The following is a 144,179-nucleotide window of genomic DNA, read 5'->3' as shown; positions in this document are numbered from 1 at the left end:
ACGAGACGGACAGCAATGGAACTAAGGACTCTAGAGATGGGAAACAGACCAATGAAACAGGGGACAGTTTGCGGGACTCTACCCGAAGGGGCAGGTCCCGTGTGGACAGCCATACCCYMTGCCCAATGCGGTAGCGGGGAGCTGGAGTCTGGCGGTGGTCCGCTTGTTGACGATACCTGGAGTTGGCCTTGAGAAGTGCTACCCGAGCTCTTCTCCAGGTACGTCGACAGCGGCGGACGAACATCTGGGCCGAGGGTACGTTGACTTCCGGTTCTTGTCCTGGGAAGAGCGGAGGTTGATACCCCATGGAGCACTCAAAAGGGGAGAGTCCCGTTGCTGAACAGGGAAGGGTGTTACGGGCATACTCCATCCAGACCAGTTGTCGGCTCCAGGTAGTGGGGTTGGTTGAGACCAGGCATCTTAAGGTGGTCTTCAGGTCCTGGTTAGCTCGCTCCGACTGGCCGTTCGACTGGGGGTGGAATCCGGAGGATAGGCTGGCCGACGCCCCAATTAGGGTGCAGAACGCCTTCCAAAACTGAGATGAGAATTGAGGACCCCGGTCGGAAACCATATCCACCGGGAGTCCATGGATCTGGAAGACGTGCTGCACCATGAGCTGGGCTGTTTCCTTGGCAGAGGGAAGTTTGGGGAGAGGGATGATATGAGCGGCCTTAGAGAACCGATCCACCACTGTCAGAATGACGGTGTTGCCATCAGACGGGGGAAGCCCAGAGAGATATGGGACCAGGGACGTTGAGGAACCGGTAGTGGCTGAAGAAGGCCAGAAGGAGCTTGCCGTGGGGTCTTGTTCTGGGCGCACACCGTGCATGCGGCGACGAAGGCAGAGACGTCAGGAACCAGAAACGTTGTCGGAGGAATGCTAGGGTACGGCGGGATCTGGATGACAGGTTAGCCTGGAGGAATGAGCCCATTCCAGGACCCGGGACCAGACTGAGTTAGGGGCAAACAGCCGGTTAGCCGAGGCCACCTTCAGGTCCAGGCTGGGAGTGTTGTGCCTTGCGAACCAGGGTCTCAATAGCCCAAACCACTGTGGCTGCAAGGCATGAGGTAGGGAGAATGGTTTCGGAGACCGAGGGTGTGGCAGAGGAACTGTATAGGCGTGAGAGAGCGTCAGGCGTAACATTTTTTGACCCTGGGCGGTAGGAAATGGTGAAGTTGAATCTAGTAAGCAAGAGAGCCCACCGAGCCTGCCTGGAGTTAAGGTGCTTGGCTGTACGGAGATATTCCACATTTTTATGGTCGGTCCAGACCAAGAATGGCTGTTCTGCTCCTTCCAGCCAGTGCCTCCACTCTTCCAACGCTATCTTGAGCGCCAGGAGTTCTCGGATGCCTACGTCGTAGTTCCTCTCTGCAGGATTGAGACGATGGGACAGGAAGGCACAAGGATGAAGCTTTTAGTCCTGGGCTGATCTCTGGGACAGGATGGCCCCACTCCAACGTCAGAAGCCTCAACCTCTACCACAAATTGACAAGACGGGTCCGGATGGATGAGGATGGGTGCTATTGTGAACTGATGCTTCAGGTCCAGAAAGGTTTTGTCGACAGCTGGAGACCATGTGAACGGTACTTTGGGGGAGGTGAGTGCCGAGAGGGGGGCTGCCAGGGTGCTGTAACCTGAATGAAACGGAGGTAGAAGTTAGCAAAGCCTAGGAATCATTGCAACTACACCCTGGACGTAGGTTGAGGCCAATCCACCACTGCTTTCACCTTTCCAGGATCCATCTGGACATTACCCTAAGCCATGAAAATCCCAAGGCAACTGGAACATGGGGATATACAATGAGGAGGAACTGTATGGTCTCACTGTGGTTACCTGAAACCTGTATATGAACGGGCACAGTACTATGGATGACTCTACCTATTGAGCGGCCATCCAGTGCCCTAGCATCCATGGGAACCGAGAGAGGTTGAGTGGGAATACCAAGCTCAGAAACAATAGTGGCATCTATAAAACTTCCATCAGCCACAGAGTCAATGAGCACTCGGAGAGACTTAGATTGGTCTCCCCACAGCAAAAGCACAAACAAATGTGTGCAGGTGATGGGAATTAGGGAATTCCCAGTCTGGCTCACCAGAGTACTTGTACCCACCAGAGACATGGGGTTTCCTAACAGGGCAGGTAGCTATATAATGTCCTGCCCCTCCACAGTACAGACAACAGTTTGAACTCAGCCTACGTGAGCGTTCCCCAACCGATTACCTAGCTCTTCCCAATTGCATAGGCTCAGGAGTATCCAACTCACCCGTCGTTGATGATTCACGAGGGAGCTCGGGTGGCTTCGGATCCTCTCGGATAAACTGCCTTCAGGAACTTCCGGATTCCTTCGAAGGTGAGCGAGCCATAGCGGATGAACGAGTGTGCCCGAGACCAGACCTCCTCTCACTCCTGCGTTCCCTTAGGCATCCATCAATTCTAATGGTGGGGGCGATGAGGGAGTTGACGTCCACCGGTAATTCCCGAGCAGCCAGCTTATCTTTTACCACCACCTTTTACCACCAAGAAAGGTATTGAAAAGAGACTCTGGATTCCAGGCACTCTCGGGAGCCAACGTGCGAAAATCAACCACGTAGTCTGCCACACTACGGGAGTTTTTTATTTATTTTTTATTTTTTACATTGTTTATTGAATTTTCAACACCAGCATTTACAAAATAATTGCACTTGTAAGTTATTTGGTAGTAATATAAAACAACACATCAAAGACAACAATACAGCTTAACAGAGAGAGAGACAGACAAAAAGTACAAATACAAAAATGTAAAAAATTAAATTAAAGAAAAAATAAGAAAAAATAATATTTATATATATATTTTGATACAACTGTTATAGGTCAACAAGCACAGATAATACAGTCCTTAACATCCGAGATGTCATTTATGCACATACCAGGCCTCTTACATCACCAATATTTAAATATACATCACTCTGGAACTGCAGGGAAATGTAGTCGTTTAACATAAGAAAAGAAGAGAGCCCACATTGCATAGAATTTGTCTACAGACCCATTGAGTGTGTGTTTAATTTTTTCCAGCTTTATGCAATTCATAACGGATTTAATCCAAAGAGCATGAAAAGGGGATACAGAGGATTTCCATCTAAGTAAAATTAATCATCTCGCTAACAAAGTGACAAAGGCAACTACATCCTTATTCATTTTGGTCAATTGTATTGTGGGTAAGGAAACCCCAAATAGTGCAATAAAAGGGTCTGGCTCGATCTGTGTGCCGCTTAATTCTGAGAGTGTGTTAAAGATGTCTTTCCAGAAACCAACAAGAGATGGGCAACACCAAAACATGTGTACATGATTAGCAGGAGACTGATTACATCGTACACAATTAGGGTTCACATCCTTGTAAATTTTGGATAATCTTGCTTTGGTCCAGTGGGCCCTATGAATGAGCTTGCATTGAATGAGACCGTGTCGAGCGCAAATATAGGAGCTATGCACCCTTTTGAGTGCCCCTTCCCATAGTTCATAAGATATTTCCTCACCCAGTTCCTCCTCCCATGAGGATTTAATATTGTTTAATAAGGTGGTTTGTAGTGAGCAAATTTGACTATAGATTATTGACAAGTTGCCTTTCAGAGTAGAAAGTGGGGTAAGAAATGTGTCGAACTGTGTTTCACCAGGAAGGGTGGTGAATCCTGGATCTATGCTGTGGACGTAACTCCGGACTTGTAAGAACCTAAAGAAATTATGTCTGGGGAGACCAAATTTAGCTGATAATTGTTCAAACGTACTAAATGTATTGTTAATATACAGATCTCTGAATCTTTTAATACCGAGACTAGACCATGTTGAGAAAGCACCATCAACCATAGATGGGAGAAAAGCTGGGTTTGAGGCTACCGGAGCCAAAGAAGAGGTTGTCTGAAACCCAAAGTGGCGCCTAAATTGATTCCAGATCTTCAATGTTGTTTTGACACATATATTTTTGGTGAAGGAGGAGTAAGGGCCTGTAACGGAGGAGTGAGCGAGGGAAGAAAATGATGCCGGTATAGATGAGGCGGCCTCCATCTTTAGCCAAATTGGGGGTGGGAATATCTCTCTGCTCTGCAACCAGTACTGAATGATCCTAAGGTTAGCGGCCCAATAATAGAATCTGAAATCCGGTAGAGCTAGACCGCTGTCTGGTTTGGGCCTCTGCAAAAGCTGTTTTCGTATCCTGGGGGGCCTTTTGTCCCATATAAAGGGTAGTATTAGGCCGTAATTTTTTTTGAAAAATGTCTTGGGAAGAAAAATCGGATGGCACCGATAAAGATATAAGAATTTAGGGAGAGTATTCATTTTAATAGAATTAATTTGTGCAACTAAGGAGAGGTGTAGCAAAGACCAGCATTACAAATCGTCCTTAGTACGGGTTAAAAGAGGAGCAAAGTTAGCTTGAAAAAGGTTTTCAAATCTGATTGTGACATGTACCCCGAGGTAAATAAAACTACTGTSAGCAATTTTAAATGGCAAATTATGTAAAGGGGATTTTTTTGCGGCCATATTAAATCGGCATCATTTTGCTTTTCCTGAGATTCAGTTTATACCCTGATAAGTGACCGAAGGATGCAAAAGTGGCAAGGGCAGTAGGAACAGAAACAGAAAGGTTGGATGTGTATAGTAATAAATAATCCGCATATAAAGACAGTTTGTGTCCGTATCTGACTATACCTTTGATGAGGAGGTTGGAGCAAAGTGCTATTGCAAGTGGTTCTATGGCGAGGGCAAACAGTAAKGGACTTAAAGGGCAACCCTGGCGTGTCGATCGTTGCAAAGGGAAGCAATCTGATTGAGTGTTATTAGTCCTGACAGAGGCTTGAGGGCGAGTACAGAAGTCTCATCCAAGTCATGAATTTGGAGCCAAAGCCGAATTTATTTCGAGTGTAAAAACGGTATTTCCATTCCACCCGGTCAAACGCTTTCTCCGCATCCAGGGATATAATAGCTTCAGAGGTATTGGCAACAGAAGGATTATATATAATATTAAATAATCGTAGAAGATTGAAGAATGAGTGTCTATTTTTAATAAATCCTGTTTGATCCGGAGAGATAATTGATGGGAGGACTGTTTCCAGACGCGTTGCCAGAAGGTTGGCTAGAATTTTATAGTCAACATTTAGCAGGCTAATTGGACGGTATGATACATAGTCAAGAGGGTCTTCGTTTTTTTAAAGAATAAGACAAATGGTTGCCTGAGTGAGAGTCTGTGGGAGAGCATCATTTACAAATGCTTCATTGTACATTTCAATTAGAATAGGGGCTATTTTGGAGAAAAACTTTTTATATAATTCTGCCGAGTAGCCGTCAGGCCCTGAGCTTCTCCCGGATTGAAGGGATTTGACAGCAGTAGACAATTCTTCAACAGTGATCGGCTGCTCAAATATTTTTGAACCAAATCCCGGCTGACAGAAGCCACAGCAAGTGAGTGGAAGAAATCATCCAATTCCAATGTATCTGCTTTACTTTCAGAAGTATATAAAGACTGGTAAAATCTCTTGAACTCATCATTGATCCCCCTAGGGTCTCATGATATCCCAGACGATGTACGAATTTTAGGAATCTGAAATGATGATGATAGTTGACGTAACTTGTGAGCTAATAATTGACTGGCTTTATCTCCTTGTTCATAGTAAGTGGTCCTAGACTTGACAAGCAGTTCAGTAACCTGGTGTGTTAATGTGTCAAATTCTGCTTTCAAAGTTAAACGTTCCTTATAAATAGTAAGTGGTCCTAGACTTGACAAGCAGTTCAGTAACCTGGTGTGTTAATAATGTGTCAAATTCTGCTTTCAAAGTTAAACGTTCCGGAGATGGTGAAACCGCATAAATGTCATCTAATTGGGCAATACAGCGTGTTAACATAGATAGCCTATCCCTTTTCAGTTTGTTCTCATGTGTGGTGTTGGAAATAATTTCACCTCTGATATAAGCTTTGAAAGTTTCCCAAAGAGTAGATGCAGAGATGTTTGGGGTTCTATTTGTAATCATGAAAAAGTCAATTTGACTCAAAACAAAATTGATAAAGTGTTCATTACTGAGCAGTTGAGTATTTAGCCGCCAAGGCGGTCGCAGATTGTCAACAGTTTGAAAGACCACTTCTATAGTTACAGGGGCGTGGTCAGATACAACACGTGGATTATATGAACATGAAGATATGGAATGGAGAAGCCTGTCATCTACAAGGAAGTAGTCTATGCGCGTAAAAGTGTAGTGAACCGATGAGAAAAAAAGAGTATGCTTTTCTAGATGGATTAAACATTCTCCAAGGATCTGAGACTGTGAATTCAGACACAAAGGTTCGGACAACTCTAGCTGAGGTTGATAAGGTGGAAGGTTTAGTGGAGGATCGATCCAAACGTGGGTCTAACCAACAGTTAAAGTCACCGCCTAAGATCAACATATGAGACATATCTGGGAGTGTAGAGAAAACAGATTTGAAAAAAATCACCATTGTCCCAATTAGGAGCATAAATATTAACAAGAAGTACATTTGTATTGAGCAGCCTACCACTGACAATTATGTATCTACCATGGGGATCTGTAGTCACATTAGAACATGTAAAAGGTACCGATCTGTGAAGCAAAATAGCCACCCCTCTTGCCTTACTCTGAAATGAGGAATGGAACACCTGACCCACCCATCTGCACCTAAGACTTGAGTGTTGTGATACCTTCAGATGACTTTCTTGGAGAAAGATGATGTGAGCTTTCAATTGATGAAGGTGGTGTAGCACCTTACTACGTTTAACTGGGTTATTGATGCCCCTGCAGTTCTAAGTAAGAAAATTAAAGCCATTCCCTCCAGCAGGATGGGCTACACTAGGCTGAGTCATGTCTTAAGAGAGAGAGGACGTGTAAAGGACAAGGTACAATGTAAACTAAAGATCCTAGTTGAACCTAAAAGCGCAAATTTCAAAAACAAAGACAAGCGACGAAGCACAAAAAACATATCAAAATTATATACAAATAAAGAGGGAAAAACCCCTTCCCTCACACCCTCCCTTGCCGAAGCATCTCCCCAACTGAGATGCAAGCAAAACCTTAAATACAAAAAAAGTTTTGAGCAAAGCATGATAACTCTTACTCTGTGCTACCTGAGATTTGTGACCATTTAACCAAAGTAAGCCAAACATACATAGATCGGTCCCCAGCAGAGTCTATGGAAAACAAACCTTGGTTAAGAGAGGTTTAACAGCAATACAGATGGTAAAACTATGACTGAACAATGAAATGAAAACTATGACTGGAAATGAAAAAAATTAAAAAGAGAGTGACATTCAAATGTCGATGAACCCAGCAAAGTTGGCTTCGCTTGCCAACCAGTCTGCCAGCCGGCCTGCTAACAAGACCAGCTAAACAACCATTTGTTCCACACCATGCGGTACAACAGCCGCTTTCATGTTCTTGTTGGTGAAATCGGCCGCTAAAGCCGGGTCCCCGAATCTGTGTGTGGAGCCGTCCGGTAAAGTCAGTCTCAGAACCGCAGGGTAGATGAGGCTGAACTTCACGCCCGGGCAGGAGCATAGCTCACGCTTCACAGCTCCAATGCTGGCCCGCTTCTTAGCCMCAGCTGTGGTGTAGTCCGCAAATACCCTTATAGAGGAGAAGGGATGCTTCTCCTGATCTCCTCAGTATGTCATTGCGGACGTGAAAGAAATGCACACTGATGACAAATGGTAGCGGGGGTTCTCCATCCCGGGGTTGGCTACGCAGAGTGCGGTGGGCCCGGTCTAGCAGTGACTTCTCCTCCAGACCGAGCAGCTCCTGAAGCAGCTGGGCCATGAACACTGTGTGTCTTGGGCCCTCCACTCCCTCCGGTATTCCCAGTAGACGAATGTTGTTCCTCCGCATTCTACTTTCCATATCTTCGCATCTATTGTCGAGGTATGCCACACTAGTTGTTAATGAGCCAACGTTAGCCTCTAGCTCGCTAATGCGAGTGCTGTGGTCTGTAGCACCTCGCTCCAGCTCCGATAAGGCCACTCCATGTGCGTCGAGCTTTAATCTGTATACTCTCGATAGATTTTTTAAGCTCATCTTTGACCATTGATATCTCTGACCTGAGATTGGTAGAGAGAGAGTCAATTTTGCCGAAAATATTGGTTTTGAGGGTGCCTATCACGGATTGTAGCATCTCCACAGTGTAACGGAATTCCTCCTCCTCTTCATTCGAAGAGGAGGAGTAGTGATTCGACCAAAATGCAGCGTGGTTATGTGACATAATGATTTATTAAACAAGACGAAGACGAAACGAAATACACTTGATAAACTACAAAACAAATAAACGATGTAGACAGACCTGGACACGAACTTACATATAACGTGAAGAACGCATGAAACAGGAACAGACTACATAAACCGAACGAACAAACGAAACAGTCCCGTGTGGTGCAAACAAACACAGACACCGGACACAACCACCCACAACAAACAGTGTGAAAACACCTACCTTAATATGACTCTCAATCAGAGGAAATGATAACCACCTGCCTCTAATTGAGAGCCATATCAGGTCACCCTTTAAACCAACATAGAAACAGAAAACATAGACTGCCCACCCAAACTCACGTCCTGACCAACTAACACATACAAAACTAACAGAAAACAGGTCAGGAACGTGACACACAGTCAGTGTTTCTGGGAGGCCGGCATTAGCAGCATCCAGTGGCGGGGGTGAATCAAGAAAGGGCGCGGGCTTGCTGCGGCCTGCTCTTACAGACCTAGTTTTTGGCCGGGTAGACGACATTACAAACTTACATTTCTCAAACTTGATCTGAATTGTTTAGGGGTCACTTCAGACGCCTGGCCAAACCAAAATATATACAATTTTGTAAGGTTAAATATATAMATTTGGTCACTCGATAGGCAAACGCGTTCTACATCCTTGTCTTCCAACAGCGGCCCCCCACACTACGGGAGGTTTGACGTAATTCAAGAAGTTTACTGGCCGCCTCTCTCCCGGATACCGGAGAATTGAATACCTTCCTCACCTCTACCATGAAATCCTCCAGATGACAACAAATGGCGGATTGTTGCTCCCAAACTGCCATAGCCCAGGAGAGCACCCTTGCTGACATTAGCGTAATAATATACGCCATCTTCGATGGGTCCGAAGGGAACGAAGATGGCTGCAGCTCAAAAATAAGGGAGCATTGAGAAAGAAAACCCCAGCAAGTTCCAGGATCCCCAGAATATCGCTCCGGAGATCTCGGGGAGCCGGGGTATCTCGGGGAGCCGGGGTAGGCAGGTGAAACTGATCAGGGTGTGACAGCCAAGACAGTCGTGAAGAGGGCACAACAAAAAATATTTGTCATGGGTCCTCAGATCCTCAAAAGGTTCTACAGATGCACCATCGAGAGCATTCTGACTGGTTGCATCACTGCCTGGTATGGCAACTGCTTGGCCTCCGACCGCAAGGCACTACAGAGGGTAGTGCGTAGTACGGCCCAGTACATCACTGAGGCCAAGCTTCCAGCCATCCAGGACCTCTATACCCAGTGGTGTCAGTGAAAGGTCCTAAAAATTGTCAAAGAATTCAGCCACCCTAGTCATAGACTGTTCTCTCTGCTACCACACGGCAAGCGGTACCGGAGCGCCAAGTCTCGGTCCAAAAGGCTTCTTAACAGCTTCTACCGCCAAGCCACTCACGTCCGTAGCCATGAAGTGCTTTGAAAGGCTGGTAATGGCACACATCAACACCATTATCCCAGAAACCCTAGACCCACCCCAATTTGCATACCGCCTAAACAGATCCACAGATGATGCAATCTCTATTGCACTCAACACTGCCCTTTCCCACCTGGACAAAAGGAACACCTACGTGAGAATGCTATTCATTGACCACAGCTCAGCGTTCAACACCATAGTACCCTCAAAGCTCATCATTAAGCTAAGGATCCTGGGACTAAACACCTCCCTCTGCAACTGGATCCTGGACTTCCTGACGGGCCGCCCCCCGGTGGTGAGGGTAGATAGCAACACATCTGCCATGCTGATCCTCAACACTGGAGCCCCTCAGGGGTGTGTGCTCAGTCCCCTCCTGTACTCCCTGTTTACCCACGACTGCGTGGCCAGGCACGACTCCAACACCATCATTAAGTTTGGCAGACGACACAACAGTGGTAGGCCTGATCACCGACAACGACGAGACAGTCTATAGAGAGGAGGTCAGAGACCTGGCCGGGTGGTGCCAGAATAACAACCTATCCCTCAACATAACCAAGACTAAGGAGATGATTGTGGACTACAGGAAAAGGAGGACCGAGCACGCCCCCATTCTCATCACGGGGCTGTAGTGGAGCAGGTTGAGAGCTTCAAGTTCCTTGGTGTCCACATCAACAACAAACTAGAATGGTCCAAACACACCAAGACAGTCGTGAAGAGGCACGACCAAGCATATTCCCCCTCAGGAAACTAAAAAGATTTGGCATGGGTCCTCAGATCCTCAAAAGGTTCTACAGCTGCAACATTGAGAGCATCCTGACTGGTTGCATCACTGCCTGGTATGGCAACTGCTCGGATTCCGACCGCAAGGCACTACAGAGGGTAGTGTGTACGGCCCAGTACATCACTAGGGCTAAGCTGCCTGCCATCCAGGACCTCTACACCAGGCGGTGTCAGTGAAAGGTCCTAAAAATTGTCAAAGAATCCAGCCACCCCAGTCATACTGTTCTATCTACTACCGCATGGCAAGCGGTACCAGAGCGCCAAGTCTACGACCAAAAGGCTTCTCAAAAGTTTTTACCCCCAAGCTACAAGACTCCTGAACAGSTAATCAAATGGCTACCCGGACTATTTGCATTGTGTTCCCCCCCAACCCCTCTTTAACACTGCTGCTACTCTCTGTTTACCATATATGCATAGTCACTTTAACTATACATTCATGTACATACTACCTCAATTACCCTGACTAACCGGTGCCCCCGCACATTGGCTACTATCTGCATTGTGTCCCGCCACCCACCAACCCCTCTTTTATGCTACTGCTACTCTCTGGTTATTATCTATGCATAGTCACTTTAACTCTACCTACATGTATATATTACCTCAATTACCTCGACTAACCGGTGCCCCCACACATTGACTCTGTACCGGTACCCCCTGTATATAGCCTTGCTACTGTTATTTTACTGCTGCTCTTTAATCATTTATTTTTATTTCTTACTTATCTATTTTTTACCTAACACTTATTTTTCTTAAAACTGCATTGTTGGTTAAAGGCTTGTAAGTAAGCATTTCACTGAAAGATCATTTCACTGTTGTATTCAGCGCATGTGACAAATACAATTTGATTTTTTCATTCTATCAGAAAGGCAAAATACAGTCACAAATTTGCACACTCTATTTACACAAACCAATCAAACCAGCTCTTGTACCAACCCCACTGTCAGAGAGATGGGTGCACATTTTAATTCTAAAACAACATTCACATCATGGCACTGTGTGTGTTTGTGTGTGTGTGTGTGTGTGTGTGTGTGTGTGTGTGTGTGTGTGTGTGTGTGTGTGTGTGTGTGTGTGTGTGTGTGTTGCACTGAGAATATTTGGATAGAGAAACCACACCAGGTGCTCATTCAGATGCCAGCTGAGGAACTGGAGAGACAACTATCAACCATCTAAAGTGTAAACAGACAGCAGGGAAAGAACACACAACACACAGCACACAGACATAAGCGATGCATGGGCTAGTTCACCAGCAGTCCTATCTCGCAGATGGAAAGAGCTGATGCTGCTCAATTCAACTGTTCATGTGAAATCAACAGACTTTGAGATCAGTAAACAGATGGACACATCTACACGTGACGTTATAATGTACATCATCTCATCTGGAATACGTACACACCACATAGCCGGGCCCTAGTATATCCTGATCCTCCATAGACAGGCTGAAAAAAGTGTATACTGAAAGAAAAGAAAAAAGGGGGGGGGGGGTGAAGGCAGTAGGCCTATTTAGTACAATCTGATAATAACATAACATTGTCAATAAAATAACGTGGTTATTCAATCTGGAATTGAACAATAACATGTATCTACCAGTAGCCTAATAAAAGGTATTGAACAGGCATCGCTATAACGAATCTTAAAATCGGAGATTGACGAGGTTAGAGGCGTGCGTGACGCGTGTAGCTGTGGCAGACACTCGTCGACAGAGAATGGGCGAGAGAGAGCGCGCAGGGGAGGAACTAAAATAAAAAAAGTTAAACTAAAAATGGCTTCCTTGTCTTTGGAGTCTGCAGAACAATCTGAGAATAGCACAGAGAATCCTACCCAAGAGGCCGCTCCGGTGAAAGAGGAGACGGATCCGGATGAAGTTTCGGAACAATTGCTAAAAACTTTTCAGAACTCGGCGCTCAGCTTTTCGACCGATCAAGTAGCATGTCTGTGCGAAGCCCTTCTACAGGCAGGCAATGTGGATCGCCTGTGGAGATTCCTATCAACCATCCCTCCTTCGGCCGAGCTGCTACGTGGCAACGAGACGCTGCTCAAGGCCCAGGCACTGGTCGCTTTCCACCGGGAAGAATTCAAGGAGCTGTACGCAATATTGGAAAGCCACGACTTTCACCCGAGCAACCATGGGTTCCTGCAGGACCTCTACTTGCAGGCGCGCTACAAGGAGGCAGAGAGGTCCCGAGGTCGTAGCCTGGGCGCTGTGGACAAGTATCGGCTTCGGAAGAAGTTTCCCCTGCCGAAAACAATCTGGGATGGAGAGGAAACGGTGTATTGTTTCAAGGAGAAGTCTCGGAATGCACTGAAAGAGTGTTACAAAAGCAACAGGTACCCCACTCCAGACGAGAAGAAAAACTTGGCCAAAGTGACTGGACTCTCCCTCACACAAGTCAGCAATTGGTTCAAGAATCGACGGCAGAGAGACCGAACCCCGTCTGGTACCAACAGCAAAAGGTAGGCTATGCATTCTTTTCTACATTTGTAAACAAATACCCCATTAAAACCTTTCATACACGATTGCATGTCAAACATCTATGTCTATATGGTTCGTCTTATAATGAACACAATTGTTTATGTGCGGAGTTGTATATTTTTAGCAAGGCAGCCAGACTATGGGAGTTCATATAGTCTATACTGCTGCACACGGCACACAAGATATTGATTCATTTGACACAAAAACAATGTTCACCGAAATTCTCCAGATCAGATAGGTAGGAGTGAACGCTAGAAAGTAGCCTAACATTGTAACATATATGAATCTGTCAACTGCAATATTATTTTAGTGCTCCAAACATATTTTATGTAATGCAGACTTTTCTGAACCATGGGCTCGACTGTGTGGTTTATCTCAACTGTATGGTTCATGTTCAACATATTTAAATCAAATCCCTGCAATAACTACATTTCACTTTAAGGTCTACACCTTGTGGTATTCGGCGCACGTGACAAATAATTGATTTGATGTTTATGAATGACAGAATGCATGAATTCTTTGACAGTGATAACGCCACACATGTCTCAGAGAGCACGACTGGGAGCAAGAGCATGTTGCTTTGTTGTGAAATGTGAGATCCGGGCGCCCATTGTGGCTCAAATTTCCCTGAAATCCTGCACCGCAAAGTCTCCCGGCGGACCTCTGCGCGCTCCCGAGGCCCTGCACCGCTGGGAGAGCAGGGGGAACAGAGACCGAAAGAGAGAGGAAATGTAGGTGTTAGGGAACAAAAGGAGAAAATAATATATTTAAAAACTTAAATGTCTTAAGCTCTCCTGGGCCCCGTTTGGAGTGCACATTTAAAAATCCAATATATATATATTTTTTTATATATATATATATTTTTTAATACAGTTGTGTGTGAAAAGACTACATACATTATGCTAGTTTTGGACAGGGAAGTTTGCAGTTTACAAAGCTACACAGGAAATTGGGTTTTTCATGTGTCAGTTGTTGATGTCCTTTATTCCCATGTGTGGGAAATAAAAAGAGACTGCCGATCATCCCCCATGCAGCCCAGTCTTTATCTTATATATAGACGCTGTGGTGGCTGGGGACAGTAAATCAGTTGTCCATTGTTCTCTGTGTTAACCACACTGCTTCAGTGCACTAGGATATTTCAGGACATACACATCACATACGGTGTAAACCATAGGATCAAAGGAGATTGTCACTGACCGTTATTATTGATTTACCATATGTTATGTGTATTGTAACATTCTGATCCCTTTCCCCTCTTTTTTCCGTTCCGTCGGGCAATCCTTGCCCTCTACTCCCCCTTCTTCCATACGCTGTCTCTATTCATTGTCTCACTCCCCCCACGGTTCACTCCCCCTATCTTTCTCCTCTGCTCCTCTCCTGTGTTTTCTCAGTGAGTCCGATGGCAACCACAGCACAGACGATGAGGCTGACGACATCTCAGACAAACCAGAGGACATTGTGGGCTCCACAGCCTCCATCATCTCCCTCTCTGGTACCCCCTGCAGCACTGGAGGCCAGATCTTCCTCAACGGGGCTGGTGGGTTCCTCACCGCCTCCCACCCCTTACTCATCAACGGGGGCTCCCTGATCTCCGGGGCAGGGGGTGGCGTCATCATCAACGGGCTGACCCTGAGCGATGGTCACACGGTTACCCTCAGCCCCATATCGGCTAACTCRCCTCTGCTCTWCAATGGAGCGCAGATCATATCCAARAGCAGTGMGGTTGTGCAGGATATGGGTCTGGAGGGCCAGGAGGTTACAGCCATGGAGGCCCAGCCCAGCTCTGCCATCTCCCTTCCCCTGACCGAGGACCGTAAGACGGACAATGTTAGCTTGATGAACCCCTCGACTATCCCCACCCTGGACTTCATCAATGTCCCAGAGGGGATGGTTCTCAAAGCAGAGGACATCCAGACAGTCTCTCCTTCCCCCTCCTCAACATTCTCCCCCACCCTCCCCTCACTGGTTCTGACTCAAAATGGCCACCTCTCCGACACCCTCCAGGTCTCTAAGTCATCCCCGGGCGTGGTCATCTCCAGCCCTGTAGTGAGCCTCCCCAACCAGCAGGGGGAGTATGTTGTGTTTGCCACAGCTGGTTCTCAGCTCACCCCCTCCAGCTCCATCTGCCAGGTGGTGTCATCCTACAGCTACTCCACCCCACAGGTATTCTCCCTGCCTCAGGTGGTGCCCTCCATCCAGGGTGTCCCCGTATCCCAACTGGTCCAACACAACCCTGGAGGCCAGTGTCCCCAGTTAGTCCCTGTCCCCCCCCTCACCTCCTCCCTCCCCCAGGGCACCCTCTCCCAGTTCCAGGGCCACCAGACTCTGAACATTGCCCAACCCCTCCCCCAGCATCATACTGGTTCGTCTACATTGGGAACGGGATCCACCATCCTCTCCCTGTCCCAGCTCACCAATGGACAGCTCCCCCAAGGACTCACACTCCAGCTGGGTGACCAGACCTCAGCTACAATCCCCAGTCTGACACAGATCCAGTCCCCACTAGGCCATCCCCAGATCATCTCCTCCCCTACCCAAGTGGTTCCCGTCTCCCAGTCGAAAGAGACAACCCCAGCCCAGTTGGTTCCCCTTTCCCTGCCCCAGCTGGTGCCTGTCTCCTCCGCGGGACAACTTTCCTTCCCTCAGGTCGGCCCGGCCACCCATTCCCTATCTGGAGGGGCTTTCCAGATCCTAGCCTCGGCCACTGGAGGTGGGACACCTCAGGGGCCATTTAGGATAAACCAGCTGGGACCCCTCCAGACTGTAGGCCCCCCGACCAGCATGGCTCCTAGTGTCCAGCTCCTCAACTCTGGGGTCATTCAGCTCCCCTCCGCCTCGCCAGGTAACTTAAGACTCGGACACACGGAGAAGACTGCCGATAGGGACTTAGCACCGCTGCCCAGTGTTGGCAGTCAACTTTTTTGTTGTTCACATCATATAGACCAACCGCTGATCAGATCACTGAAACACTCCAAACCACAAGATGGCAGTAGTTTTTTTTTAAAGCTTTGTTTGGCTTTTGCTAACTGGCAAATGGTGATGCTAACTTTTGAGCTAAAATTAGCTAGCAAGGGAACTGGCACTGGCCGTATGGGATAATGGAGAGTGAATGACATTTAATTATTCATCTTGCTAGATGGCTAGCTCAAACTCTAGGCAGCATTCTGCCTTCTCCCTACAGTTTCAGTCATTAGCTTCGCCCACGACTACCTCGTGAACAATGCTGTGTTTTTAACGTTTAGAAACGTCAATACTCATCGCTTGCAATACGGCTTTTCGAAACATATGGCCCTTATCTTTCATCAGCGAGAAAGAATCCTTCAAATAAAAAAATCTACTTATTGTAGCAATTTTGTACAAATCCATACAGCTGTGTGTGCGCCTCCATCCGACGGAACTACATTTCCGCCTCACTTCCCGAGTTACACTTACACACCGGTGTTTGGAGCATGCTAAATGGCTAATTAGCACAGGTGGTCGCCTCTTGTGTTCTGTAAACAAGCGTTGTAACATGGAGATATGGAAACACTAACTTTAACCCTATCCAGTTGTGTATCAAGTTAACCTTTTTTGTTTTTAGACAGTTATTTATCGCCGATATGAAATATAAGGTTCCTTATGCTTCCAAAACCATACCACGAGTGACGAGTGTTAATGTTTATATTGAGCATCTGGGCTCTTTACCAAAGTCCCCTGTACAGTAGACGCCTTCATCCAATGACTCTTATGTGTAATGGAACTGAGAGTCATGATCACGTGATAGCTAGATAGCTAGCTTGGTAAAGCAGCTAATGTGTGCATTGTGCTGCACTTACCACCCCATGGGTTTCACATGAAGTGTTGTGTGACTGCCTGGCTCAGTTGGCAAGCTAACGTGGGGTGGATATCTTGTGCCTTTTTTTTCTTTTCGTTTTTGTTGTCTTCTGTTGACACACTCCTTTTCAGAGAAGCATCCCAATATGGCGTCTGGAGTATGGGTGTGTCGAAAGGAAAGTAGTGGGCGTGTGGAAAGGAGTGGATGTGTGAAGTGCTCTGCCATCGGTTAGGCGGTTTTGATTGAGTGGTGTTTTTGTTGTTGTTGTTGTCCCTCCCGTTTCTTACCACGCAACTACCGTACATTTGAGCTATAATACCGCGAGAGATTCGACTTCTGTTTTGAAGCCAGAGGACGAGTCTGATTTCACTGTTAGTTTTACATAAATAATTGTACATTTTCAGTTATAATTGACGATTTGTTTATTTTTAATTTAAAAGTGATGATGGGTGTACTGTTGCTTCATGTGTTTATATGCGCGTGCTTACTGACTGTCCCCCTGATACTAGGTAGCTTCTTCCCACGCCGTTGCCGGACAGTAGTGCTGGTCAAGCAGGAGCGAAAGGCACTGTGTCCCGGTTGTGTTTCCGTTCATGCCCTCCCCATTGCATAGACTTTATGTTCATGTATCAATATTTCTTGTGTAGGTTGCTATCCTACTTGAAATAAAATCATAGGGGGGGGTGGCCACGTTAGCTACCACTGGTGACACAACCGTGGTATCACGGGCAGGTCGGCAGGCAAGCCCATACAACACTGGTGCCCTGATCGCCTGCTTATTGACTCGTCGTGCAGCCCAATCAGCCACGCAAAATGGTCTTGAGTGGCAACAAATCTGCCCAATTACCTGATTCGCTTTCCATACACCCACTCCTTTCGACGCATCCACTCGCCCATACTCCGGGCGCCATATTGGACTGCAGCTACCCATAGTTGACTTTTCGGATCCCCCACAGGGGGTCCGTGCTCTCTGATTGGCTCAGATTAAAGTTGTGCTGAAACGGCAGGTTCGTCAGTATCAGATCGGTACGCAACGGGTTGTCTTTTGTTCTAGCAAGATAAGGAAAGCCTCATACTGTGCTAAGTACCTATCGGCAGTCAATCTTCTCTGTGTGTCTGACCTATTACTAAGTCATTTGCTTTTTAGGGCAAATTTAGCTATGTTAATGTTGGTGATGAACTGCTAACAAATTATTTTCCCCTACTACTTCTTCTCCACTTCCACCTCTCCTCTGTCCTGTAGGGAATCTCCTCTATGGTGGAAGCCCCATCCTGAGTTACCAAAACGGCAAGCTGATCCTAACTATCCCGGCTGGCATCCAGTTCGGCAGCCTGCCCATGAAACCCGTCCCTGAGGCTTCTACCCACCTCACCAACAGAGTAGGCCCCGGACTCACTCTCAACCCTGTCATCCACCCTACACCTACCCTCATCCCAGTCTCCACCTCTGTCTCAGCCTCCAACACCCTCCAGACGTCCCCCCTCTGCTTCATCAACTCCTCTCCGCTCTACTGCACCCATGAGACGGGTGTCCCCACCAACCAGTCCCTCTCCACCACCTCCCCACACACCCTGGACCTCTCTGCCACCCACACCCCTCCCAATGCCCTCACCCCAGAGAGCATGCTCTCTCTCAGCCCCATGTGCAGCGGAGTGACCCCCACCACTCAGCTCTCCCAGACCACCTGGAGCCCTGTCCCCCTCTCCACCTCTGCCAGCCTGACTATGTTTGACGTCCGTGGGAAGGGGGATCTACCCGAGGACCCAGCTCTGCTGGGCCTACCTGGAGGCGAGGCACTGCTACTGGGGAGCCCCTCTCCAGAACAGGATGTGGACAGGGTGTCGCCATTGGGGGACCCAGAGGAGATGGATGGAGACCCCAAGATCCTCACCCAGCTACAATCAGTCCCTGTGGATGACGAGTTGAGGCTGTAATCCAGTCCCTGCCCCCCCCAACCCACATCAGCAAGACTACATGTTTACGGAACAACCTCAGTGCTCCCTTGGATAGGTTTGCATTGAGCTGTGGACCTGTATGAGAAAGGTGCTTTGACTTCAAAAATCCTAGGCGATGATCCTTTTGGATAAACCGTCACGGGATAGGCTGATTGTATGCAACATGGAATGACCTGGAGGACGGCCTTGCATATAGGCTAGCCTGTTACCTGACTTATGTTACGCAACTGTCCACTGCTTGGTTTCCACAATTTTAGAACTCTTATACTGTTGTCATCTGCCTCCCTCCCAAGTCAAGAGCCCTTCCTGTGTCACAAAATCCAGTCAGAGACAAAATGGAGGAGCTGAGTAAAAGTCCTAACTCTCCAAGCGAGGCACGGTTCCTTTTACTCGGCATCAAGTTAATTTCTAAGGACATTCTGCGGCTTTTATGCACAGGCGTCCCCGTTTCAGCCAACACTATTTCTACTACAAGGGAACGAATGCCTTGGGTTTTAGTTGGCGTTGGGTTGAGCAGTACGCCACGGCCAGGTTGTCTTGTTTTAAGTCTCTAAACTCAGCCAAATTCAGACGCAGCCTAGCGTTAAGTGCTGTTGGACTGGACGGTTCCGAATGGCTGCTCACTTTGGTGCTGCTGAGTATTGCACAGATTAGCCTCAGTGAACGCAAACAGAAAGTGGGCCGACCGTGACACCAGGAACCCCGGGAACACTCCAGCATCGAGATGGACTGTGTACTCCGCTCTGTCAGCAGTGTCACCGCGTCAAGAGCACAGGCTCCTCATTTAACTACAGGTTGGCGTACATGCTAAACTCTGTCACGTCTGTTGGAGGAAAACTGCTTTTTTTTACTCTATGCAATCAATGCATGGTCCTCTGTGAATATGGTCATGTGACATGTATTACATATGTAGGCCAGTCTAATTAGGATAGACCGATCTTTAGTGAAGACAGGTTTCGTACACTGTCTAACGCGTGTACACTACACTCTGCTTGATCACATGGTGCGATATTTGCGCCACAATCGTACACTACAAATGGTCTATGAATGGAAAAATATTGTTTTTTTTATTTTTATATCCTTGTATGGGTTTGAGCTAGACCTAATAAGTGCCTTATTATCTAGTTGGTGGGCCAGTGTGGGTTTTCCTGCCTTTGTATCTTCATGAGTGAAGAATGTGTTCTACTCTTCACAAAATGAAGCACCATTGAGACGAGCAACTTCCCACATTGATGTCGAATAGGAGTTTTGTACTAACCCGTATCCCTCTTGAACTCCAGAGAAACGTAATGTGATGCTCTTGGTTGTACGGCCGTTGCTCTTTCAGCATCACTAACACCTTCCATGACATCATCACCATTGAGAACTCCCTACTCATTGTACGTTTTACCCATTTCGTCCATGTCATGTTTACGCCTTCGGTGATGGCCAGATTCTATTCTGAAAACCTGCTGCCTTTTCTCTGTTCTTGACGAATTGCACTCACTGATCTGAAGCGACGGGATAGGTCGAATTAGCTGGTTAGGTTGAGTTTCAAACAGCCTCTGTCTATCCTGATATCAGCAACAGTGAGTCATGAAGTGCTGAGAGCAGGTGACGGGTCTCCTAGAATGGAATGGTATCCAACGAGACTTGGTGCAGTTCTCTCCATAAACGTACAGTACTCACCATCTCTCCACAAACGTACAGTACTCACCATCTCTCCACAAACGTACAGTACTCACCATCTCCATAACCAAAGCACAGATGGCAGTTAGTTCTCTGGCCAACAGTAAAACAACGCTATTCTTCCGTGTCACTCCCAACTGTGTTTTTATATTGGTGTGTTTTGTTTATTTTCTGTGTGTATTTAAAGCATGTATCAATCATTTTCTAGTAGTAACCTTTGAATACTTCGAATGGAGGGGAAAAAACGAGCAGTCCTTGAGGAACATGGACATAGGAAAAAGCATCAGTGGACCTTCTCAGACGATGGCTGGTTGTACAGTCTCAGAATGTGTAGCTAATGATAATCACCACTTCTCAAATGATATTATACACTTTCACAATCTGAATAGGATGTTAATACCTGTCAAAGGAATGTTACAAGTTTTTTTTAATCGGTGTTTGGAAATGTTTCGTTGGTTCGAGGCATTTTTTTTCCATACGATACAGTGCATGAGTTGGAGGCTAAAGGGAAAGTGTGTTAATGTGTGTTTTTGTTTGTGTATCCATGAGCCCACCCCTTGTCTACATGTAGTGTTTTGTTTATCTTTTAGTGTGTGGTGCTCCAAAGGCTGTTAAAATCAGGGTCAGGAATTTGTGCGCGCACACACACACAACCTCCTGAGTTATCCAAAGATGTATTTAAAAAAATGTACTTTAAGTGAGTAAAGGGATTATTAGATTTTAAAAAACAAAAACATTTGAGGTTGGTTTTGTACTTAAGGTATTTTATTTTTTATATGCAGTTTTGTGATATTCTAATAAACTATATAAAGAATACATTTTTGGTTTTGGGGCGATTTTGTGAATGCTTCTATTTAAATCTCCCACGTGAGATTTATGGGTCATGGGGGAACAAACTATTGAGTGCCTACACTACCAAACCACGTTAGAAGCGCTTTTGCAATTTGGTTAGTAAATTAGATTTAAATACACTTGTTTGCACAACACAATCCTGCTTTCTCTCTGGATGAATGCTTTCTCTGTTGTGTACCCAATCAGGTGTGTCTGTTTTTGTAACCCCCATGCTCTCAGGTTACCTGTGAGTTCAACATTGCCAGGGCGGAGACAGGGTATGAATAAGGAGATATACACATTCATACAGACTTATTCACCCGACAGCAGCTAACGTTCTCTACAGACTCTCAAGCTATCTCTAAAACATTTCCCTTCACAGAGAGTTGTGAAAGGTCACAGAGGTAGGCCAACTAACCTTTGACCTCTCGTCGTGCGTGGGCTCCATCTCCATGGCAATGGTCTTCTCGGCAGAACAAGTGGCGTGTGTGTGCGAGGTCCTTCTGCAGAGCGGACGCATGGAGAGCTTGACTGGCTTCCTCCGCACTCTTCCCCCCCCTTCCTCCTCTTGCCTGGGGGGTCTGGAGAGCGTCCTGAAGGCACGGGCTGCCGTGGCCTTCCATCTGGGGTGCTTCTCAGACCTCTACGCCCTCCTGGAGGGCTTCCCCTTCTCCAATCGCAGCCACCCCCTGCTGCAGCAGCTCTGGCTGAGGGCACACTATCTGGAGGCTGAGTGCCAGAGAGGGCGCCCCCTTGGGGCTGTGGGGAAGTACCGCGTACGCCGTAAGTTTCCCCTGCCAAGAACCATCTGGGATGGAGAGGAGACCAGCTACTGCTTCAAGGTACAGTGAATTAAATGCATAAGGTGTTGCATCTGAGTTTAGAATAGACAAAAAAGATGAGGGGAGGAAGGCCCTTGTGGAGTCAAGATGGGGTATGTCAAGACAAAAGGGACTTTCTACCTGGATATTAATTAAGCCTAAAGTGTCTTACTCAGTCTGCTTCAAATGCACTGAACACCTGTCTTCACAGGACCGGTCAAAGCAATATGATGGATGTAACTTCCCTCATATCAGTGCAGATGAAGGGAAGGAGATGAGGAGCAGAGGCCTCTTACTGCTACTATGAACTTTAAATCATTAACCTACTTGTTTCATAAATCTGAGGTTAATGTTCCTCTTTACAGGAGAAATCCCGGAGTGTGCTGCGGGAGTGGTATTACCATAAACCTTACCCTTCACCACGTGAGAAACGAGCGCTTGCGGCCGCCACCGGTCTCACCGCCACCCAGGTGAGCAACTGGTTCAAGAACAGACGGCAACGGGACCGAGCAACTCACGGTACTACCGGGTGAGTCTTCACTTTCTCTGCTCTCCCTCTAATACGTTTCACGAGAAAATGTTCATCCCTCCTTTAATTTCTAATGTTTGTCTAGCAGTCAATCCTCTTTCGCTTTAAGGACTGTACTACATCTCATGGACTACCACTGCCCTCTTCTGGCACGACCAGAGAACTGACATGTGCTCTCTCTCCTCTCAGGGAACAGGAAGGTTGTGGACCACTTATTGGCTCCAACAGAACCCCAGGAGCAGCATACCCCTCCTCTGACAATGACCTTTCATCTCCAGGCACCCCCAGTCCCCCCTTCTCCTGCCCCCAACCCCCACCTCTGAGCCATATGGGTGGGGGACAACTCTGAATCTCTCCACTACCTGAGCCATCATGTATAGTATGTTCACTTCAGAGGCAATACTATTCAGTTGTCTAGCCAGAAATGTGAGAGAACAATCTTTTTAGTAATTTAGCTCTGTAGTTTCGTGACACCCTGTATCAAAAATTGCTAAGTGTTTAAATCTGAAAAAAATTAAATGCAGTTGAATTGAAAACCGTTGTCACCAGACCTAATCATTGACACAAGCAAATGTAAATAAACAATGTTTAAAAAGCAGCCCTCTGGCAAGATGTGCTGAACGATACCGATGAAAATACAACTCCATAGCTAAAACCAAGACGTGCCGGAAACCTCTTGGGGAGAGGTAATGCATACAGAAGATATCCAGTGATGGTACAACCATTATTAGGTTTCAAGTTTTCGGTCACTTCCATGCCATATGAATAGAACCTTCAATGTCAGCTGTGAGCATGAAATCAAAAGTCTCAAATCTGACATTCACAGAAATCAATTGTTGGCAAAATCACAACTGATGATCATATAGCATAAAAAAGGATTAAGTCTGACTGTCTTCAGGAAAGACAACACTGAGAATAGAGAAAGGAATCTTCCAGTTCTTTTACATGAACGTGTACCATCAAGGGTTTTCTGTGATGCAAGTTGCCAACATCTAGCAATGTAACTTGAAGGTAGTTCTGCTCTCAGATCAATGTGTCTATGAGTCTGTTGGTTTCAGTGGATGGAACATCCATCTGCCCTAGTCTTTTGCAATGTCAGTGCAAAACTGTCCTCAATCCCATCTGCGTATTTCCTACACTGTGGTTAAAAGGTTTCCAGGTAATCTGTTGGTTCTGGTTCACGGGACCAGTCCAAGTGTGGTTAGAAGCCCAGGTACTCAGCCAGAACCTTGGTGAGGTTCTCCACTGTGGGCTGGTGCATGTTCTCCTCCGTGTCATCCAGTGTGTACCAGAACAGGGGGAAGGGGGTGGCAATGACGTGAAGCACATGAACACCTGAGTTGGTGTGAAAGAAAAAAAGAAAGCAGGATTGAAAGTATTTCATAAGACAAAATTCCATCAGCCGAGGCGTGTTGTGTGTGATAGTGTGTCTGTCTATGAGCACACCCTCTCACCTTCATGTAGGAAGGGGATGTAATTGATTGTCACCACAGCCTGCAGCAGGCTGGTGTGTGTGGAGCCTAGTGGGGGGGGGGGGGGCCATGTCCTCTGCCAGGTGCCTTGATCCGTAGAGAGTCCGGCTGTCCACTCCTCTCCGTCAAAAAACACTAGCTGGAGGGTTATAGCAGATGCCTGCAAAGAGAGGGGGAGGTGGTAGTATTTAATAGCAGAAGATAAGAGAGAGTGGTGAGAATGTTCTGCTTTGTGCCAACTGGTAGCCAAGCCAAGGCAACATCATCTCAATTCTCATTTCCCAGCAACAACGTCACTCCTGCAGTTGATTTTCCTTTTTGTGTGAGGCTGCAATGACTTGGCGGTGTGACTACCAAGATCAGTCTCCGGGGGGGACACTGCGGCTAAAAACAGGGCTGCTCTCTGCAAGGCTACAGTCAGCACCTTATACTCTACACTGCAGAGGGAGAGAGGGGATAGAGTAGGGAGAGAAACCCAGCTACTCAGCATCTCTGTTCTTTCCATTGCAGTCTTTATATCTGAGTAAACTGCCTGAATTCAGACACTGATGTAAGGTTATGACCACAATGTTAGGCTCATTGTGTTACTGAATTTTGTTTGCTGCCAACTTGGGATGGGTGTGCTTTGAACACTTGACCGTTTCTCATCAAAATCTCCTATACTGACTAAACTGAAGTCCCTGGAAATAAATTGATGGACAAAACTGGACACGGTACCTGTTGATTGAGAGCTTTGAGCTGGGTGTCCAAAGCAGAAGCCAGCTCTAGGATCATGGCACAGGGCACCGCTGAGCCGCTGGCCCCCAGGAACACCCTCTCTGGGACGCGGGGGGTCCGGGGCAGGACAGCAGCAGCCTGCGAGGGGCCCCGGGGTCAAGGGTCGCGATGATTTTGGAGAAGGTGACCTGACCCCGAGGCGTTGGCGACAGGAAAGAGTCGAGTTCTACTGTCCAGCTTTATTGGAGTTGAACATTTATCGATATCATGACTATCGATGGTTAGCCTACTCTTCCTTAACAAAATATTTTGTATTCAAATATCTTCATACTGATATCAGCTGTTATTTAAATAAATTAATGCAATAACTGCCATGGTTTGTAATTTTTATAGCCTCTCAATCAACTGAAAACTGATAACGCAACACAACTTGCTTTTTTGGCACCATGTTTTCGTTGAGGCAAGGGTTTATTTTAAAGGCGCTGTCCCTGCCTGTCCCATACCCAGAAAAAGCTAATTTCTCTCAAATGTTCAAATTTGTTTATGCCCCTGTTAGTAAGCATTTCTCCTTTGCAAACATAATCCATCAGCCTGACAGGTGTGGCATATCAAGAAGCTGATTAAAACAGCTAGATCAATACACAGGTGCACCTTGTGCTGGGGACAATAAAAAGGCCACTCTAAAATGTGCCGTTGTGTCATACAATACAATGCCACAGATGTTTTGAGGGTCCGTGCAATTGGCATGATGACTGCAGGAATTCCCACCAGAGTGGTTGCCAGATAATTTAATGTTAATGTCTATACCATAAGCCGCCTCTGTCGTTTTAGAGAGTTTGGCAGTCTGTCCAACCGGCCTCACAACYGCAGACCATGAGTATGGCGGCGTGTGGGCAAGCGGTTTGCTGTCAAAGTTGTGAACATAGTGCCTTGCATTGAGGTTATGGTATGGGCAGGCATAAGCTGTGGACAACGAATACAATTGCATTTTATCGATGGCAATTTGAATGCACACAGATACCGTGACGAGATCCCGAGGCCCATTGTCTTGCCATTCATCTCCCGCTATCTCATAATGCACAGCCCCATACTGCAAGGATCTGTAGACAATTCCTGGAAGCTTAAAATGTCCCAGTTCTTCCATGGCCTGCATACTCAGACATGTATCCCATTGAGCATGTTTGGGATGCTCTGGATTGACTTATGACAGCGTGTTACTGTTCCCGGGCCACATCCAGCAACCGAAGAGGAGTGGTACAACATTACACAGGCCACAATCAACAGCCTGATCAACTCTATGCAAAGGAGATGTGAGGCAAATGGTGGTCACACCAGAAATGGACTGGTTTTCTGATCCACGCCCCTACCTTAAGGTATCTGTGACCAACAGATGCATTTGTGTATTCTCAGTCATGTTAAATCCATAGATTAGGGCCTAATGAATTTATTTCAATTGACTGATTTCCTTATATGAACTGTAACTCGGTAAAAATCGTTGAAGTTGTTGCATGTGGCGCTTATTTTTGTTCAGTGTACACGTTATAGCAATCTGTCAGCCGATGACGTAGCACGCAACGTCTGAGCCAGAGGAACGCGACCGTTACATCGTTGCCCCTTCTATCCACATTGTTGCCCCTTCTATCCACATTGTTGCCCCTTCTATCCACATTGTTGCCCCTTCTATCCACTCGCATTCGTGTTTCATTTGAGGATTCAGTCGATACATTGTATGCCCCAGGTCACATGCCAGCAACTCTAGCAGACCCACAACCTGTTTATGTGATCAAATAGTTAAATACCATTGCCAGGAAAGATTTAAAAAATGATTCCATCATTATGAAAGATTTTTTATATATGTTCTTATAAAACATTGAAAACAAATTTACACTTTTAAATGTACAGTCATTGATACAACATCCCCCAGAAAAACAATGTTCAACCGTCAGCTTTGTCGATGCATAAAGCACCCCAGCCTGCCTCATGCAGAACGCACCAACAAAGAAGATCAATTTAAGTCATAAAAACAATACAGCATCATAGAAATCAGCCTTGAACAAAGATTTAAAGTCAAACAGCATACATAGAAATAAGAACACAGTACCCTCTTCATTTCACTATTTTGTCTTTTCAGGTTGCAAAAGTGGCCAAAAATAAATTATACAAATATTAAACATCTAAAAAATAAAAAAAATMATATAATTGATCAATTTACCAAGTTTCGGTATTACCATTTCTGATTTGTGCACGTGCAACATTAACGCACCGAGCAATGTTCAACATGTATAACTGCAGTTTGCTTAAAATCAAATATATCAAAACTAAATCCTTAAAAACACCCGTACCCCTCCACACACACAAATAAACAAAATAAAGATTAAGACATTGAAGATATCAACATCACAGCACATTTGCTGAGCTTCAGTGATAATATGAGTGTGTAGGGTTGTTTCAGTTGCTCAAGATGAGATGATTTAACTGGCTGGAGGAGGATGGGCAGCTTACAGGACACAGGGAGGCAGACTACAACAGCGTCGTTGGATGGGCAGTGATGAGCAAATACCAGAGATGGTGAGATGAAGAGAAATGGAGACAGAGATGTCTGTATATATGTTGCTCTTATCTAAACGGAATGTCTCTCAATAATGTACAGATGTTTTTGAAAGAGTGGGGGGGGGGGGGGGGGCAGTGTTGAGTAGTGTGTTTTGTATGTTTGTGTGCTACATGCGTGTGAATGTCCACTGATCCAACCACAAAAGGGTTTACACCGTTCAGGTACACACACACAAAACAATAAATACATAGTACAGTTCTTAAAGGGGGTGTCTGAAAGGTCCTGAGAGTAGTGTGGGGAAGAAAGGATTCCAGTTGAGGCAGGGCAGAAGGTTCCTGAAAAGGGGGTCCATGATGAAATGGTACTTAACTGTGCTAGGGGCTTACGTTTACTGGAACGAAAATAGTAATATGCTCCTTTATCATTTTTGTGAATGGATGTGGCCCAAACGAGAATTGGAACCCCCACCATTGGTTTTTCCAGCTCCATGATCCCCTCCATTTATCCCACATTCATAACAAACAATGGACACCAAGACACAAATCTATAAGAAAAATACTTTCTGTAAAGAATATAACCAAGCTAGTGAGAATATAGTGTATTTGTGTTGATTTATTTGAGTGTATTCCTGTCAGATGGACATTTTTACAAAATGGCCACAAGTTTCACACAGACCCACCACCCCAAGCTAACCTACTTACGTTTTAAGTCATTTAGCAAGGTCTCACAGTTGTGTATAAATTGTTGAGTTTGATTCTGCAGACACTAGGACTGTCTGTTAGCTAAATGAATGTAAAATACCCCTTCATTCTAGCGCACACACACACACACACACACACACACACACACACACACGCACGGCTACAGTGTTTAAGAGATCATTTCTACGAGTCTTTTCTAAATGCACACAGGTGTGTACTAGCAGTTGGTACCCAAAACAAAAACCACGAAATATGCTAATTCTACAAATTGTAAAACATACTGCTTAAGATATTTGTAAATACCTTTAAAATGGATTGTTAACCAAAAATGGACATTGAGATACTATCATTGAGTTTATGACACTATATTCTGTTTCATAAACTGAACGAGAAGGCTCGTCTCATATCACTGGCGTAACTTGTCATATTACAGCTTGCTCGTAACGGAAATGCCCTGTGTCAGCCCATCACACACTCAACGAAGGGTAAAAAATAACATCGCCAGAGCTCTCTATTTTGTGCGATAATGCATTGTGGGAGTATTTGCTGTACCCTACACACCTTCACGAGTTACACACCCACCTCTTTAAGTCAGTTATATCAGTACAATAGATATGTGTTCAAGCTATATGTTGAATCACACAGGCAAAACTACAGTACCATTTCTTTTATAACACACGTCTCCCAGAGCATTCTGGGAGTTGGAGTCTTTTTTTGTTTTGTTTTTTGGCTGATTCGCTTCAGGAACAGTATTAGGCCTCACCGTGTGATCTTTGTCTTCTACAGTTCAATAAAATCTCTCCTCTTTATTGGCTCTGCTCTGACGCAGGAGTGTGTAAGACCTCAGTTACAAAAAATAAAAACCTACAAGCAGGGACAGAGAGGGATTCACTCTGGGTGCACAGCCTGCGGGAGTCGGCTTGTGCAGTGTTGGAGTTTTAAAAATATAGGCGTGTCTACTTGCAGGCTCTTCTGTCTAGGCAATTCGGTTTCAGATGAGCCAAGGGGGATCCATTGGTTCTCTGTAGCCCCTGTGTCCGTCCAGCCCAGAGCGAGGCAGGGATTCTGGGGTAGGAGGTGCACCACAGAGAGGGTGGCGGGCGTAACGGCAGGTCTCTCTCCCCAAAAGCAGGTCAGAGTGGTGGAGGGGTAGTGCTCCTCTTCTCCCCTACCACCCCACCCCTCTAGGAGAGGCAGGAGGGAGATGGTGTGGTTGGAATGTGACAGAAGCAGCAGGTGAAGGATAGAACGTAAGAATGTAGGGGGGGGGGTCTGGGGGTTCTTTCCCTCTCTTATGCTTAAAAGCTACACATTTTCTTGTACATAATGTTACACCCTAACTCACCCTAACTGCCCATGTATTCCACAGTACCTAACCAGACTCACTAACAAATCTATTCCCCACTCAATCCCAACAGCATGAAACTCGCTGTGGCCGCGTTTCCACTAAATCACGTTAATCCTAACCTCTTTCCCCCCCTCCCTCGTTCTCTGGCTTAGGTCACACGTCCTCTTTGCGAATGCTTGCGCACGCCCTCTCCGAGGTCACTTCCTGTGTCCGGTGTGAGCTCACTTCCTCTGCGGGGTGTCGGTGAAGAGCATGCTGAACTTGCGGAGCTGCTCGCTGGCCGAGTGGCTCTCTTCCTGCAACCGCTGGTTATTCTGCCGCAGGTTAGCCATCTCAGCCAACAGGTGCACTTTGTCCTTCTTCTCCTGAGGGACAGAGAGGGAGGGAAGGTGGGGGAGAGACAGAGGGAGCGAGAGAGAGAGAGAGAAGAGAAAGAGAAAGAGAGAGAAAGAGAAGGAAGGAAGAGTTGATTTATTATCAGTGTCAGGTCTTACCTGCGTCAGCGGTACAGTCATATAAATTAGCATTGAGACTAAATGTCTCTCTGGTGTAAACGGTACCTTCTCCAGGTCAGTGTTGAGTCGCTTCAGCATCACCTCTAGGCTGTACAGCCGTCCCGAGAGGGCGTTGGGTACCTCATCCCTGGAAACACACAGAGACAGTAACTCACACTGTCACCTGAGTTACGTAGCAGGTAGGGCAGACAGGTTTAACAAGGTGTGTTCAACAGAACACAACAGAATTCATCAGGACCGTACGACGCAGTAGGTCAGTTCGGTAAACAAGAGGTCGTTTCAGTGATAGGTTGTGGTTACGCCCTGTGACAGCACAAGCTGACCGGCCGGACTGCTGTAACTCAAACACTCCACTGTTTGTTCACTACAGAAGGTGTTCAGAGATCCTTGGTAACTTGTTTGATCCATGTGTAACTACCACAGCTAACCACGGGATAGTGGTTTCTACATGTGACAGGTGAGGTTGACCTGACCTTGACAAAAGGGAAATCCAAGTGTAGGCAGTGCTTTTATACACTCAAATTTGGGGTTTAGGATTTGGAGTGTCAGTGTCAAACAGACGAAACATTCCTAATCAACTGCCGTGAACTTAACATTGAGCGTCCGTGGCAGTGTCTATGGATCGTGATTGTTTGAGCTTGTGCGTGAATCTTGGGTGTGCGAGTTTGTGTCTTGTGTGTGAATATTTGTGAATTAATGCTTGGTGTGTGTGTGTGTCAGAGACTTACCCGCTGAAGGTGGGGGTAGTGCGTGGAGTCTGAGGTGTTTGGAACTGGATTGGACTGTTGATCGGCCGCATGTCTGAAGGCTCACTGAGCGAGAAGAGCGACACTGCCCTTTGCACTGTAAAACACACACAGAGACACACTGTTACAATGCTGAATTTTCCCATTCACAATCAGCTACCAATCTACAAAATCTGCTCCCCCCCCCCATCTATCTATCTATCTTCACAAGGTCTCCAAGGTCTACATTTCACACAATCAAGCCCAGCCAGGAGCAGCTTAGCTGGGCTAGGGCAGTAATTGAGGCCCAGGATCATGTGTCAATAGGGGCCGGGCCGTATGTGTTTGTGCCTGCTGGAGCTGCTGTGAGAAGCTTTGTGGTGGCAGGAGACCAGAGGGACCCAGGTGTCAGGAACTGAGGTGAGACACTCTCTCTCTCAGCGTGTATGTACACAAACAAAATCTCTCTCGCAAATATCTGAACACACAACAGAATACTCACACTCACCCTCGTAGGCCTTGGCAGCATTGACCAGGCTGGCCCACTCCAGGCCACAGGCAGTGTCAGGCAGGGGCATGAGCCCCGGGTCCAGCCTCCTCAGCGGGGGAACCTTATCCCTCACCTCTGTCAGAGACAGCTCCGACGCAGACAGAGGGACTGGCAAGGAGGTCAAATTAAGTAGTCTTAAGCAGATTAGCATTCATGATGATGTCACATGATAAACGTTGCTTCTTAAACTATAACTGACCCTTGTGCCTACTTGATAAACCATAATTAATGTACGGATACAATGAAGTGAGAAGGTAATGACATCAAGCTGTGGCCCCACTCACCCTTCTTGTTGGGCATGTGGTTGACAGAGTGTGCATGGCGCCGGGTGGGTAGGGTGCAGGTGAACAGCAGGTCGCTGGGAGTGCCCTGGTCAAACAGGGGAGCAGAGTTGGCATAGCTGGCATCCCTGCGCCCGCTGCACAGAGACTCGTCTGAGAACGTGCGCTGAAGAGTGTGTCGAGGAGACTGAAAAGAGAAGGGAGGGAGGTTAGTCGTGGGGTGGTATGTTTGTGTGTGAGCAAGTGGTAAGGTTTGGGGTGTGTATGTGTGAAATAGTATGTTGTGGGTGTATATGTACAGTACCAGTCAAAAGTTTGGACACACCTATTCATTCAAGGGTTTTTCTTTATTTTACTATTTTCTACATTTATTCTACACACTGAAAGACATCAAAACTATGAAATAACACATATGGAATCATGTAGTAACCAAAAAAGTGTTAAACAAATCAAAATATATTTTAGATTTGAGATTCTTCAAAGTAGCCACCCTTTGCCTTGACAGCTTTGCACACTCTTGGCATTCTTTCAACCAGCTTCATGAGGTAGTCACCTGCAATGCATCTCAATTAACAGGTGTGCCTTCTTAAAAGTTAATTTGTGGAATTTCTTTCCTTCTTAATGTGTTTGAGCCAATCAGACAAGGTAGGGGTGGTATACAGAATATAGCCCTATTTGGTAAAATACCAAGTCCATATTATGGCAGTAACAGCTCAAATAAGCAAAGAGAAACGACAGTCCATCATTTCTTTAAGACATGAAGGTCAGTCAATCCGGAATATTTCAAGAACTTCAGAAGTTTTTTCAAGTGCAGTCGCAAACCATCAAGCGCTATGATGAAAGTGGCTCTCATGAGGACCGCCACAGGAATGGAAGACCCAGAGTTACCTCTGCTGCAGAGGATAAGTTCATTAGAGTTACCAGCCTCAGAAATTGCAGTCCAAATAAATGCTTCAGAGTTCAAGTAACAGACACATCTCAACATCAACTGTTCAGAGGAGACTGCGTGAAGTGAATTAGGCCTTCATGGTCAAATTGTTGCAAAGAAACCACTACTAAAGGACACCAACAAGAAGAAGAGACTTGTTTGGGACAAGAGACACGAGCAATGGACATTAGACCGGTGGAAAACCGCCCTTTGGTCTGATAAGTCCAAATTTGAGATTTTTGGTTCCAACAGCCGTGTCTTTGTGAGACGCAAAGTAGGTGGACGGATGATCTCCGCATGTGTGGTTCCCACCGTGAAGCATGGAGGAGGAGGTGTGATGGTGCTTTGCTGGTGACTGTCAGTGGTTTATTTAGAATTCAAGGCACACTTAACCATCATGGCTACCACAGCATTCTGCAGCAATACACCATCCCATCTGGTTTGCGCTTAGTGTGACTATCATTTGTTTTTCAACAGGACAATGACCCAACACACCTCCAGGCTGTGTAAGGGCTATTTGAGCAAGAAGGAGAGAGATAGAGTGCTGCATCAGATGACCTGGCCTCCACAAACACCCGACATCAACCCAATTGAGATGGTTTGGGATGAGTTGGACCGCAGAGTGAAGGAAAAGCAGCCAACAAGTGCTCAGCATACGTGGGAACTCCTTCAAGACTGTTGGAAAAGCATTCCTCATGACGGTGGTTGAGAGAATGCCAAGAGTGTGCAAATCTGTCAACAAGGCAAAGGGTAGCTACTTTGAAGAATCTAAAATATAAAATGTTGGTTACTACATGATTCCATATGTGTTATTTCATAGTTTTGATGTCTTCACTATTATTCAACAATGTAAAAAATAGTAAAAATAAAGAAAAACCCTTGAATAAGTAGGTGTGTCCAAACTTTTGACTGGTTCTGTATGTACTGGGTTTGTGTGTGTACTGTGTGTGTCCCTCACCGTGTCTCTTTGTGGCATCTCTCCAGGGTTGTCCATGATGATGAGTTTCTTCAGGTCGTCCTCGACGGTGCTCTTGTGGGATCTCCGTGGAGACCGCAGGTCCCTTAGCGATGCTCGAAGACGGGGCTGTCCGAACACGTTCTTAGAATTCACTTCCACCTGTCTGAACACACACGCACAGCAGGAATATACTGTAGGTTAAATACAGTAACACAACTTATCCCACTGAGCATGGCTTAACACAGTGGCGTGATGCTTGACTTTTGGGTTGGTAGTGTAGCACACTGGTGCCACGGTAGACCAGTGCATCTCAATGCACGCACGCACACACACACACACACACACACGTTTGGGGTCACTTGGAAATGTCCTTGTTTTTCAAAGAAAAGCACATTTTTTCTCCATTAAAATAACATCAAATTGATCAGTACAGTGTAAACATTGTTAATGTTGTAAATGACTATTGTAGCAGGAAATGGCAGATTTTTTATGGAATATCTACATAGGCTTACAGAGACCCAATATCAGCAACCATCACTCCTTTGTTCCAATGGCACGTTGTGTTAGCTAATCCAAGTTTATAATTTTTGAAGGCTAATTGATCATTATAAAACCCTTCTGCAATTATGTTAGCACAGCTGAAAACTGTTGTTCTGATTAAAGAAGCAATAAAACTGGCCTTCTTTAGACTAGCTGAGTATCTGGAGCATCAGCATTTGTGGGTTCGATTACAAGCTCAAAATGGCCAGAAACAAATAACTTTCTTCTGAAACTCGTCAATCTATTCTTGTTCTGAGAAATGAAGGCTATTCCATGCTCTTGCCTAGAAGGCCAGCATCCCGGAGTCGCCTCTTCACAGTTGACGTTGAGACTGGTGTTTTGCGGGTACTATTTTACGAAGTTGCCAGTTGAGAACTTGTGAGGCGTCTGTTTCTCAAACTAGACACTTTAATGTACTTGTCCTCTTGCTCAGTTGTGCACTGGGGCCTCCCACTCCTCTTTCTATTCTGGTTAGAGCCAGTTTGCGCTGTTCTGTGAAGGGAGTAGTGCACAGAGTTGTATGAGATCTTCAGTTTCTTGGAAATTTATTGCATGGAATAGCCTTCATTTCTCAGAACAAGAATAGACTGATGAATTTCAGAAGAAAGTTATTTGTTTCTGGCCATTTTGAGCCTGTAATCGAACACACAAATGCTGATGCTCCAGATACTCAACTAGCCTAAAGAAGGCCAGTTTTCAGCTGTGCTAACATAATTGCAAAAGGGTTTTCTAATGATCAATTAGCCTTTTAAAATGATAAACTTGGATTAGCTAACACAACGTGCCATTGGAACACAGGAGTGATGGTTGCTGATAATTGGCCTCCGTACGTCTATGTAGATATTCCATAAAAAAATCTGCCGTTTCCAGCTACAATAGTCATTTACAACATTGACAATGTCTACACTGTATTTCTAATCAATTTGATGTTATTTTAATGGACAAAAACGACCCTAAACTTTTGAACGGTAGTGTATACACACACACACACACACTTACTTCTTGCTGCTGTTACTGTCAGAGCTGTAGGTAGTGGGTGTGTTTGAACGGGAGGGGGCGTTGTCGTCTGGTTGCCAGCCGCCCAGTCTGCTCTTGCTGTATAAGGCCTTGGGGGCGGAGCTGGAGAGAGGGGTGGAGCTGATTAGAGCAGAGTTAGGCGTGACTGTGGCGGCTCGGACCGGCCGTGATTTCTCTGCTGCAGGGGTCTTGTAACCCTGGGGTGTATAGCAGGCCCTGTGACGACACACAGACGCACAGCATTAACGTACAGAGAAACACACGCTCAAATCCATCGATCTATCTAGCCGTCTACATGCATAACAAAGTCAATATAAATGATGCACAGGTTTAGAGATGTGCTTGAGTTGATGGATCCATTCAGGGTGAGATACATAACAGACACAACAAACCACACGTCATGGCAGAACAGCTGCTGGTGGAATTCACATCTCAAATCCCCTTTTCCTCCTGACCCATTTCCACCAAAAGCCACTTTAACCAACATGCCAAGCAACCAGCAGCAACATCTGTGAATATTCCCTGACCAGCTATCATGGCTTTCTCTGGACATACATCCAGCAAACCATCCACTCGAGCAACCATTCATCTGCAACATGTCCATCCAACCCACCATCACCTCCACCCATCCATCCATCTTAACACTCGCACGTCTCTATCCCCCATTTCCTAAGCTCCTGTACCACAGTTTAGACTACATACCCGTACGTTATTTGCTGTGTCCCACCGTGTGATGGGTGCCTCTGTGTGTCAGAGTGCCAGTGTGCTGTCCTGTTCCCTTGAAGTGACTGGGTATAAACTGATGGAACTGGGGGTCTAAACCCCCAATCCTTTAATCCCCCTCTAAGAGTATCTGAACTCTAAATATGTTGGCCTATGTGTATGTAGGGCAAGGGTGGTACATCTGGCCCATATTACACACTGATGTGTTTCGGTACGTTCAGTATGAGGGGTGGGATGCCTGTGTGGACAAAACATACAGTTCTTTGTCCTCCCCACTTCCACTCTCTTATCACTACTAAAAGCTAACCTGCATTGGAGTGTATAAGCAGTGTGTCTCTCTTGTACCTGGGTTTAAATGAGTCTGGCTTCTCCACGTTGGATCCAGGAGGAGGGAAGGTACGCGTGCGGTATCCTTTGTTCTGATTGGCAGGTAATACAGGTGACGACTCTAGTCTCCGCTCCTCGACTCCGTCGCCCCTCACCCCAGAGACGTCCTGCAGCCCGCTATTATAGGTCGCTGAACAGTGCAGGGGCTTCTGTGATTGGCTGGACTGGTTTCCGTGGCGACCGCCGGGCTTGGTGTTGTAGAGGGTGGGGGCGTCGATGCCGCTGTCGCTGGATCCGCCCTTACTGAGGGGGTCGGGGTCAGGTTCAGCCAGGTCGCCTAGGCAACCCCCGGACCCCCCCGGGCCTCCTCTCTCCCCCCCGGCCCCGTCGAACCAGCGCTCGTCACTGTGGCTGCTGGACGCGTTACTGGAGAGAGTGTTACTGCTGGAGTGGCTGGAGTACTGGGTCTCACCCTACAGAGAGCGGGATGAGGTGAGAGAGAAAGAGACGGTAGATACACAGAAAAGCAACGGGCAGAAAATGTCTCTAAATTAAAGAGGACAGTTATATCTGACCTTTGAGTGTCTGTTGGGGGAGTCTTTCCCTGGGACGTCCTGTCGGGTGGGTCTCCTCTGCCCCCCTCCTCCTCCTGGCCCCCGAGACGATGATGCTGGGACATGCCATAGGGGCTCTGGGCAGAGAACACACACACACTTACACATTACCCATCACAGGTTTAATGTAGTGACAGGTGTGGTATGTAGGCCAGCGTTATGTTTTACGTGTTCACTGTGTGTGTGTGGTCACTGTATTGGGGTAGTCAGTATTTAAGCCTCTTTTCTGATGCATAACTCAGTTCGATTTAGACCCTCTCCAATGGACTCTCTTTAATCCTGACTCTCTATTTCTGTGTGTGTGTATGCATATGTACAGTTGAAGTCGGAGGTTCACATACACCTTAGCCAAATACATTTAAACTCAGTTTTTCTCAATTCCTGACATTTAATCCAAGTAAAAATTACCTGTCTTAGGTCAGTTAGAATCACCACTTTATTTTAAGAATGTGAAATATCAGAATAATAGTGGAGAGAATTATTTATTTCAGCTTTTATTTCTTTCATCACATTCCCAGTGGGTCAGAAGTTTACATACACTCAATTAGTATTTGGTAGCATTGCCTTGAAATTGTTTAACTTAGGTCAAACGTTTCGGGTAGCCTTCCACAAGCTTCCCACAATAAGTTGGGTGAATTTTGGCCCATTCCTCMTGACAGAGCTGGTGTAACTGAGTCAGGTTTGTAGGACTCATTGCTCGCACACACTTTTTCAGTTTTGCCCACAAATTTTCTATAGGTTTGAGGTCAGGGCTTTGTTATGGCCAGCCATTTTGCCACAACTTTGGAAGTATGCTTGGGGTCATTGTCCATTTGGAAGACCCATTTGCGACCAGGCTTTAACTTCCTGACTGATGTCTTGAGATGTTGCTTCAATATATCCACATAATTTTCCTGCCTCATGATGCCGTCTATTTTGTGAAGTGCACCAGTCCCTCCTGCAGCAAAGCACCCCCACAACATGATGCTGCCACCCCTGTGCTTCGCGGTTGGGATGGTGTTCTTCGGCTTGCAAGCCTCCTTTTTATGCCGGTTTTGGAGCAGTGGCTTCTTCCTTGCTGAGCGGCCTTTCAGGTTATGTCGATATAGGACTCGTTTTGACTGTGGATATAGATACTTTTGTACCCGTTTCCTCCAGCATCTTCACAAGGTCCTTTGCTGTTGTTGTGGGATTGATTTGCACTTTTCGCACCAAAGTACGTTCATCTCTAGGAGACAGAACGCGTTTCCTTCCTGAGCGGTATGAGGGCTGCGTGGTCCCATGGTGTTTATACGTGCGTGCTATTGTTTGTACAGATGAACGTGGTACCTTCAGGTGTTTGGAAATTGCTCCCAAGGATGAACCAGACTTGTGGAGGTCTACAACTGTTTTTCTGAGGTCTTGACTGATTTCTTTTGGTTTTTCCATGATGTCAAGCAAAGAGGCACTGAGTTTGAAGGTAGGCCTTGAAATACATCCACAGGTACACCTCCAATTGACTCAAATGATGTCAGAAGCTTCAAAAGCCATGACATCATTTTCTGGAATTTTCCAAGCTGTTTAAAGGCACAGTTAACTTAGTATATGCAAACTTCTGACCCACTGGAATTATGATACAGTTAAGTGATATAATCTGTAGATAAACAATTGTTGGAGAAATTACTTGTGTCGTCATCCACAAAGCAAGCTAGCCACTTAAAGTAAAAAAAATAATAGATACGTGTGTGTGTGTTCTGTATGTTTGTCTACATATATGTGTTTGTGTACCTGTCTTGCAGCGCTCCATAGTGCTGTCCTGGCTGGTGAAGCCCGAGGAGGACTCTCCACTAGAGGTGATGTCCAGACTGAGATGAGGTTCGTAGGCCAGCAGGGGACGCTGGGCTGAACCGTACCTATACAGATATAAGAGGAACAGGGAGGTTACACACACACACACACACGCAAACACTAGGACTGGGCATAATACCATACTATATAGCAGTTTTGATGCATGGACTGGTTTGGGTTTTTACTTTACCTTCTGCAACGGTATTTCAATGTTTGGTTTGTTAAATGTAAAACGCCAGTTTCTGTTTTTTTAGTTTACTCCGTTTTCTACTTGAGCCTTCTCTCCCTATCCTCCTGCAAATATTTTTACATGCTAACAAAGTACTAGCGAACATAAGCTAAATGCAAGGACAGACAACCCAGGTCATAAAGTTGTAGAACTATCTCAAAAGGCTACTCACACTTGAACCAGAAGGAGATTGATTGTCTGTGCTGCAATCAAGAAGCTTGATATTGCAAGCTAGCCCCTTAACTTTATAGCTAGCAAATCAAATGCATAGCTGGAGCCCTGAACTGGAGAAAATGTATTTGGCACATCTTAAATAGTTCATTTATAGTCATAAGATATTTATAGCTGGCAAACATCAGTAGTGAATTTCAAGTGGAACTTGATCACCACTCTTGTGCTTCTCAACTGTAGATCGACATGTTTTCTACACCGTGCTCTTTGTAAACAAACATACCATGTGACTGGCTCATTATAATTTATTAGAAGAATAAACTGTGGGGGGAGGTATATATGGTATACCACACACAAGCCTGGTTAAAAATATTGGGATATGATATTTTGGCCATACTGCCCAGCCCTAACTCTCACACAGGTTACACAGACTCAGATTTAGGCAGACAAAAAAAAAAAGTACACAAACACACGGGCTAACTCCATTTAGTCGACCGGTCCATTGTTTGGTCGTAAGGATGTTTGTCCATTGAGATTTCTTTAGTCGAGCAATCGCAAATCGCTATATTTTTCCCCCTACGGTGCACAAAACACCGGTCTGATTCGCGCCTGTCTCAGTGGACTAATCCATTGCGGAGGCCATAGAGTGATGGACTGTGCCATCCCTAAGACAGTGGTCACCAACCTTTCCTGAGTCAAGATCACATTCGAAGTAAAAAAGCAAGTCAAAGTCTACCGCTCAGATGAAAAAAAAATGACTTAAATGTAACATTAACCTAATAAAAACAGTTCTGTAGGAATGAGGTTTGGGCAGTAGGCCTAACACATTATTGCAGCATATTGGCTATATGCCTGGCCTGACAATATTGTTATTCTCAGACCATATTATATTTCAAAACTCCAGCTTTGATTAAAAAAAATGTATCCGTTGGTGTAGCACTTGAGAGGCAGTGCGACGCATAAATTGAAATAATAAGCTTTTTTTTTTACTGGACTGATTGTATCTGCATCGGACGGTCATGGTCTTTTCAAGATAACTGGGAACTCTGGGGGGGGGGGGGGGGGGGGGGGGGGGGGGACTAGGTCAAATCATGACATTAGTGATCTTCAGGTCGGAAAGTTGGAGCTCTAGAAAGACGCCAGAGTTTCCGATTTGGAATTGCAAGTTAGATTCTTTCCCCAGAGTTCGCAGTTATTTTCAACGCACTAAAGTCGGAGATTTCTGAGTTCCCAGTTGTTTTTAAACACGGCAGTAGTCTCAGCGCAGGGCGGGAGAGAGCAGCACTGGGTCCGCATCTCATGGTCCCTACTCTCTCCATCCTTTCCTCCGGTGAGACTGATCAGAGAGAGGGGACACAGTCTTCCACCTGATGGCTAAAGTCGAGTCGCACGGCATCATGTTGTTACAAGCATTTCTCTACACTCGCAATAACATCTGCTAAACACGTGTATGTGACAAATAACATTTTATTTTGATTTGATCCACAAATTCATGACCAGAGAAGGTGAAATATTCCCTTATATTAAAAGACACGACGAGCTGCTAATAATAATAATAACGCAGGGCTAACGATACACTTGGATACTCATTCATTCCAGCTGCATCACGAGCGGCTGTACGGAGAAGCACGTTTCATGTTTTAGTGTTGATTAAAAACAGTTGACAGTGCTGAATAAAAACTTTAACATGAACTCACTCTTTAAAAACGGCAGCTCTTTGCTGTATTCTTTGACAGTCTGTGTTCATGGTTTTAATAGTTATAAAATATTACGTAGGCTTGTATCAAAGTATCTGTAGCCAGGGTCGTGGAAGCTCTGTAGGCACGGTAATTTGAGCTATTCGATTGGCCAGCGTAGTAGGCGCACTCGATTTAGCCACAAATCTCCCGGTCCATCGGGTAGGCGGAGTTTGTATTTTCAGAAAAATTAAATGGTTCAAAATGTGAACACCAAGTTTACAGGACTTCTGAATCAAGTGCAACTACCGACAACAGCGCCCCCCTCAATTTTTTAAAATACATTTTAAAAACGAGCGCAAGCCTTTATCTTTGGTGATTGACTAGGAATGCCTTGAAGATCAACCGGTTGGTGACCACTTCTAAGACGTGATACTGAAATCGCATACGGTTATATGTAAAAAAAATAATGGTACTTTTATTTTATAACAAATTAACTTTGACGCATTGGATAGCGGTTGCTGTCTGTGGTTCTGAAACAATCTTCAGTGCACTGTTGAATTGGCGCCTTTCCCTTTGTTGCTATGTGCGTAATACCAAATTTAACCAGCATATTGGTGTTGAGAACAATGTGGCGGAGGCAGCAGCGGATTGAGGAGACGAGAAACAGCCTTTTCCTTAATTGTCTAAGAAAAATTGAGGAGAGAGGAAAGAAACCGCGACTTAATTGAATCTATAAATCAATAGCCTAACTTAAATGTGCCTGGCTTTAATAATCATCCATATAAATCTACAAAAGTAAGACAGTTCCTGTTTCTGTTGCCTGTTTGAGTGTTTGTTAAATAGCCTACTGATACCGTGAGCACCAAGCCTGTTAGAACAGACTTCGGTATTACTTATAATTTATTTTGTTTACTTATTGTTATTACAATGATGATCATAATAATCATTGTAATAACAATAAGTAAACAAAATAAATGATAAGTAATACCGAAGTCTGTTCTAACAGGCTTGGTGCTCACGGTATCAGTAGGCTATTTAACATAATAATATGTAGTGTCATTATCATTCTATGGCTTCTTATAGTAGTAGCTTTGTATAACCACCACTGAGCTGTAGGCCTAAGAGCGCATCCCGTTTAGTCAATACCGTAACTTACTTAGGCCTATATATATATATATATATATATTTCAATATATTTAGTGTGGCTTACACAATACTCACCCAACGCTTGCTTCTATACCCTCCTTTTTATTGATCTCCAGTAGTTTCCACAACTAAGTCAAAAATCTCGCACAGATCTGACTTCCCCTTACCTCCTGAGCAACCAGTAAACATTCATCCGTTTGAGTTTCTTTTTCACGTCCTCCGCATCCATTTTTACTGTCACGTGTTATGGTGTTTGGAGTTTGTTATTACCAATGTGTTGATGTTTTTATGATAGGGCCTGACCTATAGCCTATTGGTCACATGCATGCAATGCTTACATGTTTCAAGTAAAGAGATGGAATATGTTTTCTAAACAAATGAGGGATTTAGGGAACAGAACTTTTCATTCAGAGGAACAAGTAAGAAACTAAATGGCTGAAATGAAGTTGCAGCTTCAGGACGAACAGCGCGATAAACACTTGCTGTGATGTGGTGCCTTTTCATTGCAGCAGGGAGGAGAGACCGACAACGTGCGTCAGTCAGACAGGCCCTCGCTGTAATTTTTTCTAACACAGCGTGGCCATCGAGTCATTTGTGTCTTAATTATTTAATCAAACAGCGCGCTTAAAGCATCAGATACACACTCAGTGCATATAGTTGAAATTATTCAAACACATAGGGTGTGTCTATATATGGATAAAATACACTTTTTAAAGTTTCGACCAATCGAGCAGATGATTCTCGGTCGACCAATATACCCCCCCCCCCCCGGGGACAGCCCTAACACACACAATTAGGTTTAAGAGCATTTCCCAGATTCTGTTTTTGCTATGTTCCCCGGTGGAGCTTATTTCAAACATGTTTCTCTGGTTGGGCAGGATGTAACTAATCACCAAATACACAGGTAAAACTACACAATGGAGTCTTAATCCAAGAGTGTGTTCGTACAGGTCTCACTGACAGAAGATCGACAGTCAAATCAGTCAAAGGTCTGCAGCAAGTTAGCTACCACTCCTAGCAACAACCGCCAAAAGCCTGTCAAGTATCATGCAAAGGAAATGCCAGGGAACAGGAAGGAGTGACATTCTCCTCCAATACAAACAAATGGAGACCTCAATGATACCTCAATGCACACAAAGAGAGACAACCACAGAGCCAGTCAGAGACAACCCCAGAGATACACACACACAAAGACACTAATCCACCCACCACACAAAGGCACTAACACACACACTCTGTTGACTAACCTGTCAGGTGAGGGTTTGTAGCGTATGAAGGTCCCGCCTAGTACGGGGCCGCCCAGGACCACCATGCCCCCCAGGCCAGAGGGGGAGGAGAAGCTGGCTGAGGGGTTCCTGTAGGGCAGCACTCTGTCGCCCCCCGCTGGCGACAGGCAGTAGTGGTTCTCAGGGAAACTCACCGGCCTGCAGAGGGGACAGCGGAGTTTAAAGTCAGTGCCTATATTCATAAAGTGTCGTAGAGTATGAGTGCTGATCTATGATCAGTTTGAACTTTTAGATTATTATTTATATGGTTATATGGATAGAGAAGACCTGATCCTGATCCACCAAAAGTATGTGGACACCTGCTCGTTGAAAATGTCATTCCAAAATCATGGAGTTGGTCCCCCTTTTGCCCCTATAACAGCCTCCACGCTTCTGGGAAGGTTTTCCACTAAATGTTGTAACATTTCTGCAGGGACTTGCTTCCATTCAGCCACGAGCATTAGTGAGGTCAGGCACGGATGCTGGGCGATTAGGCCTGACTCGCAGTCGGTGTTCCAATTCATCCCAAAGGTGTTCGATGGGGTTGAGGTCAGGGCTCTGTGCAGGTCAGTCAAGTTCTTCCACACCAATCTCGTCAAACCATTTCTGTATAGACCTAGCTTTGTGCACGGGGGCATTGTCATGCTGAAACAGGACAGGGCCTTCCCCAAACTTGCCACAAAGTTCGAAGTACAGAATCGTCTCAAATGTCATTGTATGCTGTAGCGTTAAGATTTCCCTTCACTGTAACAAAGAGGCCTAGCCCGAACCATGAAAAACAGCCACAGACCATTATAACTTCTCCACCAAACTTTACAGTTGGCACTATGCATTGGGGCAGGTAGCGTTCTGATGGCATCTGCCAAACCCAGATTTGTCCATCAGACTGCCATATGGTGAAGCGTGATTCATCACTCCAGAGAACGCGTTTCCACTGAGTCCAATGGCGGCGAGCTTTACACCACTCCAGACGATGCTTGGCATTGCGCATGGTGATCTTAGGCTTGTGTGCGGCCGCTCGGCCATGGAAACAGTTATTGTGATGACACTGCTTCTAGAGGAAATTTGGAAGTTTGGAAGTGTTGCAACCGAGGACAGACGATTTTTATGCGCTTCAGCACTCGGCGGTCCTGTTCTGTGAGCTTGTGTGGCCTACCTCTTTTGCGTTGTTGCTCCTAGACGTTTCCACTTCACAATAACAGCACTTAGAGTTGACCGGGTCAGCTCTAGCAGGGCAGACATTTGACGAACTGACTTGTTGGAAAGGTGGCCTCCTATGACGGTGCCACGTTGAAAGTCACTGAGCTCTTCAGTTAGGCCCTTCTACTGCCAATATTTGTCTATGGAGATTATATGGCTGTGTGCCATGTAGCCGAATCCACTAATTTGAAGTGGCGTCCACATACAAATGTCATACACTATATTTACAAAAGTATCTAAAAGTATAATTTAGAAATATTTGATCAAAGCTGGCATATTTATGACATTTTGCCTTACCCAGGCCTCCATAATTACTCCCTAAAGTTTAATCTGTAAGTGCTACAAAGCAAAATTTGGTGTCATACGAAGCTTTACTATGTGCACTGTAAAGAGTACTATATTGATTTCAATAAACACATTTACATTAATGAATGAAAGTAGAAGACATTTTTCAATATACTGTTGAGCATAATATACTCTAAGGCAGGGCTCTAAATTAACAAGATTTTAATTGGTAGCACTGGTGCTCCCAACTTCAAAAAGTTAAGCGCACTAAATGAAATTTAGTAGCACCAGAAAATAAGATTTTTTAAAACTGATTGAGAAACAGCCTATATTGGGCCTATGTTGTGCCCTAGAAACGAATAAGTAACAATGTTGATACGAATACTTGTCATGAAAATTACAAAGTCATTTGTGGAATATTAGGTTTCTATACTGAACAAAAATATAAACACAACATGTAAAGTGTTGGTCCCATGTTTCATGAGCTGAAATAAAAGATCCCAGACATTTTCCATATGGATGAAAAACGTATTTCTCAACCACAAAAAATGGCACACATTTCTTTACATCCCTGTTAGTGAGAATTTCTCCTTTGCCAAGATAATCCATCAGCCTGACAGGTGTGGCATATCAAGAAGCTGATTAAATAGCAAGCTCATTACACAGGTGCACCTTGTGCTGGGGACAAAAAAAAGGCCACTCTAAAATATGTAGCTTTGTCACACAATGCCACAGATTTGTCAAGTTTTGAGACAGCGTGCAATTGGCATGCTGACTGCTGGAATGTCCACCAGAGCTGTTCAGAAAATGGAATGTTAAATTCTCTACCATAAGCTGCCTCTAACGTCATTTTTGAGAATTTGGCAGTACGTCCAACCGACACAATCGCAGATCACTTGTAACCATGCCAGCCCAGGACCTCCACATCTGGCTTCTTCACCTGTGGGATCGTCTGAGACCAGCCACTGAAACTGTGGGTTTGCACAACCGAAGAATTTCTGCACAAACCTGACTGCCGTTCGGCGTCCTAACTGACTTCAGTGGTCAAATGCTCACCTTCGGCATGCTAGAGAAGTGTGCTCTTAATGGCTGAATCTTGGTTTCAATATAACAGGCAGATGGCAGACAGCGTGCATGGAGTCGATTGTAGATATGATTGTGGACTACAGGAAAAATAGGACCGAGCACGCCACCATTGTCATCGACGGGGCTGCAGTGGAGCAGGTTGAGAGCTTCAAGTTCCTTGGTGTCCACATCACCAACAAACTAACACGGTCCAAGCACACCAAGACAGTCGTGAAGAGGGCACGACAAAGCCTATTCCCCCTCAGGATACTGAAAAGATTGGGTCCTCAGATCCTCAAAAGGTTCTACAGCTGCACCAATCGAGAGCATCCTGACTGGTTGCATCACTTCCTGGTATGGCAACTGCTCGGCTTCCGACCGCAAGGCACAACAGAGGGTAGTGCGGACGGCCCAGTACATCACTGGGGCCAAGCTCCGTGCCATCCAGGACCTTGATACCAGGCGGTGTCAGAGGAAGGCCCTAAAAATTGTCAAAGACTCCAGCCACCCTAGTCATAGACTGTTCTCTCTGCTAGCGCACGGCATGCGGTCCAAGAGGTCTAGGTCCAAGAGGCTTCTAAACAGCTTCTACCCCCAAGCCATTAGACTCCGGAACATCTGAACAAATAGCTACCCAGACTATTTGCATCCCCCCCTCTTTTACACCACTGCTACTCTCTGTTGTTTTCATCTATGCATAGTCACTTTAATAACTCTACCTACATGTACATATTACCTCAACTAACCGGTACCCCCGCACATTGACTCTGTACCAGTACCCCCCTGTATATAGTCTCGTTATTGTTATTTTACTGCTGCTCTTTAATTACTTGTTACTTTTATTTCTTATTCGTATATATATATTTTTTTAACTGCATCGTTGGTTAGGGGCTCGTAAAGTAAGCAATTTCACTGTAAGGTCTACCTGTTGTATTCGGTGCATGTGACAAATAAAAATTGATTTGTATGGGCGAACGGTTTGCTGATGTCAACGTTGTGAACAGAGTGCCCCATGGGGGCGGTGGGATCAATTTCAATGCACAGAGATACCCTGACGAGATCCTGAGACCCATTGTCGTGCCATTCATCCGCTGCCATCGCCTTATGTTTCAGCATGATAATGCACGGCCCCATGTCGCAAGGATCTGTACACAATTCCTGAAATTGACATCGATTAAAATGCAGTTGTTTTCATTGTCCGTAGCTTATGCCTGCCCATAACATAATCCACCACAAAGCTGTCATCAAGGCAAAGGGTGGCTACTTGTTTAACATATTTTTGGTTACTACATGATTCCATGTGTGTTATTTCATAGTTTTGATGTCTTCACTATTATTCTACAATGTACAAAATGTACAAAATAAAAACCCTTGAATGAGTAGGTGTGTACAAACTTTTGACTGGTAATGTATATATTGTTGTAAAAAAATATATATCATATTACAGAGCAAGCGGTAAAGCTTCATGAGACACATTTTTGCCTTGTAGCACCTACAGATGAAACATTATGGAGTCTTAAAGGAGGCTTTGGTCAGGTCAAAATATCATAAAAATGACATCTTTGATTAATTATTTCTCAATTGTGCTAAATTATTAGATACAAATGTAAAATGTTTGTAAACTTCCTCCAAAAGAACCATTCTATGGGTTACATTTTGTAAAAATCCCCAAAATCATGGCATTTCTTGTCCTGGTTTTGTGTGAAATCACTCATATGTTCTCCACCTACAGCGACGCTTTACGTTTTTAGAAGGATAACCTCATTGTCGGAGCATTTATGAGAATCACACCAGGCCATAAGCATAGGACAACCCGCTCAAGACACTGAAGCAAACAAGGGCAACTCCACCAGTGCCTAAGCGCAAGGCAAACAAATCACACACACAAACAAACGTCAGTGTCGCACCTCTTGTTGGAGAGGTGCTGGGGCTCCCTGTATGGGACGGGCATGACCATGGCTTTGTGTGAGCGGGRTTGGGGTGGTGGGGGGCCCATAGGGGTCCAACGCTGAGGGGTGGGGGCGCTGTGCAGGCCCGGAGGGCCGGGGGGGCTGTCCCAGCGCAAGACAGGGGTGCGAGGGGAGGGCCGGTACCCTGCTGCCACGGGCTCAGACTCTGGCTTCTGCTCCATTGTCTTCATCTCATACTCCTCTGTRCAGCCCCTACAGACAGAGAGGGGGAATGGAGAGTCAGTGCTATTGCAAGACGACACCGTTCACATAGATTATACACAAACACCAGACAACAACCTAGAAATGTCATAGCTGCATACAAAATTTCAGTGGCTACGCACGCACACGTGCACACACACACACACAGCACTCAGATAAGCGGTCCTCCTTGCTCACAGGAGCTGCGGTCGAACTCAAGCTGAACTTGCAGGTGATAACCCCAGAACTCCTCCACACTCTCCGTCAGCATATTCCCTTTAGCATCCCCCTCCAACAGCACACACACACACAAGCACTAATGAGCTTCTTTTTTTTACCTCAGGATAGAAACGGGGGGTACAGGGACAGATGACTCCATCCTCTACTGTAAGGCCTCGGTCAAGTGTACGTGTTTCTATGAGCATACGTACAGATAGACGCCATGCCCTGACCTTTGTCAGCCAGTTGTCGCTGGACAGAAGCACGATAAGATACGCCTCTAATCTCATAAAGATTCTCTCGGTCAGACTTTTATTTGTGTGTATGTAGCCTAGATGTGTCAACTTGCATTGAGGTTATACACGCAAGGCGTGTGGAAATGGTCGTTTTAGACTAGACCACTCCAGTTAAATACCTTTATTAGTGAGATAACAGGGTTTTCTTCAACTTCCCCTAAACAGTCATGATCTGGACACTATTAGTCACTGCACTACCAATAACACAATGAAGTGTACATGAACATTTTTGGCAGATTCAAAAGGAACATCCTCAGTTACGCAATAATGACCAATATCAGTTTCAGTGGGGTGTTCGTCTCCTTTTTACTCGCGAGAGCGATATAGATCCCTCTTTAACCCGGCACAGCACCACAGGCTTACCCCTCGCAACGTCCTCACTGAAGCACTGAGCAGAAACGGCACATACATCTTTCATCACTAAAGTCGAGTATCGGAGGTTGAAGAGGCACCACGCCGCCACAGACACCAGACAGTGTACATCGCTGCAACAGGGAGGGAGCGGAGAGGTGAGAGGAGGGACAGACTAGTTTAAAGGAAGAGAGGGAAAATATAGATGAGGAGAGGACGGCGGGGGAAGGGAAGAGAGGAGGGGGGGAAAAAAAGAGAGGGCAGGTAAAGAGAAGGGAAGAAAGGGACAGGATACATTAATAAATCAGAGGACAAGGAAAAGGAGGGAAAGGGTTGAGAAGTGGAGAAAGGGAAAGAAAATATGAATATAGCCTAGGTAACGGGCAAGGAGAGGACAAGAGAGGAGTGGAGGAGCAGAGAATGAAAGAAGAGCTGGACAGGGGCAGATTTGTCCTGTGTGTCTCTGTGTGTGATCTGTCCCCTATTATTTGACCTGGATTAAGCTCAATCACACTGGCCTGGCCACACTAAGCCCAAGACTGCGTTAGAAAACAACAAACAAACACACCACACCACTACTACCGCTGCAGGCTAAGGTAAACAGAGCACACACACAGAGGGGACATCGCAACATCACATGCACGGTCTGTATGAAAGATACCAGGAGACACTGTATGGGTAGAATGATGGGCATATGGTGGTCTCTCGATCACTCTCAAACACACACCAGTGAGTGTACTAACCAACCTTGAAAAAAAAAAGAAAACTTGATCCCACACAAATATAACTGCCAATGTCAAGTCACAGAACAACACACACACACACACACACACACACACACACACACACACACACACACACACACACACACACACACACACACACACACACACACACACACACACACACACACACACACACACTCGATAAGAACACGTACGGTGCACACACACCAGAGCACCAACCTTAGAGACAGAAAACACCGGTGCCCACTTCCAGAGACCGCTCCATCGCAATGGCCGGCCTGACAGCTGGAGCTCTCTCTCTCACACACACATTCCGCGAGCGAACACACACTCTCTCTCTCTCGCTACTGCATCTCCTGTCTCTTATACACATCTAGATGTGTATAAGAGCCAGACACACACCACCTCTCTCCCTCCTCCCTCCTTTTCTACCCTTTTCATTCAAACAGAGCATGCCGTTTTAATTAATCGCCCCTATATATTTATTTATTTTCCCTCTTCCTGCAGATTCCAGGCCTTAATCTCATGCAACCTTACACCTGTCTCTTATACACATCTAGATGTGTATAAGAGACAGCCTCTCTCCCTCCTCCCTCCTTTTCTACCCTTTTCATTCAAACAGAGCATGCCGTTTTAATTAATCGCCCCTATATATTTATTTATTTTCCCTCTTCCTGCAGATTCCAGGCCTTAATCTCATGCAATCTGTTTTCCTGGCACACTGTAGAAAACGAGTGTGATAGAGAGAGAGAGGGGGGGGGTGGGTTGGGTGTGAGGTGAAAAAGAGAGAGCGGAACAGAAAGAGTGAAATACAAGACTAATTATGTAGTGTGTGTAGAGGAGTGAGCATGTGTGTGTGCAAGTGTGTGTGTGTGTGTGTGTGTGTGTGTATCAAATGGGTTTAAGTCATGCAATTAAACTGCCTTACACATTAAAGAAGTCCAACCACTCTGCCATCACACAGCCCCGGCAGCACAATTACTGTATTTAGCAACCCCCAACTCAATCAAGAACAGACATCTTGATCCATGTGACCCCGACTACGGAGCAGCACACTCGGGGGGGCCGTGTCCAAAATGGCACCCTATTCCCTATATAGTGCACCACTTTTAACCAGAGCCCTATGGGCCCCATTCAAAAGTCGTGCACTAAATAGGGGAAAGGGTGCCATTCGGGACAYACCCAAGCTGGGCTATATATCGAGTAGAGACTAGTCCCACTGTGTGTAGTCAGTGCGTATGCATCTCAGTAACATTCAACCCCACAGTATTTAATAGAGCCTCATTATCCCACTGTACTCAAGGCCCATACTCAGATGAAAGGTTGAGAGGAACGGAGCCAAAAAAAGAGATGGGGGAAGGGGAGATAACAAGAGAGATACAGAGTGAGAGGCACGTGAAAAACACAGGCAATACGGGCAGACAGCGAGAAGGGGAATAAGAAAGCTGGAAAGGAAATTGTGTATTCATTCCATTGATTGTTACTTCGTTCTATCCGTCTCTTTCTTTCCCTCTCCTCTTTCACCACGTCCAGGAATTCACACATGTTCAGACCATGTGCCTCTCGCCTCTCTTTCACACACTCCCACTCAAAACTCTCCTCAGAACAGAGACGTCTGGCCAGCATATCTCAGCTCTGTTGGTGGTGCTGTGTGTTGTGAATCTTCTCTCTCTGCAACACACCCTTAGAGGCAGGATGATGCTTTGACACAAACACATTCATTTTCACACACAGACACTCAAAACGCACACACACTCAAACACATGGGCACAAACACACCCACCCACCCACACACACACACACTGACCTGCGGGGCCCTCCCTCCTCGTAGGGCGGTATGATCACCACTTTAACGGTGACAGACGTCCTCAGTAGGTCGATCATCTGCTCGTGTGTCAGGGTTACCGCGGCAACCTTGCAGATCTCCACCAACCGGCTGCCCTGCCTCAGCCCTGCCTGCCAGGCGAAGCCGTACTCCTCCACCTAAAGCAGGTTAAAAAAAAAAAAGATGTAAATAATAATTGTAATATAATTTCACGGTAAATTTTTATGGATTTTACATGACTTTACAGATTTTTTGTTGTTGTTGAAGGAATGGAAATGTACCTCAGCCACGGTGCCGTCCAGCCTGACGTGGAACCCTAGCTGTCCCAGGCCGTTCCTCCTCAGAGTCATATCCACCGTCTCACAGCCCACCGTCAGCGCCTGGGGAGAGAGGGAGGGAGGAGAGCCTAGGCGCTTTAAGCAAATAAAAAGGCTTCAAAAGGCTGGTGGTTTTAAATGCATCATTAAATACATAATTACACAAAACAGCCAAACATGGGATTTTTGTTTCAGAATCAGTTTTGAACCTCCCCTTGGCAAGAATCACGGTCACCTTAGCCTGGGTGGCTGTCTGTCTGCTTTAGCAAACTTTTAATTCTCTTCCGCAACAATGTAGGGAAAGGCTATTTCTTCTACAAAAACAAATCCAAAATCCAGTTGAACTCCTCCCTGCCCCTGTGCCTCTTACACCACCATACATGTGGTAAACCTTCCCCAGCTCTATGACCTCTGCCCGCTCACCTTTAACCTCTGCACCACCTCCCTGATGTCCTGAGCAAAGCCCTCGGGCACTCTGACGGCGATGTGGTCTCCTCTCCCGTAGAAGATCTTCAGCACCAACCTCTCCGGCGTCCAGCCGATCACGTCGACGCAGAAGCAGTTGAACACCACTTCCTTGGTGTTGCAGTCTGCCAGGAGGATGTACTCTGCCGACACACCCAGAGCGCAGGAGATCTCCGTCCCGCCGCCACTGAAGTCCTGGGCCAGCACCCTCCACGCCACCGCTCCGGCCGCTCTTAACTCTGCCCCCTCCCTCGCCCGCGCCCGCTCTCTCTTCTTCGACGCCAGCGAGATGAGATTGTTGAGTTTACCCGCGGAGTCGAGCGGMGTACTGCTCACACAGTTCTCGGCTAAGTCTCTGAGGTACTCCTGTCGCGTGCGAGTGGCCATGGTGTGGAACTTCTCAGACTTGTGCGCGGCGCTCTCTGCATTGATCACCTTGGCCAAGAGGAAGTTGCGGAAGGCTTCAGGGTCACGGAACGTCACCCCGCTGGGGATGGGCGGGCCGAAGGGAGGCACGTCCTTCATACGCGTCACAGCCACACTGGGGAGAGAAAAAAACAACCATCAACAAACCGACCAATAACAGCAGCATAATGGATGCCATGGTGAGAGTTGGTGTCCCCCCCTACCTGTAGCAGGTGCCATCGGAGCAGGGGTTGTGCACGCGGACAATGACGAACACGTGCTGGAAGTGGGAGCGGATGTTCTGAGGGGTGAAGGGCAGCGCTCCCGGCTCCTGGAAGATTATTGTGACGATGTCGTTCCCTATGTGCCTCTTCCTCAAGAGCTGAGGGAGAAAAAGCAGAGGGGGAGGGGGGTGTGAGAGAGCAGCAAAAAGGAACGTGTGAAAGAGGGAGACAGAAAGGAGTCCGAGCGAGGGTGGAGGTAAGGACACAGAGTTGGCAGAGGGAGAGACAGACCGAAGCAGAGGGAGGGAGGAGAGTGAGCGGGGGAGACAGAACAAGTACAAATGAACATGAGTAAGCCAGAATTGGCACTATGAGCTCACTTGACTCACTATCGCACCAGTATATTGTTAGGGAAAAGTCMGCGAGAGACAGAGCGAGAGAGATACATATTGGTCCCAGTGTATGCCAATGTAGGTCTGAGATTGGGATGCAGATATAGGCAGTGAGAGAAGTGCTCAGGCAAACAAACAGATCTTCATGTAATGCTACATTTTTCTCCCAATTAGTGTACCCATTGACAATTTGATTGACTATGTGAATCAGTGGAGGCTCTTCAGTGAAATTTCATTATTTTTTTTTACATTAAAGAAAGTTATCCTTTTTAGATATGAATATATTTAACTTCAACAGCACTGTCTGGTGTAGCACCATGGTGTAGCCGGAGGACAGCTAGCTTCCGTCCACCTCTGGCTACACTGACTTCAATACAAAACCTAGGAGGCTCGTAGGCCTCACCCCCTTCCATAGACATACATGGTAATTATGACCACTTCTGGAGGACATTCTCCAACCAGTCAAAGCTTTTGCAGTTGACTGATATGTTGTCCATCCAATCATAACATTAGGTTCATTCTCTGATCCTAATTCTATCTATTGGGATTGTGCCAAAGAGCATTATGGGGGTTCTATGTGTTGAGAAGCTTGGTGACATTGTTGGATAGAGATTAAGAGTTAAAAGTGATACTTGAGCATTTTTGGGATACTACTCAATTCAAATTCGTTGTTTCAAATTACAGGAGATGGAAGAGGTATATTATAAATAGTTTTCTTGGTTTTAGAACTTTATTTGTGTCCAGTTAGTGCAATTTATTTAAAATGTTTGAAAGTTAGCCTTGATAACTTCAGTAGCTAGCTAGCTTCCAGCTAGAGTGCAGTTATCTACACCAGAATGGAAGAATGGCCAATGCTGCCCGAAAACGTTGTGGACTTTTTGTTGAAGAACCCCTTTCATTCTCTGGGGTACACAGAAAAAGTGTGAATTAAATGCGAGGGTGGACCTCTGCCTGAGATCAGTTTCATGAAGAAGGAGACCCAACTGGTATCAAAACTATAGCTGATTAACAGGGAGCCTTTCATCATCAAGCCGCCGGCCTTGCCTGCTTTCTGGCAAGTCTGAGCATTGGGTGAAAGGTGGGTACAGTGACCTGAAGAACATCGATCGTTCAGCTAAACGGCAAAACAAAAGCAGGAAGCATAGAAATGCCCATATCAGATTCAAGCTTCTGGGAAAAAGCTGCATCGATAGAGGACACGACGAGAGGGAAAGTTCCACCAAGGGCAACTTCAAGGAGCCTGCAGGGGTAATTGCACGTTACGACGCTTTACTTGCTGTCTTTTTTCAACTGTCTTTTCTAGGATGTCGAAAAACAATTCCGAATGATATGATAGCTTCCATCGCATCATCCATAAAAATTTAGATTCAAGAGAGCTCAACGAAGCACATTTTTTCACGTGCGCTCAAGTAGGCTTTCCAGTTTCCTCCGGAATTTATTTAGCAAAGATGAAAGCACATAATCACTCCAGACAGACACAAGAAAAAACAAATGACATAAATGTTGCGGCAGCCTAAACTTCACCTAAAATTTTGAAATCTGACACGCTGTATGGGATGAAAACGAGACTATTTTTCAGTCTGATCAACTGTAGTCTGCTAATAAGAGCAGCTGCATACAGCCTACGCGCCCAGTCCATCTGGTCAGGGTAAACTAATTGGATAACGTTATGTATTTATAGTCCATTTGTGTGCCAGAAGAAAATGTGAATGTGATCAAATGTAGTTATTATTCAAAACCGGGCTGGCTAGACTGCCTATACGTTTTTAATCCACAATGAATCAATCAACATAATAGTGATGACAGATGTGAGTAAATGTTTTATAAGGCCTACAGTTACATATAGGCTGCATGACGCAAACATGCATAAAGCAAGCTCAGACCTGTGAGTTCTATTGTCCATCAGTTGTTGTCTCTGTGTCTGTGTAGAGGAAATCCCCCTCTTAATATGGTCTAAATATAATTAATATGAACAAATATAAGGTAGCTGCAGTTTGACATGGTTCACCCCCCCCCCAGGGCCAGGAGGTTTTTTCAGGAGGTTTTTAAAAACTGTGTAACCTGATTAGGAAGAACTGCTCCCATCATAGCCCATATAAAACCATTTTACAATTAATCACTGTCAATGCCTTATAGGGTCCAGAGTTTTCCTGGTTAGGTTAACATAAGGAAAAACTCCAGGCCCCAGAGGGAAAGTTGTCAGTTTTCAGTTGTCAGTTATAGTCAGGTATGTGGATGATCAGGGCTTTAGTCAGGAACGTTTCTTGGGCTACTTTGATGTGTCAAGTGGGCGAGATGCGCAGTCTGTTTGACTTTATGAATCTTGAGATGTCTGAGTTTAAGTTCATAGAGAAACTCGTTGTCCAAACTTACGATGGCGCAGCTGTAATGGGATGTATCTGCTATTTGTATTTACAGCTAAGTCCCTTCCTGTTCCCTGATTAAGAGGGGATGACCACTCCATTACCAGTGTCAACTCTTCTGATGAACTGAAGCCATGTTTCATATGCCCTCATCCACTTGGATGTTTCCTCTCCAAGCACTGAGTAACCCTATCAATTTTCTCTCATTACTGTATGTAGAATCAATCACAAACACAATCACATTATTACACAATGACTTTAGTCTTTGCTTGGAATAACTCATTCTTAGCTCTTTTGTCTAACTGTGTAGTGTGTTGTGTGATTTGTTTTTTTGTCTTCCCAGTCAAATCCTGTCCTGCCCTCAGTGGAGGAGCTGAGCTCTTCTCTAACACCATCCATCCACGATGAGCCTGTCCTGCACTGAAGCCTACAGTATGAACACCTCAACCCCTGTCCTGCACTGGTCAAGCCTCTCTACACCTCAACTCATGCCTCATACCTTCATTCAATCACTGCTGTGATCCCTTTCCAACACTAAGTAGCCCTCCCATTCCCCATAACATTGTACAATAAATGTATTTATTAAATGCTTTAGGTTCAAATAATTAGTCTTTGACGATTTTTGAAAAACACTTTGTCGTCTCCATGCGTTCCGCGCCTATACCGTCTCCCATCCTACTCCATTTTTCAAGTCACCAGCCTCCACTGGTGTGAATGTCAGTCACACAGTGACAGAATCCACCCTGTGTCTATTGCGGTGTAGCAGTGTGAAAGTGTCAATTATATAAGACAGCATAAAGCTCACACACACAAAGGAGCTCTGTATGCCTGAGACACACGTTCTGCCAGGGGCCCCTGGGGTCCAGATGTACTAGAGATCCTCCTCTCCTCTCTAGGTCCTTGCCCTTAGTCACATTCACCTCTTCTCTTGCTCTCTTTTTGACTCTCCTCCTCTCTCTGGCACATAGCATTACTCTATATCGACTACCTGACTTTCTAACAGATCTCGCCCTCTCCTCTCTGAGTGAGGGTTTATCGGTGATCAACACTGACACCTAGAGGTGGCGTGGCGGAAGTTAAAATGTTGCTGCTGTTGCCTTTGCGCCTCTGGATGGAGTCAGTGTGCTGAATATTCATCCATTCTCTGCCATTGTACCATCTACACACCCACACGCCTATAAAAGTAGCGCAGTCAGGCACACGTACACATGTAGCGTAACCACAGAGGTTTCGAACCCAGAGGCGCAACGTCGCGATACTTCTGGGAATGCGTCTGGAAGCCGACTAAACAGACCAGGGTTTGGCAGACAATGGGAGAGGTGAAGAAGTCGTCCTTAGTTGTTCATTTTCTCGAATTCTAAAGGCAAAACCTAGATTTGAGCAAATGTCTTATTAAGTAGCTGAACCTGTCATTATTACAACCTTGTGAAAATGACAGGTATGATTTTTTTTAATATCGAAGGAGTGACTTTCATTTGACAGACTGCACATGCGTAATTTGGCAAGGCATGACCGTTAGACCCGACGGAGGGTTTTTGCACATGAGCTATGCTAGCTAACGTCGCCATGACGTCGCCTTCAAGTGTGATTGGGGATTTCTATTGTAGAAGCAGTTTCTGCTGACTACCGATCTTCATACTGTACAGTCTTTGGCGTACCCTTTCATACATCGTTTATATTTTATTCATCGCACTCATTATTTAATCAACCAGGCGGGTCAACTGAGAACCAATTGTCATTAACAGTGATAGCCGTGGAGTCTGTTGATATAGCTGAAACAGAGTTTTCATAACCTACCAATTCACATACAGTGCATTCCGAAGTATTCAGACCCCTTGACTTACAAAAATGTTGCTGTTAGCAACAGTTAGCATGTATTAGCAACTATTAGCAAGTATCCACTATATATACAAACTAATGTGGACAGCCCTTCAAATTAGTGGATTCGGCCATTTCAGCCACACCCGTTCCTGATAGGTGTATAAAATCGAGCACAGCGTCAGGCAATCTCCAAACATTGGCAGTAGAATGGCCTTACTGAAGTGCTCAGTCACTTTCAACGTGGCACCGTCATAGGATGCCACCTTTCCAACAAGTTAGTTAGTCAAATTTCTGCCCTGCTAGAGCTGCCCCGGTCAACTGTAAGTGCTGTTATTGTGAGGTGGAAACATCTAAGAGGAACAACGGCTCAGCCGCAAAGTGGTAGGCCACACAAGCTCACAGAACTGGACCGCCGAGTGCTGAAGCATGTAAAAATCGCCTGTCCTCGGTTGCAAGACGCAACTTAGAGTTCAAAACTGCCTCTGGAAGCAACGTCAGCACAAGAACTGTTGGTCGGGAGCTTCATGAAATGGTTTTCCATGGCCGAGCAGCCGCACGCAAGACATAGATTATTATGAGCAATGCCAGGCGTCTGCTGGAGTGGTGAAAAGCTCGCCGCCATTGGACATTCTGGAGCAGTGGAAATGCGTTCTCTGGAGTGATGAATCATGCTTCACAATCTGGCAGTCCGACAGACAAATCTGGGTTTGGCAGATGCTATAAAACTACCTGCCCGAATGCATATTGCCAACTGTAAAGTTTGGTGGATGAGGAATAATGGAATGGGGCTGCTTTTCATGGTTCGGGCTAGGCCCCTTAGTTCCAGTGAAGGGAAATCTTAATGCTACAGCATACAATGACATTCTAGACAATTCTGTGCTTCCAACTTTGTGGCAACAGTTTGGGGAAGCCCCTTTCCTGTTTCAGCAATGCCCCAATGCACAAAGCGAGGTCCATACAGAAATGATTTGTCGAGATCGGTGTGGAAGAACTTGACTGGCCTGCACAGAGCCCTGACCTAAACCCCATTGAACACCTTTGGGATGAATTGGAACGCTGACTGCGAGCCAGACCTAATCGCCCAGCATCAGTGCCCAGCATCAGTGCCCAACCTCACTAATGCTCTTGTGGCTGAATGGAAGCTTGTCCCAGCAGCAACGTTCCAACATCTAGTGGAATGCCTTCCCAGAACAGTGGAGGCTGGTATAACAGCAAAGGGGGGACCAACTCCATATTAATGCCCATCCAGGTGTCCACATACTTTTGGTCATGTGGTGTATGTGCTAGCAACAGTTACTGTACAGCTGGCATGTATTCAATGAACATAGATACCGTTAGCAGCACATTACAAATATAAGTACACTCGTGGGGTTTATATGACCTTGTACATTCACCCACATTAAGTTCTCATGCAAACACTTGGGCAAACTATTTAAACATACACGCGCACACAAGAAATGCCTAGCTTAACAACGGACACACAGTTCCCTCGCACACACCGTTAACACAACGCCCTGAGGGATATGTCGGAAGGCAGCTTAATTTAGAGCAGAAAGGGAAACCTAGAGCCTGAGCCCCACCCAGCTTCGATCCAGTTATTATATTATATGAGAGAGAGAGAGAAGAGAGAGAGAGAGAGAGAGAGAGAGAGAGAGAGAGAGAGAGAGAGGAGAGAAAGAGAGGAGAGAGGAAAGAGAGGGAGAGAGCTAGAGAGAGAGGAGACAGAGAGAGAGAGAGAGAGAGAGAGAGAGAGAGAGAGAGAGAGAGAGAGAGAAAGGAGAGAGATAGAGAAAGAGAGGAGAGAGATAGAGAAGACAGAAGGAGAGAGAGAGAGAGGACTGAAAAGACCGTTCAAAGGGAACAAAGACTCCATAAAAATACTACAGACACAGAATTGAAGAGGAACACCACTCTAAAAGAGAGGGAGAGAGAAGTTCTATTTCATGAGCAGCTGCAATTGTCCATGTCCGAGCCAGACAAACTATAGAACAGAGCTGTAACAAAACCGCATACACAAACACAAGAGAGTTAACCCTTCCTGTCTCTGTCCGCCATGTGTCTTCTGAATCTGAGCTATGACACTCAACGGCGACACTCAGACGGACGTCCAAAGGATTAGTGACATCGGCCACGCCACCCTGAGCACCCTTTAGGAATCTGGAAGAGTGCCTGACCTCTGTAACTACACCTGTGGGATTGACCAGACAACAATACTAGATAGAAGGGGAGTTGAAGGTGTTTGGGGTGGGCTGTGGTAGACCATGCTGTGTGTGTGTTGGTCTCACCTGCTGTGGGTTGTTGGGCATGTAGGGCAGCATGGGGGACACGTGGAACATGACCTCATAGCCCTGGTAGGTGGTGTACAGGGAGTGGGTTCCCGTCGAGTCAGCTGGGGGAAACCGAGAGAGGGCAACACACAAACATACGCACAAGCAAACACACGGTCAACGTTCCTGTTATCCTGTCCCAGTTCAGCACCAGGGCATGAACTCAACAAATAAAAGAAACACCACATCAAAAACCAGAGTCCGTCGAGACTCTTTCTGAACGGTTGACTTCATAGGCAGTTACGTAGCAACAGTGTTTTTATATTCATGCACCATTTGACAGGAATCACTCATTTTACTCAGTGTTCACACCTGGGCCTTAAGTCGATCATTATATGACTGCAAAAACGACATTTAACCATTAGGAAGGCATGCAGAAAACTGTGCTGACATTGGGCACGCACATTCGCCTGCACACACACCCTACTACGCACCCCCCTCACACACGAACAAGACACAAACACCGACGAACACATATGCATACACACACCGACACACACACCCTACCGTCCCACACACACAGACACGTACTCTTAGTGTCCAGCTGGGCGGCGTAGTTGGTGAAGCCTCGGAGGCACACCTGCTCCCCTAGCAGGTCCGTGAAGGCGGAGAAGGCGGGCGTGGCCTCTTCGTTGTTATACATCTCCTCTTCGGTGCTCTGCCCTGCCCGACACAGCAGCACTCCCACCTTGTGCTTCTGACTCAGCTACACCGGAGAAGAAACAAATATCAGGCCGCATTCACACGCGGCTGCCGCGCCCCTGGCTCAAACAGAGACACGCCCATCTAGCGTTTATGACTGTAGCTATAGGAGGTGATAGAGGTGATACAAGACACAGAGATCTCATATAACTCGCGCCGGAGACCATGGCCCGCTGACTCACCCCCTGTTCGTCCAGTTTGAGGAGCTGCTCGGTGACCTTGGGCGTGCTGAGAGCCAGGCGCAGGCAGGACACACTGAGCTCTGGGACCACCTGCTCCAGCACCTCCTTCAGGGGGAGACCCCGCACCGTGCCGTGCCTCCCTGTGGAGGCCACCGCATCCTCCAGGATGGACCCCCGCAACGTCACCAGCTACACACACACACACACACACAGAGGACATGGGAGTGATAGAGATGTAAAACACACACAAAAAGGTAAGACGAGATGTACTTTATTGTCCATTAACTTGCAGAGAACTTGCTCACATCTATGTCTCCGGAAGTTTTTTTTCAGACATTGAAAAAAAGGACAAATGTCTTCAGGAGGTGCATATCTGCAATCTTTAAAAGCTTCTTACTGCCCATTGTGCCATGCACCTGAGTGAACCCTACAGGGGAGACCGGTACTCGGGGTGTTTCCAGACAGCGGGGCTATAATAATCTCAGGTGCTGAGAGAGCTGTATTTTATTCAATGTATTCAGAGAGACCACGGCACCGTGCTTCATTAAAACTGCAACACACTGCTGAGGAGCTGGAGGGGACAAGAGAGTGCGTCACCTTAACGAAGTCAAGGGTTTGGCGTGGGGGAAAAGAAACCCCTAAACAACGCAGGTTAAATTCCACCTGTTCCGATTACATTCTGGCACAATATAGAGCTACTCCGACACTGGATTTAACACGTCGTTTCTCAGATGCTGAGCCAATAGTTGCCAATAACCTGTCGTCGAACTATTCATACCGTGTTTCCCCCGGTGACCTTTAATTGTCTCCAACCCATCTCTGCCCCTGAGAGGCATGGTGGGAAACCCTATGTTGGTGTCAAGTAGTGGCTGACTGCACCAATCTGGGGCATCTGTAGGGTATGTGTAAGAATGTGTTTGAGTGCACGTGGATGTGTGTGATTGAGTGTGTATCGTGTGGTTACAGCATGCTGTGTCAGCGTCGTTCAAACTTCTATGAGTGAGTATGGGGGAGGGAAAGGGGGGGGGGGGGTTGTGAGCATTGTAGAGCTCTCTCTCTCTGTGGGAACCAAGGACAGGCCTGAGTGGAGCGTCTGTGTGAGCTGAGCTCTGTAGACACAGGCGGTGGAGCGGCCCATTGTTCCATAGGGGCTAAAGCGACGAGGCCAGGCAGCCATGTAATCCAGCTAAAAACAACAGGGAGGGCAGCAGCTAGACTGAGGGCCACAGTGGACACTATTGGAAAGTACATGTACTATCAGGATAGCTATTTGTGCAGTGGTCAGTCAACCTGTCAATCAGTCTCTGAGTATTCAGACCCCTTGACTTTTTCCACATTTTGTTACGTTACAGCCTTATTCTAAAACGGAGTGAATTCGTTTTTTCCCCCCTCATCAATCTACACACAATACCTCATAATGACAAAGCAAAAACAGAAGAGCGGGGGGGACATATCACATTTACRTAAGTATTCAGACCCTTTACTCAGTACTTTGTTGAAGCACCTTTGGCAGCGATTACAGCCTGGAGTCTTCTTGGGTATGACGCTACAAGCTTGGCACACCTGTATTTGGGGAGTTTCTCCCGTTCTTCTCTGCAGATCGTCTCAAGCTCTGTCAGGTTGGATGGGGAGCATTGCTGCATAGCTATTTTCAGGTCTCTCCAGAGATGTTCGATCTGGTTCAAGTTTGGGCTCTGGCTGGGCTACTCAAGGACATTCAGAGACTTGTCCTGAAGCCACTCCTGCATTGTCTTGGCTGTGTGCTGAGGGTCATTGTCCTGTTGGAAGGAGAACCTTCGCCCCAGTCTGAGGTCCTGAGCRCTCTGGAGCAGGTTTTCATCAAGGATCTATCTGTACTTTGCTTCGTTCATCTTTCCCTCGATCCTGACTAGTCTCCTAGTCTCTGCCCCTGAAAAAAAAACACAGCGTGATGCTGCCACCACCATCCTTCACCGTAGGGATGGTGCCAGATTTCCTCCAGTCGTGACGCTTGGCATTCAAAAAAGTATGAGAATCTTGTTTCTCATGGTCTGAGAGTCCTTTAGGTGCCTTGTGGCAAACGCCAAGCGGGCTGTCAGGTGGCTTTTACTGAGGATTGGCTTCCGTCTGGCCACTCTACCTTAAAAGGCCTGATTGATGGAGTGCTGCAGAGATGGTTGTCCTTCTGGAAACAGGATGCACCGGAGCTCAATTTCGAGTATCATAGCAAAGAGTCTGAATACTTAAGCAAATAAGGTATGCTTTCGCTTTGTCATTATGGGGTAGTGTGTGTAGATTGAGTATTTAAAAAAAATCTATTTTAGAATAAGGCTGTAACGTAAGTTTTTGGGGGAAAAAGTCAAGGGGTCTGAATACTTTCCGAATGCATTGTACAAGAAACATCCTGAGAGAACTTGAGTGTGCAGGAAAGGTAGTGGCAGGTACATGTGGACTCTTGAGTGCCCTAAAAATAGTGGCCTGGATTGTTTATGGGCTTTTTCACATGAATATTTCAGTGCTTCTGGTGGTGCCCTAGTTTGTTAATGGGAGATCCCCGCACCCTGGGGCACCCGTTATTCAAAACCCTGTCCAAGGAGAAACTGTCCACACTTGGTGTTTATAATCTACTAAAGAGGACTTTGGTAATGCTAGACGGGTGATTGGCCAATCATAGATAATGCCCTGTCCCAGGCCTGGAGGGGTGGTGATCCAATCATAGCACATCTTTGCTTGCCTGACTACCCAGACTCCTTGCTCCGGCCAAACACTACGCCAAAGCTTACGGACGTTAGTTTCTTCTCCGCAATGAGTCTGGATCTGAGGACCTCCCCAACCCTTTACCGAATGCGATTGGTCCAGAAACCGATGGGTAGGGCCAGAGCCAGAACGCACGTGGGTAAAGCGGCGGTTTGAAAATGTGTCGTTGGCTTTGATACTCTGATCAGTTAGAGACGATCGAATCGCTGATGACTTTGTTTTGTACAACGCACCTCTTCACCACAAATGACTTCAACGACGGCAGTCTCAGACTAAAGCATGAAGCGATCCACAGAGCAACGGAAAGAATTTAGCGTGAGTTGTCCGGCTACATCTTTGCTTCGAATGAAGAGGTTTGACCTATCACTAGCTGGGGTATTAGTGGAGGGAGGCCTACCAGTGGACAGGGGCCGGGCCCGGGGCAGCGTTTGGCTTAGCTGTTCTGAGCAGGGCCTGCTCAGGTGGAAATTTCCACTGGCAGAGAATGGAGGGATTGGAGAGAGGAGGGGAGGTAAGAGTGCGAGGGGAAGATGTGAAGGGAGAGGGTAGTGTGGGTGGAGCCAGGATGAGCCGTGGGGACTCGTTGAGGTCCGGTCCAGGCATAAATAACAGCGTCCAAAAAACGCACACCCACACACTGTGTCTCAAGCGCACTCTGCCTACTCAAACGACACACACATTTGGCAGCGTCAGTATTCAGCCTACTCGGTGTTCCATCTAGCTGTGTGTAGGCAGGCAGTGGGAGGTGGGGTGGGTGTTAGTACCTCACTGGTTCTGGCGATGATGCGGTACTGGTACTGGTCCTTCAGGTCTTTAGTGTCGTCCAGTTTCTCCCTGCGGATACTCACAGCCACCGGACCCAGCTTCTCGTCCGTCCCAAAGTAGTTAGAGTGCTCTGCAGTGACACACGGGGAGAGAGTGTGTTCACAACATGTCTGGCCATGCTTTTTGTACTGTTGAACACCGTGTATTGATCATTGCAATAACAGCCTTTGGACATGGAAAAATGGAGGAGGGAAAGTAGGGGGGTTGAGTGAAAGGAGATGGAGAGAGAGAACAGGCTCAGAGCGGAGGAGGGAAAGAGAAGAGATTGAAGGGTGGAGTGTGAGAACAGTGCTTGTATGTGGTTTCAATCCATTTTCAATTACACATTGAATTAAATCCGATCATCAAGGAACCTGAGGACATTGATTAGAGCTACAAATGACAAACAAAGACTGTACAGCTGAGCCTGTGGTGTGGTGGCATGGCTTGCACGGAAACAGATTCCACTTTTTCAGATGTCACATGCTTGAGTGACCTTCAGATAGGTAGAGTATATAATACAATAATAATATACAAATGACTAAATTCAATTATATTTGTTCTTCAACTCACAACAATACAGATCGCTTGCTTTGACGTACTAACCGTATTGCTTTGCGTGATATAGGCCTCGTAGCCAGAAATGTTGGTTTCATAAAACAGATCGTCCCACATGATATTTATTACATTTATTATAACTGTAATAAAATAACAGACTGAAGAATGAGTAGCCCTATCTGCGTATCTACAGTTGATGAATAAGTGGAAATCGCTGATAAGACACATTCCTAAAGTAAAAACCATAAACATATCCATATGATCATTAACAGCTTACTCCTCAAACTGCGAGCGACTTCTCCCATTTGTGCGTGGAGGAGAAGAAAAACCCATGGAAGAATCTAGTTTGACTTGTTTCGTCCCTGCATAATTCAAGGGGCTCAGCCATGTTTAGCATTCCCGCTTTGTCCTGCAGTATAAATGTCAGCTTTTTGACATGCATGCAGGGGTATTACAGTTACAGCATCGGAGTCATCTCATGTTCCACACGCGTTCTGTCTCTAATTAGGCTCTTAGCAGATGATTCTGTCCCCTAGGGGGGCAGCCATCTATTTTTCCAGGGTCTAGAGAGGCGATTTGTGAGCCACACACACACACACACACACACACACCACAACACACAACACACACACCAACACAGAGCTGTTCTCTATGATCAGGGGCATTTAATAGGAAGAGCAACCAGTGTCAGGATTCATGTGCAGAGGCAGAGAGGTCAACGTTGTTGTGAGGGAGTAAGTAATTCTCTCAGAGCTAAAGTCAGTTTGCCCAACAGATCAGAGGCAGGGTACATGTTATCCTCTTGACCGCTGGCAGGTTGGCTGCCCGTACAGGGCAGCTGGATGGAGGAGGAGAGAGTACTGCCCAGTGGAACACTAGTACACGGCTAGACTTTTAATTGACAGCAGAACTATGATAGAGGAGATGTAATACTAATAGATAGTACAAGTTAGCAGGATTAGGGCGGCTGGACTGAGTGGGTAACATCAGATCAGTTGTTACCTTTCCCGTGGAAGTAGTCTCGGTAGTAGCGCGCCCCCAGGTCCACGTGCTCGATGCTATAGAGTTTCAGCCTGTCCATTCTGGTGACTTGCTGCTCTATGGGCACCTCCACCACCGACACACTGGCGTTGCTACGCCGAAGGCTGCCCCTCGCCATGTCACCCGCGCCCCCCTCCCCTCCCCGCTCGGCCGAGGAGCTCAGGAAGCTGACGTTGCGCTCCCCGTGTCCCCCCGTCTCGTTGCGGAAGTGGGGGCARCTGAGGAGGAGCRRACTGGAGKTGGGGCCTCCGGGGGGGSCGTCCAGAGGGTCCAYGCCCAGGGAGGGKGTGGGCGCGCTGGGGTCGAGGCCTAGCGTCAGGTCCTCAACGCTAGAGTACGTGGCGTCCAACCCACTCAGAGTTGAGGACYGTGAMACAGCCAGGGAGACKGAGGCCGCCGATGCCCCRGTGGCAGTGTTCCTCCGCTKGGMTACATASGCGCGCYGAGCAGCMGCCTCATKGAGGTCAAACAGGATGCTCTGGGCGTCGTAGTGGACAAAGCTCTTGGGGCACACCCAGGGTTTGTAGGGGGTATCTGTAGAGTTACGGCCTCCCCCGTCCTCCCCCGCCTCCCCTCTGTCCAGCTCCCCTCTGCTGGAGCTGCGGAGCTTCCGGAACAGAGAGGATGTCCCCAGAGACGAGTCTGTCCCCCCACTCTTCTTCCTCACCCTGTTCTCCGACCGTCCCATCCCTCCATCCTCCCCCCGGGGTGTGGGGGTGGGGGAGTGGCCCGTGGGGAGGGGTGCCGAGGGAGGGGAGTTGGTGTACAGTAGCTCCCCCAGGTGTACGGGGGCAGTGCTGCGCTGGTCGGGCCTCTCCTGGTGAAATTGGCTGAGCATGTCAAAGAAGCTCTGCTCGGGGATGCCCTGCACGTCGATGGAGGAGGTGCTGCCGTACTCCCGGAACAGATTAGCACCTCCACGACCTTCCACCTCGTTCTCATCCTGCTCGCTCAGAGTCACCTCGCTGTTGGAGCGCTGCCGTAACGGGGGGAAGGCACGCAGGCCTGCGGGAGACTCTGTTCCACCCCCGTACCCACCACGGAACTCCACGTCCTTCGTGCGTCGCCTCGGTAAACGAGCCACTCCTCCCCGCACCAGCCCGACCTCGGAGATGGGGAAAGATGCGGAGGAGATCGTCGTGGAGGGGTCGTCTCCATGGTGATTACCGCCTTGCCCGTTCTCCAGGAGCGACTCCCTCGATTGCGCATGGCGCGGCGGCCACTCAGCAATACGGGCGCGGACGCCCATCTTGGGAACGGAGACACGGGATTGGGTGGCTGGGTCAGAGGGGCCAGGATGGCCGTTGAGGGTGAGGTGGAAGGCGGCATGTTGTGTGAGGAGGGACCCAGGCCCTCCCCCTCCACCCCTCTCTAGCAGGTCCGAGGAGGTGCAGGTGACCCCTCTATCTYTGTAGGTGTTCATGGCGCCCCAGGAGAGCTCAGGGCAGGACAGAAGGCAGGGGGGTAGTGGGCTGGCATCCCGGGCCAGGGTGGGGGGTAGGGGAGTGGGAGAGGAGCCCCACACACACTCTGCTGATGCTGTGGCCTCCACCTCCCACACACATCGCTTTCACTGGGAGGGTGAGACACTGCTTGTCATATGCCCAGTCACACAGTAGGCTGTCTCTCTTCTCTCAGGCTCTGGGCAGATCTGGGGAGGAGACAAAACACACATTGATATGCTGATGACCACAACAACAAAAACATGCATACAGTAATACGCTGTTTCTTAACATGCACACCTAAACACTAACCTACACTGACCCAGATTCACCCCTCCAAACCCAATGAAATGACACCACGAAAACTGACTACAGCAACTCATCTGCAGCAGAGTGTGAGAGAGTGATTAAGGTAGAGAGGAGGATATGAGAGAGAGGAGAGAGAGAGTAGTGAGGTGAGGGGATTTGACAGAGGATTTCTCCTGCTGAGACTAATCTTCAGAATGCCTGACAAGCAGGGTTATTATTATCATACTAGTGTCATATTTCAGCAGCAACACACACACACACACGGGCACGCACTACATTTTCATTACACCAAATCAAACTCCTGCATCATAAAGCCATGCTGAAAATGCTCGGACAAATCCCAGCTAAACCGCACTTCATAAAGAAAAAATATAAAGCGACTGGATAGTCACATGGAGGCAGAATGTGCACACACACACACGTTGGGTTACTGCTGCAGTGTCATCTTTCAGCTAATTTAACTTACAGCAGTATGTATGGTTCCTCATTTTTCTCCTATCTGCTCAGGGTGATGATAAATATGAGAGCATCTATGCTATGTACCTGGCATCAGCCCGTGAGAGGTATGTGTGTGTACACAAGTGCATTACAGCTGGTGTCAGGCAGTGAGAGGTCATATGCATTCGTGTGTGAGAGTAGGTATGTGAGGTGTGTGTGCAGTGGGTATAAGTTTAAGCACCAGGCCAGACATGAGCATGACTTTGAGGTTGGGTGAAGTCAACCTTTGTCCTATCGTGATTAAGTACCCATAAAACATCATCCCCTATTGGGAAACACTTTTGACAAAAAATATATAATAATGAAAAAGATTTAAAGCTAAAAAAGGACAGCTAACACGAGCCCGCATGCTGCGAGAGGGACGAGAGGAATCATGACAAAATATATTTTGGAGCCAAATCTTTTTCAGTAGCCTATTCCTCTCTGTTGAAGCCGTGGCACGAAAGAGGTGAGTGTCTGTGTGTGCCTCGCTGGCTGAGCGTCGTGTGATGAGTTGTAAATCATGAAGGGCACGGCTTCAGAGCCTGCAACTCTGCTGTCCCCAGAACTGGATAATGAATCAATGATTTGCATCTTTGCCTAATCTTCCTTTATTATTATGCCTAGGCTAGGTTCTATACAGGGCCTTCGGAAAGTATTCAGACCCCTTGACTTTTTCCACATTTTGTTACGTTACAGGCGTCTTCTAAAATTGATTAAATTGTTTTTTCGTTTGTAATGGGAATTTTAATGTTTGCGCTTTTCTTGTAACTAATTTCTGTCTTCTATTCATGTGCTGTTCTACTAACCAATTTCTGTGTTCATGCAAGTGGCTGATTGTACAAATCCTCACTATCAGTAGCTGCAATTTGTCAGTACGCCCAGACATTGTTTTGAGAACGAACGAAAGATCTTGGTTTCAAGGTCTCAGCATAGAAAGAAAGAAGCCTGGTGAGGTATTGGTCTGTCACATGTTATGAACCAGTATTGGTCTGTCTGTGTGCCTTTCCAAATCATGTCCAATCAAGTTGCAGAAACATCTCAAGAATGATCAATGGAAACAGGATGCACCCGAGCTCAATTTTGAGTCTCATAGCAAAGGGTCTTATTACTTATTTTWGATTTATTTTAACTGACTTGCCTAGTTAAGGTAAGAACAAATTCTTATTTTCAATGACGGCCTGGGAACAGTGGGTTAACTGCCTTGTTCAGGGGCAGAATTACATATTTTGACCTTGTCAGCTCGGGGATTCGATCTTGCAACCTTTCGGTTACTAGTCCAACGCTCTAACCACTAGGCTACCTGCCACCCTTACGTAAATAAGGCATCTGTTTTTTTATTTGTAATACATTTGCAAACATTTCTAAACCTGTTTTTGCTTTGTCATTATGGGGTATTGTGTGTAGATGGATAAAAAAAATACAACTGTCATCAATTTTAGAATAAGGCGGTAACGTAACAAAACGTGAAAAAAGTGAAGGGCTCTGAATAGTTTCCAAATGCACTTTACATAGCTAATAATAAACTATGGAAATAGGATAGGCCTACTCTACACAGTTTCTTTCATAAGCTGTAAGTTTTCTTTTGAGTTCTCGTTCAAACTTTTGAAAAAATGAGCGCTAAATTTCACTTCTTGTTGACTATAATATTTGTCATTCAAAATAAATCTGTGATAAAATCTGATTTTCACAATTGTTACCATTTGAAAGCTGCAACTTTAGGACAAACACTATTAGAATGGCCTCTATTTGGGAAATACTCTTCATAACTTTAACTCGTCTTAATGCTTTTGATAAGCTATTTTAATTAGTAGGATTTTGCTTTCGGCCGTTTGGTTTGCAACGGCAAGGAGGGATGCATGCATCACTTAATTTAGATTAAGCGACGCTCAACTGTAAGGTTTGTTCGAACTACTCATTCGATTTTTCTATCTTGCCATTGTTTGTTCCACCCGTCTCATTATTACCTTAGGCCTATCATGTTTTTAGTTCCGAGTTAAGTTACTGTCACGTGAAGTGAAATGCCTTTGTTGCCCTTTTCCAACAATGCAGTAATCAATATCAGTAGTACTATAAAACAATGTACACTGCTCAAAAAAATAAAGGGAACACTTAAACAACACAATGTAACTCCAAGTCAATCACACTTCTGTGAAATCAAACTGTCCACTTAGGAAGCAACACTGATTGACAATAAATTTCACATGCTGTTGTGCAAATGGAATAGACAACAGGTGGAAATTATAGGCAATTAGCAAGACACCCCCAATAAAGGAGTGGTTCTGCAGGTGGTGACCAAAGACCACTTCTCAGTTCCTATGCTTCCTGGCTGATGTTTTGGTCACTTTTGAATGCTGGCGGTGCTTTCACTCTAGTGGTAGCATGAGACGGAGTCTACAACCCACAAAGTGGCTCAGGTAGTGCAGCTCATCCAGGATGGACATCAATGCGAGCTGTGGCAAGAAGGTTTGCTGTGTCTGTCAGCGTAGTGTCCAGAGCATGGAGGCGCTACCAGGAGACAGGCCAGTACATCAGTAGACGTGGAGGAGGCCGTAGGAGGGCAACAACCCAGTAGCAGGACCGCTACCTCCGCCTTTGTGCAAGGAGGAGCAGGAGGACACTGCCAGAGCCCTGCAAAATGACCTCCAGCAGGCCACAAATGTGCATGTGTCTGCTCAAACGGTCAGAAACAGACTCCATGAGGGTGGTATGAGGCCCGACGTCCACAGGTGGGGGTTGTGCTTACAGCCCAACACCGTGCAGGACGTTTGGCATTTGCCAGAGAACACCAAGATTGGCAAATTCGCCACTGGCGCCCTGTGCTCTTCACAGATGAAAGCAGGTTCACACTGAGCACATGTGACAGACGTGACAGAGTCTGGAGACGCCGTGGAGAACGTTCTGCTGCCTGCAACATCCTCCAGCATGACCGGTTTGGCGGTGGGTCAGTCATGGTGTGGGTGGCATTTCTTTGGGGGCCACACAGCCCTCCATGTGCTCGCCAGAGGTAGCCTGACTGCCATTAGGTACCGAGATGAGATCCTCAGACCCCTTGTGAGACCATATGCTGGTGCGGTTGGCCCTGGGTTCCTCCTAATGCAAGACAATGCTAGACCTCATGTGGCTGGAGTGTGTCAGCAGTTCCTGCAAGAGGAAGGCATTGATGCTATGGACTGGCCCGCCCGTTCCCCAGACCTGAATCCAATTGAGCACATCTGGGACATCATGTCTCGCTCCATCCACCAACGCCACGTTGCACCACAGACTGTCCAGGAGTTGGCGGATGCTTTAGTCCAGGTCTGGGAGGAGAATCCCTCAGGAGACCATCCGCCACCTCATCAGGAGCATGCCCAGGCGTTGTAGGGAGGTCATATAGGCACGTGGAGGCCACACACACTACTGAGCCTCATTTTGACTTGTTTTAAAGGACATTACATCAAAGTTGGATCAGCCTGTAGTGTGGTTTTCCACTTTAATTTTGAGTGTGACTCCAAATCCAGACCTCCATGAGTTGATAAACTTGATTTCCATTGATCATTTTTGTGTGATTTTGTTGTCAGCACATTCAACTATGTAAAGAAAAAAGTATTTAATAAGAATATTTCATTCATTCAGATCTAGGATGTGTTATTTTAGTGTTCCCTTTATTTCTTTGAGCAGTGTATAAAACAACGATTTTTTTTTTTTTTAAATAGAACAAAACACACAGGAAATGTGAGGAAGAAGAACACAAGAAAATAAGGAAGCTATATACAGGGTCAGTGCCAATACCATATTTCCAATGTGCAGGGATACTGGAGTGGTAGGGATAGATATGTATAGGGGTAAGGTGACTAGGCATCAGGATATATGATACAGTATATGCTGCTGCTCAGTTTGATGATTATGTGTGTGTTGCTCGATATACCGGTAATATCACGGTACCAAAACGTCATGATACCAACATTTTAGAATACCGTAGTACCGTTTCATATGATACTACCGACTTTTTATGCCCTACCGATCTAAAGAACCTGTTTATGTTTATAAAAGTCAGTTTTGTTTATAAATTCAGTTGAATTGAAGCAACTGTATGGGCAGGCCCAATGATATCCACTTCACTTTCACGTCTATATCACGTGTGGCAGCTGTAATCATCCTGCTACATCCCTTATCAGCCCTCACTCACCTGCTCCTCTCCGTCAGCACTTCACGTCTATTCCACCTTCAGTTTTAAAAAATATATAATTTAGCCGTGACGGCGAGTCGGGATGCAGACCCCGATGAGTCTTCTGTTAGAATTCTACATTTTTTTTCATTGGAGCAGTGTGCAAAGCGAGCAATGTTGATACATTGTATCATTTCATCACCTGTTATAACCAAGAGCACGGACCCGTCTGAGTCGACTTTGCAAGCTCACTATCATGCAGCCTCTGAGTGTCAGAGGGAAAATGGGAAGAATCGTGACCGGCATGCTTGCAGCTTTACAGCAAAGAAAAGGGCTCGTCTCTAGCCTAAACGGTAAAAAAGAAAGAAAAGGCCCATATTACCGGAGATGCCTTTTTTTTGTCCTATCGAGATTCGCATGCATTTTATATAATTTCACAAACCATGTTGTGGGCCGTTTAAAAAAAAATAAAAAAATCCCAGGTCGCTAATTATTGGCCTGATAACAAAAAAACGTTCAGTTATGCTACCTAGCTAGCTGTCAACCTGGTACTTGACAGTAGGTTTAGGCACATTTGATTGGCACAGGAAGAAAGGAAAAGGGTCTGCTATTCATGAGATGTGCTTCAAAAAGGTAGGATTCATATTAGGCCTAATCTAAGCCTAAACTAGATAAAAATCTCTTTATTTCTGGTGCTCCTTAAATTCTGTGTGGTGCCTAACGTTTTAAAAGTTGGGAGCAGTGTGCATGTGCGTGTGTGTGTGTGTGTGAGAGAGAGAAAGTTGTATGTGTGTGTACTGAAGAGTAAAGGCTTCATGCAGTGTTTTCCCCTTACTGACACAATGACATGCAGATCATTATGCATGTGTATCACAGGAGGTTGGTGGCATCTTCATTTGGGAGGATGGGCTCGTGATAATGGCTGCTGCGGATGAGTGGAATGGTATCAAACACATGGTTTCTGTGTGTTTTGATGCCGTTCCAGCCATTATTATTGAGCCGTCCTCCCTTCAGCAGCCTCCACTGATGTATATTCCTTCCTCCCATTCATCCAGCCAAATCACAGTTAGGCCTTTGCAAATATGAGCAAATCAGCCATTCTATGCAGAGTTCTATTGTACACTGAACAGTGTGACGTTAAATTCAACGGGTTGTATTGAGTAGAAGTGTGAATGTCAGAGACAGTTTTTTGGAGAACATTTWAAAAAAWTWAAAAAACGTGAACAAGCGTTGGGGGGACGGGGATGCTAAGCCACTGATTTTTTCCCACCGTGGTATTTCGATACTAAGCATCGTGATACTTGGCCTGGTATCATATCGTTTGTTGGTATCGTGAGAAGCATAGTGTGTGTAGAGTCAGTATGAATGCATGTGTGTGTGTGTGTGTGTGTGTGTAGAGTGTGCATAGAGTGAGTGTGTGAATAGAGATAATAAAATAGAAGAATGCAGATAGTCTGTGTAGCCATTTTGTTAGCTATTTAGCAGTCTTATGGCTTAGAGATAGAAGCTGTTCAGGAGCCTGTTTCTGTCACACTTGATGCTCCGGTACCGCTTGCCGTGCGGAAGCAGAGAGAACAGTTTATGGCTTGGGTGGCTGGAGTCTAACAATTTTCCGGGCCTTCCTTTCACACCGCCTGATATAGAGGGCCTGGATGGCAGGGAGCTCGGCCCTAGTGATGTACCGGGCTGTTCGCAACATCCCCTGTGGCGCCATGCGATCGAGGATGGTGCAGTGGCCATGCAGTGGTTAGGTTAGGTTATTCAATAACTTAAAATGTTCTGAGAACTCCGTTAGATAAATTCATAGTTTGATCACGAAGTAGCGTGGCCGGAAAAAAAACTGGTCATATTCATATGAAATGGAGAGAAAATACAAAATATGTCTTTTAAAATAATTAAGACACCGTAGTGTCCACACAAAAAAAAGAGAATGAAATGGGCGTCAGCTATATTGCCCAGATCAGCCGAAATGTTTTGAAAAAACAAACATTKTCTGACTGGACATTTTGCGCTGCTTTGATGAAAATCTCTGTCTACATTATTCTCTTGCATTCTATAAATTGTTTTTAGCATATTTATTGAAATAGGTTGTGCAGGCTATAACAAAGGAATGGGCCACATGGCACGGCCTTGCTGTGGGCTACCCAGTCAGCCCCTTACTGCGTGGTGCCAGTCAAGTTGAAATGGGCTATACATAGCCTGTCACATCACAATGTCGCCCCCATCGACGATGGCTGTCGATCATCTTCGATATCAGATACTATCGTAATATCGCCCGACCCTACTCCACCCATCCTTCTGTCCATTCTCACCCTCCCTTGCCATGGGGTTTTCAGAAAGAAACAAAGGAGGATGCACACAACTAAGCTACTTCATACTCAGCTAAGGAGGGGAAGGGTGAATAGAATACCGAGAAGGGGGGGAGAGAATGTAAAGCGACAGAACAGTAGAACGCTAGGGGGGAGGGAAACCGAAAGGGGGAGAAAGTGACAGAGTCGAGAGACCGCGAGGAGCAAGAGAGCAGGAACGTGTTCACTGAACCAAAATGACTCGCCTTAATATGGCAGTCACAAAGAATCAGGCTTCACCACCGCCCCGTCGCTATAAAAAGCCTCCCTAGACTCCTAATCCACCTCTGCTTTATTCAGGGTCTTCTCTGCTCAAAACTCTCTAATGTTATACTCTCTCTCTTTCTGTGTCCCTTATACCTAGGCTCATCTATCGCCATTTTATTCAGTCTCTTCTCCGCTCACACTCCTTCCTCTCCTTCGTCGCTCCATCCCTATCGGTTTCTTTGGCTTCATCCCCGTGTTTCTATCTCTCTCCATTCAGGCTCATGATCCGCCAATCCTTGTTCTCATTCCATCCCAACATCTGTCTCCAGTAAGCTTATGATCCAGGCAATTTCTCAGTCTGACATTGTTTAACGGATGTTAGCTACTGGTACCGAGGGGAAAATATGTTTTGTGAGGATCGTAATCATTTCCCACACAAGCTTCTATTCATCATTCTACTCGGCCGAATTTGAATAATATTGAGTGTCACATCTCACAAGGCAGAGAGTGAATGAATCGTGTGTAAGTTCTGCACAATCCTCTGTGATTCACTTTTGGCATGTGACAGCATTACACACATGCACACATACCATGTACAAAACTCATTTGCAGTGAACAAAACCCCCCCAGTCAGTTGAGCACCAGTTCACCACACAAATGCATCATGTCTTTGTTTTGGAGAAAGACAGGCGATTCAAAAAGGCCCCTTCCGAAGGGTTCTGCTCTGATCCTGCTGCTCCGGCACAAAATCTTCCCTCATCCAGGCGCGTTGGCTTTGATACGCTATCAGTCCCAATCCCAGATCGGTCCCGGCTGCAACAGCCGGAGAAAGGGCCCTTTATTTAGCTGAACGCAGGTCAGGAGAGAGTGGAAGTTCTGTCATGTCTCTGGGTGTCCACAACACTGTGCCAAGGCCGACAGACAGAGCAGAACTGGGCCACAACTACTACTGGGAGGGCGGACAGACACAGACTAACCGCAGCCACGCAACGAAACAGGACGTGTTTGGCAAACACATCTGGTTATGCGGTGCACTGATACGTTTCTAATTCAACTAAAATGTGAAACGTTACGTTATTCGATGTCGCCGCTAGCCTTCACAGTTCACGGAACCTTTGCCAAACTGAAAGAGATGGGCTCGCCACGGCCCAAAACAAGAGCTGCAAGAAAACTCCTCCAGACAGACCCATCGCAACCCAAGGCACAGAGGATGGCCCACATAGGTGAAAGGGATGAGTTTTATCCCCAAACAATGAAAATAACTAAACAGAGTTAAGTAGGGGTAGGCAGAAAATGGCAAGTGCCATAGGAAACAGGAGCCACAGGAACATGAAGGGCTTTGAGCCACCCCCAGGCAGACACAGCTCTGGCCCAAACTACAGAAGACGTAAAGCAGGAATGTAATGCCTTTTAATTACTCCCATAGCAATTAGTGAGGCCTCTGAAGATGCTCCCCCCCACCGCCTCCCGCTCGGAGTGCCTGTGTACCCCTGGCCCACACAACGCAAAACACACACTGGAGCTGGTAATCACACTAGTCGCTCGCCATAATCACAGAGAGAGCAACGAGAGAGCTACAGCTACCAGCGGAATTATTGTGCACATGCTCCAGACGGAGAGAGCGGTTACGTATCGTGACAGAGCCAAGTGACCGAGGTCAAGGAAAAAGTCACTTGTGGAACAGACCGCCACGCAGGATAATAATGCATTTGCGATAAAGAGGTAGCCTACGCATAGAATGGCGACAGAATTAAGCAATAAGGCAGGGGGGTGTGGTATATGGCCGATATACCGCGGCTAAGAGTTGTTCTTACGTACAACACGGAGTGCCTGGATACAGAGCTTAGCCGTGGTATATTGGCCATATTCCACAAACCCCCGATGTGCCTTACTGCTATTATAAACTGGTTACCAACGTAATTAGAGCAGTGCAAATACATGTGTTGTCACACCCGGCTGATATACCACGGCTGTCAGCCAATCAGCATTCAGATTATGTAGACAGGGGGACCTGATCCGAGATCAGTATTCCTACTCTGAGATGCTTTACTAATACCAGCCCTGGTATAGATAGACTACAACAGAGACTGGGCTGAGTGGTCTTCATACACAACCTCCAGGACCGGGGTAAAATATACATGAAGACGAGAATAAAGGGCGGAAATATATGTAGCCAAACAGTACTTTGCAAACTGATCGAGAGTGACGGGAGGAAATGGCACGAGACCCTTAATGTCTGTTCAGTTTGCCAAAATGTTAGCGTCCTTAATCCTTATTAGGAGACAAAATTGTTGTAATGAGTGAAAACTTTGACCTGATAATGAATGAATAGATGATTAGTGAGTGGTGGAGATGACTAGGACCTTACTGTCGCTTCAGTGGGTTGTGTCGGTCTCGAGCTCTTCCAGGATGAACCGTCTCTCCGTCTACCTGATCTCACCCCACTGGCTTCCCCTGCAACCTGACCACAGCTCTGACCCTAACCAAACCCCTGTTCCACATGAACATGATAAAAGGCCTATCTATGGTTTTCCCCGGGACAGTTGTGTGATACTTGGCCAACTTAGCCTGACTCTGGTCCTGGAGGGCTGCAGTGTTTGAGATAAAGTGACGGCTTGGAAAAGCTTGCACACACACTGCAGCCCTCGTTTTTCAACCCTGTCTTAGTGTGTCCTCCAGGTCTGCTGCGCTTCCCTACTGAACCTGGCAGTGACGGGTCTCGTCAGGATCAGGGTCTCTGTGCTGCCTCTCCTGGCACGGCTGTGATGGTCTCCATTGATTTCCTGTGACATTGTTTTGCACTCTATCCCTGATAACCTCTACTGTCACTGCTGTGGTCTACTCCGTCATACAGACAGAACGCTAGCCTGGAGGAGAAGCATTGGCAGGGAGTGATACACACACAGAGACACGTGCGCATTTGTATTGTGCACACACACACACACACACACACACACACACACACACACACACGAGAAGGGTGCATGGGCGGGGAATGAGGGGCGACCTACAATCTTCCCCTCCTCCACTTGGTTGCCTGTGATCTGAAGTAGGGTGAAGGGCAGTGGAAGTTTGAGGAGTTGTTGCGAGGGGAGGGAGATACGTTGAAGGTCGCTATATTAGACGCCTTGTTGTCTCTGCCATGACACTGGCTTACACAAATCTTTACATTGATAACATTAGGAGGTAGTAAGATTTACACATCAGCACAAGGCCATGCAACATCTGAACTCCCCCTCCCTCTGACTGGAAGAAATGAGCCCTCATCTACATACCATTGGTTCAGGTTTAAAAAAGAGACTTACTGTTACAGCTCGTTTCTAAAATGTGACCCGAGGCCGTCATGCAGAGCCAGTGGTACTTTTAACCCCAATCAGCTATGCAAATAAAGCATTCATCATCATTTCACTGAGACCTTTGCATCGACTTCAATTTACTGCCACTTTAATCTACAGCTGTGGTGCAACCTAGCGCTGGGCCTTTCCCCTGGGGTAGACAGCCACTTTAGAGAACAGGGGGAATTCTCAGACTCAGAAAGAGGGAAAGCTAACAGCAGCCAACTGCATCACTACCGCTAAAAGTCTGTGGTGTAGCTTAGTAGGGCTACAGTGGATTCAGACGCAGTACTCGACTTTCGGACTGAATAGGAACATGACTCGCCTCGGTCGTTAGTGATATGGGGGGGGGGGGGGGGGGGGGGGAGGAATCAATAGCTACATATCATGATATTGTTTTTGAATATACAACATGTCGTTTTTACAATATCTTAATATTATTTTTACGCTAGTTGGCTGTGCCTTCATAGCTTGTTCTCCATCTTCTTTATAAAAAGGGAGCCAGTTTTTTTTTTTTTTTTTAAAGCACTTTTATTTCCATGACTTCTCAAAACTTGTTGTTTTCTCATGGCTCTCTCTTGTCCCTCTGCAGCAGACATATGGTGAGCAATATGTTTGGACCGTGGAATCTCAATAAAAATCACAGTATTGAATTGCAATACATATAGAATCGCAATACATATCGTATCGACACCTAAGTATCGTGATATCATACCGTGAGGTCCCAGGCAACTCACAGCCCTATCGGACGTAGTGCATTTAAGTGACTATTACCAGTACAGTAAAACCAGGACTATATGGTTAAGTGTAGATCTATTTCATATGAGTAAGAGGTAGAGGCAGCGCTAAAAATCAAAAAATAAATAAATAAATCCTGCTTAAGACTTTTTGCAAAAATACCCTCTATTTTTCTACCTGAAATTTTAGAAACAGCCGGTTACATTATGAAATGTTCAACGTTGTCAGACGCAATTGGCTTTTATCTGGTTTGTTCTAAGGTAGCGCTAATACGCTAGTGTAAGCCTAAGAGCTCCCGTCTAGCTATGGTTCAGCTAAACGTCAGCATTCGGCTAACAGACAGCACGTTGATGTGAGGAGGATGAAGAAATGATCTTGTCAAACTAGCTAACTAGTTTGCTAGATGACGTTGCCTAGCTGTGTAGCCTATATTATAATATGAATGACGCTGTATGATAACGTGAATGTACTTTTGTTAGTACGGGAGGGGTAAACGTTCATTATTGATATGCTGACGTTACTTGATCATGAAGAATGTTGTTTGTTAGATAGCTAGCCAACAGGAGTTAGTTGTGTATTTTCAACTAATTGAATACGTACGGATGAGAAAATAAACCCGCGCTTGTCAATTGTTGCATTATTCAASAGTGTAATCTGGTTTGGTTGTATTATTCAATAGTGTATTATATTTCAGAAGAAAAGTTTCTCAGATTGTTAAATAAATTGTGCTTACTGGCTAGTGGCTACTGTGATATTTAGGGTCAATTTGAACTGCGGACCAAGAATGACGCTTTGCCAGCCACAACGAAAGGCAAAGCAAGGATGTAATATGAACTGAAAACTTTCGCCACACCGCATCTCTCGTAGCGGGAAAAGGGCCTAAGACTCAGCCACAGACGTCAAACACACCCCTTAATCTCCCCCTGGCTGTTAACATTGACAACACACAGGACGGCTGTTATATAACAGAGGATCAGGTGATGCCCCAAGGTTAAGGCTGGTCGCACAGAAGACTTCCAGTATCCCTAATGGGTTCGTGTGCAAACATACACACTTACGCCCCCATTCAATAATGGGTTCGTGTGCGAACATACACACTTACGACCACATTCAATCTCTCAATAAGAGTAGAACCACATAAAAATGTTGTCAACATTCAGGCTACAACAAACGGACGCATAGACAGAAGCAGGCACTAACCAATCAAAACAGTCCCGTGTCGACTATGCAAATGAAACCCCAAACTCTACTGGTGGGAGGTGGGGAGTTTCGCTGAGTATTGAACCAGTCTTTCAAGCTGTCATCTGAAGGCAATAAAAATCTGCAGATAGGGACACAAATCATGCAACACACTTTCCGTGACTTCCTTCACTTTTACAGCCGACCACGTATTGCCCTGCTGCTGTAAAATAACAGTGTTACGAACACATACGTGCGCACACACATTGTTGTTCCTCATTTAGCCTACCTCCTCCAGGCGTCAGCTGTGCGGGTGAATCGGGCGTGGTCCGTGTGTGTGTTGACTCACAGGGGATCAGCGAGGCGGGGACAGGGGAAGTTTATCACCGCTCTGCTGCCTGGAACACAAGAGGAACAAATGGTAAGAAGTTAGAACTACTGCTCTCTGTTATTAGGGAACAGAAGAGACAACTACCGGTTGTTTAAAAGTTTAACGGGGGACATTTTGAGTGAAACATCAGAGAGCCCTGACAAAGCCTCCAGGTAGCCAGAGGAAAACTACACTGCCACAAATTGGGAAGATCTAGGCCAAAAGAGAGAAACACACCGCAAAACATGAATTTTGCTACTTTTCTAGCAGATTCATAAGGTTTATTTGTTAACCGGTAATAACATTCCAAGTAGGCTGACTGAGCTCTGATATGAATGGAAGATGTGTGAGGAGTTGAGTGGGTACAGTCCGGCAGAGGGGTGTGTGTGTGTGTGTGTGTGTCTGTTGTCAGTTCCAGGCTCATCAGTCCAGCAGTGAGTCTATTGTGTGATGAGGAGACGTGGATGCCAGGGGCTCTGTCTGTGTCTTAAACACACACGAGGCCTACATCCAACCACTCAGTGGCACACACCATAGTCTCCTAAATACACAAACCCACCAGTTATCCCTACAACATTCATCTGTTTCTTTCTCCCTTTCTCTTCCTCTTAAGGCATCAACATGCTTCAGTTCGGCTGGCACCTAGCCGCTGGCACCGAACAAGTGTGTTTGCATAGTCCCTTAAAGACCTTCGCTTGGAAAACRAGAAAAAAGCAATACTACTGTGTCCATTTAGTCACGCAATTTTACATCTAACTAAGCTGTTTGGTGCAGTATTTCTCGATTCAAGAAATGGGCATGAAAACAATTCGTCCCTCTCGTTGAATGACAAAGACTTCATTGAAGAATCCCTACGTGTAGACTCCGACTACCGACTTTGACTTGTCGAGAGAGAAAAGAAATTGTGTGCCCGAACAGTAGAGAAAAAAACTACTAAAGTCGAAAATTAACTGTCACAAAATGTCCCTATAATATATRCACAAACTCTTCCGAACTGTTTTGGCTGGGAAGCATGCGGACACCTTCATTCCTCTCTCTCGCTCCCTGTTTTTCTCTATCTTTCCCCCTTTTCTTCCCATGTCTCTCTGTATTTCTCTCACTCACCCTCAACCTCGTCCTTGATGACTATCCCTCTGTATCCTTGACCTCCCCCACCGTGCCAATGCCCTGCCCCTCCGTACTTCCTGATTTCCTCTTCCTGTGCACCGGAATGTTCTCCTGAACAAAACGACAGCAGCAGGGTGAGCCAGGGGACTCCTGCACTCAGAGTGCTAGTGCCAGTGCATGGGAGGTTGGTGTGTGTCGGTGGAGGTTGTAGGACTGGGGGCAAGCCGAGGGTAGGCTACAAAGTAGTGGGATGAGGAACAGGGTTGATGTAGGCTCGGTAAAAAAAAATGGTGTTGGGTTGCTCGGAACCGGAGTGAGTGATGTGAAAGGGTATGCAAGAGGGTGGGGTGATCAAATATGGGGGAGGGCAGGGGGAGGACGGGGTGAGGTTTACGGTTGGGCGATGTCAACTTTTGTCCTATCGTGATTATGTACTCATAAAACACTGTGATATACAAATGGCCAACCCCTCAAAAAAATACAATTGGGCGGGAAAACAAAAACTATAACCACCATTAGGCTATAGAGTGAAATCACATTCACAACTGGACACATCATGACAAAAGATGTTGTTTAAAATGGGCAGAGCCTACTCGGGAGGCAGATATTTTCTAATATCCTTCCTGGCGGAGGCAGCTTCAGGATGTGACAGGTGGGTGTGTGTCTGTGGCTSTGTAGCGCGCACATGGAGCAAAGATGGATGGGCGGGGTGTGTGAGATAGGAGCAGATGGGAGACAGAGAGAAGAAGAAATGATCATCCCATGTGACAGGGCCTGTCTTGACTACAGGGTAGCCTAAATCCATGTGAATTCAATCACTTTTTGATAACACCCCTTTCGATTTGAACAAAACCATCCATACATATTTGCCCATTGTAGATGTGTGCCGAAAGGGACTTTTTGGACGAAACACATTGAGATAAGTGCTCCCACCATACCATGAGACATGTCTTCATCAATGGAAAATATAAACGCTTGAGATTGATATAATTGAAAAGCTTACAAACAGGGTTGTCAAACCCATTTTGTAATCAAATTTCAATAACTTTCAAATGGTACCACAAAGATGGTTGGAGGTCCACCCAGAAAATGGGAATATATGTTGTTTTAAATTACACTGTCAATCCTTCATTAGGAAACCTACTGAAATCATAGAAATATAGATAATAGAATAGACATGACCATTTACGTTATGGTGGTTGGACCAGCGGCCATCTTTGTGATAGTAATTTGTAAAAACAAATATTGGTATTTATTTATTTACAAAAATATTTACAAAATAAAATAAAAAGTCACGGTGTACGAGATGAATTGCAGTGGTCTGAAGTGATAGGTCCATTCTATGATTGAAATGACACCCACCCTGTATTCAAGAGCATGTTGTCTCTCCACCGATGGCAGGCACAACACAAAAACCTCAGATGATATAAAGTAGGGTCTAACGCTTCGAACCCACCGACAGCGTCATTGCATTTTGGTACACCAGAATTACATTCATTTCCAATTAAACGCTGTGTTTGCCTTGCAGCATTGCGTTGCAGAAGCAGTTGCAGTGCGTTCGGTGTGGTGCATACGTTGGATTTATGCGTCAAACTGTATGCGTAGATGGCTTGACAGAAATGGTAGCAGAAGGTGAATGTTGAACTTTGTTGCATACATATCCAGATGATGCTGCATACTATTTAGCGCCAAGACCCTGTCGGTGTGTTCGAAGCGTATACTACAACATAYAGTGCATTCGGAAAGAATTCAGACMTTGACTTTTTCCACATTTTGTTACGTTACAGCCTTATTCTAAAATTGATTAAATCATTCCCCCCTCTCAATATATACACAATACCCCATAATGACAAGGCAAACAGGTTTATAGAACATTTTGCAAATGTATCAAAAATAAAACAGAAATATCACATTTACATAAGTATTCAGAGCATTTACTCAGTACTTTGTTGAAGCAACTTTGGCAGCGATTACAGCATGGATTCTGCTTGGGTTTGACGCTACAAGCTTGGCACACCTGTCCCGAAGGCACTACTGCATTGTYTTGGCTGTGTGCTTAGGGTCGTTGTCCTGGTGGAAGATGAACCTGATGGAAGATGAGCCCGTCAGAGCAGGTTTTCGTGAAGGATCTCTACTTGCTTCGCTCATCTTTCCCTATATATCCGTATATCCCAGTCCCTGCCACTGAAAAACATCCCACAGCATGATGCTGCAACCACCATGCTTTACCGTAGGAATGGTGCCAGGTTTCCTCCAGACCTGACGCTTGGCATTCAGGCCAAAGAGTTCAATCTTGGTTTCATCAGACCAGAGCATCTTGGTGATTTGCATATATCAGTCCTTTAGGTGCCTATTGGAAAACTCCAAGCGGGCTGTCATGTGCCTTTTACTGAGGAGTGGCTTCCGTCTGGCCACTCTACCATAAAGGCCTGATTGTTGGAGTGCTGCAGAGATGGTTGTCCTTCTGGAAGGTTCTCCCATCTCCACAGAGGAACTCTGGAGCTCTGTCAGAGTGACCATCGGCTTCTTGGTCACCTCCCTGACGAAGGCCCTTCTCCCCCGATTGCTCAGTTTAGCCGGGCGGCCAGCTCTAGGAAGAGTCTTGGTGGTTCCAAACTTCTTCCATTTAAGAATGATGGAGGCCACTGTGTTCTTGGGGACCTTCAATGCTGCAGACATTTTTACCCTTCCCCAGATCTGTGCCTCGACACAATTCTGTCTCGGAGCTCTATAGACAATTCCTTCGACCTCATGGCTTAGTTTTTGCTCTGACATGCCCTGTCAACTGTGGGACCTTATTTAGACAGGTGTGTGCCTTTCCAAATCATGTCCAATCAATTGAATTTACCACAGGTGTACTCCAATCAAGTTGTAGAAACATCAAGGATGATCACTGGAAACAGGGTGCACCTGAGCTCAATTTCGAGTCTCATAGCAAAGGGTAAGGTATCTGTTTTTATTTTTAATACATTTGCAAACATTTCTAAACACCTGTTTTCGCTTTTGTCATTACATTTTTTCATTTAATCCATTTTAGAATAAGAATGTAACATAACAAAATGTGGRAAAAGTCAAGGGGTCTGAATCTTGATATTTGACATTAAAAAAAAGGTTGAAAACAAAAATTAACAAAACATATGCCCCCAGTGGTGAAGGCATGAATGTCTCTTGGTATTGTGGGGTATGCAAAACGGGTCAACTTTGAGCACCTTTATCTCTTGAATGTTTTGGCATTCAGGTCCAAAAAATCCCTTTCTGGMCACTTCTTCCATGGGTATGTATGGAARGTTTTGTTCAAATCAAAAGGGATGCTGTCAAAAAGTGATTTACTTCAAATKAATTCACCCTCCGTTAAGTCCTAGTAGCCTAGAGAGGCTATCTAAGCTAACGTAGCCAGCTAGGTAGCCAATTGAGTCTACATGCTGTGCATTCCCCCAACTCCAAACAATTGCCAACCTGTTGGTAGCTCGTCTCTCACTTTGCCAACGTTTAATTCTGTAATTTTTAGTTACTCTTGCAGTGTATTAGTGAGCTCTCACTTCACTAGCTACACATGTAGCTTCTTCGACTGTAGCGTCGCTCTGATTGGCTGACAAAAACAACAAGCTTTATATGAAGGCTACATGTCTTCCGAAAGAGAATGGACATTTTGCACGGCTTTGTTGGAATCCTCCGCTCAGTCTAGTAGGGCCGGGACGATACCATTATTGCGATATTTTTTCAAAAATGAACAAAAATGAACACAAAACCCTTATAAACCCGCTGTATGTAAAATATTGTGTGCTATGGCTTAGGAAATACATAAATGTTACTCTGGATGACAACATAATGAATGTTTGTTTCCAACAGTAGGGCTGTTTTCCTAAAGAAGTTAAATCCGCGTTGTGTTTTGTTTCCTTGCCACGATACTTACGTGTATCGCGATACTGGTATAGTCCCAGCTTTACTCTTTAGCCTACATTTCTCCCTTGCTTTCTTTAACATATTTAATGAAACAAATAGGCTATATAGCAAATTGGAATTGGCAAATTACTCGGAATGTCGCTTGTGTGCTGTACCACTCCGTTCATTGCTGCGCGGCTCCAGTCAAATAGGCTAAACCATCGTCTGTCACATCACGATGTCGTCGCCATCAACGATGGCTATACGATACTATTGTAATATCGCCCAACCCTAGTGAGGTTGATTGCGCTGTGATGGGGGAGGGGGAGGAGGGGTCAGACACTGCTAAAATGTCCTGAGGGGGAGGCCCATTACCGTCGGACAATACWGTACCAATCAATACTGATCAATTCCGGTCCACTTACTCCGCGACGCACAGCATAACAATCTCTTAGTAAATGTGTGTGTGGGGGTGGGGAGAGACATTGTGTGTGTGCGCGCGTGCCATGAGTGTGTGTGTGCGTGTATCGACTAAAAACTACAGGAGAGTATAGTATCCAGCGCCAAGAGCCAGTCCTGAATATAGCCTGCAGAGTCAGCATGGATTTACAGTTTAGACCTCCCCAACTTCCGGGAAAAAAATCAAATGAAGAGTGAAAACTTTCCAGCCGTGGCGAACATTTCAGCCCATGGAGTAGGGTCACTGGGAAGCCTATCAGGGTTGAAATGTATAAATGCAACACCTAGACCATGGGGCTTAAAGGCATGTAGGCTAATAGCCTAGCATACATTCCATTATAACAAACACAAAGAAATGAACACACTCCATATAGCCTCCTGTGTGTGCATTTTTTAAAATAGGACAGCAGCTGTATATTTAGTACTGGAGTCCTTCTCTGTGGTTGCAGTCCCTGCCAGACAGAATGACCATCAAACAAAAGAGAAAAGAAAGTCAAGCCCAGTGCAGAGGGAGAGAGATTGTGTGTGTGTGTGTGTGTGTGTGTGTGTGTGTGTGTGTGTGTGTGTGTGTGTGTGTGTGTGTGTGTGTGTGTGTGTGTGTGTGTGTGGAGAGATGGATCTATCAGGAAATCGAGTGCATGTTCTTGACTTATGAGTATGATGACTGGGCTTCTTGGTACCTGTGATCTGTGAAGTAGCTATGCTTCCAAGAGTGTGTACGTAGGAGTGTGAATGAGCGCATTTACGCCTGCCTGTGTGTGCACTGTGTAATATGAACGTGCGTGCTGTATACGGCTGTACAGTAGGCTCAGTGAACATGGTTAGTTATGTCCCTGCATGTTAGAGCAGCTCAGTAATTATCATCTCCTACAGCAGAGCAGGGTAATTAAAYATCTCTCTCAGCGCGCTGAACACAGTGCGACTGGGCCCGGCCTGAATTAGAGACCAGGCGCGTTTCAAAGAGGACATGCAAATCGTACTTTACATATCATTAGTGGTTGATCCAGCGGTGCTCTGCTCCGTGGTGAGCCGCAGAGGAGAGAAGCAATGAGCGGGCTTCCTTCCGCCCGCCTGCCATACACATTGTGCTGCGATTGAAATGGATTACTCCAAACTCCGACTGCATTAATATTTTAGAAGGTTTGCCGTGTGTGCGAGCGCTACTAAAGTGCTACTTAAGTCGTTCCATATTCCAACCAGTTTGAAGAGGAGCTGTCCGAGTCATCTAATGGGTTTGTCAATGCAACTGTAAGGGCGGTTACACACAGTTCTGAGCTATAGTTCGAATCGGAGTTCCATTATTTGTTATTGTATCCCCTCTCCCCCACATTCGGTCCGGTTGGTTTCACATTGCCAAATGTCAAACAAACTAAAATGCCTAAAACAAAACCACATGTTAATGCAACTCATTTGTTTATCGGAGGAAAATGCTCACATTAAATCCCTCTGATTATCAAGAAGCATAGCACGTGTATCCCAAACGTCATATTCCTTTTGCTAAAAACGGCACAATAGTAGCTATATTCAGTAGCTTATAACCCGGTATAGGCCCCATCTTCCCTAATCAAAAATAATAATAATTTGAGATTCTGCATGACAATATCAAATTACAGTACTGCATCCGTTTTCTCCCCGTGTTTGGCCTGGACTGTGTTCTCACCAGCAGTGAACCTAACCATGGTACGAATGGAATCGGGCCGAGACCCCCCTTTTGAACGAACCATGGTGCGTTGTTTAGTGCGCTCTCGAGTGAGGATAGTGTTCACACCAGTCCAAACTAACCGAACTAAGGGGGGGGAAACGTGCCGAGTTGGGGGGGGGGGGGGGGGGGGGGGGGGGGGGAACGCTCCAATAACGCAATTTAGTGTGAAAGCCCTGTAAGACACATCGAAGTGTTGGTGTAATCACACCCTGGCTGACGTGGCCTGTACAATGTACGCTGTTCTTTACCCTGTTAGAATGTTGAGACCTTTTCAGCTGTGTGATGTCACTGCCATTGTATTATATGAATTCATTTCTGCTAGGGATGGGAACGGTTATTTGAAAATCCGAACGTATGTTAGTGTTCGATATCTTGGGAGAGGATTCATTTTCAGAGAAAAAAACAGACCTAATTTAACAATGAAAAAAGGCTAAGTCTACAAGGATAGACCACCACATTCAACATTTTAATAAAACAGTTTGTGTGAGTGCACCCCATTAAAAAAAGACGCTCCGGTAGCCTACACATTAGGGAAAGGGGGATACCTAGTCAATTGTACAACTGAATGCATTCAACTGAAATGTGTCTTCCGCATTTAACCCAACCCCTCTGAATCAGAGGTCATAATCGACATCCACGTCATCGGCGCACGGGGAACAGTGGGTTAACTGCCTTGCTCAGGGGCAGAATGACAGATTTCAACCTTGTCAGCTCGAGGATTCGATCCAGCAACCTTTGGGACACAGGCCCAACGCTCCTACCCACCAGGCTACCTGCCGCCCCTACATTAGTGTTGCACGGTATACCAAAACTTCTGTACTTTTTCAAAACAAAAACCTGTTCGATACTATCATTTGTGTTACATTCGGGACTGTCAAATGTGTCTCACGTGATTGAGAGGATTACGTCTAATCAGTGCAGTCCCTTTATAGTGCAAAGAGCAATTGCCTGCTCTACTTATTCAATGTTAGAGCTGTCAGATGCCTCGTTAGCGCCCCACTCATGCTGCACAGAAGTTAACACACTTGAATAACGGAATTAAGAAATGTTGAAACTGTTCATTACTGTTCGCAAAACAAATGTCCATACACGATAGAACACTGTTACAATGCAAGACTATACCTGTRGCTTCCATCTTTAATTGTAGGCTAACTTTCCTTGCTAGCTTACACCTGAATCCACTACCCTAATTGCTTTGTTTGTGATATGCAAAATATGCTGATTTTAAAGCTGGTTGTCACCAAAAACGTTATTAGTTCACTTTGTCTCCCTCGCCACCAAAAAATCTACTTCTTCATTTCCCTCGCCACCCGTCTGGTTTCCACTAGATTCCGCAGCCACAAAATCTGATTCCACTGGCACATTCTGCCTCACAAAATGTCATTACTAGGGCTGTGGCGGTCATGAAATTTTGTCCGCCGGGTTACTGTCATGCAAAATACTCCCGGTCTCATGCGGTATAGCTAAAGGTAATATGACACCCAATTAATTATGAAAATATAACAAATTCCTTATTACTAGGCTATTCAAAATCAAATTAATTATTTGTAGGCTAACTAAGCCGCTCTGCATAATCAATGAACCAACAGCATGGCCTAGGGCTATACGTTCTCTCCCAGGCTCATGGATGTACATTTTGGAGTGTAGCATAAGGTAACCAGTCCATCCAGTATGCACAACAACAGTCCACACTCAAAAGGCTAGACCAATTATGTACCAAAGACATCTTAAATCAGTTTAGTTTTATGTTTTTCTGCCGTGCGTAATATGCGGTAGGCTATGTATCGTATAATGGCACAAGCATAATTTTTATTCATTTTTTGGGGGAGGGGGGCTTGAGCTCATAAGCCTATGCATAAACTCTAAGATGCATATCGGCGTTTTGAATTAATAATCACCTTAGAAGCCTCTGTCCATTTCTTTTACACTGTTTCAACCTGCTGTTGAACTTCTTTCTTGAAATTGATCACAGTGAGGCGAGTTAAAAGTATGATARGCTGTTTGGATGATGTGTTTGATGTGATTTTCGATTGCATTTGCGCTGTTCTCAAAAGTGATGACAAATGAGATTAGGCACGTAACGCTTTATTATAAAAAGGTGCATGTTTATGGTGAAAATGATCTTCCCTAAAACTTGAAACTCACGATCAGCCTATGTATGCGATTTAGGCTCTAATTCTAAGAAGTTATTTGGCCACTTTACTTGTGATACAAACCTTATCAAAACATATAGGTCTACGGGCTTGGCTACATGAAGTACGCGACTATGTTTTGAAAAAGGTCACACACAAAAAAGGCAAGCTGTTTCTTGCCTTACTGCACAAGCGATAATACATCATTCACAAGTGATAGGCTAATATTGTCACCCATCAGACTATTCTTGCTGTCTTTACATATACTAAATAATATATATGTGTGAAATGAGTTTTGATTTAGAATRAACCATTATGCACCGGTCTCAAAACAGCGGCAAAAAKACATAATCTATGCACTTAAATAGTGAATGGAGGACGCTTTTCCCGTCAGGTAGGCTAAACTCCTGTTGTAAATACAGTTGAAGTCGGAAGTTTACATATACCTTAGCCAAATACATTTAAACTCAGTTTTTCACAATTCCTGACATTTAATCCTAGTAAAMATTCATCACAACCACCAATTGTATAGCCTATAGAAATGTTGCGCAACATGAGCTCACGGGCTCTCATGATGTGTTTGATTAGATTTTMTAACACATTTGTACTGATGTCAGAGTGATTAGAGGGACAATAGAAAGCGGAGTACCAGGCAGTTAGTACGTTTCGTAGGCTACTAATGACCATCAGCAGCATCAGAGCTTGGAGAAGCCTAATTACCGAGACTAAACGGTCACATGGAATTTGACTGCCATCAATACGGTCACCGTAACAGCCCTACTCATTACTTTCTTAGAGTCAGCGCACACTATTATAAAAGAGATTGCTTCTATGGAAATGTTGTTGATCAATAGCACAAAATAATATGTTCTCCTAGCCAATAAAATAAGTCCTAAACGGAAGGGATTGCTTGTAATCTGTAGCCCCCTGAAATCAGCTAAAACAACCTCAATAACTCAATGCATGCACACACTCCTATTGAAYAATATGCATTCACCTGTGTTGTGAGTAGACCTAGGGGACATCTGGATTTACCCAGTTTATTAATAGATTTACAATAAATGATTAACATTATGTTGTTTTGTAGTGAGATTTTTATTTTGGTAAAAACATTGATTGTAYAATTGATTCATTAATGCATAAATGTCTGTCTCAATATTATTTACATACAATTGTTCAAATGTAATGAGATTGAACTCAAAAGACGCCTAACGATTGAACAGGGCAGCAGATGAGTTTATCTAGCAGGATCAAGTGTCATTCTGTAACTTTGGCTAATACATTTTTTTTTTTCATGGCCTCGTTTTGGTATGGTGACGGTATCGAGTACGATAATAAACCTGGTATCGGTATCCAAGTCAAAATGCTGGTACCGTGACAACACTACTACACACGTTTAACACGTGTGTAAGCTTGTTATTGTCGGTCAATCAAAGCGACGCTACAGAGGCTCTGTGTGTAGCAAGTGAAGTGGGAGATTTCTCACCAACGCAAAATGGAATTAATTAAAATGACGGAAGAAAGTTGTCAAAATAAGAAGTAGGCTACAATGATCAACCAACAGGTCGACAGTTTCATTCATATGAGTGGGGTTGTAGACAAGGACGGGGATCGCAGCAAAATAGCCTCGATTAGCCTTGCTACTCTAACTAGGTAGGCTACTGTAGCTAGCTAACTTCTTTACAACGACTTGATGCAGTTGAGACAGGCACCGCCAGATGGTATGATAGATATCCGACTGCAGCAACAAGTTTGTCTAACTAGCACGAGTCAGTTTGCCTACTTTCTCTCTCACCGTGCCACACAGACTGTGTCACACACACACACACACATACGCAAGGCCCCTGCTCCTCTCTCGTCTCGTCCCCACTCTAAAGCAAAAAAAAAAGAAGCTAGTCTCGATTGAAGATATTAAATAAATAAAACAAACATTCTACTATCCGGATATCCGGGGGGGGGGGGGGGGGGGTGGCATTGTTCAAAGTGCAATAATTTCAAATGCCCATCCTCATTTCTGCACAACCACCACTCTTTTCCCTGATTCCCAACCATAGAAGTATAATCTAGATTATATTTCTATGTTGCCAACACCATTAAAGAATGCATCGAAAGGTCAACAATGACACCGGTGGTCAGTTATAAAAAGGTTGGTTCAAAACAAATGCATATCCCTCTACAGAACCAGCGATAAGGAACACTGCCCTGCGTCAAACCTTTATCAGCTAGAGAGAGACAGTGCTAGGCGTGTTAAAAGGCATTGTGTGCATCTAAAAACAGTTTCCTTCTCTAAACCACCACCATCGAGCAACCTTCACTATTAGCCTGAAAGTGTGCTGCAGGCAGGGAGGGACCCCCTGCAGAGAGGGGTGGGCAGCCCCATTCATACTAAAACACAGGGAGGTGGGATGCCACGCTTTCATCCTTTTATTCTCCTATTCCTCTACTCTATACACCCCCCCCCCACCCCCACGTCTATTTGAATGGAAATAGGAGGGTTGATCAGAACTGCATGAGAGAACTCCTACCTCTGCTGGATGTCTCTCCAGTGTGTGACGCGTGGCGCTGTGCTGTCTCTCTGCCTACAGTATGATGGGGGCTACTGCTGTGAGAAGTACCGGACTAATCACATGAAAAGTGGGTGAAAGGTAATAGCTGAATTTCAAGGAGTAGATGGAAGCACTTACCCACTTTAAGGTTGGAAATGGAGTTGGGGGGGGGTAAATCTATCTGATCCTAGATCTGTGGTAAGGGGCACCGCCACCATCTACCATGAGCATCTCAGGGAATGCTGTGTTGTATGTATGTATGTATGTGTGTATGTGTGTGTGTGTATACAACACTCCGCTCACGCTGGATTGCTGTGCTATCGGTTTCCATGACAACCCTGGACACACAGAAAGAGTTATGATGTAGGCGTGAGGCGTTGAGCATTCAGAACACATAACCTGAGCGATAAATAGATGTCCTRTCATCCCACTCCGCAATATGTCAATCACAAAATGTGTCCTTATCACTACAGGTAGGAGAAGAGGAATCTAACAAGCATGCACGCAGACTCACATTGTAGAGGAAAAGTGGTTAGCCTCCCACTTGAACTCACGTATCGGTATCACCTTTGTTCAAATCTCTAGGGGGAGAGAGGGGGAATAAGAGCGAGATAGGGTAAAGGAGCCAACAGAAAAATTATGACAGTGTAGAAAGGGCAGAGAAATAGCTGAAACAAGAGTGGAAGAGAGGGGAAGGTCAGTATAACAGAAGACGAAAAAAATTAAAATAGCCAGAGGGAACGAGAAAGAAGAACGTAGTAAGTTAGGAACCTAGTAGGACTGCAGTCAGAGAAGAGCCTGTAAAGGAAAATGAAATGAATGGACAGTGAGAAAGCACGTGAGCACAAGGGGAATTCAGTGTGTGAGGGAGAGAGAGGAAGAATGCATTTCAACACGAGGCGAGAGCAGAGCCTGACAGACCAAGGACTCCGTGATAAATCAGATAGGAGAGATCGACTGAGGCTTTTAGAGTGATGCACCATCACAGAACTGCTGCTGCTCCTACAGAGGCCCAGCAGTCCTTGACCCCGCCTCCTCTCCGATCTCGGAGTCATCCTCTGGCCCTCCATCTCTCCCTCTCTCTTTCCATCCATCTCTCACCTCCTTCTCCACTTCTCACATCTCCTCTATCCCTTGAATCTCGCCCTCTCGCGCTCCTATATTTCTTCTGTGTCCCTTGACTCCCTTCTCTCTCCCTCTCTTCTCCCAGCTAGCCTCCTCGATATCTCTGTGTGAGAAGGCTTGACATGTACCAACAAACGGGTGTGATCATTCTACAGTGGTCCCTGCAGTGTACACTTAAACCGGAGTGTTTAGAACGTCCAGATTGACGCAACAGTCAGCATTTGAGCTGGCCACAGCTGTTTCACTGAAACTTTACAACGTTAAGTCCTCAATGTGAACAGTTTATTTTTGGCTACAGTAGAAACACCAACACGATATACAGAAAATAAGGCACTTACTTTGATAGAAACGCACACGTCCAATATTATTTGCAAGGAAAACAACAATGAAAGCAATGCAAGCGCCAGCCAGAAAATGTGCCAGGTGGGAAAAGTTTATGCAAGACTGCGCAAATGCCTGCATACTTGATCTGCGGAAACACTGGGGAAGTGTTTGGGCTCTCGTTGTTGAGAGAAGTTTGTCCGGCTCAGTAAAGCCTCAAACATAAATTGTCCGCAACAGTGAAATGGGCTACTTCTATGTGAATTCATGAGGTGGCACACACACACCTCACTTCAAACTGTTGTTAGAAAATAATTTGAAATTGACATAGCCTATAGATAAATAGCAGGCAGCATGTCTTGGTTTGAGGGCAGCGCGTGTTAACTGTCATGTTGCGTAACAATCACATTTTGGAACAGCGWGTGCATTCTGACATCACGTGCATAAAAACAAATAACACACGCTCGGGCGACCATTAAGACATATTTGGAGCTCAGGCGTGGAAAGATTAACAACCACATGCCCTACTGCTTTAAAACACGCAATACAACGTGTTTTAAACTGCACTACATTCATCAAAGACGTCATGGTACCCGTACCTTTAAATACGCATTCCTCAGGTTTCAACATCTGTTACTGTGTCCGTTTCCCTAATATAATCTAGCCTGCATGCTTWAAAAAAAAAMAWTCTGCATTTTTTGAGCATTCCACATAGTGATTGGGGGAAAATAATCCTTAGTTACATAATCGGGATATTTTTTGGGACAACATATCGTTTMGTTTTGACAATATTACAATATTATTTTTGCGCTACTTTCCTGTACCTGCACACCAAAACGGCAGTATTTTTCCTTCTTTAGCTTGTTCTCCATCTTTTTAAATAGGGAGCCAATTAGTTTAACACTTTTATTCCCATGACTGATCAAAACTCGTTTTCTCATGGCTTGTCCCTCTGCAGCAGACATTTGATGAGCCATATGTTTGGAACGTCGCCATAAAACGACCGYATCGAATCGCAATACATATAGAATCGTGAAATATCGCAATACATATCATATTGGCACCCAAGTGTCATGATATTGTATCTTGAGGACCCTAGCAGCTCCCAGCCCTAATTCCACACATATACTAGACACGCTTTTAAAGAGAACGAAGCTATGCTAACACACGGAGCAGGAGATGGGCCTAAATCCCACTCTGTGTCCCACACACACACACACACACACAGTACACACGCACACACGGTTTCCAGAGTAACACATGCCTATTTACCTGGGCCACACAGGCGTAACGAGTGGCGTCAGGTACGTAGGTGTCAACACACAGGGCTGATTACCATCTACATGCTGCTTGAGGAGCCAGCAGACAGACCGACTGACCCACATTCCTGTGAGGTGACACGAACGCACACACACACAGTCAGGGGAAGAACTTTACACTGGGTGAGCTAAGCTGTCATAGCAAAACTGTGATACTTTATTCTGGTCGTCCCGGGGTAGAAGGGAAGGTCACACTTTTCCTGAAGCCCCTCCCCCGCCATAAGGACCACATACTGTAACAGACGCCATTAACATGAATGTATAACAACTGTCTTTACACAGTCATGAAGACAAACCATTGTTTAGGCTAGGTCGGGAAAGCAGAAGGATCGACTGGGTAGACATAACAGTAGCCAAACGGCTTACTTAAGTAATGGTTGTGAAGTAAATGGTCAAGCTTCTCCACCCTCTCGGCCTGAGGTCCTCCCCGTCTACCGCCCCACGGAGGGGGGTGGTCTGGTAATGACGGACCAGAGGGGTGAGTTAGACCCCCACAGCTGCTGCTGCTCACATGGAGGCGTGCGTCCCAGGAGAGAACAGGGGGGATAGTGCTGCGCCGATTAGCCCCTCAGCACATGGAGGCTACTCTCAGCCAACACGCATAGCTGACTACTAGGCCTAAAAAAAAAWAAAAAAWGTGGGGATTTATCAGTCTTTCCGGCAGGTGCCATCTTCTCCCTCAGGCCTAGCTTTGGGATACAATCTTCACAGTCCGTCAACAAAACAAACATATTTAGGAGAATCCTACAGCGCAGATCCAGTTCATAGGCTAATTACAACACAGTGACAAACAGTAGTCCACTCGCCCGAGTAGGAGCAGTGGCTGCTGGATATCCTTCAAAAGGGGGACATTTCTAGTGTTACACTGCCCTCTGCTCTGACTGAGTAGTGAGTATGGCCATCACGTTTACATTAGGGACGTGGGAGGAAATGGAGGTCTGGGGGTCTTTTACGAGGCTCTTCCTGTAACCGTATCACCCCAGTGACAGGCTAATGAGGCTAAATGATGATGAGGCTTTAGGAGCAAAGGGTGTCCTGCAGGGAGAGGAGAAAAGACCCCAACAAAGACATACRATGACATAGAATAGTCACMCAGTCAGTTGTCCCCCGTGGCATGGCCCCTTCTAACATGATGTCCATTTAGTCAGTGGCATCAGTGTTGTTTCTCAAGGGACCCAGAGAAAAAGTGCAAAGTGCAGTTTGTTTAAAAAAAACTGGAGTTTCATTTGGACCATCTAAAAAGGGATGTTTAGCTTTCAAACCATTAGCCTAAAAAAAGATATATATATATATTTTGAAACATGCTGTTTGTCCAGMSCCAGAGCCAGAGCCAGACTGTAGGAATGACGCCATGCTGTCCTCCCAGCAGCACGGACCAGATCAGTGGGGTCAATCACCGATTAAAATGCCCCTGAWACGCCCTGAAAACACATCCTCCAGCACATTTAAAACCGATTAAAAACAGCACCACCAGTTGAACAGAGAAAAAAAAWAACTTTAGAGCTAAGAGCAGAATCTGGCAATCAGGAAGTAAACAAAGCAAACACTGCTTTCTGGAAACACAGATGGGATTTTGGAATGAAGATTTTGGGCCAGTGAGAAAGAGGCATATTGTGGCTGACTATTGCTATATGAGTGGTGAGACGGGCACATGATTCATACCATAGACGTCAATACATTAAATACGTCAATGGTCCATACATGCAGTCAGAACTCTGACGGCACTCGCATCTTTGCTGTTTTACTCAAAATCAGTGATTGATTTTCTTTCACAGAGACAAATAAACCGTTGGTAAAGAGCTGTTGAATATAAAAAAAGGCCACTTAACTGAAAAACAAAATGCATTGACAAGATTTATGGTTTTGTTGCCAGTTAGTGTGTTTTGTTGAAAAACTGACTGACACAGAGCTCTTTTTTCCCGCCAACTAGCGCACCAACAAAAAGCCACATTATCAACAGGGTCAAGGGGCAGAGTGTGTGTGTGTGTGTGTTGGGGGGGGGGGTTACAGTACAGCCAGACAAAGAGGGCTTGTGACACAGTTTTAGACAGTCTCTCCTTCTCTTGCCTCCTTTTCTCACGCTCTCTCCTCAATGGCGCCATTGAGAGTGGAGGCCATTGGGATCCTGTGAGGACTGAGCGTGCTCCCTGAGGATTCCTCTGTGAACTGCTCTACTCTACTTCTCTGGACTTATGTGGGGGAAGAATTGGCCTAGTGAGGCTGGAATGCAGATCAGACTGGACTTGAGGTTATTTTATTTATTTAACTAGGCAAGTCAGTTAAGAACAAATTCTTATTTAAAATGACGGCCTACCCCGGCCAATTGTGCGCCGTCCTATGGGACTCCCAATCACGGCCAGATGTGATGCAGGATGGATTCGAACCAGGAACTTGCAGTGTCTTAGACCGCTGCGCCACTCGGGAGCCAATCAAAGCACACTACACATCAATCCAGGAAAATAGAACTGGAGGGAGCAGTGGTGTACCTTTTAATTCACTTTTCACTGCCAGGGAAACATTTCACACACCACCTGGAGTTGACTCGTTTTGCATTGGAATAAAGAGACAGGGTTACTGGCCCAGATGATAAAATCACGAGCACAAAATTCGGCTCATGGCTCACGCACTAGTACAATGCACGGCAAACTAGGTGGGTTGCCGTTTTCTGGGTTACCGAAAACATGTTTGTTGCGTCACGAAAACTTGGTTTGTACAACTGGTACGTCACGAAGCTATAACTGGGCCACAGCGCGCAAAAAAAAGTTTCAGAACCACTGTCTTGTGGGTGTTTTGGGTGTGAGACTGATGGGGCCCGTACATCTACCAAAATGAAAAAGTAATGCCTCTAAGATGGGTCTTTGTCATGACTCTGCCTAATGGACTCTGGGATACGAGGGGTGTAGAGACCTTCACCTGGCAGGAGAGTGACTCCTCAGCTCTCCTGGAGGACCAGCACTCTAAGCAGATCGCAGGCATCTTGGGAGAAAATCCTCTCTTCCTCTGCTTTGAACAGAACAAGCCTAATTTGACACAACATCCGCCACCTAGCAGGCTGGACTACGCGCACCGTTGTTCTCTCGTTAGCTTTACTTTATGACTTAGAAGTAGGCCTTCTTGTACTTACGAGTGCCCCGTTACATTCACCAACGGTCAAGAAAGAGAGGGGGGGGGGGGAGGGGACAATCAGGTGCGACCCTCAGGAAGGCCTTTGAGTGACCTCCACTCGGTGAACCTTCTCATCAAGGGGTTAAACAGTTCAGCGGGGCAGTGTGCGTGAGCAAACATGCCGTCTGGCGTTCACATAGCAGCAACTCAGTGGACTCAGTCAAGGGTGCAAACAAGTCCAGCCTGAAAATGGAATACCACATTCATCTGCCACGCAGAACGTGTGGTCAGGCAACGAACTCGCTCTGTCGTTGAGCTTCTGTTCCAGTTTTGGGTAGTTCATGCTGATTCGCGCCCCTCACCCCCTCCTCGATGTGCATCTAAACCTGTTCTCTTCCCAAACCACAACAGACAGCAGCTGAGTAGAATTAACAAACACATCACCACCACACTAGCCCCCTCACCTATAACTACTACTACTACTTCTTTATAACGTTGCTTCTGAATACTGTTTGCCCTATTCCTTGTACTTAGCTATTCAAGATGTAACTGGCCCCTAGGTTTGAACGCCCGAACCGGCTATCGAAATCCTTTCCTCTGCCCTCCCCCAACCCCCTTCCTTTTCCTGAACCATCATGCCTCCTCTCGCTAACTCCCCCTCTCCTGTGGTCGGTTCAGTATGTATTATGGATTAGCCATGGTATTCAGGCCTCAGGTCTGGCTTGCCAGGATGGAGAAGCAAAGAAAAGAGAGAGAGAGCGAGATACAGAGACGAGAGAAGAGAGAGACTCGTCATTCCCTCAGTGAAAACATGTACTGCTGCGGCAGTCAGGTAGCCTAGTGGTTAGAGCGTTGGACTAGGTAACTGAAACGCTTGCGAGAAGTCGAATCCCCGCACTGACGAGAGTAAAATCTATCATTTCGCTCCTGAACAAAGGGAGGTAAAATGTTCCTAGCCCGTCATTGAAATAAGAATTGTTTCTTAAACGACTTGCCTAGTTAAATAAACGGTAAACATTTTAAAAACATGTACTGAGCTATGTCAAATTGGCTTTTTACCAATTACCCGTGACGCAACCACATTTCACCCCGCAACGAACCTAAATTGACAAACAACCAAACAGAGCCAAAGTCCTTCTCATTGCTTGCTGATCTTAAAAAAAGCTATTGAACTCCAATTTGGCATGAGGGTCTTCGGCTATTTATCAAAATTGACTGGAAAGTGGTGTTGGAGAAAAAAACATTTGAGCATTATAAAATCATGTACAAAACAACAAAGTGTGTGGTTTAAAATTGGCAAAAAAAACATTTCTTTCGCACAGGGGCCCGTGGGTGAGACAGGGATCAAGCTAAGCCTCACCCGCTCTTAACATATATATCAACGAATTGGCGAGGGCACTAGAACAGGTCTGGGCAGCAGCCGGGCCTCACCTACTAAATCTTTAGTCAAAATGTTACTGTTTGCTGATGATCTGGTGCTTCTGTCCCCAACCAAGGAGGGCCTACAGCAGCACCTAGTTCTTCTGCACAGATTCTGTCAGACCTGGGCCCTGACAGTAAATCCCAGTAAGACAAAAATAATGCCGTTCCAAAAAAGGTCCAGTTGCCAGGACCACAAATACAAATTCCATCTAGACTACGTTGCCCTAGAGCACACAAAAAACTATACATACCTCGGCCTAAACATCAGCGTCACAGGTAACTTCCATAAAGCTGTGAACGATCTGAGAGACACGGCAAGAACGGCCTTCTTTGCCATCAAAAGGAACATAAAATTCAACATACCAATTTGGATCAGGCAAAAAAAATACTTGAATCAGTTATAGAACCCATTGCCCTGTATGGTTGTGAGATCTGGGGTCCAACCAAGAATTCACAAAATGGAACAAACACCAAATTGAGACTCTGCATGCAGAATTCTGCAAAAATATCCTCTGTGTACAATGTAAAACACCAAATATTGCATACAGAGCAGAATTAGGCCGATACCCGCTAATTATCAAAATCCAGAAAAGAGACGTTAAATTCTACAACCACCTAAAAGGAAGTGATTCCCAAACCTTCCATGACAAAGCCATGACAAAGCCATCACCTACAGAGAGATGTACAGCTTGCTTAGAGAAGAGTTCTCTAAGCAAGCTGGTCCTGGGACTCTGTTCACAAACACAACCCACAGAGCCCAAGGACAGCAACACAATTAGACCCAACCAAATCATGAGAAAACAAAACGATAATTACTTGACAAATTGGAAAGAACTAACAAAAAAAACAGAGCAAACTAGAATKCTATTTGGCCCTAAACAGAGAGTACACAGTGGCAGAATACCTGACCACTGTGACTGACCCAAACTTAAGGAAAGCTTTGACTATTGAGAAAGGCCCCGTAGGCAGACCTGGCTCTCAAGAGAAGACCGGCTATGTGCACACTGCCCACAAAATGAGATGGAAACTGAGCTGCACTTCCTAACCTCCTGCCAAATGTATGACCATATTCGAGACGCATATGTCCCTCAGATTACACAGATCCAAAGAATTAGAAAACAAACCCAATTTTGATAAACTCCCATATCTACTGGGTGAAATACCACAATATCACAGCAAGATGTGTGACCTGTTGCCACAAGAAAAGGGCAATCAGTGAAGAACACCATTGTCAATACAACCCATATTTATGTTTATTTATTTTCCCTTGTGTACTTTAACTATTTTCACATCGTTACAACACTATATTATTTTGGAACTTTTGTGAGTGTAATGTTTACTGTTAATTTTTGTTGTTTATTTCACTTTTGTTAATTATCTACTTCACTTGCTTTGGCAATGTTAACATATGTTTCCCATGCCAATAAAGTCCTTGAATTGAAAGATACAGAGAGACAGAGAAGAGACAGAACAACAAGAGAACAGAGAGAGAACAGAGAAGAGACAAGAAGAGACCAGAGAGAGAGAGACAGCAGAGCAGAAGACAGACGAGAGACATGAGAAACAAGAGGAGACAGAGAGACGAGAGGAGACAAGAACGAGAGATCAGAGAGACAGAGGACGGGAGAGAAGAGAGAGGAGAGAGCAGAGAGAGACAGAGAGAAGAAGAGAGAACAGAGAGATCGAGAGACGAGACAGAGAGACAGACAGAAGAGCGACAGACGAGAGAGACAGAGAAGACAGAGAGAGACAGAGAGAACAAGCAAGAACAGAAACAGACAGAGAGAGACAGAAGAGACAGAGACAGACAGAGAGAGAACAGAGAGAACCAGAGAGAACAGAGAAGACCAGAGACAGAGAACAAGCAAGACAGAGCAGCAGACCAGACTAGAGAACAGAGACAGACGAGACAAGAGCAGCAGACAGAGAGACGAGAGACAGAAGGAGAGAGAGAGAGACAGAGAAGAAGACGAGAAGAGAAGAGAAGACAGAGGAGAACAGCAGAAGAGACGACAGAGAGAGAGAACAGAGACGAGAAACAGAGAGAGAACAGAGAGAGAGAAGAGGACAGAGAGGATGACAGAGAAGACAGAGAGAGAGAACAGAGAGAACAGAAGAGAACAGAGAGAGAGAAGACAGAGAGAAACAGAGAGGAGACAGAGAACAGAGAGAGAGAGAGAAGAGAGAGGACAGAGAGAACAGAGAGAGAAAGAGAGAGACAGACGAGAGATAGAGAAGACCAGAGAGAGACAGAGAACAGAGACAGAGGATGACAGAGAGAGAGGAGAAGAGAGAGAGAGACAGACAGAGAAGACAGAACAGAGAGAGAAGAACAGAGAGAAAGAGAAGAGAGAGAGAGAGGAACAGAGACAGAGAGAAAAGAAGAAACAGAGAGAGAGACAGAGAGACGAGGAGAGAAGAGACAGAGACAGAGAGACAGGACAGAGAGGAGAGAAGAGCAGAAGAGAGAACAATAGAGAGAGAGAAGAATGAGAGAGAAGAGAAGGAGATGAGAGAGAGAAGAGAGAACGAGAAGAGCAGAGGATGCAGAGATCATGATAGACTAGAGAACAAGGAGAGAAAGAGAGAGAGCAGAGGACAGAAAGAGAGAGAGAGAGAGAGAGAGAGAGAGACAAACGAGAGACGAGAGAAGAGAAGACAGAGACAAGAGAGAGAGAGACACGAGAACAGAGACAGAGACAGAGAGAGAAGACCAGAGCAGCAGACAGAAGCAACAGCATACAGAGAGAGAAGAAGAGACAGAGACACGAGACAGAGAACAGAGAAACAGAGAGACAGAGAGACAGAGAGACAGAGAGAACAGAAGACAGAGGAGAACAGAGAGACAGCAAAGCAAGAGACAGAGAAGAGAGAGAGAAGAGACAAGAGAGAGAAACAGAGAGAGAGAAAATAAGCTTGGCGCTAAGCCACAGACAAGGTGGCAGAGATGAGAGAAGATAGAGCACAGCCAGAGAAATGAAAACAAATAGTGGGAAGGCAACCACCGAAATTATGACCCTCTACTTTTCACAGTCAATCTCAAAACCAGCTAAGAACATGTGCGGATTGCTATTGAATTCAAAAGGCTTCTGCCATCCCACCACTCCCACGCTACCTATTCAAGCCAGTACACAAATGTTGGACACTATACAAACGACCTGGCAACCCCTGTAAACACCTCCAACCCGAGCCCAACACAGTTGGAGACAATCTGCCAAGCCTCGTGGCAACCACAGGCCACCGCATCCATACCAAGCCACACAGGCAATCACAGAAGCGGATGAGAACATGAAAACACTGAGTAAGCCTTCTTAATATTTAATTGCATCCCAGACAGCTGAGCGCTGGGTATGTCCGTTTCCTCCACCCCTACCACCTTGGATCACCTCCATTAACATAGCTCAAACAGACCCACACTCCTCTCCAAACAAAGCCACCGTTTTGCCTCTAACTACGCGCGGACAGGAAATACAACTCTAAAACACCAGTGGACACACACAGCTAATTGATCCGCGGAGTCAATAAGTCTATTAGTTCAACCACACCAAGTTCAATCTTAATTCGCGTGGAGAATTTGTCATTTCTGGCTTGACGCAGACACGCCCACGAAACTATAAAAGCACTTACAAGTCCCCACTGGCTATACGTGGGATAAGCCATTGCGCATCAGGCCTGCCCTTCTGAATAGCCTCAGAGGGCAAATGTCATTACTTGCCGCCTGACAAAGACCGCCCAGCAGCAACAAAGCGGCTGCAGTATGGCGTTCCCTTCAAAGCATCCTAGGCACGCTTCGTTTACGAACCTGGCTCGTCTCTTATTTTGTCGTGGAAAAACCGAACACACTTCAACCACCACACCCTTACTATCATGCCCCGCTGTACCCCCCCCCCCCACTCCCCCCTTTCCTCTATATCCTTCACTCGCCATCTCTTCCCTCCGCTGCTTCCTCTACACCTCATTGACTCTGCTGTACAGACTCTTTACTTCTTTCACTCTCTCGGGCAGCCAGATAGAGTGAGTGAGTGAGTGGGTGAGTAAGTGAGTGAGACAAACATACTGCCCAAGGCTCAACGGGTGGCAGTTGCCCAAGCGGTTTGCCGTTGGTGTGTCGCATTTAAATAGCAGCAGCTCACGACGCAAACATTTTAAACCACACACACACACATTCATGCATGTACACAGGAAAACCTGGGAGAGCTGTAGACGAACGCAATCAAAACCCACCCACTCACCACTTAGAGCTGTGGTTAGCATCAAGAGTTTTATAAATGCAGACCCGGAGAACATTAGGAACAGGTGTCACATCTCGGGCGGAGAGTAGCAAGAGTGGATCTCGCTCTCTCTCACACTCTCTCTCKCTCTCTCTGTAGGTCATGATGCGGCCATTTCCACAGGAAGGATGACAGCTGCCGCAAAGGGACAGTACACTAGAGAGAAAAGCCTCACTTTTGGAAAAGAATGAAAGAAAATCCATCTCTCACTCCCATTTCTCTCTCAAAGACATTTGCCAGTTTGTTTGTTCTCACGCCAGAAGGCAGGCACTCACAAAAGCCAATATTGACTGTGGGCAGCCTGGGCCCAGCCTCTGTGCTGCTAGACCACATCACCTTGGACTCCAACTCAAAGGCTGGATCCAGTGTCCTAAGCCACAGTGCAACCACACTCCAGCCTGTTACCCTGTGTAGAACAAAAATCACTTCTATGGCAAGACCGCCCCAAATCCTTTTAGCTTAACTGCGAGTTCCACGTTTCTTTAAAGAGAGACAGCCCTGGGTGTTAGCAGCAAGGTGAAAATTCCAAAGAGCCTAATCCCTATTCAGTCCTTGCAGAGCTAGGGTTAGGGCAGTTAGGGAAGATCTGAATTTGGGCATTAGTTCTAGGTATGGTGAAGCTGCCATGGCAGAGAGACCGCAGATGGTAATAGGGTCTGTCTGGACAGTCCATCCCTGAGGAGCCCAGCACCAGGCCATCTGTCTTGCCAACAGAGCCATGCTGTGCCATCCCAACCTGGAGCAACAGACAGGGCAATGACGCAGGTCCCAAAACGACTAGAGCACACCGCGGCCCATATACTAACATAGCTCTAACGTCGCTCTTTCGCTTCTATCGCTCGGCTCAGGTGTTACAAATTGGTGTAAGAAGTCATCTGAGGAGACRTCGCTGTAGACGCTGACAAACGTTCACGCCTGCCCGATCCCATTCGGTCTGTAGAACGCTACGCTGTCCACAACTCTCTCCCCAGCCTCACTTTCAAAAACAGAGTTTTGGCATGACTAAACGAGCAGTCACAACTTCGCCAAGCCTTTCTCACACAAGCAGGGCAACCCCTCTTTCTCCCGGTCTTTCCCTCTCTCCTGTCAGATTATCCCTGGTCGGGCTTGTTACGCGCTCCTCATTAGCGTCGGTGGGAGCGGAGGGGAGAGGGAGCCGAGATCGACGTGGAGAAAGAGAGCGCGATATGAAGCACGTCCCGGGCTGCTCGGGAAAACAGGACTGACCCGGATTCTGGCGTGACTCTGCAGAGGAGCCGTGCTACGCCAGGCTGAGACGTAACCCACAGTGACAGGCCCTTGCTACTGAATCGCCCCTCCAAGCCTCTGCTCCTTCCATCAGATCTCCACTGTGAGCACCCCACACCCACAATGTTGGATTGGGCTATCAACGCTGGGGTTGGGTAGGCCAACTTCTTTGGCAATAATCATAGGCAGCCCTAACAATGTGTGCGCCGTTCAGTTTGTGTACAGCACTACCACTCGTTACCATGGCACCCGTCTAAATACAACAACAAAAAACAGAATGCAGAGAACGTTGTGGAGCGAGCATGTATTTATTAACTGTGAGCCCAGCACAGCGAGGAAAACAGACACACAGTGGTAAAACCCAGTGACGATATGAGGCTGGGCCTCCGCGCTGTATACTGGCTCCCACTGCAGATGCAAGCCCTGCAGGGTCCAGGGTAAATAAACACGTCTGCCTGCCTGTTTGTGTAGAAGAACCAACGGGGAGCCTCACTCCGAACCACACCAGGGCTCTTCACTAGTGCGTTTACGACCAGGAAACAACCAGACAAGCTGTGCACATAACATATTACGAACACACTCACAAACACGGCCACAAACAAACGCACACAAACTAACTAAAAAAGGAAGTTAGACAAGAGCACATCGGTAAGCAAAAACCCGTTGGCTTGAGGATTAAAAAAAGCACTAAGCTAGGTGTTTTGGCAGGAGCCCCCGAGTGTTAAAACAGATCCCTCGCCTCATAATCTCTCTGCTCTTGCCCTCCTCCTCTGTGTCTGCCAGGCCTTACACTAAGAGTCCAGTTTAATTATGTGTGAAGACCCCTAGACACACACACACACACAGAGAAACACGGGCACAACTGCCTTGCACAGAATTGTTACGGGTTTTACTAGGGCCTGCTCTTCCTCTCTCACACCTAACCTACTGTGTGAAAGCTGGGCAAGGGCTGGCCCGGTGGAGACCATCACCCTCCCCAGTCTGCCTGTTCCCAGTCCCAGGGACCAGAGTTACGCAGACTGTGTACCGTTCTACTTGTGTGTTGCCGTCACTGGGCACACACTCTGTGCCCACGCAGCTCCCAATGCAAAACACACACACACACTCTGTGCCCACGCAGCTCCCAATGCAAAACACACACACACTCTGTGCCCACGCAGCTCCCAATGCAAAACACACACACACTGTACAGACACAACAACTTAGTCCCTCACACATTTGTCTTCAAAGACTATTACACAACACAGACATCTCTCCTGCTGTTGCTAAAACAGCTTGGCAACATGAGGATATACGGTAACTGTAGTGCTGCTCCACAGCTGCCTTGGTTACATGTCCAAAACCCCCCGAGCACAGAACAGCAGTCTGGGCTTGCCTGCCAAAGGCAAACCGAGTGCAGTAGCACTATTGAGACTGAACGGAATCCCTAGAACAAAAAAAAAAAAGAGACACTTTACAAACGGAATCTATGACGAGATACGAAGAACGCAGCGCGGGCGTTAAACCAAGCAAACGGCGTTGAAAGCACTTCCCATGGCACAGCACAGCTTTAGCACAGTTACACACACACACACACACACACACACACACACACACACACACACCCCACTCCCTTATCCTGTCCAGGTGAACAGAGGCAGCTGTTGAGCTAAGGTCTATTCAGACAGTGTTATATAGGCAGTCTTTGGTGAAAGATACCAGGAGCAAGGTGTGGCTTTTTCCAATGCAGAGCAGCACTGTGTGTGTGTGTGTGTGTACTTCTAGCTTTGTATGCTCTTACAAAGCCCTTCTCTGGCAGGCTAATGTAGAGACAGAACTCCCACCCAGAGCTGTCAACGCCTACCCTTCAGTGTCCAAGGGTCGATGCCCCCTTTAAAATGAAACTCTCCTCTCCGCAGCATGTGTTTCTAATACAGAGCAACCATGATTATTTATGTCTGCTTGTTGATTCTAAGCTCGCAGCATCAAAGGGAAGGTTCTAAGTCCTGCTAGAAATCCCCCCCCCAGAGACATCTCAGGCATCTCTGAAATGGAATTCGGGCAGTAATAGCCCGGTAAAGGTGTGTCCCTCTGACGCAATAAACCTGTTTCTTTAACCAAGGGTTTTCCGGCAGGCAGAACACAGATGCAGTGGGGGACCATACTACTACTAGTCAATCAGTGTATGCTCCACACTCACAAAGTTAACCAATACAAAATGTAGAACATGTTAAGTTTAAAATATGGGTGTGAGCCTACGGTGTGGTGGTACCGCATTCATGAGCACACGACATTCACTTGCAAAGACACCCGAACGTGTCCCACTGAACAGACAACAGCATGTAGCCTGACCTCAGTGAAACCGTTTGTCTAATGAGTGAGAAAAAGAGAGTGAAGAGGGGGGGAGCTAGAGAAAACAAGAGAAAGACACTGCCTAGAGGCTCCCCATGGGGATGCCAACATTCCAGTAAAATCTAGACATGGGAACCACTGGAAACAGAGTGTGTGTGTGTGTGTGTATGTTAATGTGTCCAAGGGTTTGCAAAAGAGAGGACTGCATGAAAGTGAATGTGAATGCACGCAAGTGTGTGCGAGTTTTAAGTGTCTGTGTAGAGTGAATTCATGCAACTTTGAAAGGGCAACGCTGAGAGGATCATGCCTAAGTGGCGAGGACGCTGGGCGTAGGGCTGTAGCGGTGATCGTGTTACCGCCACACCGGCGGTCACGAGTCATGAAGGCAGTCAAATTCCACGTGACCGTTTAGTCATCGTAATTAGGCTTCCCGGAGCTCTGATGCTGCTGCTGGTCATTAGTAGCCTACCAAACTTGCTAACTGCCTGGTACGCAGGGCTCCATTGTCCCGCTCATCTCTCTGACATCAATGCAGATGTAATYGAAAAACGTATCGAACACTTCGTGAGAGCCCATGAGATCATGTTGCGCAACATTTCTATAGGCTATGCTATTGAGCAAGAAAACAGAGTGATGGCCTCTACTAAAAAGAGGAGGATCCCATCATCTTTCTATAGGTTAGGCCTACTACATATTCTTTTTTTTAGGGTGCATTACGGCCACACAAAGGGGATGCCGCCGTGAAATTCTAGGCTCATCAAGTGCTTGTCAAATTGTGAATGAGAGACTGATGTAGTGTGTACAGCCTGTGGAGAAAACTAAGCAGAGCTCATGCCTATCAAGCAACTGTTTTTAAATCATCATGAGAGTCACGTCATGCAGCCTTACAATGTATTAAAAATCAAAACATATAGCGCAATGTTTGTAGAACAACTAAAGTTACATTAAAATTAAGCATATAGGAATACCTATTTCTTGTTAACCGCTCAACACAGAATAGCCGCATCCCTCAAATCATTTGGAGAAAATATCCTTTATTTTATTCAGCTTCGTTCAATGGTATCAGGGATGCAAACTGGTGAGGGCCCAAAAAGGTGATAATTGTTTTTGTTTGCCCTGAAACATGCAAAAAATCCCTGCTAGGGGGAAACTAATTACACAACAAAGAATATGATATTGCAGTTAGCCATGACAGCCTTTATAATAGAACGCTTGTGACCACACATAAATATTACACTTGGGAAAAAACATCTTAAATTAAAGTAGAAATAGAATGAAACAAACAGGCATTCCATTTTTGTTCTATTATAGCGGCCACTATAGACATCGATCAAGTGCACAAGTCTACGTGTGCAAAAATAACATTCACTGAGTAACAAAAACCCCCCCTCACTCACACACGTTTTACTGTCAAGTTCAACACAACAAAAACACTATGTTTGGGCTACACTGCACATGTTTACATTGTACACTTTCTGCCTGTGGACATCTGTTCTACAATGTGCCAGCAAAAGTGAGAAAGAGGGAAAGTCTGTGGTGTTCCTTTCACCTCTATAGTGGCATCCAGCTTAAGCCAGGCCCACCTCCAGCTCCACCTGATCCCTGAATCCACTTGTTTAAGAAGCAACGCCTCATTTTCACCTAATTCTCTCATTCTGAAAATTAACTAATGTTTTCACAGTATGTGGTTAACAGATAGTGGTTAGCTCGTTAACATTTCACACAGATTATCAGGGTCAAGCAAGCAACTAACGTGTTGTAACTTGAGTGGCAAGGAGTCATATACCGGTAAATACTATAGCGAATTGGTTAGGTTACTAATGTTAGCTCATCTGATGTTGTAACGTTAGCTAGCTAACGCTAGCTGTCTGACTTTATTAGCCAGCTAATTTTCACACCATAAACTCAATTATTTGATCAGATGAGTTGGCTAATGTTGCTCAACATTTCTCTGGCTAGCTAACGGAGAATTCGATCCAGCTAGCTGCTGTAACTGACAAGCTGCCTTTCCAGAGAGCGCGCTGATGCTGTAGCTAATAAATTGGTTGTCTCTTTCTTTAAATCGCGTGCTGCATTGCATTCTGTTATGTGAACAATTGGCTGAGCCTTGGATACAGCCAGTATTGCTCCAAACGCGCATCACTCGTTCACTTACAGCCAGTAGTGATCCAACCCCCCCMCATCGGATCTACACGAATCACGTAGGTCACCTATTTTGGATTCAAAGCGGCGAATTTCGCCTGAAAGGTGACTAGTTTGCATCCCTGTTGTATTCTTCATACTATAAAATAAAGCCATGGAATTCTAAGTAAATTTTGTCTGCTGAATGAACTAGTGTAGCCCACAGCCATTGGGCATAGCCAGATCAGGACCTAACATAAGGACAACTCAGAGTACGCTATTCTGTTCTTCTGAAATAGACTACATTTTCTTCACAGCATGCTTTAGATCGGTCTAAAATAAATACTGGATTTATTGTGAAGGTGTAGGCTATATTACATGGATTTATTAGACATTTTAAAATGCAGATGTTCCAAACGTCTGCATCGGTGGCTTGTAGGCTGTGTGTGGAAGCCAGGGGATGTTAAATGTGTTTGTTAATTAATGGTCAATTACCGTGAGACCGCTGAAGAAATGTTGTGACCTGCCACATCCCTAGCTGAGTGTTTGTGCTTCTGTAAGTGGGTCAAGCCCGCCTTATTTAGGGGTGGGGTAATGGAAGTGACCTTCAGAGTGTGTGTGTGTCACCTGGTTACTGTGATAGACAATACATGCACTGTGTTTGTCTGTGGCCTGCCCTCACCCTTTTCAGAGTGCTCCCATTCAGCCCGATGGGAGGGGAGCCACTGAATTGCCCTGCTAAACCAAGCACACAATGTCTCCCTCCCAGGAGAAAAACAGGGAAAGGACAACAAACAGCACATTTCCTCCACTCACATTCATTCAAGTCGCTCACTTTTTCCTCTAGGGGTTCATTCACACTCCCTCCTCCAACGTGTCTTTCATGTCAACAGTTACTATAGTTAATTTTTTGTTTTTTGGCAAAAGATGCTAAACTAAAAAGCACCCCATTTGTGGCCCAAGTCCAGCTTCTGTGACAGCATTCACAATGTTCCCTGCAATGTCTGTTGTGACAGAGATTGTTATGTTGGACCTTTCAAGTAGAGGTCTTCACGGGTCCAAAAAGTTGGACACATTCCGAAATGGACCTGGGGCTTTCCCACCCGGATCCGATATGCATAAAATAGATTTTCTTTTACATAGACACCCGTTCTGAACGGACCCGTGGATAACTAGACCAGTTCCGTATAGATCTGGTCAGATCCAGACCCGGTCAAGTCAGAGTGAGGGAAGCAGCAGGTCAAGTTGTAAGCTACTTTGTTAACCAGAGCTGATAAATCACGAGGGTGATAGCTAGGTAACTTATCATCCAACATGATCATGTACACTACATGACCAGAAGTATGTGGACACCTGCTCGTCAAACATGGCATTCCTTTTCTGCTATAACAGCCTCCACTCTTCTGGGAAGACTTTCCACTTGATGTTGGAACTTGCTTCCATTCGGCCACGAGCATTAGTGAGGTCGAGCACTGATGTTGGGCGATTAGGCCAGGATCGCAGTCGGTGTTCCAACCCCAAAGGTGTTCGATGGGGTTGAGGCCAGGGCTCTGTGCAGGCCCGTCAAGTTCTTCCACACCAATCTCGACAAACTATTTCTGTATGGATCTCACTTTGTGCATGGGGACATTTTCGTGCTGAAACGGAAAAGGGCATTCCCCAAACTGTTGCCACAAAGTTGGAAGCACAGAATTGTCTAGAATATCATTGTATGCCATAGCGTTAAGATTTTCCTAGTCCAAACCATTAAAAAAAAAGTCCCCGACCATTATTCCTCATCCACCAAACTTTACAGTTGGCACTACGCAGTCGGGCAGGTAGCGTTCTCCTGGCATCCGCCAAACCCAGATTCGTCCATCGGACTGCCAGATGGTGAAGCGTGATTCATCACTCCAGAGAACGAGTTTCCACTACTCCAGAGTCCAATGGCGGTGAGCTTTACAGCATTCCAGCTTGGTATTGTGCATGGTGATCTTAGGCTTGTGGACGGCTACTCGGCCACGGAAACCCATTTCATGAAACTCACRACGAACGTTGCTTCCAGAGGCAGTTTGGAACTCTGGAGTGAGTGTTGCAACCAAGGACAGATTATTTTTACACACCACACGGTTCAGCACTCTGCGGTCCCGTTCTGTGAGCTTGTGTGGCCGACCACTTCACGGCTGGGCGTTGTTCCTAGACGTTTTCCACTTCACAATAACAGCACTTACAGTTGACCGGGGGCAGCTCTACCAGGGCAGAAATTTGATGAACGGACCATCCTATGATGGTGCCACGTTGAAAGTCACTGAGTTCTTCAATAAGGCCATTTTACTGCCAATGTTTATCTATGGRGATTGCATGGCTGTGTGCTATACATCTGTCAGCAACAGGTGTGGCTGAAATAACCGAATCCATCCATTTGAAGGGGTGTCCACATACTTTGTATATATCGTGTAGTACCTGTCTTGACTGCATCAAAACCTTGGGCGGCAGGTAGCCTAGTGTTGGATTTGTAACCGAAAGGTTGCAAGATCGAATCCCCGAGCTGACAAGGTAAAAATCTGTCATTCTGCCCCTGAAAAAGGCAGTTAACCCACCATTCCTAGGCCGTCATTGAAAATAAGAATGTGTTCTTAACTGACTAGCCTAGTTAAATAAAGGGACCCCCCCCCCCAAAAAAAAAACAGAGAAGCTAGTTAGCTAAGCTATTTGAGGCTGCATGCGCTTTCTACCTGTCCGACAGTTACAAATAACAACAACTCCATTCAATTTATTAAGTAGCAGCCTACCTGTTGGCTCTTGGTCGTTGTATCATGTCCTTCTCCTTTAAATTTGTAATTACATCTTCCATTGATTAGATGATCTTCTAACTTGCKTTGCCACACACGGAGGCACTATGGCTGTAGTGCTCCTTTGATTGGCCAACAACAACAAGCTACACGCGCCACTCTGCATAGGCTATTCTCGTCGAGCAGCGGCGACATTACTGCTCATGTTTTATCCACAACTCTCTGTCCATCGCCATTGTAATCTACTACGAAGTCAAAATGTTCCCAAACTGGAGAGTTAAACGATGATGGAGGACCCTCCTATTCATCAACCCCCTCCCCCACCGTACAAAACTAGTTCCCGGCTGCGCCTCACGAAAGGATAGTTTGAAATGTGCCAGTTAAGATTAGAATTTGGATTACAACATGTGTATAGGCTGTAGTCGTTTTAACCTTCCGGTTACTGGCCCAACGCTCTAACCACCTGCCTTACATTGCACTCCACGAGAAGCCTGCGTAGCAGGCTGACTACCTGTTACGCGAGGGCAGCAAGACGCCAAGGTAAGTTGCTAGCTAGCATTAAACTTATCTTATAAAAAACAATCAATCTTAACATAATCACTAGTTAACTACACATGGTTGATGATATTACTAGTTTATCTAGCGTGTCCTGCGTTGCATATAATCGATGCGGTGCCTGTTAATTTCTCATCGAATCACAGCCTACTTCGACAAACGGGTGATGATTTAACAAGCGCATTTGCAAAAAAAGCACTGTCGTTGCACCAATGTACCTAATCATAAACATCAATGCCTTTCTTTAAAATCAATACACAAGTATATATTTTTAAACCTGCATATTTAGTTAATATTGCCTGCTAACATGAATTTATTTTAACAAGGGAAATTGTGTCACTTCTCTTGAGTTCTGTGCAAGCAGAGTCAGGGTATATGCAGCAGTTTGGGCCGCCTGGCTCATTGCGAACTGTGTGAAGTCCATTTATTCCTAACAAAGGCCGTAATTAATTTGCACATAATGACATAACATTGAAGGTTGTGCAATGTAACAGCAATATTTAGATTTGGGGATGCCACCCGTTAGATAAAATACGGAACGGTTCCATATTTCACTGAAAGAATAAACGTTTTGTTTTCGAAATTATAGTTTCCGGATTCGACCATATTAATGACCAAAGGCTCGTATTTCTGTGTGTTATTATGTTATAATTAAGTCTATGATTTGATATAGCAGTCTGTCTGAGCGATGGTAGGCAGCAGCAGGCTCGTAAGCATTCATTCAAACAGCACGAGCAGCTCTTCGCAATTCTTCAAGCATTGCGCTGTTTATGACTTCAAGCCTATCAACTCCCGAGATTAGGCTGGTGTAACCGATGTGAAATGGCTAGCTAGTTAGCGGGGTGTGCACTAATAGCGTTTCAAACGTCACTCGCTCTGAGACTTGGAGTGGTTGTTCCCCTTGCTCTGCATGGGTAACGCTGCTTCGAGGGTGGCTGTTGTCGATGTGTTCCTGGTTCGAGCCCAGGTAGGAGCGAGGAGAGGGACGGAAGCTATACTGTTACACTGGCAATACTAAAGTGCCTATAAGAACATCCAATAGTCAAAGGTATATGAAATACAAATCATATAGAGAGAAATAGTCATATAATTCCTATAATAACTATAACATAAAACTTCTTACCTGGGAATATTGAAGACTCATGTTAAAAGGAACCACCAGTTTTCATATGTTCTCATGTTCTGAGCAAGGAACTTAAACGGGAGCTTTTTTTTTTACATGGCACATATTGCACTTTTACTTTCTTCTCCAACACTTTGTTTTTGCATTATTTAAACCAAATTGAACATGTTTCATTATTTATTTGAGGCTAAATTGATATTATTGATGTATTATATATATATATATATATATATATTTTTTTTTTTTTTATATATATAAAATCGAACGATTAATCGGTATCGGCTTTTTTTTGGGTCCTCCAATAATCGGTATCGGCGTTGAAAAATCATAATCGGTCGACCTCTACTACAGACATCCTTTACACCTCCTTTCATCCGCCCTCCTCTCCGTCCCGCCACCTCTCTGTCTGGGTTTATTAGCCAATCCATCTCTCCCACGATGATAACAGGGTCTACTGTTCTTGAGAGAAAACACAACTTCCCTCACTCCACTCCCAGGCCCACTCCTAGGGGACAGGAACAAAAGGTGTCAACAGTGCACAATTATTTCTCTCTTTCTCTCATACACATATTCACAGACATTTGTCATCATTAGTGTACCGCCACTGGCCCAGAGAGACATGCACACACACATCATTAGGAGAGACAACAGCCCCACCCGCCAAAACAACAAATAGCCTGCGTCTCACTCAGAAACCCCCTTCTCTCTCCTGAACATGCTATAGTATAACCACATAGCTATTGCAGCAGCTCCATCCCACCAAATCGGATTTGAAAATGGGGAGGAAAAATGCACACACTGGTACATTACCATAAAATCCTGTCCAAATGGCATTCATGGAATGACCACATGCTACACCCATTTCACATGAAAACAATGACTCTACAGTTGAGACAGAATCTGAGCTGTGGGGAGGTGGGCTGGACTGCACATGCATACAGGGTGGGAGGGACTTTCGCATGCTTCTAGACACATTCCAGAGCAAGAGAGAGAGGGAGAGTGGAAATAAAGAATGAAAGCGGGAAAAAAAATAATGAGCAGATAGACACACAGACATGGGTGTGACTGGCCAGCTCCCAAATGGAAACATCCTCAGAGACACAGGAAGTGGAATTAAGCAAATGACCACAGCTTTCCTGGTGCTGTTGGACTGTACCCATTCATCCATTCCAAAATGTTATTAAAGCATAATTAAAAACATAGCTTGAACCATAACTGAAATAGTTGAGGGTCTTTTATTATATCCTAACCAGGTGGATTCTAGTCATGCCTACTGTCTGATTCATAGCGACAGTCATCGCCCTGACCACACAGACCAGTACACACTCACCTACTTCCTGCTGAGCACACTCACTTCCTGGCCTAAAGCCGGACCTCCACTCACGCAATGGGAAGGGCCAGGGCAAGCAAGAGCCAAACAACTCATCTCCCAATGAAACACAGATGGAACCAAGCAAAGATCAGATGTCCTGTTGCCCTCTCTTCATCCAGTGAGAAAACCAGCATGCAAACACAGACACACCTCACTTCAACGCTCCTGAACACAATCATGGGCAGCTCCATCATACGCTGTCAGTCATTCACTCAAGTAACCCGGTTGAAGCAGCTTTGCACTTCTCGATGCTCGACCAATGAGTGACAACATGATGATCCCGACCATGTGTGGGGTGTACAAGTCGAATTTCGACCCCTCCTCAACACAGAGAGAGAGAGAATCAGCCGTTTCCTTTTCCCTTTATCCAGGAATTCCTCCTCTATCGAACATTTCACTCTCTGCGCGACAGGGCTCTTTGTGGAAGTCCCCTCACATCTTAACTCTCACACTGCCTGTCCATTATGGCTCCATGTACAAGAACACGGTTTGAGAGAAAACGGGTGAAATAAAAGACAGCTAGGCTTGCTAGCGCTTCTCAGTGGAAACAGCAGAGGCAAATACAGAAGAAAATAAGAACGTGAAGAACAACAAAGCAAGGGGCCTCAGTTGCACAGCATATCCTAAGGGATTGGGGAAATGCGTTGCCTGGAGAACTGCATGCATGATTTGTTCATCTACCTGTTCTATTGATTCAGCACAGCATCGGTTTCGAAATGTGAATGACCTAATTAGAACCAAGGAGGGTATAAGGGGTCAGAAATCAATTCATGTTAAAAGGGCTAAGGACATTTTAGCTTGACATTTGTTATTCCAGGCCTGGGATATAGCTTTCTCTGACCGAGTCACTCCTACATGTTTGGCCTTGACTACAGCGTGAGAACTCTTGAGATAACCTCGAGAGGCAGACCGATTCTTTCATGTGGCTCTTGGGTTGTGACGATGTTTTCCCCAGTCTTACCGTATCTAACCAAACAACGCAGGGGTCGGGTTAATGCAGAATTCAGAGTTTTTCCCGCGCAGAAATATCTTGCTGTGTTTTCAAAAACGCTTCTTATTACAATATCTGCTCAGATTAAATTTGTGCTTCGGTTGCCCTTTCTGCACTCTTGAGAATTCACGAAGGRGATTTCGATCAGTAGACAGCGCTCTGACTAATGTGTAGTTACTTTAGTTCGGTACTTTTCTCTGTGTTGCCTATTTTTCCTCAGGAAAATGAAAGATTGAAGGGAAATGACATATTTATCTCCAGCACCACCCCAACATATGTGGAAATGGAACGATTCTATGTTTTGTAGAGAAAGATAAGTCTTTTCAATGACATCAACCAATTAGTAGGCAATGCCTACTCACAATTGGTCAAAATCACAACAATCACATGACGTCATTGGAAACCCTTCTCTATCTTTTTTTACTACAAAAACATAGAAACGTACCATTTTCACATATGTTGATGTTGGGGTGGTGCTAGCGATGATGTATATGAAGTAGAACAATTCTGAAGCAAAACATTAGGAAATTATCTGACGTCATTCTTTCTATGATAAACATTAGAAATATGTTGTCCATGCATCGTTTTTGCAAAAAAAGACCTTGCTTTTTCATAAGTTAATTTACTGGTGCGGCTGCTAGCCAAATAGTGAGGCACTTCTGTTGTCATCTGATGAACAAAGCTATTTTCTGCCAAATGTGTTGAACTAATATACACTACATGACCAAGAGTATGTGGACACCTGCTCGTCGAACATCTCATTCCAAAATCATGGGGATTAATACACAGTTTCCACTGTTCTGGGAAGGAATTCCACTAGATGTTGGAACATTGCTGCGGAGACTTGCTTCCATTCAGCCACAAGAGCATTAGTGAGGTCGGGCACTGATGTTAGAAGATTAGACCTGGCTCGCAGTCTGCGTTCATCCCAAAGGTGTTCTACGGGCATGCTGTCAGGGCTCTGTGCAGGCCAGTCAATTTCTTCCACACCAATCTCAACAAACCATTTCTGTATGGGCCTCGCTTTTTTCACGGGGGCATTGCCATGCTGAAACAGGAAAAGGCCTTTCCCAAACTGTTGCCAAAGTTGGAAGCACAGAATCATCTCTAGAATGTCATTGAATGCTGTAGCGTTAAGATTTCCCACTGGAACCAAGGGGCCTAGCCCAAACCATGAAAAACAGCACCAGAACATTACTCCTCCTCCACCAAACTTTACAGTTGGCACTAAGTATTCTGGCAGGTAGCACTCTCCTGGCATCCGCCAAACCCAGATTCGTCCATCGGACTGCCAGATGGTGAAGCATGATTTCATCGCCCCCAGAGAATGTGTTTCCACTGCTCCAGAGTCCAATGGCGGTGAGCTTTACACCCCTCTAGCCAACGCTTGGCATTGTGCATGGTGATCTTAGACTTGTGTGCTCCAGACAAACAGTTCTTGTGCTGACGTTGCTTCCAGAGACAGTTTGGAACTCGGTARTGAGTGTGCAACCGAGGACAGGCGATTTGTAGGCGATTTGTACGTGCTTCAGCACCCGGCGGTCCCGTTCTGTGAGCTTGATCCTAACTGACCAAAAACAGGGAATTTTTACTAGGATTAAATGTCAGGAATTGTGAAAAACTGAGTTTAAATGTATTTGGCTAAGGTGGATGTACACTTCCGACTTCAACTGTTGTACAAGCCTATGGGAAAGAGTAGTTTTGGCCACAACGAAGGTCACTGTTACTGTATACAGCCTTATGGCTGGGGCCAAAATTGTGTGTGTGGATGGCTAGTCGGATGGATCTGCGCGGGTTGATACGACACCTCCAGCAGAATTATATTCTGACATCTGCTATGGGCTAGGGCATCTCGAAGATATTCCATACACTGGACTGATGGCAGATTTTAGGAACGGAATGTGGGGGCTGCGCATTGCAGTAATTGGGCCGGTCTGAGGCTCAGAGGGAGTGTTCTATAAGGCCTGCCTAGTGCGAGCTAAATTGAAATGAGACGCTTCGGCCATGGATCCGAACGCGGATCTGGTGGCATTTCTTAGTAACCCAGGAGCCAGGCTTTCTTTGGAGGGGTAGATTGTGGATTTTGCTCAATGGGAAAGTTTATTTGTTTGACTTAGGATCCATGTTGATGACAGTTGTTTCTTGTTGAAGAGGCAGCAGCTAACGTTAGCTTGCTATTGTCTTCCTCTGTTTCGTAATGAATTTGTGGTTATTTCTTTCTAGTTGGCAAAATAAGTGAGCTAGATTTTGTTTTTGTACTGCCATATGTCACTAACATTGCTAACTCACTGGTATGGGCGAGTAAATATCCTAAACCAAGCCAGCTACACAGCGATAGCCACAAGCTAAAACCAGGGAGAGAGGGAGGAACGAATTCACATTCTGCTTCATCTACTGTTGGCTTGCTAATGTTGACTCAAATATGTTTTTCACATGGAATTGATTAAATTAGATTTTTATTCTATAAAGATTGTAATTGTRTCAATATGTTCTAAAAATTCTAAAAACAAATCCTCACAGCTGTTTTCCATAATAAAAAGTGAAAATGCCACTTGGTGGCAACCAAGCTTACAATGTAGAGTAAGCTACAGGCAATATGTTCCTCCACCATGTGAGTCATGAAATGACGATCTTGCGTTCAGGACTTTCCATCAGTCTTTGTGGTTTGTATATGCAGGGAGCATAAATTGTACATTTGTAAACTAACAAATAATTTTTCAAGTTAGAACCCATGAATATTAGTTATTATAAAAACTGGGTGGTTCGAGCCTTGAATGCTGATTGGCTGACAGCTGTGGTATATCAGACCATATACCTTGGGTATGAAAAAAATATTTTTAATGCTCTAACTACGTTGGTAAACAGTTTATAATAGCAATAAGGCACCTCTGGGGTTTGTGATATGGCCAATATACCACAGCTAAGGGCTGTATCCAGGCACTCTGCGTTGCGCCGTGCATAAGAACAGCCCTTAGCCGTGGTATATTGGCCATATACCACACTCCCTCGGGCCTTATAGCTTAATTATTTGAATGCACAGAGATACCGTGATGAGATCCTGAGTCCCAATGTCGTGCCATTCATCCACCGCCATCACCTCATGTTTCAGCATGATAATGCACGGCCCCATGTCACAAGGATCTGTACACAATTCCTGGATGCTGAAAATGTCCCAGTTCTTCCATGGCCTGCATACTCACCAGACATGTCACCCATTGAGAATGTTTGGGATGCTCTGGATCAACGTCTATGACAGCGTGTCCTAGTTCCCGCCAAAATCCAGCAACTTCGCACAGTCATTGAAGAGGAGTGGGACAACATTCCACAGGCCACAATCAACAGTCTGATCAACTATTTGCGAAGGAAATGTGTCACACTGCACGAGGCAAAAGTGGTCACACAAGATAATAAGTGGTTTTCTGATCCACGCCCCCACCTTTTTTGAAGGTATTTGTTACCAACAGATGCATATCTGCATTCCCAGTCATGTGAAATCCATAGATTAGGGCCTAATGAATTTATTTAAATTGACAGATTTCCTTATATAAACTGTAACTCAGTAAAATCTTAAATTATTACATGGTGCATTTATATTTTGGTTCAGTATACATAAATATCTGTTAAGGTCCATTATCTGCTACATGGACTTGCAGAATTGCAGGAAATTGGTAAAAAAGAAATACAATTCGGCCTCGCCGCCCACCCATTGCCAAACACCCACCACCTAAGCCCCTTTTCATGCAGAAAAACCCCTGTTGTAGAGACTTACAGCCCTAACAGCAACCTTACTAAGTCCTATAACTATAAGCTTTGTGGACAGTGGGACATTTCTCCCTCAGTGCAGGGAGGACACTGTTCTGTGGCGAGGAAGGTCTACTCAACATCTGTGTTTATCCTCCAGCTAAAACCAACAGGCTATATTTACCCCAGTCAAACATGCCTGGGGAAGCCTGCAGGGGAATAAACACTGGGTCTGGGAGAAGTGCTCGCTCTCCCTCCCTATCAAAAAGAGAATCTATAAACACCTCGGGGGTTAGTGCCTGAGGGAATGGGGTTAGGGGACGATGTTTTATGACAGTAAAGGAGCCATAAAGTAGATCCTTATTTTAACGAACATCCTGCTCCTTTTTATATAACTCAAACTGTTGAAACTGTCATACATGCTGAGTCACAGACAGGCTTCAAGGGAGGCCAATACTTCAAAGAGATTCTGTGAGCAACACTAGTGCAACACTGGTGGAGGTGGGATAATGCCGATTGCATGCCATGTACTTATATTGTAAGATTACAACATCAATAGCAGATAAACACTATTTATTTATTTACTCAGGATGTGAGTGATATGTGCTCAAATCAAAAACAATGCACAAACATATGACGCTCTCTCCAGCACGATGAGGGCCAGATGGTATCTCTAGCCTGAGGCTGCTTCCTCCTCTCGGAGCTGTGATGCTACACTAATGAGCATGATGGATCAGTCTGTCTGCAGCATCTTATGTGAGGCTGTGCAGTACATTGTTGATTTCTATTAACCTTTATTTAACCAGGAAGTCCCCAGGGGCCAGGGAGAAACCTGGCAAGAAACAGTATAGATCTAAAATTACAAAACAGAGGGAGGACTGACTACCTGTGTGGTGGTTAAGACTCAAACTGTGCTGTTGGAATAGCTGAAACTGAAAAATACTAAGTGGAAGATAAAGGAATAAATCTATAGGGCTTGTATAGTCTACTTTTAGAGAAGACACCGGACACTCAATCCATGTTCGATTCATTTTATGATTTTTTTTAACTCAACAGCTGAGTAACATGCTGCCCACACCCCTCGCGTCGGGTGCGCAAGTGTTGCAAAAAATCACCCACGTGGGTGATTGAAAGATGAACTGACATTCACACTCCTGTCGGTTGTAGTAATGCACTGTAAAGTTGGTTGCCAACCGCCATATAAAAGTCCAAAAAAGAAAAAGAAGCCTGTAGGAAGGAGGAGAGATGACGAGAAACAAATTAGCTTTCTAGTTTTATCTGTGGATGAATTGTCGGAGTAGAGGACCTTGTGCATTTCAGGCAAAATAACAACCCAATGTTTATATCTCAGGACAAATTAGCTTGCAACACCTGGACAAATTAGCTAGCAACAGCAAGCTAGTTAAACTGCCTTAAATGTTTAATGCTTTTCGAACCTGTTCCCAAATTGATATAATTGGTTCAGAGTTTGTTTTGATATTTCAACCTGCGTGTCCTGACCGCTTCTGGTGTGGGTGAACAAAAATCAACGTGCGAGCGATGCCGGTTTGGTCAACATGTAAGAGTGTACCCTTGAGAACCAGTTGAATCAGTGGTCTTTATCTTTTTTTTAAAACACAGAGTTCGATGAGTCATCAACGAGAGGGGCGTGAATCATTAGGTTTACAGGTTAGAATGCAACTGGGGTCACCCAGATACAATTCCCTTTGTATTTTAAAGTCTTTGTACTTTATTTATAATGTAAGCCTAATCATAGAGACAGCAAGAAACTACGGCATATTCATCTAGATCATTTTGAACGGTTCCTTATGGAACTACATTGGGAAGCAGTACTACGGGATCCCAAGTAACCACAGAGAATTAACATAAAAAAATATAACATTTTGTTAAACCAAAACATGCTGCTTTTACATTCTTTTTTAAAAAGGCACGCTTTTCTCTCCAGAGGTGATTTAAGTCGTACAGAAATGTTAACTTTGAAAGGCAAAATAAACCAAAATAAAAACGATCAAATTTAGCAATTCAGCAACTGGCAACAATAACTAGTCATCTAAATAAATTTCCCAAAGCATGTAAATGGCATAATATCGCATTTTAGGGAGTTAAATCCTCAGTGCATTTGACTGCAGTACATAACTTCCCTTGTTGGTCCAAACAGTAGCCTACCCTATGACCTAAGCATGATCAACCCTCCAGCAGGTCACCAACCGGTGAGACCACTGATGACATGAGAATTCCATGAAGCGGTATCAACCAGGTCATAGCCTGCTCAACTGCTTCAAGACTGATTCTCTATTAACCAAACATAACACCTCTTAGTTTAGGTTTTGATTCAAGAACTTTTGTCAAATATTTTGATCAAAAATGAGACATTGATAGAAATTCCCTGATGGTAATGATCCAAAAATAAAAAATAATAAATAAATAATTAAACACTTCTCTTTCAGTGATAGGCACCTGTAAAGTTGGAAGCAGTAGGGATGAATGAGGGGATCTGAAGTTGGAATTAGAGGCACCTGGTCGTGGTTATTCAACATTAACTGTGGTATTCAGAACTTCACAAGCACGCATTGCCTTTCTAATGTAATTTCCTTCAAATTAAGTGAATAGGCCCCTGAGGAAACTGCAGACGTGATTAGTGTAACATTAATGAGCTGATCTGAAACCCTCTGTTCTCAGAAGCAGGGAAGTTAGTGGACTTGACCTTTTCTCGTCGGTACTGCCGGTATCGTCATTCTATTAGTCACGGAGAGAAAGCAACCAAAATAAATTGTTAAGCGCCGTCATATCTATGCTGCCCCCTGCATGAAAGGTCTATCCTAATATTTGATGTGTTATTTCCTGCGGCATTCAGTGCACAGGCATTTGGACTAATATACAACATGTAGACGCTTCACCCCCCTTTCCCACTGCACTGCACGCACACCAACCAGATGACTTTGAACAAAGTAGATAGATAGCTTTGAATCAAGAGGACATTTTAACATCACAAACTCCATTCCAGTGTTATGGGTAAACTACAACTGCCTAACAGATAAGATTGGTCAGGTGGCAGACACAACTGACCTTAACATGTCACAATGACAGCTGATCAGCATTGACACTAATGTGTACAAACAGGTCAGCATGGCTTGCTTAACTAGCATTCTGTTCAATGGCAAAACAAATATTGGAGAATTTGACATTTAAGTTTCTATGATTGAATGAAAGATGATTGATTGAATGAAATCAGTAAGACCACTTATGAGGGCTTTAGTTAATAAAATGATCTAGCTAGCTAATTAGCATGCTAGCCAGAGTCACCCATACTAGGAACAACCATTTTCAGTGATCTAGTTAGTTAACTAGCTCGTTCGTAAGATTTTACCCACGAATCACACAACACCAAAACATTGTCGTAGGCTGCCAAACACGAAACGTATAACTAACTACCCAACACAAATCCCCTAAAGAAAACAGTGTGTTTACATGGAAACCTTTTATGGGCAATTCAGTCGAAACTAAATAAACCCACATTAGCAACTTCCTACTGCAGCACTTTTCAAAATTCTAAGCTCGTTCAAGCTAGCTGGCTTGATTACATTCCCAAATGTTGTTGCGTTTCACTTAACGAGACAATTGTTCCATTGTCTGGAACTTGTCATTTTAGCACTGCCGCTTGGCCTTTACAAGTGTGATTAAATCAAGTCGAAAAAGTACAAACACGGAGTATGCAAAATACTATGCGCATGCGTATTGAAAGACGGCGGACCAGGAAGGATCGGGCATTTTTTAGTTAATAAAACATTATTTCTGAGACTGATATACCATGTTTTAACTAGTTAACGGAATAATATGGGTCTATGTGAGACGTATATTCACTGCGTGTTTAGATAGGTGCAACAACGATTCAAAAATAACCCGTAGTATGCAAGTTGTTGGCTGCATAGCAGGAATGAAGTTATAGCTCTCGCTGGCCAGTTGCAAGTAGTGAGCAATGGTAGCGAACGTTACCTCACTAGCTGACTCGTCACTTTTCAATGTTGTTGAGGAGCCCGAACTATTACTCAAACTACTTTTGAAATACGACTTGGGAGTGTTTCTTACCTATCGACGTTCTCGCACTTTCGACGAACTTATATCCCTTTAGAAATCCCCAATCCTAGGAGAAACATTGATTGAACAATATAGTGGGCTGCTTGTTTCTATCTCGCTCGCAAACGTTGCCAGGAATGCTCTCTCGGAGTCGGATCACACAAGCCAGGCGAAACCACCGTGCTGCGCTAGCAAACGATCTCACGCCGCAATGCGCCTGTGCGAGCATGGTTGTTGTAGTACCGATAGTAACATATGAAGGGCAGTATTCTACAAGCATACATAGACGTGTTAGTATGTTCATTGCATAAATGCAATGAGCGCTGTTGCAATAATGTCTCGAAAAAACAACAGCGCTATTCAGAAATACGCAGTTATATTTTTGTGGTATAACAGTTCCTAGCTACATTTGTCTCTAAATCATTTTACATCACGTTAATTGTCTATTTGGGGTTGTTGTTATAGAGTTGTAGCCTACTTATTAGTAAATAGCACAACCTTGTGGCAGTCAATTATAATCAAAGCATTTTTACACGTAGACACAAATAGTGGCATACAGCGTTTGACTATTTTATTTTGGACATGACTGAAAACATAAATCCCATCATCTCCACTTTATATGCCTGCCAACCACTATGACGCAAAGGTGTCGTTTTACTATTAAGCTGCATTACATTATTGCTACGTCATAATACGCCAATTTTTCAAAGAAATATAATGTAGTCTGTTTTTATATATATATTTTTTAATTCATATTCTTTTTCTTATATATTTTTTATTCATAATACAAAATAATCAACAACTTACATCGCTACATCAAACATGTCTAACAAAACAAAACATAGGTATAAACAAGAAAATACTAAATACATACAAAAAATAAAATATATAAATAGTAATAAAAACTAAAAACTAAACTAACAAACAAATAAGTATTCTGCAAGGTTTTCCAAAAATTATATCACAGATTTACATTCATAGAACAAGTGAGTCAGATGTTTCCCTTCTTTTTCACAGAAAACGCAGATATCATCAATAGACACAAATTTGGACAACATAGAATTACATGGATATATGTTATGTAAAGTGCACTTCCTTAAATTTGTTTGGTATACAATATTTGTAAGGCATCAACCAAGCTTTTTTTCCAGACAATGTCAGGAATAAGCATGTTCCATAATTTTTTCCCTCTAGGCGTAAGTTGGTTCCGTGAATGGAAAATGTGTCTTATGTATTTATTACAAAAAGATTTCTCAAGTAAGCCCACACCTTCCAAACTGAGTCCTGGATAAGCTCTGGGATCATCACCAAGCTAAGATCAGTTTTCATTAGCGTAGTTAGACCACTAGAAATGGCTTTGATCACAGAAATAAACTCTCTGAAAGGTTTTGGAATCTCATCCAATGTTATAAATTGTTCATATGCAAGAATGTTACCCCTGTTGTCAAAAACATCAAGAACAAAGTCAATATTCCTCTCGTGCCAGCTAGGGTAGAACAATGATTTATTCCTTACAGTTATGTCTGAATTATTTCACAAARGAGCTTTATGTGGGGACAATTGTGCAGGAAACATATTTTACAGGCCATTAAAACTTGTTGGTGAAACCTAGCCAATTTAGTGGGTTTATCTTTCAGGAATATAATTACATTTCAGTAAAAATGGAAGACATCCCAACTTATTAAACACATTGTTTGGAATGAAAGACCAAATTGATTCATTATTGACCAAACATCTTTTCAACCAATTGATCTTGAAAGTGTTATTTATGTCAACAAAATCCAACACTTCCAGACCGCCTTCACCTCTTTTATTAGAGAGGACTGACTTGTTTTTGAAGTCAAGAAAGGTCTTGTTGATCTCTTTACAGGTTGAGGGATTTACAAATAAAGAGGGGGGTACACAAAGCGAGACAGTCCCTCTGCCTTGGACAGAATCACTCTCCCAAGTATAGAAAGATCCCTTTGTAGACAATTATTCAATATATTCTTGGTTTTAATGTTAGGAGAGAAATTCATATGTTGCCTGACTTAAGTGTTTTTTTGACAGATGTATTCCTAAATATTTAACACAGTCCTTTACATGAATATTTTCTATTTCTTTATCATCAGAGTCAAATAAACATAAGATTTCACATTTAGAAACGTTCGGTTTTAATAGAGAGTGCAGTGATAGCATTAAGGGCATGGACGACCTGGTCTTTGTCTTTAAAAAAAGAGTAGTATCATCAGCCAATTGGGACATTTTGATTTCTTTGTTAAAAATGATTAAGCCATTGACTTGCATTATTCAGAATATCTAGAGATAGAAGTTCCACAAACAAAATGAATAAAAATTGTGAAATTGGGCATCCCTGTCATACACTTCTGTTGGTACAGAATATTTTGGATGTATTAAGATTTAGTAACACAGAACTATTTATATCTTTGTAAAACATGTGAATGACTTTGATAAAATGTTCACCGAAACCATAAAGTTAAAGAGACCGAAAGAGAAATTAATGTTCAATTGTGTCAAAGGCTTTACAGAAGTCCAAAAATAAGACAACCGCATCTGAGTCAATTGCATCTGAATAATCTAGAAGGTCCAAGACTAAACGAATGTTAGAGCTTATGTGACGGCCCTTCATGAATCCTGTTTGAGTCTCATTTATAATGGTATCTATTCCTTTCCTAAATCTTTTGGCATAAACCAGAGCAATCAATTTGTAATCAATATTTAATAAAGTAATTGGTCTCCAATTGTCAATGAGAGAAGGGTCTTTACCAGGCTTCCGAATCAATGAAATAAGTGGAGACCATTTCCCCATTTTCAATGCAACCGTGAAACATATTCAAAATAGGGTCTTCTAGTAACTCCCAAAACTGTCTATAGAATGTCTATCCCATTTTTCATTGAATTCAGAGCCTCTCCAATTTCTTCAATTGACACAGGTGAATCGCAAACTAAGTGGAAATCATCCTCAATTATAGGGATAATGTAGTCTAAGTGAAAAAGGGATAAGGTGCAGCATGACTTCAATGACGATTGTTCCAGAATGGAAATATTTTCTTCCGCAGCTGTCACGATCGTCGTAAGAAGCGGACCAAAGCGCAGCGTGGTTTGAATACATWYTTCTAKATTTAATGAAGAACACTTAAACAAAAACAACAAAACGAATAAGACGAACGTGACCGCTATATAAACACTGTGCTAACATGCAACATAACATAGACAATAACCCACAACCCACAATACCAAACAGGCTACCTAAATATGGTTCCCAATCAGAGACAACGCAAAACACCTGTCTCTGATTGAGAACCATATCAGGCCAAACACATAGAAATATACAAACCAGACATACAACATAGAATGCCCACACAGATCACACCCTGACCAACCAAAACATAAAACATACAAAGCAAACTCTGGTCAGGGCGTGACAGCAGCTGAAACAAACTATAAAGGTATTGTCTAACTCACTCTTGATTTGACAGTTTGACTTTTATCATACCTGACTAGTTCTGACGTCATAGGAATTGTTTTACTATCCCGTAAGAAACGAATTGGACTACAGAACTACATACAGTGCCTCACTACCAACTCAAGCCTCAGTGGCACTGTGGTGGTGGGCTTCCAATGGKGACACACCATGACCTCGCATCGGGTGAGAAGGGGGCATTACATGGGGATTTACAGATGTAAATTAAAAGATAATACTGTGTATAATAAAAAGCAGTGCCATACAATAATATTTTATTGATCCTATTAGGCCAGGGCAATCATTTCCAGGACGGTATGCCATTGCATGACGCTCAAATAGAATTAGCACAAACCTCAAAACGGCAAAACCATGAACTCTTACCTCCCTCTATCAGTGTGGACAGAGAACCTGCGAGGGGATCTGAGGCACAACCTGAGCCTGCCCCTAGACAGCGGCTACCGGGTGGGGCACTTGGTCTCTGTGCCTAGCCAGCGGGTCTTCGTTGGGGCCTGCGATGACCTCTCTCTGCATGTGTTCTCTGACCCAACTCAGGGCATGGCGGTCCTGTACCGCCCAATTGCTTGGGCTCTGTGCTCTGTATGCACTACTGCAAAGAGAATCGGGAGCTGCTGACTGGCAGCATGGGCATCATCTCCTTCTGGGGCTTCTGGACTACTCTGCAGTTAGGTAGGATATTCAAATATTCTTGTTAGGAAGCACTACAGTCTTCTTGTTTTTTATGATAAAAATCATTTTCTCTTCAACTTCTCTGACACATCCTGTTTTTTACTCAATTCCGGCACCTTGGTTGGGCTGATAAGTAGCGACCATATTGTTTTCCCTGACATCTGACCTCTGTGCAGACCCACCTGGGGATTGTTAAGGTGCTGGACTGGCACTGCAGCTCCTTGAAGAGGGACACTATCATTAGTGGCCTGGTGACGGAGAGACAGGTGTCCACGTTTTACGCGCTCTGCAACCGCGGGATCAAGAGCTTTGACTTTGTGAGGAAGAAAGAGTACAGGGCTCTCAGGGGCCATGGTCAGGGTACTCTGCGATGTGTGTCGCCCGACTGCGTGCAGATGTACAGTTGAAGTCGGAAGTTTACATACACTTAGGTTGGAGTCATTAAAACTATTTTTCAACCACTCCACAGATGTATTGTTTCTTGTTTTTAAAACATATGGATAGCCAGGGACACACTCCAACACTTATTTACAAAAGACGCATGTGTATATTGAGTCCACCAGGCCAGAGGACATAGGGATGACCACGTGTTCGAATGTGACCATTTTCCTGTCCTGTTAAGCATTCAAAATGTAACAAGTACTTTTGAGTGTCAGGGAAAATGTATGGAGTAAAAAGTACAATATTTTCTTTAGGAATATGGTGAAGTAAAAGTATTTTTTACTTAAGTACTTTACACCACTGGCTGTCATACTATAGATACAGTTGAAATCGGAAGTTTACATACGCTTAGGTTGGAGTCATTAAAACTCGTTTTTCAACCACTCTACAAATTTCTTGTTAACAAACTATAGTTTTGGCAAGTCGGTTAGGACATCTACTTTGTGCATGACACAAGTCATTTTTCCAACAATTGTTTACAGACAGATTATTTAATTTATAATTCACTGTATCACAATTCCAGTGGGTCAGAAGTTTACATACACTAAGTTGGCTGTGCCTTTAAACAGCTTGGAAAATTCCAGAAAATGATGTCATGGCGTTAGAAGCTTCTGATAGGCTAATTGACATAATTTGAGTCAATTGGAGGTGTACCTGTGGATGTATTTCAAGACCTACCTTCCAACTTAGTGCCTCTTTGCTTGACATCATGGGAAAATCAAAATAAATCAGCCAATACCTCAGAAAGATAATTGTAGACCTCCACAAGTCTGGTTCATCCTTGGGAGCAATTTCCAAACGCCTGAAGGTACAAAAGTATCTATATCCACAGTAAAACGAGTCCTATATCGACATAACCTGAAAGGCCGCTCAGCAAGGAAGAAGCCCCTCTTCCAAAACCACCATAGAAAAGCCAAACACCAGTTTGCAACTGCACATGGGGACAAAGATCGTACTTTTTGGAGAAATGTCCTCTGATCTGATAAAACAAAAATARAACTGTTAGGCCATAATGACCATTGTTGTGTTTGGAGGAAAAGGGGGAGGCTTGCAAGCCAAAGAACACCATCCCAACTGTGAAGTACGGGTGTGCCAGCATCATGTTGTGGGGGTGCTTTGCTGCAGGAGGGACTGGTGCACTTCACAAAATAGATTAAATCATGAGGCAGGACATTTATGTGGATATATTGAAGCAACATCTCAAGACATCAGTCAGGAAGTTAAAGCTTGGTCGCAAATTGGTCTTCCAAATGGACATACCTCCAAAGTTGTGGCAAAATGGCTTAAGGACAACAAAGTCAAGGTATTGGAGTGGCCATCACAAAGCCCTGACCTCAATCCTATAGAACATTTGTGGGCAGAACTGAAAAAGCGTGTGCCAGCACAAGGAGGCCTGGGTATCCTGGAAGGGTATTGACCTCATCCCGTCAGTCGAGGATCCATGTTCGTTCTTTAAAAGTAATTTCCTCACCCTCTTAGATAAGCATGCCCCTTTCAAAAAAAGCAGAACTGAGAACAGGTATAGCCCTTGGTTCACTCCAGACCTGACTGCCCTTGACCAACACAAAAACATCCTGTGGCGGACTGCAATAGCATCGAATAGTCCCCGCGATATGCAACTGTTCAGGGAAGTCAGGAACCAATACACGCAGTCAGTCAGGAAAGCAAAGGCTAGCTTTTTCAAGCAGAAATTTGCATCCTGTAGCACAAACTCCAAAAAGTACATGGAGAATAAGAACACCTCCTCCCAGCTGCCCAATGCACTGAGGCTAGGTAACACGGTCACCACCAATACATCCACGATAATTTCAATAATCATTTCTCTACGGCTGGCCATGCTTGCTACCCCAACCCCGGCCAACAGCTCCGCACCCCCCACAGCTACTTGCCCGAGCCTCCCCAGCTTCTCCTTCACCCAAATCCAGAGAGCAGATGTTCTGAAAGAGCTGCAAACCTTGTACAAATCCACCGACCTTCTCTGCTGTGCAATCCGGTTTCCGAGCCGGTCACGGGGGCACCTCAGCCACGCTCAAGGTACTAAACGATATCATAACCGCATAACCGCCAAAGACAGTACTGTGCAGCCGTCTTCATCGACCTGGCCAAGGCTTTCGACTCTGTCAATCACCGTATTCTTATCGGCAGACTCAATAGCCTTTGTTTCTCAAATGACTGCCTCGCCTGGTTCACCAACTACTTTGCAGACAGAGTTCAGTGTGTCAAATCGGAGGGCATGTTGTCCGGACCTCTGGCAGTCTCTATGGGGGTACCACAGGGTTCAATTCTCGGGCCGACTCTTTTCTCTGTATATATCAACGATGTCGCTCTTGCTGCGGGCGTTTCCCTGATCCACCTCTACGCAGACGACACCATTCTGTATACTTCTGGCCCCTCTTTGGACACTGCGCTAACTAACCTCCAAACGAGCTTCAATGTTATACAACACTCCTTCCGTGGCCTCCAACTGCTCTTAAACSCTAGTAAAACCAAATGCATGCTTTTCAACCGTTCGCTGCCCGCACCCGCCCGCCCGACTAGCATCACCACACTGGACGGTTCCGACCTAGAATATGTGGACAACTATAAATACCTAGGTGTCTGGCTAGACTGCAAACTCTCCTTCCAGACTCATATTAAACATTTCCAATCCAAAATCAAATCTAGAATCGGCTTCTATTTCGCAACAAAACCTCCTTCACTCACGTCGCCAAACTTACCCTAGTAAAACTGACTATCCTACCGATCCTCGACTTCGGCGATGTCATCTACAAAATAGCTTCCAATACTCTACTCAGCAAACTGGATGCAGTCTATCACAGTCCCATCCGTTTTGTTACCAAATAACCTTATACCACCCACCACTGCGAAGTGTATGCTCTAGTCGGCTGGCCCTCGCTACATATTCGTTGCCAGACACACTGGCTCCAGGTCATCTATAAGTCTTTGCTAGGTAAAGCCCCGCCTTATCTCAGCTCACTGGTCACCATAGCAGCACCCACCCGTAGCATGCGCTCCAGGTTCTATATCTATAAATCTATGCTAGGTAAAGCTCCGCCTTATCTCAGCTCACTGGTCACGATAACAACACCCACACGTTCCAGCAGGTATATCTCATTGATCATCCCCAAAGCCAACACCTCATTTGGTCGCCTTTCCTTCCTGTTCTCTGCTGCCAGTGACTGGAACGAATTGCAAAAATCGCTGAAGTTGGAGACTTTTATTTCCCTCACCAACTTTAAACATCAGCTATGTGAGCAGCTAACCGATCGCTGCAGCTGTACATAGTCCATCTGTAAATAGCCCACCCTATCTACCTACCTCATCCCCATACTGTTTTTATTTACTTTTCTGCTCTTTTGCACACCAGTATCTCTACATGCACATCATCATCTGCTCATTTATCACTCCAGTGTTAATCTGCTAAATTGTAATTATTTGCCACTATGGCCTATTTATTGCCTACCTCATGCCTTTTGCACACACTGTATATAGACACACTGTATATATTTTCTACTGTGTCATTGACTTGTTTATTGTGTTATTGGCTTGTTTATTGTTTATTCCATGTGTAACTCTGTGTTGTCTGCGTCACACTGCTTTGCTTTATCTTGGCCAGGTCGCAGTTGTAAATGAGAACTTGTTCTCAACTAGCCTACCTGGTAAAATAAAGGTGGRAAAAAAAAACCTGACTCAGTTACACCAGCATTGTCAAATTCACCCAACTTATTGTGGGAAGCTTGTGGAAGGCTAACCGAAACGTTTGACCCAAGTTAAACAATTTAAAGGCAATGCTACCAGATACTAATTGAGGGTCTTTAACACACACACAGGGCCTTTCAACCAGACTGCGCCTGTACAGATTAATTTTGTATCGCTCAGAAAGATGGCAGGAATATGAGCATTTGTGATTTCAGACTTTTTTGTTATGATACTTAGTAACAAAGTATCATAACAAAAACCCACTGGGAATGTGATGAAAGAAATAAAAGCTGAAATAAATAATTATCTCTACTATTATTCTGACATTTCACGTTCTTACAATAAAGTGGTGATCCTAACTGACCTAAGACAAGGCATTTTTACAAGGATTAAATGTCAGGAATTGTGAAAAACTGAGTTTAAATGTATTTGGCTAAGGTGTATGTAAACTTCCGACTTCAACTGTACCTCTATATGGGCGACATGACTGGATTTGTGCAGGTATGAAGGGAAGAGAATAAAGAGGAGATTTAAAAAAATTCAACAGTGTCTTATGCAGAAAGGATACCCATACAATTATATACTGTATGTTCCTAAAAAGTAAACGTTCTGAAAGCTTTATTGTTCAATCAGCAAGGCTGACATGACTAAAATAAACTGAGATGCTTGGATGTGTGTCATTAATCTCCTCTCCCTTCAGGTGTGGAGCTGGGATACTAGGAGCCTGCTGCAGGAGTTTCCACGGTCGTCATGAGGCCTAGCACCCACAAGCTGCTCATCTCCTCCCCGGACGGCTGGGTGAAGGAGTGTAGCTGAAGGGGGGGCCTCCTCCTCAAGCTCTTCCTGGATGGCCCTGGAGGGGTACGCAACCTGTAGGCGCTGGGCGAGCACAGCATCCTGTGCCACTCCCCTTCGTCATTCTCTGTCTGGAGGCTCCAGAACCTGTACAGCTTGTTTAATGACCCAGGCTGTGGGATGCAGCTCCTGAGGCAGGTTGAGATCAGTCAGGTCAGGGCACAGTTCCTGGCTGTGTCGCAGGATAGTTTCCCCAGACTGATCTCTCCCACCAACGGGGAGTCGCTACTTCTCTCCTGGACCAGGCCCTGGGGTTTTCCTACAACCCTGGTCGGAAGGAACTGTTGGTGGCCAGTGGTAGTCCAGAGGTCCTGGTGTTAGACATGGCTTTGTGCCCTTGCACAGCTAAGTGGATCATCCAGACCTCCAGGGACGGGGACCTGGATGACAGCGTGATGTGCCTGGAGGCGGTGATGGTGGGTGGCGTGGAGTGGGCCGGGGTCAGACCCCTACCCTGCCTGGTGTTCAGCGGCCACCGCAACAGGAAGCTCCAGGTGCTCTCCCCCAACCGACTGCGCTGCCCTAGAGTTGGTGGTGGTGTTGGGACCTGTCAGCACTTTGGAAGTGTGGGACACTCGGGGTGTGCAGTTGGCCAAGATACGCCTGGGTACGCCGGTTAGCTAGGTGTGCTTCACAGGACCTTCTGGCCTGCTTTGGAGGCACCATCTGCATCATCTCTGGCCTGAGCTACCTGGCTGCCAGGCTGCTGAAGCAGGTACTGGACCTGACCCCCGTGGATGACATCCTAGATGATCCCATCCCATTTCTACCTCGCCCCCAGAGCTGCTATGATATTTATTTGGTGCCACGGCTGTTCCTGAAGCCTGGGCAGGCCACGCCAGAGCTGAATGAGACCCCAGCGGTACTTGATGTTGTGAGGCCAGAAAGCTCAGGAAGTAAGAATGGACGTGCTGGATAGGGACAGGAAGAAGAAGTCTCTGTTGATTCGGGTACCAACTCCACCGATTGTAAAAGGGGATCAGCCAGGTGAGTGGATCAGCCTCACTTGTTATGTTAAGCAAAGCGACCACACTTAAAGTATTAGGGTGTAATGAAATGTTTTATAACATAGTCAAGTTTACCTGTTATAAATGGTAGTTAAAGCAAAAATTTCCCCTCTCACAGGTTCCTGGTCTTGTGCTCTCCATTTGGTTAAAACTGTAGAGAAGTAAGTGAATCTGGAGAATGAGCTAATGGAAGGGCCACGAGAATGGGACAAGTCTCAAACACCATTCAAGACTCCCACCAGACACACTTCTTCTAGACTGGACCGTGGCTCCACACGGCTTCCTCCCCAACTCAGTGCTGCGTAACTGGAAGCCGAAGCAGGAGCCATCCAAGGCCCTGTTGCCAAAGGAGGCCAAAGCCCTTCGGATAACATTCTTGCAGTCAGAGGAGAACCAGAGCACTCACCAGTAGTCACAGTCATCCTCGCTAAGGCCAAAGAAGCAAGACTCAACAAACCAATCCACATGCCTAAACTGCTTGACACCCCAACCGAGKATGAATCCCCACCCGATGACGAGGAAGATGATACTGGTGACGGAAATGAGCTTCTGAAGAATATCTCCGAGAGCCTATGACGTTGCCCTGATGTTGACCATGGAGGGTATGGACAGTGATGTCTGTGCGAACTGCACATAGGCCCTGCTCAGCATGTTCCAGACCTACGCCATCCCTCCAGAGATCATAAAGAACCTCACCTTCTGCCTCCTGAAACATATTCAGAAGGGGAATCCCCACTGGAAAAGCCTGGGGGGGTCCATGAAGAACCTGGATCAGGTAGATCACTTCCAGGACAAACACCTGTACTTGCTGGCGGAGGTTCTCCTAGACCCAGCGGTGGACCTGCGGGAGATGGCCAAGTACATCTTGAGCCGGGTCTACAGCACTGAGAACAAGACCAGCTTGCTGAATATAATGCATGCCAACGAAGACGTACCCAAGATCTAATCTAAGGAACTGAGAGTGATTGACATTTCACAAATCAACCAGTTTTGTTAGCAAGAGTCCTATTTATGATTTGTTTGTGTATTTCCCCTCCCAACCCCTTCTCACAACCACAGGCTCCATAAACAGCTGGATAGAAAACTGTCTTGATGATCTGGAGCACAAAAGATCTACAGATGCTCCCACCAAATCCATCGGCAGAAGGCTGTCCAGGTCATATTTTACACAGGGACTCCAGTACGGTTTGCTTTTTTCCCCCCCAGTGTCATTTTGAAACTGAACATTTGGGTTATACTCTGTTTCAGTTCATTTCAATAGAGGAAATGTATTTGACGTGCAATTGATTAACCCCCCCCCCCCCCCCTTTCGTCTCTCTCTCTCCTCAGGGCCCTTCTTGGAGTTCACAGCAAAGGACACAGACACTCCAAGCCCAGAGTAAGGTACTATTTGTGGATCTATGAGGCCCAATATGACTGTCATAACCTGTGCATTTGTTAAATTTCTTATATATTATTGTCAACACGTTACTTCCAGTGCACAATGGCAATGTTCATCATTTACATGACGTCTTTTTACTGTATTACAAACATATAATATTATTTTCAAACTAGTTCCTCAATATGCTATGAAAGTGAACACAGTGACTGACTGGTTCCCAAGCTGACTGGTTCTCTTCTTGTACCCAGGGCGCTTAGCTACCACTCTCATCCCTCAGTACCCAATCAGGCCTCTGCTTTCCAGGGCAGTGCTGCTGGTGCAAACTAAACAGGCAGCGTCTGCCGGTGGAAAAATTCTGATTTTAATCAGGGGGAAGCAAATGCTGATTTTCTGCCCTAAWTAGTAATCTGCGTGTTTCATGGAGAGAAACCCTGGAAGTCTTTAGATGTGTTGGGTGATGGTGTGGCAAGACACGATTCATCAAGTAATAGTTTATTTTTGTATATTTATTTAATATATTATTTTTTAGCTTCATCATTATCAGTCTCACCCCTATTTTTCCCATACCTTTCGTTCTCCTCTCTTCTTTCTATTTTACTGTCTATTTCTGCCTCTCACTCTCTGTAAACAGATCACATGTGGACTCCTGACCCCCCCTTATGAGGTCCCTTGGGCTTACCCATGAATCTTCTCCCCCGAAAGAGGAGCCAGGCCTCAGCCTGCCAAGCGACGACCTCAAGCGCCCACACCGCTCACCAAAGAAATGCCGCAAATTCTCTCTGTCCACAGCCAAGTGGGACAGCATTGTGGAGGTCCCTGAGAAAGTACACGTACAAGTCTATGACCCCACCCTCATAGACCTCTACAAGAACTCCAAGCCCCGTAAGCAGTTGTGCAGCCAGCTCCCCACCATCAAGGCCCCCAGTGACTCTGGGTGAGCTCCATGGGGATGAGCAAGGAGGCTGGTGCAGCTTCCAGACAGCCCACAACACTTCAGACTGGAGCCCATCAAGGGTAAGAGGGACTCCAACTGGAGGGAGAGCCTGTACAAGCTTGTATCCCAATATGGCTTCCGCTCCACAAGGGCCAGACTGTCCGCTCTTGGCCCTCTGGATGTCCCAGGGGCTGCCCAGCTCTACCCCTGCACCCTGTCCCCTCTTCAGACCAGGGAGGCCAGCCAGGTGTCCCTGGGCCAGAGGGTGGTGCGGAAGATCATCATTGGAAAGGCCCCCCTCCCAGTTCCACCATGGGCTGCCCCTGCCCTGGCAGCTCAACAGCCACACCATGGACCCCTCTGGAGAGCATGTATGGGAGGCTGGAGGTGGACAGGGTGAGGGAGCCAATGGAGCCCCACAGAGGGAAGGTGAAGAAAGTGAAGCTGCCCCCGATAATGTCTATGTGTCATCCATCCTAATCACCAGGGGGCAGTGTGGGGCCATTTAGTCAGTGTTATGTTGTATTGTCTCCGGATATCTGCGTGATAAACATCTACCAAATTGTGATGGAATTGTAATGCATTAAGCTTGTTGTAAGTTGCAATAAAATATAGCTGTATACATTCCTAGAGAGTATGCTGTGTAATAGTTGGAGACACACACATACATGCTCTCTCACACAAGCGCACATGGCACACACATGCTACACATTGTTGTACACACACCATGAAAAACTATTTCAACCCACTGATCCACAAAGCATCAGCCTAATGACCTAGGTTAACTGACAATGACCAGTATAGGCTGTTGTTGTACAGTCAATCAATGCCTTAACTTTAAAGGTTACCCATAAAAATAAGTCTTACAGATAGACTATTTTAAACCCTGATTTGTTATAATCAAAATGAAGCAAAAGTTAATTTGGTCGTCCAAGCTATGTCCAAAATTATGAGATATAAAAGCATATGTGGATGTAGGCTACTCAAGAAACTACACTACCCAGAATACAACGGCATATTCCACCCCCAGTCCAGCCGGTGTATTTGGATACAAAGTCAGCCTAGAGACTGACAGCTCCGTCTAGAAATGGCACGTCTTTTGGAGAAAAAAGCGATTTGATTGTGAAGGACAAGTGGCCAACCGACTGACCCAGATGAGCAAGGACTCCAAGACTATTCATTTTGTTGAATTGGATTATGGGATCTGATGGTGGATATTTGGATGCGATCACACGCCCATGCGACAATGTCAATGGATGTTGTGATGAACAGTGGCCAGGCTTTTTTTCCGTAAATATTTGAATATTTCATATTTGGTTTATTTGAACCAGAAGACGAGACGCAATATACACATAAAGACAGGATTCTAATTCAATTTTGCACTAAAAGGAAGGATTAGGCTTTTATTAGACCCGTTACATTATTATTATTATTGTTGTTATTATTATTGCCTCGAGGATGGTGCATCTGTCTACCAAAGCCAAAGAAAACACGTTACTGTAGAGGATTAATCGCCTTGTCTTTATCACGTCAACTCGGATCAGAGATACACAAATATTTGCAATTGGAATTACAGTCAAATGCTTTCACAAAACATATAATGTATTATTCTCTGACATAGCGTGTGAAGGTGTCGAAAAGCGAGCAGGTGCGGGACCTTTGATCACAAATAACTGAAATGTGCAACATTGTGTCCATATAACTAGACATGGCTATTGCTTATGATTACAAATGTATCAGATGTTATGAATGAGCATCGTTTTATAGCCTACAAAATGAACGCGAGATAATTATGGCTAAAACAGACTGTTCTGTACACATTGTATGTATTTGTTTCTGTCGCGAGAACTCGCGCATTCGTGAATGCTCACTGTATCGTGTTTATTGAAACGTTACAGTGCGCAGAACTTAGGCCGGACAATGTAACAAGACGAAGGATCAATCATTGATGTTCGCTGACTACAAAGGTGCAAAATGTACAGTCACTCCATGATGTTTGCCTGAATACTGTCCGCCGTAATTCCCCATCTAAAAATGGAGGAGTAGGCTTTTTAAGAACATTAAACGGGCGTATACGTTTTTCGATGTAGGCGTGCAGGATTTAGACGAGGCAGCAGCAAAGTAGGGAAATATTTCAATCGTTATTTCAACGAAATACGACGTCAAGACAAGTGTCTTTCATCGCTGTTAAAAAGCCAATGACCCTGTAATAACGAGATGTCAGACAAGCGATATTCTTCTGCGCTGTGCTTGATTGGAAATAACAACGATCCTTGCTCAGAGGATGTTAAACTATACAGATGAAACTATTTTGAATACAAATGTTTTGTTACATGTGGTGCAATTGATTTATAAATAGCCGATTTAGATGTGTGATCTCCTTTAACTGTCGTGTAGCTTCCTCACTGTTTTTGGCCTCTCATAATCCTCAGGGAGAGGAGTTTGCCTCTTTAAATCTCTGTGTCAGGATCTGTTCTCAATGAGGCGAAATGAAGTGCAGCGTTGGCCATGAATTTATTCATCAGGGCAAAAAATTCAAGGTAATAAATATGGTCAGACACCAGAATAAACTTTTGTGGTCAACTCAGACCATCCAGCTCTTGCTGAGTCTTGAGAGGGATACAGTAAATACAATCTGTAGTCTAATATGAAATAGCAATAGATGCTTTGAGGATCATAAGTCCCCCACAGCCCCACTACAGTAGTCGTAAAAGCAGTGTTGGATGTTACAGAGACCCATGTTCAGGTCCTGAGCATGCTCTCCTGAGCAGCACAAAGCTATCCCATCCACAAGAACCTCATCTCACAGTACTGAAGAGGGAACACATGGTCTACTTTGGGATTTTCCCAGGCCAGCCTTGACTCTCTGGTAGCTTTCTAGAACATACATGGGAGAATAATCAGTAGCCTCTCTCAGGGATAGCCATGGGTCACCCCAAAGTGAACTCGTAGGTATACATGTTAAATACACACTGCATTATACATGGTAATACAGACTGCTACACACACATGATTGGTGACAGGAACTGGAACTACCCCAGTGAACGGGGACGGTGATGGGACAGTGGAGCTTTGGCCTGCCTGTCCACTGATCTGTCACTCCTCTGGTTAAGGAGGCCTGGATTCGACTGATGGGCCCTGCATGGATTTTGTGCGTGAGTTGACAGAGGGCAGGCCCACACCGCTGACCAGCAGCCGGGCAGCCATGGACCCGTATGCCAGAGCGAGCAGCACAGCAGCCCCCCTGCCCTGCACCAACTGTGGGGGCTGCTGCGACCCTCCTCCCCCTGGCCTCGTGCTCGCTGGTCCCCTTGGCCCCCCTTATGGCCCCCCTCTCTCCTCCATGCCCCCGCACATGACCCCCGCTCCCCCGGTGTGTGCTGCTACAGCTGTCCAGTCTGAGAATGGCAGCAGCTGGAACTCCTCCTCTGGTTCTTCAGACTCCCACCCTGGCCACCAGGGCGGCTCTACCACCTCCAACCCCTACTGGACGGCCGTGTTTGACTACGAGGCCACGGCAGACGAGGAGCTGACCCTGCGGCGCGGGGACCTCCTGGAGGTCCTCTCCAAGGACTCCAAAGTGTCCGGGGACGAGGGCTGGTGGACGGGCAAGATCCAAGACAAGGTGGGCATCTTCCCATGCAACTACGTTACTCGGAGGGACGCTGGCAGCTACCCGCAGCTAACCCCAGGAGGGCTGGTGGCGGGTGGGGTGCCTGAGGGGTGCCCCCTGGAGATCGACTTCACGGAGCTGGTGCTGGAGGAGGTGATCGGGGCGGGGGGGTTTGGGAAGGTGTATAGGGGGATGTGGCAAGGGGAGGAGGTGGCAGTTAAAGCTGCCAGGCAGGACCCTGACGAGGACATTAGCGCCACAGCTGAAAGCGTACGACAAGAGGCCAGGCTTTTCTGGATGCTCAGACACCCCAACATCATCAACCTGATAGGGGTGTGCCTGCGGGAGCCCAACCTCTGCCTGGTGATGGAGTACGCCCGCGGGGGGGCCCTGAACAGAGCCCTAGCTGGGAAGAAGGTACCCCCCAGGGTGCTGGTGAACTGGGCCGTGCAGATCGCCACGGGGATGGACTACCTGCACAATCAGACCTTTGTACCGGTTATACACAGAGACCTCAAGTCGAGCAACAGTGAGTACACCAACACTCGTTTCCCACTCCAGTCTGCAATCGCAAAGATATCGTTTCTGACCCATTCGCTCCAAATGAGTAATTTCCTATTTCATGTAAAATATAAAACATTTGGGGGGAAATCACACTCAGAATTTGAATGTGTTAATTCTTTCCGTTGGTTTGTTTGCATGTTGAATCAGCCAGTCATACACAGTTGATTGCCTCATAGGCCATAGACAGACTGTATTATTGCCTATTTTAGTCCCAGTCTCCAGTTAAGGGCAGTATAGTATATGAAATGAATTTAACAGAGGATGGATGAGTGGACACTTACAGAATGTACAGTACAATACATACTGTTAACCCTTGTGTTGGTGGGTTCATTTAAGTGTTGTGTGGATGAAATGAAATAGAGAGGTTGTCTGTTTGACACACAGACAGTTGAGTTGAGGATGACAGGGTAAGACCAGCCCTGGAGAGCTGGCTCTCTCTGCCATCTTTCCCCTGTCATTTATTCCCTCCTCCTCCGATCCTCTCCTCTCATCCTCCTCTTTCTACCACCCCTCCTCAAGGAGAGCAGATCTGCTCTGCAACTCGCCAAGCTATTTTTGGTCCTTTGTGCTACTTGCTGTTTAAAGTCACAGTTGTTGGTGTATTGGGGGGGGGGGGGATAGACTGTGTGTTTGTGTGTGTTAGTGTGTGTGTGTGTGTGTACGTGGGCCTCTCTCTGTGTGTGTGACGTGAGTATGGGGGGTGGGGTGTAGAGATACGAGTTGAGGCTACAGGATGCTGAGTCCAGAGATCTTTGAAGGCGAGAGACGATCTGGAGGGCCTGTAGCTTAAAAACACCCGGCTCACAGATCTTCCATAATGTTCCTAATCTCTCCCTGGTTTGTGAAGCTGTGATGTAGAGAGAGCCGCCATATGAAAAGCTGCCCCTCCCTCAGTAGCTGTAATGATAGGGATCAGATGGGTATTGGAGGGCGAAGCCTTGGCAACAACACAGAGCTGCCTTCACGACACTGTGTTGTGTTGAGTCATCCAGCTGTCAGCATCCCTGCGCAAATGTCAATTCCTTCACTCGGAATTATTCCGTGTGAAAAGATGATTTCAAAGGAGGGTCTCCATCTGCCAAGCCGTCTCATTTCTCTGCGTCCCGTTTAAAAAAAATGCTAAAGTATTCAGGTATGTGATCAGACGGTGACGTAAAGATGAACGTTTACATCACCTCGGTGAAGCCCGGAGGGAGAGATGAAGAGAGAGGAGAAAGGAAAGGAAGAGAGAGAGAGAGAGGGAAGGAAGGAAGGAAGCAAAAGAGATGGCGAGAGAGGAGAGGTCACAAAGACAAGGGAGGACAGAGAGGGAGAAGAAATATAGAGAAATAGAAGGTGAGAGAGATTGGGGGAGGTAGAAGGAGAGGGATAGAGAGAGAGAGAGAGAGAGAGGGGGATAAACAGTGGTTCATCTTAGTTTAGGGTTACACCTCAGCTCATTGTCCAGGTGTACAGGTCTCAGATATCCTCTTCAAACCGCCGCCCGTTTGGCATCACTGCGGTTACGGAGAAGCTTTAGGCCCCACAGCTTCTGTTTCTTCCCCACCAATCTGGCTGGCCCTCAAACCTCTCCTCTTCCCACTCACTGTATTTGTAGTGTGTGTGTTTGTGTGTGTTTTTGCCTTTCTCTCCGTGTTGTTGTTTGCAAGGCTGAGGCTAGAGTAGTGAGCCTGACTGTCTAACTGGGATAATCTGATTACGGTGACCTCCTTAGAGTGATGTGACAGCGGGTGTTTGTGGGTTGGCAGGTCGCTGTCCCGTGTTCCCCTTTAGCCGTACCTGTCACACTGATCCAGAATCAGCCCACTCTCTCAGTGGCGCACAATCCTCCTTGGGTCATATGATTCAGGGCAAGAGTGTGCTGGCTCTCATGCCAGCAGCAAAATCTAAATAAATATGAATATAACTGTTATAACAGTTTATAAGCACACATAGTAGGAGGACTCAGAGAAGTGAACAATCACGTCATTAACAACACATTTCTCAAAAACATGGCCCTAGTTGAAAAACTAGTTGAAAAACATTTGACCAAGTTGAAATCCAACCTGCCCTAGATAATGGGTCTTCAGAAAGAGGTCTTGGAAACTCTACCCTGGGATGGTTAACGTGTCTGCTGCCACTGCATTGAGTTGTACAGTATATGGGCATGACTCAGCATCGGGTAAGAAAATACTGTACCACTGATCACCTGGCTACTGTAACACACATAGAAATATAATCGATAGAACAGACCTCCCCATTCAAATCAATGATGCTATAATGGGTGGACTAGCAGCGGGTTAGAGGTTCTAAGCCCTTTCTATAGATTATATTTCTATGGTCAGATAGACCCCTCTATACTGCAGAGGTAGGTGCGTTAAATAACCTATGTTCTGTTCTGTTAATTACTGATGTCCCCTTTATGAATGAAGTACCCGTGGTGATGTGCAGTGTTGCTCTAAGTTATTCTTGTACTAACTAGATTTATTAAATGTGAAGCTCCAGTTCACTTCCTTGTATTTGGAGTCTTTCTTATTATATAAATGAGTAATAAGAGCTAAGACACAACAACCTACATGACTGTGTCCCAATAATCTTACTGTATACAGATATATACAGTTGAAGTCGGAAGTTTACATACACTTAGGTTGGAGTCATTAAAACTAGTTTTTCAACCACTCCACAAATTTCTTGTTAACAAACTATAGTTTTGGCAAGTCGGTTAGGACATCTACTTTGTGCATGACACAAGTAATTTTTCCAACAATTGTTTACAGACAGAGTATTCCCCTTTAACTCACTGTATCACAATTTCAGTGGGTCAGAAGTTTACATACACTAAGTTGACTGTGCCTTTAAACAGCTTGGAAAATTCCAGAAAATGATGTCATGGCTTTACTTCTGATAGGCGGGCAGAGGGCAGAGAGATGGGAATAAACTGGCAGACAGGATAGTGGGGAAAAGAGGGTTGAGAATAGCGAGGGCAATAAAAGGGGAAGATGGTTGGAGGAAAATGGAGTGAGACGGGCAGAAGGACTTAATGGCGTGAGAAAGAGAAGTAAGTCGAACGAAAAGGGTGAAGGAGTGAAAAGAGATGAGACTGGTGAGACAGCTTTTTTTTTAAATCTTGTGCTGGTAGGATATTCGTCCAATGTCTTGATGTCCCTCATAGTCTTTTCTGTCTGTCAATATTCCTGCTTCTGACACCTCTACGAAAGAGAAAACCATATTATCAGTCAGAACACGAGACCCATCTCGACACAAACACTTACACTGGGCTTAACAAGTACAGTTATACAGCACTGCTCTTATACTGTTGTACAGTACCATAGCCGGCGTGGTCCATTAGGTCTTAGGGAAGCATTTTCCTATAAGTCAATTAATTAGTTGCCAAAATTAGTCGTTCTAAATTAGTCGCTATTCTACTGCGGTCTACTACAGAAAACTATTAAGGATTCAAAATAGGCTTCTAAAGCATGGTATTTGGCACAGAGGCCTCAATAGCTTCTTTAAAAAAGTGGATTGTTCTCTGTCGCATTGCCTTACAGTCGGCAAGGAAAGACAGCGTGCACCATTTATGGGCAAGGCGTGCTGCAGGCAAAATCACCAATAATCGTTACCGAGTTACACAGTCAGTGAAAACTAACATAGGCTCCAACCAGTCCATATCGGCAATATTTCAAAAACATCGCAGGAAACGATACGTTTGGAACGGCAAATGGCTTCACCGTGCTGTAAAGAGACGCCAATGATTTTTTAGCCTATTTTTTAGCTAATTAATGATTACAGAAATCTACTCATCACATGACATAAGTCTTCCAAATATGCGTTGATTTAGCAGGTACACTTTATTATAAAGGTGCATTTTTTGGGGGGTGAAAATTCGCCTCCCCAAACTTGAAACTCACCCGCTTCCTATGTATGGTAATTCACAGAATACCGGTAGCACGAACATCAGCAAAATGGATGCTGCAGACCCACTGTATCGCAGCCAGAATGCTG

The 144,179-nt window shown here is 45.4% G+C and overlaps 4 protein-coding genes and 1 long non-coding RNA gene across 8 annotated transcripts in view; 4 read left to right on the top strand and 1 right to left on the bottom strand.

The window, feature by feature from the left end:
- Window positions 1-12,162: 12,162 nt before the first annotated feature.
- On the top strand, window positions 12,163-21,181 carry LOC111960590 (homeobox protein SIX5-like). Its single transcript, XM_023982660.2, has 3 exons — window positions 12,163-12,906; window positions 14,317-15,767; window positions 17,983-21,181. Exons 1-3 carry the CDS (start codon window positions 12,215-12,217, stop codon window positions 18,672-18,674), a joined length of 2,835 nt encoding a protein of 944 aa, XP_023838428.1. The 5' UTR covers window positions 12,163-12,214; the 3' UTR covers window positions 18,675-21,181.
- Window positions 21,182-21,452: 271 nt separating this feature from the next.
- On the top strand, window positions 21,453-23,080 carry six9 (SIX homeobox 9). The gene is made up of 3 exons (XM_023978687.2): window positions 21,453-22,036; window positions 22,381-22,544; window positions 22,734-23,080. The coding sequence occupies exons 1-3, from the start codon at window positions 21,647-21,649 to the stop codon at window positions 22,891-22,893; spliced, it is 714 nt and encodes a 237-aa protein (XP_023834455.1). The 5' UTR covers window positions 21,453-21,646; the 3' UTR covers window positions 22,894-23,080.
- A 3,487-nt stretch (window positions 23,081-26,567) lies between these two features.
- On the bottom strand, window positions 26,568-123,754 carry sipa1l3 (signal-induced proliferation-associated 1 like 3). Of its 4 annotated transcripts, XM_023982657.2 has the most exons (24): window positions 123,564-123,753; window positions 79,753-79,861; window positions 79,485-79,605; window positions 65,243-66,932; window positions 63,643-63,773; window positions 60,143-60,331; window positions 59,790-59,964; window positions 59,217-59,320; window positions 52,356-52,513; window positions 51,685-52,267; window positions 51,226-51,324; window positions 50,927-51,102; window positions 47,265-47,519; window positions 42,790-42,966; window positions 38,258-38,382; window positions 36,473-36,588; window positions 35,916-36,370; window positions 34,830-35,063; window positions 33,291-33,453; window positions 31,408-31,591; window positions 31,076-31,231; window positions 30,577-30,691; window positions 29,894-29,975; window positions 26,568-29,698 (listed from the first exon to the last, which is right to left on the bottom strand). In XM_023982657.2, the coding sequence occupies exons 4-24, from the start codon at window positions 66,702-66,704 to the stop codon at window positions 29,555-29,557; spliced, it is 5,283 nt and encodes a 1,760-aa protein (XP_023838425.1). In that variant the 5' UTR covers window positions 66,705-66,932; window positions 79,485-79,605; window positions 79,753-79,861; window positions 123,564-123,753; the 3' UTR covers window positions 26,568-29,554. The 4 variants fall into 4 exon arrangements, with proteins under 4 accessions (XP_023838425.1, XP_023838427.1, XP_023838424.1 ...); XM_023982659.2 differs by lacking the exon at window positions 79,485-79,605 and having other exon boundaries at window positions 34,830-34,949; window positions 123,564-123,754; XM_023982656.2 differs by lacking the exon at window positions 79,485-79,605.
- Window positions 53,876-55,543, top strand: LOC111960589 (uncharacterized). Its single transcript, XR_002876864.2, has 3 exons — window positions 53,876-53,995; window positions 55,166-55,321; window positions 55,454-55,543. It is a non-coding gene; the product is annotated as an uncharacterized lncRNA (long non-coding RNA).
- Window positions 123,755-137,065: 13,311 nt separating the features above from the next.
- LOC111960587 (mitogen-activated protein kinase kinase kinase 10-like) overlaps window positions 137,066-144,179 on the top strand; it is a 32,370-nt gene continuing 25,256 nt past the window's right edge. Inside the window, 1 exon segment of the mRNA XM_070438347.1 lies at window positions 137,066-140,163. Within this exon segment, the coding sequence (XP_070294448.1) occupies window positions 139,164-140,163 (1,000 nt within the window). The 5' untranslated portion in view covers window positions 137,066-139,163.

The sequence above is a fragment of the Salvelinus sp. IW2-2015 genome, linkage group LG4p (assembly GCF_002910315.2).
Source record: "Salvelinus sp. IW2-2015 linkage group LG4p, ASM291031v2, whole genome shotgun sequence".
In the NCBI taxonomy this organism is placed as follows: domain Eukaryota; kingdom Metazoa; phylum Chordata; class Actinopteri; order Salmoniformes; family Salmonidae; genus Salvelinus; species Salvelinus sp. IW2-2015.
The sequence above is the reverse complement of the archived record's forward strand: the minus strand, read 5'-3'. Positions and strand labels throughout refer to the sequence as shown.

Bases quoted from the DNA above. Each gene is read 5' to 3' on its own strand.
- six9 (XM_023978687.2), top strand. From the start codon at position 21,647: ATGGCAATGGTCTTCTCGGCAGAACAAGTGGCGTGTGTGTGCGAGGTC. The intron at 22,037-22,380 runs GTACAGTGAATT...TCCTCTTTACAG, and splicing joins AGACCAGCTACTGCTTCAAG to GAGAAATCCCGGAGTGTGCT. The intron at 22,545-22,733 runs GTGAGTCTTCAC...CTCTCCTCTCAG, and splicing joins GCAACTCACGGTACTACCGG to GGAACAGGAAGGTTGTGGAC.